General features: G+C 45.5%; 1 protein-coding gene across 1 annotated transcript; it reads right to left on the bottom strand.

Moving 5' to 3' along the window:
• Positions 1-33226: 33226 nt before the first annotated feature.
• Positions 33227-135118, bottom strand: SNX18 (sorting nexin 18). Its single transcript, XM_078675075.1, has 2 exons — positions 133090-135118; positions 33227-34212 (listed from the first exon to the last, which is right to left on the bottom strand). The coding sequence occupies exons 1-2, from the start codon at positions 134618-134620 to the stop codon at positions 33959-33961; spliced, it is 1785 nt and encodes a 594-aa protein (XP_078531201.1). The 5' UTR covers positions 134621-135118; the 3' UTR covers positions 33227-33958.
• Between the last annotated feature and the right edge of the window lie 9061 nt (positions 135119-144179).

Genomic DNA, 144179 nt, shown 5'->3' with positions numbered 1-144179 from the left:
TCACCTCTTGTGTCTCGATTCTACCGAGACACAAGATGGCAGACTCTCCGGACTGTTTAGAATGTTGACAGACACCCGAGAGCGTACCGGTAAGCGCAGGAAGCGCGCCTATAGATATATATGTGTTTTTGAAGTTAATTTTCGAAAACACCACTGGAGCAATTTTCACCAATTATAGCAAAGGCACTTCTGCGTACCAGTCCTTACAATTTTGCAAAGTTTGGTGTAATTCCATTCAGCGGTTCGGGCTGTAGCCTTTTCAATTCGTCCTATGGAAACTAACATGGGGAAAACACGTTTTGGGACCCCCCTTTTTTCTCGGCCCCCACTTCACGAATCCCCCCAAAACTTTCAGGGAAGGAGCGGAGTGGAGCTGGCCTAAATCTTGGAAAATTACACGCAAATTCCTCAACCGGCGCCAAAGTTATTCCCAATATAATGTTGCGGATTTCCTATGGTAGCTAGGTCCTAACTATAACTACCTACTGGCGACTGCCAGTAGGTAATATGTATATAAATTGTTCTGTATATATATTTGCATATAAGTGTTTTTTTAAGTAGGTGTCTTATATATGTTTGTTCATGTGTTTGTATTTAACAGCCCTGAAGAAGTCCCTTGTTGGGACGAAACGCGTCGGCTGTATGGTGCTTCTTCCGTGTTTTTGAAATAAAAGATACCAAATTGAGGACTCTCACTTTTCGTGACTTATTGAAATTTATAAATCAAATGTCAAATGTTGTGTGCACCTTTGCTGTTGTGATTAATGAATTAAGTTCCTTAGGGAACAAGCACTGTTACAGTGGGTGCTTTTCAGTGTGCACACGATCCCCCATGTAAAAATTAGGGGTACCAATTTTCACGGGGGCTATTTTCTGTTAGGTGCTGTTCATAAGAAGGCTCCACTGTTAGGTCTCGGTTTCCTATTGTAGGATATGTACCTTTTCTGCATGATCACCCCAAATATTTCACCTTTTGCTGAACACTATATTTTTTCTGGCTTTAGAGCTCTGTGCACATTAACCTGGCTAACCAGTGATGAAGTGTCTTTGCTCCCTCCTTTACAGCATGGTCAAATTGGCAAATATATAAATGATATATATGCCTAGCCATCGGTATTCTGCTGGTTAGCCCAGGTCTCTCTGAAGTGCAGCGAGGACAAGTCTGAGGTTCTCTTTTACGTCAGTTTCCCTTGGATTTCAGACAATCTCTATGGCCGCCTCAATTCCCCTGCCCTCGTTTTGAGGGTGGACCTGTAAAAAATTTGGGGGTGTGGTTTAGCGAGGACCTTCGGTTTATCGACCACGTTAAAAAACTGACTGGGGTCTGCTTTGGCACCCTCAAAACACTCAGAAGGATCTTCCCCCTGCTCCCGAGAGTGGCCAACGAGTCAGTTGCTCGTGCTATGACCCTCTCGCGACTAGACTACGCCAATGCTCTGTTCATAGGCATGCCTGGCTACCTGCTGCAAAAACTTCAAACTATACAGAATGCCACGGCTAGACTCTTGTTTAATGTCAAAAGTAGATCCAGTGCTAGGCAATATTTACTGGATCTGCACTGGCTGCCGGTGGCGCAGCGAGTACAGTTTAAAGCCATCACCCTGGCTCACCGGGACCTACATGGACATGGTCTCATCTATCTTAGGAAGCGCTTTGCCTTCTATGTGCCGAATCGACCTCTGCGGTCTGCTTCCTTCTGCCGGATGATTATCCCGCGCTTCCGCAGAGTTCGTTTGGGAGGCCAGTTGCTTTCTGTTAAAGCTGCAGCATCCTGGAATTCACTCCCTGCGGATCTTCAGCTTATCCAAGAGTTTCAACTTTTTAAAAAACACCTGAAAACACATCTGTTTAGGCTGACCATCTAATTGACTCACTCTTCTTCCCCAGCCCATCCTCCGTGCCAGGACACTCTTGAGTATTAGTGTGCGCTACAAATCCTCTATAACCCAACATAATATATATTTAACTTTTTTATAATTGTTATTTATTTATAAAGTATTATATAGTGCAAACACGACCCTAGTGGGTATCAGAGCGCTTTACAATGATCAAGGCGACATGTATAATAATAACAACATCATCGAGCACGCACAAGGTGTGGGCATCTCCCTTAGATAGCAGACCACAGGGTCCATGTGGGCAGAAACCAGTGGAACAGAGTACGAGAATAGTTGTAGAGAAGTAAGAATGTGTGCAGGCAAGGGATAGATCAAGTTCTGGAGTATAGTTCATGCGTTCTTCGGCATACATTTATTCATCAGTATCCTTTTGACTTCTTTCTTGAATGAGGCAATTGAGGGTTTCATTCTGATTTCAGGGAAAGGGGTGTTCCAGATTCTCAAGGCCAGGCCTGAGACGGTTTGGGTATAGATTTTCGTTTTATGAAATTGTGGTGGTTTCAGCAGAAGGGAACTAGCGCTTCTAGATGCTCTGAAGCCACCAGACAGCTCTAGTTTTTGTGCAAGGTACCTCAAAGTGTTGAAAAACTGGGCTTTTTGTGTCTTGCATGCAATTTTCAAATGAATCCTTGCCTCGTATGGAAGCCAGTTTAGTGAATTCAGGTCTGGAGTTATGTGATGTGTTTTTTTTTTATCTGTAATGAGTCTAGCAGCAGAGTTAAGAGAGTGCCAGCTTAGCTCTGGGTAGGCCGCAAAGAGCTTGAACAGCAGTCTTGAGGTCATCCTGGGGAAGGAAATTTTTTTTTTCCTTTCTTAAGATGCTCATGTGGAACTTTGCTCCTTTGGTGGCAGAGCTGATGGGCTCCTGCATGTTGATATTCTTGTCCAGCATTACTCCCAGAGATCTTGTTGACTCTATAATGTGTGGGGCACAATTCAGTGCTGTTAGTTGTTTCATTCATTCTGCAATGTCTCGAGAACATTTGGGTGGGGTATTTAGAAGGAATTCTGTTTTGAGAGTGTTTAGTTTGAGGGGGTTACCAGTAAGCCAGTTTTGTGTTTTTTGTAGGGTTGAGTTTTGAGACCTAATATCTTCGACGGAAGAGATATTTATGTACAGTTGGGTGTCATCTGCATGCATGTGATAATAGACGTTAGATACATTCAGTAAATCGGTTAGAGGTTCCATGAATACATTAAACAGAGTGGGTGAGAGTGCAGATCCTTGAGGGACCCCTAGAGTGATATGTGAAGAGTTGGATAGGGACATATTGACCTTAATTCTTTGAGCTCTGTTCTGAAGAAAAGAGGCAAACCAGTTGAGAACGGTCCCCGATAGTACCCCGTTTAAGTAAGTCTAGAAGGTTGTCATGTTTGATGGTATCGTCCTAGTAAAGGGTACAAGATGTAGCCAGGACCTGAAAGTTAGATGCCACTTGTGGACTGCTGGAATTATTTTGCCATTCACTGCAGTGGCAGTGCAAACATGGCTTCAGACCGATCAGTGCAGCCTGGCTGCAGTAGTGCAAAAACTACAATTCGACCTGTCAAAATAAACCTTTTTGATAAGTCAAAACCTCCCTTTTAACCATTAATAATGTAATGTTAACATGTTCTTACAGTGACTAGAATCCAAAAGCTATTGTTCATTGTGGCAGGTCTAGGTACTGGTCACCTGTGACCATTGATTAGCATTGGCACTTTGTACTTATTGGCGCTATTGATATTTAAATGTCTAAATGGATCCTCAAAGCCCCACCCTGCATTATGCATTATCTCAGATCAGCATATTGTTTGCTTCTGGGAGCAAGTTCATGCCTTTTCAAATGCGAATTACTGGCTGGCAGAGGTGGAAGAACAAAATGCAGTTTTAGATTCCAGGCAAGGCCTCTTTCCAAAAACGATATTACAAATTGACTTCACCTGTGAATTGGGCTTGTAATAAGTACATAAAAAAGTCCAAAATACATTTGTTTGTGTTTCCTAGCCGGAGATACCATTTATTAAACTTAATAGGGTATCCCAATGCTTTCCAATTGAGTAACCAACCCTGCTAGAGTAACAACAGCTTTTAGGGCCTTTTTTGCTTTCAGGATATGTTTAACATTGAACTTGTACATATCCTTCTTCCAAATACCATGCAACCTACTTAATGGGGATTAAGGCCCGCTAGCTAGGGGGGACATTATTATTTAAAAGGTAAGCTTAGGCCTGACAAAAGGGGTTGTTTTGACAGGTTCAATTTGCAGTTTAAAACTGCACAGCCAGGCTACAATGACAGGCCTGGAGACATGCTTTACAGTTCCATGGCCATGGATGGCAGAGTGAGTGCCAAAGTACACTGGTAGCATTTAATTTACATACCCTGGGCACACTTGGTGCCATATACTAGGGACTTTAAAGCAATCCAGTGTATGCCAATTTTACCATGTTGAAAGAAGGAACACAAGCACTTTACCTCTGGTTAGCTGGGGTAAATTGCACAGAGTTCTATAGCCAACAAAAGTAGGGATCAGCAAAAAAGCAAAGGAAAATCCTGGGTGAACCTGCAGAACAGGCACATTTCCAATAGTACCATCTGTTCCTACTCAATAGTAGGGACAGAAGGTACTATGCCATCTTGGTTTTCCTAGAGAAGGAATGAATTAATTTATTGTTCAATTAATTACAATTATTACTATACAGCATCTTTTCTGATATAAAGTAAAACAAAAGTTAAAACCTAAGGGCGAACATTTTCTTTAAGCAGGAGTCAAGGGTGCGACTTCAGTTTTGTAAAAGTTATGCTAAGAAACTTTTAAAAAATGAGATATCTGAAGGATGTCTTCAGTATTTGAACAATATATTAGGGCATCCTTATATGTTAAAAATGCCCCTCTTTAAAAAAAATCAGTTCAGACGCCTATGTCTGTCGTCTCTGACTCTTGGGCAGCAACAAACGATGTATGAAAAAGGGCTCCTGATGGTATGTGCAAAGTCTGCATTTAGAGGATTCGTGAGCATATTTTAGCCAGTCTCTTCTGAATTCTTTAATTGGGAACAAATGGAACCGCAACTGCAAAATGTTGATCCCCTGTAGCCACTTCATAGAGTAAAACATTTTCAGCAGTTTTGTCCGGTGAGTTTATAGTATGAATCGCGGATGTTGCCACCATTGCTGATCTGTGCAAAAGTACCGTAGTCCTTTGCTCACAACATTAAAGTGAGTTGAGTTTTAGCAAGGACTTTAAAGCAGATTTAGATACAACTTCCCACCACTCTGTGCATATTTCCAATCGTCCTACTCCTTTACACAGTTCATTGTGACACAGATTTTTACTGATGTTGCCTGCAATTGCCATTCTTTAGTGAAATTTAAAAATTTTAGGAGATGCGTGTTTAATGCTGTAACAGTACTTTAAAAAATGTTTTTTTAATGTGACAGGTCTTCGTTGTCTATGCAATATTCCAAGTGTATATGTGTGTTTTGCCTGGGATTTGGCAGACGAAAGACTTTCCTGTAGATTTTACACTGGAGCGCATTTAGCAGTGACTCTATTTTCGCTGGAAAGATGTGCTGCCCATAGAAAAGCATTGTTGGAAACTTGATTATTTTAAGGATGGCCTCGGCCAAAAGGTTTGCAAGTTTTGTGTTATCCTGCAAATGTCAAAGATGAAAGCAAAAGCCATAATTTTTATGCGAGAGAATGAATACCTCCAAGAGCCGTTGTCAGAATTCCATATGCACAGATAGTTGTAAAAAAGGATTTAGTATAATAATCCTAAGAATTATTTTTCGGTTTTGTTCTTGTGTTTTCTTAAGATCATTATTTAGGTTTTGGATTTATTTGCTATTAATTTATTCTGTTCATTAAGTATGTGTAAGTGATCCAGGGCACACTGTAACCCTACTCTGGTTTGGTCAAGGATAGCTAAGTAATAGGCATATTGCAGGATTTGGATATTTAGTGTTCTGATGCAAGGTGGAAAGGATCTTCTCTTACTAGAGCTGGTACAACTCCTGCAGTGTAAAGTGAGAATAACAAATGGGCAAGCATGCAGTCCTGGTTTATGTCCTGTGTTTTTGCGACAGATTCTGTGACATGTTTCCAGGACCAATTCAAACTCTAACCCAGGGATCATTGTAAAGTGACCAAAAGGCGTTCAGAAGTGGCTGTGGTCTTTCAGAGTTGGTCAATTTTTCCAAAAATATATTCCAATCACCTTATTAACGTAGGTTGTCTAGTGTACCAACCACGCACAGAGATAAGGGCCTAAGTAGTTGACTGATTTATAAGCCAGGAAGGACAGGGCGAGAATGTTGTTGTTAGTGCGGCAGAAAGGCTGGAAGCAGGTTTGATAAGAAAGTATAATTTGTTTTTTCAGTTGCCCACCTTTCAAGATCTTCTAAAAGGATTCTGGCATATACTTTAAGCTCTACATACATCCAAAAGGGCTACAAGACGGTAGCTACCGGGGTATGACCTATCGCACTAGATGGGAAACAAGATGGAGCCTTTTTAAGATTTCAGTAATTGTGCTATTTGGAATGAATGGGTAAGAAGTGGGTTTAATCTTTTGTTCCAGCTGTCGACATCCAACCTACATATACATCCCCATCATAAAGCGGGGATTCAGTTTGATCCCGGAGCTCTGTAGGACTTGCAGGACCTTAGTGCGTAATATAATGTGTTAATGTGTTCTTTCTAGGCTTTGGGACAGACCTTGGTCGTTGTTAGTTGAGTTTTCAGTGTATCCAGACCCTTAATGCACTCCCAGAACTTACTCTGTAATTTCTTTGTCATATAACCTTATAAAGAGTTATGCATAGTTGGTCATTGTGTTTCCTTTTTTTCTTCCCAGAGTTGTCATTGATAGCTTTTTTCCAGGACCCGGTTATTGGTGTAGACCTGGCTAGTAGGTCCAGTGTTCTTGTTGTTACTTCATGAGAGTGAATTTCGGATATCAGAGTTTTTAGTGTGCTTGCATACCAGTGATTATTGGCTTCATGGCGGGATTGGACTGGCTCTTATTTTTCAAATTGCCAGTGAACAGCTAAGGAGTATTTGAGACTTTTGATGGGATCTTCTAAGCCGACAAATAGATTATTGGTTGTGCTTCGATTTGCCCAACTCTTCAATTATTCAAGGCCAGTTGGACTCCAGCTTAGTGTTTTTAATTGCAGTTTAGTCTTGGCTGGCTAACCGCTCCGAACCGCTTCAGTTCTTCTGGTATACAAATCAAAACAGGGAGAAAGTGCGCAGTGATTGCTTCCTGTGGGAGAAGTTATTTGAAACATTGCACAAGTTGAATGTATCAATTTGCTCACACGAAATATGATCAATAATCTTCGACCTGACAAGTAAGTGATGTTTTTCTTGAAGAGTAGCTCTGAGTTAAGGGTGAATCTAAGTCATGTTACACTTCCTGTCATCTCTGCATTAAAATTGTTGCTTCTTTTTGCATAGATTTTTTTTTTAGAACGGTTAGACAGTTAGAAGGAGAAATTCTGTTTTAGTTGGGTTGAGCTTCAGGAAGGTACTCAACATCTAGTTCTGAATTTGATCTAGTCCTACCTTAAGTTGCTAGGTTTAGTTATATTCTTGTTTTTGGAAGGTGTTTATGCGACCAATGGTCAATACCGACTGTCATCCACAAAGGAGATTTTCTGGTGAAGCTCAGCGTTTCTTGGCTTATCAGGTAGATTTTTGACATTGTTGTTAGAGAAGTGTAACTAGGGGCTACATGTAAAGAATGATAAGAGAATGCCAGTGTGAAGAAAGCATTGCTTCTGTTAGTCACTTTGTTGATTGTAGTTTTGTAGAAGGTAGCTTTGGATAAGTCAACAAGGGCTTTGAGGGCTGGTCAGATTGTTTTGAATTGGGTCAAATGATAAAGGGATGTCTATTTCTTTTCTATGTATGGTGCACTTGTTTTCTGTTAGTTCTTTTGTGTACCGTGACGCAGAGTATTTTGGCATGGGGGCTGAATTTTCAATGCTGTGTTGAGTTGGTGGACTTTTTTTTAAGGGTTTGGGCTGTATTAGTTTTGATTTGGGAGCTGGGGAGATGATGGATCCCTCAGGGACTCTGCAGGCGATAGGGGGTTTCTGGGAGCTTAAGGTCCTATCTGGATGAGCTGGTGAAGGTTGGTGAGGTAGGAGATGTACAATTTCAAGGCCACATGATAAATACCCATGAATGTTTTGGGATAATGATCTGTGATCAGTAGTCAACAGGGTCGATAGAGCAAGATCAGACAGCAGGCAGGGGTCATTTCTGTCATCGGTTGCTATCTTCACACTGCAGCGTAGTCTGACAACTGATCAGAAGACCTAAACAAAACAGTTTTTTTAATATATGCTCCTGTTCTTGGCCTGCAACTCGTTTCTCTATGACCTTACAGATGGTGAGTGGATGAAAGGGCTCTATTTGGTGAGGTTGTCTGGATTCAGTTTTTCTCCAGGAAAGGGGGAAGGGTCCTGCTTAGGGGTTAACTGTAAAGGGCCTTTGGTTGTGGAAGCTGGTGACAATGTTGAGGAGTCTCCAGAAGGAGTGATCTCATGAAGGAGGATGGTAGTGCTGTCTCTATAAGAGGTAATCTCAAGTGTGTTAGGGATGTTGAGTAGATCATCTTATGAGAAGGTTAAAAGCAATCCTCTGAATGATAGAATGGTGAGTAATTAGAGGTTAAGTGAAGGAATGTTTTGTGTTATAGGTGTGGTCTCCGATTTAGCTCATCTACTCTTAAAAGAATTGGCTCAGTAGCTTTGCACAGGTCACCTTAGTGGAATTGTGGTGTCTAGGCGAGGGTTGGTGAAGTGCCTGACCGCTGTGAAGAAAGCTTTGTTTCTGTTCAACGCTTTGTTGATTGTAGTAGAAGGTAGGTTTGAATGAGTTCACCAAGATTTGCTGACTGAGCAGAGTGTTATGAGTTGGGTTAGGTGATGAAGGGCATTAGTATGTCTCCATTTGTTTTCTGCGTAAGGTGCCCTTGTTTTCAGCAAATTCTTTTGTTTACCATGGCGCACATTATTTCAACTTAGAGGGCTGAATTTTCAATGGTGTGTTAAGTTGGTGTGATGTGTTTTGGTCTGTGTTGTAATGGTTAAATAGTGGTTATTATCCAGTATATATTGGTGAGAGTTTGAGGCATCAATGATTTTATTTTGAAGGGCCTTCAAGAGAAAATCTTTGAAAGAAATCTGTGTTGCATACAGATAAGGCGGTGGATGGAGTATGGGGCCCAGGAAGGGGGCTATGAGAAAGTTGAGGGTGTGGTCTTTGAAACTGGTTTATTGATATTTTGTATGATGTTGAGAATTTTCAGGCGAGTGCTGATGTGTTCTTACTTTGTTTAAGTTGCTAGATTCATTGGAGAGGTTGAGATTGGCAGGTGGAGCACTCAAACAACTTGGATTTTGCTGGTCTTGTGAAAATTCCGGGCCAGGTGGACCTGAGATTACTACAATACCACAGTCTATCTGTTGGATATTGAAAACATGGTCTGTATGTTGGACGTTGTAGTCTGCAAGAATGAGAACATGAAGGAATTTGGTGGAACCAAGCTTCTGTGATAAAGAATGTGTCTAAGCTTTGGTTAGTGATCATATCCACTATATCTGCCTGGATGACTACAGTGTGTGCACTGACATGAATGAGGTGTGAAGAAACAGCTGCTGTACCAATCGATTCAGAAAAAGGGGGTGGTGATGAACAGAGTGTCTGAATTAAGCAGACCACTCTTACCCAGTCCAAAGATCAGGGCTTGATCCATCACCGTTTTTTAGCCCACTGCACCATCCCAGCTCAGAACCTGGCTACATGCAAATTAGTCTGTTCCTGTCCCAGTGCATGATGGGAACAGGGCAAACCAAACTACCAAGCCAATTCTTATACTGGGAAGGAAACAAGCTACCGGGGACCGGTTTCTGGCATTTCAGCCTCGTCGGCCCGGCTTGCTTGAATCCTGATGGTGCAATGAGCAAGGGACTCACATCTGAGTATACCCTTCCACGCTTATGGTGGACAAAATGATTCAGAAAAAGGGGGTGGTGATGAACAGAGTGTCTGAATTAAGCAGACCACTCTTACCCAGTCCAAAGATCAGGGCTTGATCCATCACCGTTTTTTAGCTCACTGCACCATCCCAGCTCAGAACCTGGCTACATGCAAATTAGTCTGTTCCTGTCCCAGTGCATGATGGGAACAGGGCAAACCAAACTACCAAGCCAATTCTTATACTGGAAAGGAAACAAGCTACCGGGGACCGGTTTCTGTCATTTCAGCCTCGTCGGCCCGGCTTGCTTGAATCCTGATGGTGCAATGAGCAAGTGACTCACATCTGAGTATACCCTTCCACGCTTATGGTGGACAAAATGATTCAGAAAAAGGGGGTGGTGATGAACAGAGTGTCTGAATTAAGCAGACCACTCTTACCCAGTCCAAAGATCAGGGCTTGATCCATCACCGTTTTTTAGCTCACTGCACCATCCCAGCTCAGAACCTGGCTACATGCAAATTAGTCTGTTCCTGTCCCAGTGCATGATGGGAACAGGGCAAACCAAACTACCAAGCCAATTCTTATACTGGGAAGGAAACAAGCTACCGGGGACCGGTTTCTGGCATTTCAGCCTCGTCGGCCCGGCTTGCTTGAATCCTGATGGTGCAATGAGCAAGGGACTCACATCTGAGTATACCCTTCCACGCTTATGGTGGACAAAATGATTCAGAAAAAGGGGGTGGTGATGAACAGAGTGTCTGAATTAAGCAGACCACTCTTACCCAGTCCAAAGATCAGGGCTTGATCCATCACCGTTTTTTAGCTCACTGCACCATCCCAGCTCAGAACCTTGCTACATGCAAATTAGTCTGTTCCTGTCCCAGTGCATGATGGGAACAGGGCAAACCAAACTACCAAGCCAATTCTTATACTGGGAAGGAAACAAGCTACCGGGGACCGGTTTCTGGCATTTCAGCCTCGTCGGCCCGGCTTGCTTGAATCCTGATGGTGCAATGAGCAAGTGACTCACATCTGAGTATACCCTTCCACGCTTATGGTGGACAAAATGATTCAGAAAAAGGGGGTGGTGATGAACAGAGTGTCTGAATTAAGCAGACCACTCTTACCCAGTCCAAAGATCAGGGCTTGATCCATCACCGTTTTTTAGCTCACTGCACCATCCCAGCTCAGAACCTGGCTACATGCAAATTAGTCTGTTCCTGTCCCAGTGCATGATGGGAACAGGGCAAACCAAACTACCAAGCCAATTCTTATACTGGGAAGGAAACAAGCTACCGGGGACCGGTTTCTGGCATTTCAGCCTCGTCGGCCCGGCTTGCTTGAATCCTGATGGTGCAATGAGCAAGGGACTCACATCTGAGTATACCCTTCCACGCTTATGGTGGACAAAATGATTCAGAAAAAGGGGGTGGTGATGAACAGAGTGTCTGAATTAAGCAGACCACTCTTACCCAGTCCAAAGATCAGGGCTTGATCCATCACCGTTTTTTAGCTCACTGCACCATCCCAGCTCAGAACCTTGCTACATGCAAATTAGTCTGTTCCTGTCCCAGTGCATGATGGGAACAGGGCAAACCAAACTACCAAGCCAATTCTTATACTGGGAAGGAAACAAGCTACCGGGGACCGGTTTCTGGCATTTCAGCCTCGTCGGCCCGGCTTGCTTGAATCCTGATGGTGCAAGGAGCAAGGGACTTACATCTGAGTATACCCTTCCACGCTTATGGTGGACAGACAAATTGATTCAGAAAAAGGGGGTGGTGATGAACAGAGTGTCTGAATTAAGCAGACCACTCTTACCCAGTCCAAAGATCAGGGCTTGATCCATCACCGTTTTTTAGCTCACTGCACCATCCCAGCTCAGAACCTGGCTACATGCAAATTAGTCTGTTCCTGTCCCAGTGCATGATGGGAACAGGGCAAACCAAACTACCAAGCCAATTCTTATATTGGGAAGGAAACAAGCTACCGGGGACCGGTTTCTGGCATTTCAGCCAGAAACCGGTCCCCGGTAGCTTGTATCCTTTCTGGTGAAGAATTGGCTTGGTAGTTTGGTCTGCCCTGTTCCCATGATGCACTGGGCCATGGACAGACTAATTTGCATATAGCCAGGTTTTGAGCTGGGATGGGGCAGTGAGCTAAATAACGGTGATGGATCAAGCCCTGATCTTTGGACTGGGTAAGAGTGGTCTGCTTAATTCAGACACTCTGTTCATCACCACCCCCTTTTCTGAATCGATTTTGGCCACTATAGGTGTGGCAGGGTATACTCAGACATGAGTCCCTTGCTCACTGCTCCATCAGGATTCAAGCAAGCCGGGCCGAAGAGGCTGAAATGCCAGAAACCGGTCCCCGGTAGCTTGTATCCTTTCTGGTGAAGAATTGGCTTGGTAGTTTGGTCTGCCCTGTTCCCATGATGCACTGGGCCAGGGACAGACTAATTTGCATATAGCCAGGTTCTGAGCTGGGATGGGGCAGTGAGCTAAACAACGGTGATGGATCAAGCCCTGATCTTTGGACTGGGTAAGAGTGGTCTGCTTAATTCAGACACTCTGTTCATCACCACCCCCTTTTCTGAATCGACTTTGGCCATTATAGGTGTGGCAGGGTATACTCAGACATGAGTCCCTTGCTCACTGCTCCATCAGGATTCAAGCAAGCCGGGCCGAAGAGGCTGAAATGCCAGAAACCGGTCCCCGGTAGCTTGTATCCTTTCTGGTGAAGAATTGGCTTGGTAGTTTGGTCTGCCCTGTTCCCATGATGCACTGGGCCAGGGACAGACTAATTTGCATATAGCCAGGTTCTGAGCTGGGATGGGGCAGTGAGCTAAATAACGGTGATGGATCAAGCCCTGATCTTTGGACTGGGTAAGAGTGGTCTGCTTAATTCAGACACTCTGTTCATCACCACCCCCTTTTCTGAATCGATTTTGGCCACTATAGGTGTGGCAGGGTATACTCAGACATGAGTCCCTTGCTCACTGCTCCATCAGGATTCAAGCAAGCCAGGCCGAAGAGGCTGAAATGCCAGAAACCGGTCCCCGGTAGCTTGTATCCTTTCTGGTGAAGAATTGGCTTGGTAGTTTGGTCTGCCCTGTTCCCATGATGCACTGGGCCAGGGACAGACTAATTTGCATATAGCCAGGTTCTGAGCTGGGATGGGGCAGTGAGCTAAATAACAGTGATGGATCAAGCCCTGATCTTTGGACTGGGTAAGAGTGGTCTGCTTAATTCAGACACTCTGTTCATCACCACCCCCTTTGCTGTACCAATCGAGTCAGTGCCCATGTGCAGGACAGAGTCGGCAACCTTGAAATGAGCCATGTGCCATGCTGCACTGATTGGGCCAGGTCCCATGCCTAGTGCTATGTCGGCGACTCCGCATGCCAGGAGGGGAAGACATGAAAAAGACTGCTGTGCAGTAAAGGCCATAGCCTTGTGCAGTAGCAGAGCTCAACCCTGCATATAAGGAGGGGCCACTGCCAAATACTGCAACGTGCTGATCGGGCAGAATCCCGTGTGGTGTGAGATACAGTGACCCCCGTATGCCAGAGGGGCTCACCTGGAGCATCAGGAAATGAAGTGAGGAAGCTGTGGTAGCACTACCCCCCCCCCCCCCCCTCCGACACAAGAGAAGCGCAACAAGACCATTGCAACCACCGCCCCACCAGAGGATGAAACAGACATTTATCCAGCAGAAGAGGCCGCAGAGAACCTCTGGTAGCATCGGGAGCAGGACTAGGAATGAGGGACTCTGCAATGAGTGCAGCCACTTGGGCCATGTACCGGAGCCACACCTGAACTCATCTGCATCAAGCAAGCAACCTCGAATGGGGCACACTCAGGCACTCCAGACGCTCCACATTTGCTAGAGCATGTAAAACTAATTTCAGGCCGATTGGCCCCTGCGGAACTTGCTGCTAGTTAGCGCTGTAGCTCTTGAAAACTATTTACCTTATATTAGCGTCAATGTGGACTCTTGAGACTCGAACTGCTAGTGAAGCATACCCTAGATGTTCCCAATAGAGAATGGGGAATATTCACTATCGTTAGGAGAGAATGGGACAGGGAATTGCCAAAAAAAAAAAAAAAAGACTATAGCCTCGACCTCAAGGGGGGACTATGTAATTGCTTATTAATGTCATATTTTTCCTTTGTGTCGTAGGCGGTAGATAGAAAATAAAAGTGAGTATTTGGCTGGATAATGGTTTATTGCTGCTGCTGCTTGATTTTGAATGGTGAGCCTCCCCTGCATCCACACCTTTGTCCCCTAAATACCCCCCCACCTCTCGCCCAGGAGCTTTTGACTGCTCGCAGCATGCATACTGTGATTCTCAAGTGCAAACGGGGTACTTAACCCAGTTACTCAGAATTCACAGTAATTAAGGCCACGGGACCTAAGAAGTAAAAGGCCTTAACCCCCATGGTTGGACCCACTAACCCCTGCTTTCCCTGTGGTCCTCTGAAAAGGGTTCTGACAATAGAGCTGAGCTTGGAAAGAAATACATTGAGAGGGTTCAAAGGTGGCACAAAATATTCAACATCCAAAATCCTCGGATCAAATTTCACCACATCTAGAAGAAGGAAAACACATTGAAAGGGGCTGGGGAGCAAGGTTGAAACATTTAAAGACTTCACATTTAAATTGTTACAGAGACTCTGCGGAGACAAATAAGTTTCAAATTGACCACACAAGTTGAGATCAGACAAGAATAGGTATCTGAGGACCAACCTTTTAATACTGCTTTCACATCTCAATTCTCAGACTTTACTTTGAGAACGCTTTATCACCAGTTATACCTCTTGAATGTTAACTTTGAGATCTCAGAGAATGAGATGAACACAGTAGGGTTACCACACCAAAAAAGCTGTGGATATTAATCATACTGGCTGTCAGAATCATCTGCATTGCAAGAGATGTTACAATATTCTGGAGTTCCACTCCCACTGTAGCTGCATGCCTATCCTTGGTGTTCTTTAGGGGTGAAGGTCTATTCCATCAGATGTACCATCCCATTTGAGTTAGAACCTCCAGAGGCTCATTTAATTACTTATTTGCAGATGAGGACACTGAAGGACTGGTGGCATGGGGTATGGCCACTGCTGCCTCTCTGCCTTGTATTACAGTTGCGGGGTTAGATACCTTGGCTTCACCACAGGAAGAAGGGACAGAGATTGGTTTCTCCCCACTCATGGCTGTTGGCATTCCCCCTATGTGGGGACAAAAGTTTATGATTGCTTACTTAGTTTGTTTTAATGTAAGTTAAGGAAGAGAGAAGGGAAGAGTTATGGTGCCCATTTTGGTATTGTTTGTGTGTAGTATTTGAAATGTTTATGGGGGATTTATAGCGCACAGCTACTCAGACGAGTGTTCCGGCCTGAGCCTAGTGGAAGGAAAGGAATAAAGAAACAGCTAGATAAAGAGAAAGGTCTTAAGCCTTTTCTTGAAAAGCTTGGGATCCTGAATGCTGCGGAGGTCAAAAGGAAGAAGGTTCCAGACCGCAGCCGCCCTGAAAGCAAGAGAGCTCCCTCCGACTTTTTAAGGCGAAATCTCGGGACGTGGGGCAGAAGCTGCGTGGCTGAACGCAGCTGTCTGATAGGGACATAGAACTTGAAGCGCTTTCTCAAGTAAGCAGGATGATGTCCATAGACAGCTGCATGTGCCAGGACCAGGGATTTAAACGTCACTCTCTCTATTATAGGCAGCCAGTGCAGGTTACACATTTGTTGTCTCACGCTGGTCTTTATGGTCACGCTGGTCTTTATGGTAATATTAAGAAGAGTTCTGGCCATGGAAATTCTGCACCACCTGCAGGTTGTTCAGTAGCTAGCCGGGCAGACCTACGTATAATGCATTGGCATAATCAAGGCACGAGGATACCAGCGCACGGGTGATAGTCCCCCTTGCCAAAATAGGGACTAGAGGGAGGAACGTTTTTTGGGATTTCAGTGTACCAAAGCACAGACCCATAAGCTTCTTAATCTGAGTAGAGAAGCTCAACTTCTCGTCAAACCAAATCCCTAAAATGTTCGTGAGTTGGCCCCCGGAAGTCACATGGGAGATTCGCCTGGCCAGAACTACTTCCCGAACTGAGGGGGCGTTACCGAAAAGAAGGATCTCGGTTTTTTCCTCATTGCATTTTAACTGGGCAGCAGAAAGTCAGTGAAAGACAGCTGACATGCAAGATTTAACTGGGGAGGTGGCAGAGTCACTTTTCTTCCATGTGAAAAGGAGCTGGGTGTCATCAGCATCTGCAATGATCTTAGCCCCGAGCTCTTCTGCCATCTGTATCAGGGGAGTGACATATATGTAAAAAAGATGAGGGCTCAGTATAGACCCTTCTGGCACTTTCGTGGTCACTAACTGAGGGGAGGATGAAAAAGAAGAGATCCAGATTTGTTGCGTTCAGCCCTCAAGAAAGGATTTCAGCTACCTCCAAGCACACCCCGATACTCCAATTTCCTGGAGACGGTCCAGGAGCAGGGAGTGTGGCACAGTATTGAATGCCGCTGACAGGTCTAACAAAATCAGAACTATCCTGCCTCCTGAATGGCTTCAGCAACTTCTACCTGAGCCGCCTCAGTGCTGTGTCTCTAAAGCTAGATTGTGCTCGGTTGAGCAAGCTGTGATGTTCTACATAATCAGTTACCTGTTGACAAATTTCTCACATACTTTCGCCACAACAGGAAGGAGGGAAATAGGGCGATAGCTGGAGGGGATGGTGAGGTCAACAGTGGGGGTTTTCAACAGTAGGACAAATTTGGCCTGTTTCCAGGCGGTAAACACAGTGGCTCTAGTATGAGAAATATTGATCAACCAATTTAACTCAGGATTGGTCGTCTCTGCGGCTATAGTCCGCAGTCTAGCTGGACAAGGGTCTGCTAGAGAACCAGATTTAGGAGACTTGAGGACTGCTGAAGAGTCGAAGAGTCTGGCTTATCGATGGCTGTGAAGGCCACCAATGTAGCCGGCGTAGCCGGAGACAGCCAGTTATGAGACATGTTTCCTGCTGGGAGGCTATTGCTCATGTTTAATGAGAAACTAGAGTGCTAAGTGTGGAAAAGGAATAGGTGCAAATGATAGGCAAGGTTGTCTATTGTTTGTAAATATCCAACATAACACATTGATTGTGGCCACCAGAATATCTCTTAATTTTTTCAACCAGAGGCTTAAGGTATGGATGTCAATTTTGTTGATGCAGCCAGTTATTGTGACTCTCCAAGGAATATATCTATCACAAATCTGATTATACAAGAATAACATAGAGCTTACCTTGACACCCACGATCCCTCATATAAAAGTAAATATAATGATGTGGCTATATATATATATATATATATATATATATCTATATACACACACACAAAGACTTCCAATTTTCAGATGTCAAGTAAGAAGTGAATGTGAGTATAGATACATCAGGTGAACACACAAGGATGGCTGGCACTTAAAAAAAACATTTTGGAAGCTGAGTTGCCTGGAATTTTTGGAGAACATACAATTTGGAAAGCAATAAATACACATTTTTATCCCATGTTCGCCATACTTAATATTGTATATTTTAGTAAGCAAGAGCTTATCACCTTGTGTAAAAGAAATATCTATTGATGCATCCATAATATTGGGCCATATCAAATAATGCTGATTCTAGGGGAATTAGAAATAACTTTAAGTGGCAATTGCATCCCTCGGTAATGCGAGATCCCATTTTTAAGAAGGAACTTGAGGCATATAATAAAATTTATTTTCAGAATAATGATCTAGGACGTACCTGTTGGGTGTATCTGTGATGCCTTTAAGGGAGTAATAACGGGCAAATTTGTAAGTATGATGAGCTAGCAAAGATTTCGCAAATAGTAAAACTGGAGAAATAACTTAGCATGGAAAAGAGCGTATTTATGTAGCTTGCTGAGGAAAATTAATATTAGAGGATAATAGAGGAATTTCACTCCACTTGGGAGTTTAGTAATACATTGGAAACTCATATTGCCAGATAATTGAGGGGAAATAAAGGAAATATCATATATTCATGAATAATTAAGTCTATAATGGGGATAACACTTGGAGCGTCAAGATGGCGGTCGCACTCTAAGAGTGCCCAGGACCCTTGTGTTAACCGCCGCCATCCATTTTGATGTCCTGGCTTTTGTGAGCCAGCAAAAACTCTGCACAGGCCCCCACACCTTGCCCATCCTTGCGGGTGGTGTGCAGGTGAGCACAGAGATAGCGGGGGCCCGCACAGCTGAGTCCCGGCCGACATTCAAGATGGTGGCACCATACTGAGATCTAGCCTCTGGGCCCAGCTGCTGAAAGGGGAGCTGTTCCATACCTCAGCACACACATATACCGATTGGACTACTGAAGATCAACATAGAGATAATGGAGGGTGGTAGCCGCTGGTGGTCAGGGCTGCAACGCACCCACTCTGATGGAGACCAGACACAGCACGTGTACTGAGTCCGGGTGGCGGAAGACCGTTGTCTGGTAGGCACTGGCGGCTCTTCGACAGAGGCGCTCGCTTTGGGCACAAGGACCCCAATTACTAACATTTCCACCATCTGATCAAGTGAACACTGTGAGAGCCCTGGGGGCTATCTGGACCCCCGCTGCCAATCTAGGTAAGGGAGCTGGCACTGGTACAGACTGTTCCCTCCAGTGAAGCCTCCAGATTCAGCCTCCACTGGAAGCCTAGGTGCCTATTTTATAGGGGTGATGCCTGATCCCTCGGATGTCACTTGGCCTCTCCCTGCAAACTTACGGGGTGGCCTGGAGTGTGCGAGCCACTGCCACCCCACGGTCACAGAGCTTGTGGAGCCCGGTCATTATCTAACGGAGTAGGGCCCAACGCCAAAGTAGCACATTCTGGCAAAGGTGAGGAGCACGGCTGTGGGTGGAGATAGACCTTGATACCCAGCCAACCCCCCCCACAACGTGTGTCACCACCCAGACAGGACCTATGAGTTCAATTACTAATGCTGGTGAAGGGTACATTCCAGGAGTGATATTGTGGACCTTTATCTACATCTTCATCTCCTCACAGATAGGCACTGCCTTGGATGTTTTAATATCAGGGCTGGGTGCCCAGAGGCCAAGTGGGCTCTCCCCTACATTTCTATCCTGGTGGTGCCTTAATGTGCCGTGCTAGGGTGGAGTTCAGTCAAAGGCCTGACACTGACGGGACACCTCCATTGTCCTCCAACCCAGATGTTAACACCTCTCTGAACAGAGTGAAAGTGCATGGGTATACGCGAGATGGTTGAGGAGACCACAGACAGAAAGACTGACAAATCGAGATATTTGTGCCTCCTCCTCACCTGACACCATAACTGGGGTTTATCTGACGTAGACCCAGCTCCCCTGTAGTGTAGCAATGCCTACTCATACCCATAGTTGTACCTCTCCTCTCAGGCTCTCAGTCCTCAACACATCCAAGAAGAGACCCGCTTGGCTGCTCATCCTGCCAAGGACTGTGGCAAGAGGGGCAGGACCCCATCGCAACTGCTTTACTCACGCCACTCCAAGCATGCATTAGGACAAGCCATGAAACCCCATTCCTTCAGGCCATACATCGACCAGTTCACCACTTCAACTGGAGTGACGTGGGGGGTGCCTTGGACAAAACTACTGCAACAGAAGGGGACTTTGACAACATTTTACAAGCCAACCATGTTTCACAGTCAGTGAGCGAAACAAGGAGAGGTGCGAGTGGATGTGGCACTCCTATGTCATGACCTACGTAATGCAACTATCCACATCACAGAAGCAGAGGGACGCCTCTCTACAGTTGAAGACAAGGTCACCGACCTCAAGACCAAGGTCGCTCGCCTCCCCACTTGCATTAACAAACTCCATCATCAAGCGGAAGATGCAGTTAATTTGAGAGATAAAACTGGCTTTGAGAAGTTCTTGCAAACAGACAGCACAAAAAAATCATCCATTAGGAATATATACTTTCTTGCTGCAAGATCACCCCTCTGGTCATATATGAATAAACAAAAGATACCGCAAAAATATGTCATGGTTAACTACTAGTGGGGACTCTGGAAAGATGCAGTGAGAAATTCTACCCGTTAGAAAAGTTCATTAGAAACTAATGACCATTTGGTATTACACCCATTGAAACTGCACCATATGTTTCACATGCCTCACTTTGCCTTTTTGAAAGGAATAAGCAGAGGGGACATTTGCTAGATATCTGTGGGAGATATCCCAAATTTGCTTTTTTCTGGAAGTAGGTGATGAGTCTGATTAAGAGGGAAGGGGCCAATCCTCTTCTAGATGCCCCTACATTGTTATTAGAGGGCCTGGTAATGTCAAGACGTCGGGCACTTTCGCAGAATGACAGAATATTGATCTAACAAAGTTAGGGACAACAAATATGGAAATAGCAATGCCCTGGAAGAAACCTGAATCCCTGTCCACATATCAATGATATTTGAGACTATGGAATATCGTGTTCACGGAAAGACTGCTTCGCAATATAATAGTTGATTGTTTACTGTGAAGGAATATGGGAACCTACGTTTCATTATTTGTCCATGGGAGAACAAATGTGATGTTGTCCACCTTGAGCGCTTTAGATCTCTTTACATCAGCAATATGCCTCTAGGGATCCACAGATCAACAAATAGGAGGAGGAGGTGGTGGTGGTGTGTGGGTGTGTGTGTATATATATATATATATATATATATATATATTCACTGAAAAAACCATAGGTTTGACACCAGTTATAGTTAGCTGGAAATGTTACTCGCATAAAACCAATGAAATTCCCACGTTATAGTTAGTTGGACTCACTATAACTTGCGCGTGCAATGCACTGCTGATGACGTCACATATTACATCACTCATGACATGGTCAGTGACTTCATTCATGACATCACTGATGACACTTCAGTGAATGTATGTCTTTTTAAAAAATAAATATGTGTTATATATGTATATGTAAAAGTTGATGGAAGAATAAATGTTTAAATAAGTGATTACTTGGATGTTTTAAAAAAAAAAATTGATTGGTTAACTGGTTTATTAAGTGTATCTTAGTGAATACATATATTAGAGAGTAATGTTTAAATATTTAAATATATGTATTAGTGTTTCACTTTGTGTATAAGTGGTTGCATCGGTTGGTGAGTAGCTACATGTGTATGTATATGGGTTATTAGATGTTTTTGTTAGTATCAGTATGAGTGTTTGTATGGTTTGGTAGGGGTTTTACTTAACACATAGATGCATGAATGAGGGACTCTCTCTTTGTATGTGTTTTGAAGACAGCATATGTGCAGGACTGTTTGGGTGGAAGAGTGTGTATATGTGTGTGTTAGTGAGTGAATGACTGTCTCACTAGTGTCTTTATCAGTAACTACATATGTTTTAATCTAATATATGTGAATATTGATGTATATAAGTGAGTATATTTGGGAGAAAGAGATTGTAAGAGTTCCTGTTTAGATAAGTATGTGTTTCTATAAGTGATTTTTAATAGAGTAAGTATGTGTAAGTTTCCATAGAAGTAAGGTGGTTGTGTGTGTATAGCTGTATATGCAAATAAATGGATGTTCAATAGTTTATTTGCATGTGTGAATATGTGTGAGAGTATCTTTTGGATGACTGTCGGTGTGTAACAGGATGTATAGGTGTATCACTACATATCATGAGTGAGTATATGTACGAGTGACTATATAGAACTGTTGATCAATGAGTGGATATGTATATAGATGGTGGAATTATTGAATTGGTTGTTGTAACTGGTATGGGTATCTCCATTTTTTTGAAAATTTTAGTTTCTATTTTTGAATATGTGTTTCAAGGGTTACATTACAGTGAAAAGAGGTCTGTCACAAGGATGGTGTCATCAGTGATGTCATGACTGATGTCACTGACCATGTCATGAGTGATGTAATATGTGACATCATCAGCAGTGCATTGCACGCGCAAGTTATAGTGAGTCCAACTAACTATAACGTGGGAATTTCATTGGTTTTATGCGAGTAAAATTTCCAGCTAACTATAACTGGTGTCAAACCTATGTTTTTTTTCAGTGAATTTCATAGGTTTTGTAAATGCTATTTCCTAACTATAACGTGTGTAAAACCTATGTTTTTTTCAGTGAATTTCATAGGTTTTTTAAATGCTACTTCCTAACTATAACGTGTTTAAAACCTATGGTTTTTTCAGTGAATATATATATATATATATACATATATATATATATAAAATTTCTATGGCAAAATGAAACCCCTCATGTTGTTCCTTTTCAAATTAAATGTATTAAGTGTTACCACTTTATTCCAATCAAGATGACTTCAGGTGTGCCACACTTTTGTCATAAGTAGACTGTTAGCGTTCTAGTTGTTCTTTAGAACACTCTGGGACATTCTGTCATTGGGCTCTAGTTGGGCTACATCTGGCTGATATTTGGGCTACATTTGGGCTCTTTTGTCTCTGGTGGCCATCTTGGGAGACTGCATATCAGAATTTTTTTAATGAAATATAAGAGGATTTGAGGGGGGGGGACTTGGGCTGTCACTGACCTGGGAGGTCTTCGTTTGGGCTCTCCTTCATCATAGCCCCATCACAGCCCCAGCGCTGTATTGCTGGATCACTAATCAGGCTCTCCACTTCCCTGCTGCCCGTCGCTTCTCAATCACCGCGGCGAGGCGGCAGACCGGGGACTACATCCCCCAGCACCGCTTGCGCCGAGGAAGGCGTGCATCCTGTCCCGCCCCCGGAGGTGCGCTTGAGGGCAGCGCGAGCCCCGGGGGAGCGGGGGACTTGGGCTGTCACTGACCTGGGAGGTCTTCGTTTGGGCTCTCCTTCATCATAGCCCCATCACAGCCCCAGCGCTGTATTGCTGGATCACCAATCAGGCTCTCCACTTCCCTGCTGCCCGTCGCTTCTCAATCACCGCGGCGAGGCGGCAGACCGGGGACTACATCCCCCAGCACCGCTTGCGCCGAGGAAGGCGTGTAGCCTGTCCCGCCCCCGGAGGTGCGCTTAAGGGCAGCGCGAGCCCCGGGGGAGCGGGGGACTTGGGCTGTCACTGACCTGGGAGGTCTTCGTTTGGGCTCTCCTTCATCATAGCCCCATCACAGCCCCAGCGCTGTATTGCTGGATAACCAATCAGGCTCTCCACTTCCCTGCTGCCCGTCGCTTCTCAATCACCGCGGCGAGGCGGCAGACCGGGGACTACATCCCCCAGCACCGCTTGCGCCGAGGAAGGCGTGTATCCTGTCCCGCCCCCGGAGGTGCGCTTAAGGGCAGCGCGAGCCCCCGCGTCGCGGGATCGCGCGCGGGTCGGCGCCCGGGGCTAAGCCCGGGCAAAGGGCGGGCCCTCTGTGGCCCTCAGAGGCACGAGGAGGCCGGGACGGGCCACCCCACTTGATCTTATCACAGAAGGAGGTATTGTGCTGCAATTGTATTTGATTTTTTGTCGTATTTACTACTATCATAAATACGATGTCCATTTGGGAAGAACTCAACGCACTGTGTGGCACCAAGTACGTCCCAGATTCCATAACCTCCCCTACTGTGGGTACATTTTGTCTTAAGTCAAATGGTTCCGTACATAAAGACTACAACCAAGTAAATGCCGCACCCCTGGGTTCCAACAATAGAGGGGAGCATGACAGTGAAACTGACATTGGGAACAATATAAGCACACAAATTCTGCGCACCAATGTATTATCATCTCCTGCTAAACCAACAGCATTTATGGAGGACTCGGCCGCGGACAAATTAGAGGACCCTCTTTTGTCTTCCAAATTGACCCTATTGGCTCAAATTGAGCAACTGTTAGCTGTCATTTCTCCCCTGGTCACAAAAATCAATGATTATGGGGAAAGGCTGATTAACATCGAGTCAGTAATCAGAAAGCATCCTCTCCCAGTTAGCATAATGGCCACATCCGTCTGCCCTAACCCCCCCACCGCCCCCGAAATGTATAAATCTGGTAACGGTGTCACTCAAATACAGCCACCTTGTACACCTACTCTAATAGGCCCCAAAGAAATCTTAAAACCTGCACCAACAACCCACACAGTGGCTAGATCCGCCTTGGTGAGAATGCCACGTATCAACCTGCCCCCTGAGGCTGCCCCGTATGTGTCTGTCCTCTCCGGGGTCCCTGCCCTCACCCAGGGAACACGCGAATCCCAGCAGGACCTGCTAAATAAGGCCATCTTCTGGCTAAACAACAATAGACCCTTGCCGCCGGAGTTAGATGGGGGTATCTTGAGTGTCAGGAGGGTGGGTTGGTTAGGGACGCTGCCAAAATGCATCGCTGGGGACTTGGTACTAATTAAATTTAAAAACAGGAATGTTGCCCCCTTTTTACGATTTTGCCCCCCCAAGGAAAGACAAGGCACCATTCGTACTTGGGATCTGTACGATTTCTACCCGAGCTCCCCTCATATTACATAGAACGAACTCTTTAGCCTTTAATGGTAATTGAATTTGGTACAAAAAATTTGTTGATAATGAAAACCCCTACATTCTGGTTAGCTGATTAGTTGTATTTATTGAATCTTGTTTTAATATTCCTATAATGATTTTTTATTGTGCCTATGAAATGAAATGTTTACGGTTTTTATCTTTGTATTGTTGATGCTTTTATGATTTTTAATCTAAAAAATCGAATAAAGCTTATTTGAGTTGAGTTGAAGAGGATTTGAGAAGTCACTCAAAATGTGCCCCTATTTTTCTTTCTTCAGTACTAATCATAATTTCTATGGGAAAATGAACCCCCTCATTTTGTTCCTTTGCAAATCAAATGTTTTAAGTGTTAACACTTTATTCCAATCAAGATGACTTCAGGTGTGCCATACTTTTGTCATGAGTAAGACTGTTAGCGCTCTAGTTGTTCTTTAGAACACTCTGGGACATTCTGTCATTGGGCTATAGTTGGGCTACATCTGGCTGATTTTTGGGCTACATTTGTTTTTTTTTGTCTCTGGTGGCCATCTTTGGGCTACATTGGGCTACATTTGGGCTCTAACATATATATAGCCCAATATATATTTTTTCAAAGTTAATTTTCTCAGCAACTACTGAACAGATTTACACCATTCAAAGAAAAGCGTAATCTGCGAGCCGGACTCTACCTTTCTACCAAATTTCTTATAAATCCATTCAGCCGTTCGAGCTGTAGCCGTGTCTAAACGTCCTATGGAAAATAACATGGGGAAAACACGTTTTGGGACCCCCCTTTTATCTCAGCCCCCACTTGACGAATCCCCCCAAACTTTCAGGGAAGGAGCGGAGCGGAGCAGGCCATCTTCTTTGAGAAATTCGCAAAGATTCGTCCACCGGCGCCAAAGTTATTCTCAATAGAATGTTGCGGATTTCCTATGGAAACTAGGTCCTAACTATAACTACCTACTGGCGACCGCCAGTAGGTAATATATATATATATATATATATATATATATATATATATATATATATATATATATATATATATATACACACACACACACATACACGTACATTTTATAGGAATTGAGGTGGTTACAGTTTTTATACCAGCCCACAACTTGGTTTGCAAGTTATTACAGATTAATTTATTAATCTCGATTGCTTGGTGCCAGGGAAAAGGGGATTGATGGGGTTTAAGTGGTGAATGTATATGGCACTTATTTAGTTCAGATATGAATGTTGAATTGACTTATACTTCTTAAAAATAAAAACCTGGTGGCCTGGCCTCCCCAACGTGCAGCAACTAAAGCTGCAGCCCTCTGAACCTTTAGGCAGTCATTCTGGGGATACAGCAGCTCCTCTGTGGAGCTCTTCTTTCATGTCAGCAGTGCCTCTCTGGGTGAAGCGTTGCACAGTGTGCTCCAGACTTCTCACCTGTCTCCGGTGCCCGTGGGAGGGCGCCAGCTCCAGTTGCTCCGAGGACGAGGGCACCATGGAATCATGCCCTCACTGTGATGACTAAGTACCGCCAACCCTGTTGCATGTACTTTGCTTTATCAGTAGTGACTATTATGTACCCCACCAATGACCTGTATTTTTGAAAACTTTAATACAAATGTTTTTTTTAAAAGGCTGAGTTCTGCTGAAACATTTACACAAGTAATGACTTCACAAGAAGAATGTTGGGCCTGGCATTGTCAGCATAAATGACTGCCTCGAATTTCGAAGTTTAATGATGATGGTGATAAATTTGGTTAACTGTTTTAATTTTACCATGTACTGGGACATCACAATCTTCTGTCACACTACCTAAAAACATATTTGAATATTTATTTTCTTGAGAACCCCGGGGATATTGCCCACGTTAAAAAGGGATAATAACGAGGCTCTGCAACGGATTTGTCATGGAGCAAAATTGCTGATCTCTAAAACAGAATTATCAACAAGCTTAAAATTATCACAATTGCCAAGCACTCGTGTGCGTTTCGGGCTACTCCAGCTTTACATTCTAGAAAACTAAGCTTTTGTAGGGTGTGTTACCTAGATTTAGCTATAGGAGTAGGAGCTCTTGGTGGAAGTTGTTACAATTATATTTTTTAATAAAAGGCAAATCCTTTTTATTTTTATTGGAAAAAGATTTCTCCAGATCATAGGTATCTGAAAGAATTTCCGGCCCTCCAAAAATGTACATTACTGGATATAATGAGGACAAATGTATAGTCTGTTTCATATAGCGTGTATAGATATATATTATTTTAGCTGTTCCTCCATTTTGGAGTGAGGGGACATTTCTAATAGGTTTCGATTTTTTAATGCCAATATTAGCATACAATTAATAGTTTAGTACTGTATAGTAGGTGATATTATTAGAATACAAACTGATGCCGAACATACCAAGTTGTTGCCTTTATAGTGCCTCATACCACACATCTGGCACTTGAAAGTGCTGTAATAAGAGGTGTTCTTACTACCAAATATATTAGTACTCAACTCACTGTCCTCTGAAGGGCGAGTCTGCTTTGCTAGCATTCTAACTTGAGACCTGCAAATCACTGCATGTTGTAGTAACGACTGTTTAGCTCACCGAGTCAGTTTGGTGCCTGCATATGAGTAAATGTATAGTATACACGTACTTTTCTTTCTAATCTTTTCTTTACTAGATAGTCCTAGATATTTATAGATTAGGCCTTCCGTGGTACTCAATGTAGACAATACTCAGAATATTAAGATATTGTTTAACTGCTAAACTGAATTGTTAGCTATTGCACTAATAAAATATGTACCTAAATAAACTCAGCTGTTGAGACAGACACAATCTATTAGATGACAACAGAAATTAAACACGAAGGAGGGAGGTTTTGTAAAAGCAGTTAAAGCATCTCGTTTCTTGTTTGCCAGATACGAGATTCATCATTATATTTAGACGTCATTATACTGTCTGTCTGTTGCAAATAAAGTACATTTCTTAGATATGTGTAAAAGTAGGAGTTAGAAGCTGGATTTTCATTGATGGCCCTTCTCCGCAAAGGTTTTGAGTGAAAGCATTTGGCTCCTCTACAGCATTTTAGTCAAGAATATTAAATTGTCCATTGACACACTTAATTTACCGGTTAAGATTCAGTAGAAGAAAAACAATGTTATTGACGACTACTCGACTTGTGATTGCCATTTTAAGGAAAAAATACATTTTCGAACTTTGACACGTTGCGTTCTGAAATAAAGGATTGGTATTATATTAAAGATAACCTAATTAAATGGGAAGTGGCACACACAGGGTGTTTGGGGGCTACTTGAATCTATTATGAAAAAGCAACTACCAGGTTGCTCGAGATGAGAATCTTAATTAACTTTGTAAATATTATTATTATTATTTAGCTTATAGAGCGCCTGGTTACTCCAACAGACTGTCCCGGGCGCTAGAACACCATCCGAGCCACAGCAACAGACCTGCATCAAGCTACCTCCCACACACCTATGAGCCCAAGCAGAACAATAGACGGCCTACTTTCGGCCACCTGGGGGGTGTCGGAAGAGCCGGGTTTTTAGTTTTTTCTGAAACAAAGTCTCTGATGTACATGTCCTTATATCCACAGGCCAGTCATTCCATGCCTTAGCCTCAAGAAAACCGAAGGAGCTCCCTCGTGCCCATACCTTCCTCACCTTAGGCACAGTCATCTTAGCTGTGCCCAAAGACCTCTGGTTCTGAACAGGCTTACATGCAATGAGAATCTAGGCCCCTTCTCATTGAGGATCCTGTGGCCAAAGCATAAGCCTTAAAGGTAACTCTAGCCTGCAGAGGGAGCCAGTGTAAAGTCCCCATCGAAGCCCGCCTAGGGATATTCAGAATTAGCCGAGCTGCTGCATTCTGGACCTTCTGCAAGACATTCAGATGTCTTGCTGTGGTCACCCCTAGGTACAGAATGTCACAGTAGTCTAGGCAAATATGCTCTTAACATTTTGTTTTCGGCTTATTGTTTACACATTCTTAAACACTTTGTCTTTCAATGTGTTTCATGATATTTATAGATCGATAAACATGTCAATTTTTGGAACGATAAACATTTTAAAATTGTTGGCGCAAATAGAAGTGGCTGAAGGAGAGTCCTTAGAAATGCATATTCCAGAACAGTGCGCTCTGCCTTACCACTGCAGGTGTGGGGGGGATCCCTTTATCAGTTGCTCTGTAACTCACAGACTTATGTTTGCATTAAATACTTTTACAGACTAATCAAAACCTAACGAGAGAGTTTTAATCCACAAAACACAAGTCTGCACAAATATACCTAGACTGTTTGTGCGGTGTCCCTCTGTAACCAACTGCGTGGCATTGCAGCTTTGGTAGTTAACAGTGCAAAGAAAGGCACAATACACAGTCAACAAACGTATGCATACCTTCGCTTTCATTTGCTAGCACATCAAAACCAGATCTACTGGCTTTCTCAATTCGTGTTTGCTTTTCATAGTGTGGTGTCCTAAGTGTAAAAGCTATGCCCGGGCACGGGTTCTGTCTGTGCCTGCTATGCTATAGGACTCAGCAGTAACTCAATGGAGAGGCCACAAAGGCTGAAACCGGTCTGGTGCTGCTTGTGTTCCTATCCTTAGAGGACACTGCTTAGCCATTTTGGCTAGTCTGTTAGCAAGCCTTCTGTAGAGGCCCAACGAACACAAAAGGAACTCTAACATCAAAGCCTTGGAAGCACATATATATTGGACCAGAACCAGAGAACAAGGGGCGAAATCAGTGAAGTGTGATTAAATCGGATTAAATAGGCCTTGTGAGCATGGGGCTATTTGTTTGTGATTGAGACATGGAATCCGAGAAGAAGGGATTAGCAAGAGTTGTAGTGTACTGTGGTAATAATATGGAATTCAATCTTTCCATTGTAGAAATCTGTGGAAGAAGGCTTATTGGTACACTGGTGCAAACAGCATGTTTTATTGAGTCACCTGTATTTTCAGTGACACTCTGTACACATTTTCACTGATAAAGTATGTTTAATATGTCGTTTATCAAGATGGTAGGCAATCGTCCGCCTTTCTGATCAGCTCACGCATTTGCATATGGTTTCCTTTTGTAGTGGTAATCATCAGTTGGCTGAGAATAATTCAAACTCCTCACGTGATATTCCTCAGTGGTTCCTACTGTGTTGGCATTTGTGGTCTATTGCTTGCTGCCAGTAGTTGTCCTTGCTGTAGTACCAGCTTCTGCAGCACATTTGCAGCTGATGCTGCTGTCCCACTTGTGGGCAGTGCTATTGCTTGCCCCGGCCTTTCTGCCAGTTATTGCTGTTGTCCTTGTCATTGGAACAGCTGTGCTCCCTGCAGTTGTATGTGTACTTAATGCTCTTGAGACAATCATTGACGCTTCTGTCCCTACTGTAGTAGCAGGCACTGCTGGTGTTCGGGTCTGTTGACACCAAAGGGGATGATGGACGGAGCGGCAGCAACGGTGTTGACAGCAACTGCTGTGGTAAAACATGTTTTCATTGGTGTGGTGGCAGCGGACATCTTTGCTAAGGTTGCAGCAGTCATTGCTGCTGGTGTATCGGATATGGAAGCTGCTGTGGTCTATGCTACAGTTACAGCTAAGGTGGAAGCAGTCAGCATTGCTGTAGTGCCTGCTCTGCTTGCAACTATTGTTGCAGCTTTAGTTGATACTGTGATCACAGCTGTTGCTGCTGTGGAAGAAGCTATTGTTGCTGATGTGGCAGCTGTTGTTGATGCAGCAGTTCCTGCTGCGGTTAACTATGGTCACTGCTCTGGCCCTGCCACAGCAGCACCTGTGGTTCCTGTTGCCATTCAAGTTGTGGTCACTGCTGGGGTACCTGTTGTACTGGCAGCTGTTACTGGGACTGTGGTGGCTATGTTGGCAGCCACTGTGCCTGCTGTAGGCACTACTTTTGTGGGTGCTGTAGTTTCCAGCAGCTGTTACTCCTGTGGGTCCTGCTGTTGGTGCGGCAGTTCTAGCTGTTGTCCCTGCTGCCACTACCACTGCGGTCACTGCTTTAGTCTCTGCTCTGGTGGCAGTTTGTATTGCTGCTGTTGTCCCCATCAAGGTAGTGGCCAAGTTGATTGTGTGCTTCTGTCTGTGATAGCAGAAGGTATTGTCCCTCCTATGGTTGCATCTGTTGTCACTGACATAGCACCTGTTGTCACTGACATAGCACCTGAGGTTGCAGATAGACCAGCTGCGGTTGCAGATAGACCAGCTGCGGTTGCAGATAGACCAGCTGCGGTTGCAGATAGACCAGCTGCGGTTGCAGATAGACCAGCGGCGGTTGCAGATAGACCAGCGGCGGTTGCAGATAGACCAGCGGCGGTTGCAGATAGACCAGCGGCGGTTGCAGATAGACCAGCGGCGGTTGCAGATAGACCAGCGGCGGTTGCAGCTAGAACAGCTGTGGCTGCTGTTAGAACAGCTGTGGCTGCTGCTAGAACAGCGGCGGTTGCTGATAGAACAGCTGTGGCTGCTGATAGAACAGCTGTGGCTGCTGATAGAACAGCTGTGGCTGCTGATAGAACAGCTGTGGCTGCTGATAGAACAGCTGTGGCTGCTGATAGAACAGCTGTGGCTGCTGATAGAACAGCTGTGGCTGCTGATAGGACAGCTGTGGCTGCTGATAGGACAGCTGTGGTTGCTGCGGTGACCGATGTGGTTGCTGCTATGATTACTAAAGTGATTGCTCCTGTGGTAGCTGTTTTCTTTGCTATGGTGGAAACTATGATGTTTGCTGTGGCTATATGTGAAGTGTTGTGGTTGTGTCCATCGTGGTGCATATGTGCTTACTACTGTGGCTCCGGATGTGGTGATAGTGGTACTCACTGCGGTAGTTCCTGCTCTACTTGCTTGCTGCAGCTGCTGCTACTGTTGTTGCAGCTATGGTCGAAGCTGTGCGTATGGCTAGTGTGTGGACTACTGTGATTGAAGCTAGTGTGGCTGATATTGTTGCAGCAATGGTGGTAGCGGTGGATGCTGATGTGATCACTACTCTGGAGGCTGCTTTATTGACTCCGGTGGTCCCTGCTGGTATTGCAGCTGTGGTTACTGATGTGAGTCCTCCTGTGCTTGCAGCCGTTGCTCCTGTTGTGGTTGATGGGGGTCACTGCCAGGGTTTCCACCATCATAGCAGCTACTGTTGTCCCTGCTCTGGTCACAACTGGTCACTACAGTTTTCCGGCCTTGCTGTAGCTGCTATTATTCTCCTTGCTGCAGTCCCTGTTGTAGGTACTGCACTGGCTGCTGCTGTAGTTGTTGCTGTGCAGGCACCTGCTGTTTTTATCCCAGCCACAGTGGCATCTTTGGGCACTGCAGTTGCAGGGCTACATTGCTGCTGCAGGTAGATGTGGCTCCTGTTAAAGCTGCAAGCTAATGTCATATGAGCTTTAGGGGCAGCAATGTGTCAGGGAAGCTCTGTAGTGTAATCACAGAAAGACTCCTTGTATAGGCCCCAACTACTGCAGAACAGTGCAAAAGTAGTAACTGCTCAAGTCAACTCCGACAGGCCATTTCCATATTCTAATTATTTGTATGACATGAGTTCTGGTTGACAAGGAGGTTCCTAGGCAGACCTAAAACCGCTCCAACTCGATTTTCAATTTACAGTAAATGGCGTAGGCTGAACCTGCGTAATCCTTAGAAACACTTTTCTGTGCGTCATTGGAATGAGCCTAATTGTGACAAGTACATGTTATATCGACAGAGTGTATTACGTAGACATGTCTTGCGAAAGGTGAACCACAATTGACACAAGAAACCACCTGCAGCTTGGTACATACAATGAAGTAAGATCTCTCATCAGTAATTTCAAAGCGCAGTAAGTCGTAATTGAGCCCAGTGATTCAATGCATCACAAACCTCAAAGCCAAGTTTGTAACAAAAGTGTCTACATCACATGTATTCAAAATATTCAATGATTCCTATGTTACATTCACCAAGAATTACGTATATACATTATCTATTCAAATCCCAATAATACAATGGCAATACTCAAAACAATGTATATACACCCATGAAAGACGCAGGCTCAGACCCCCAGCAACACAGTCAGACTATCAATCACAGTACATATGTACCATTCAAATCACATATATCAGTCATCCATACGATGCATACATTTTTGTTACAAACTTGGCTTTGAGGTTTGTGATGCACTGAATCACTGGGATCAATTGCCACCTATTGTGCTTTGACATTTCTGACGAGTTGTCTTACTTTAATGTATGCACCAGGCTGCAGGTGGGTTCTTGGGTGGATTGTGGTTTCCTCCCTTGCTCCCTGACCCCGGCCTGTGCACCCATTGTTACAGGGCCCTGTGTCTCGCGTGCGAGCTTCTGCTTACTCGGCAGCAGTAATGCTGACACATCCGGTGAGTGTAAGCCTTTCATGCCGGGTCTTGAAGACAAATGTACTTAGCCAGTGTACAAGGAGCTCAATCAGTAAAGCGGGCTTGAATCTGGTTAAACAGGCCTTGTGGTTGTGAGTATGGGACCAGCTGTTTGGGAGGGAAACATGGAATCTGGAAAGAGTAATACTATACTAATGTAATCACATGGAATTCGATCTTTGCTGTATAGTAATGCGTGAAGGTAAGTTTATTGGCTTACTCGTCCGAATCACGTTTTAATCGGTCACATGCACTTTCAGCGAGGCTGCTTAAATTGTTTTAGTGACAAAGTATGTTCAATGTGTAATTGAAGAAAAAATGCGAGGCAATCGCCTGGATTTTTAATTAGCACATGTGTCGACCTTTTAAAGACTGATCGCCAAGTGTTTGAGCCAATCCTGAAAAGAATGTTGAGTGGATTAGTGAATCGCAGCGGCAGGCCCACTGGTTAAAGAACCCATCTTTAAATGACCAGTGCACACACGCCCTCCCACGTGGTTACCCACCCAGTAACTGAGGACTCACTGATACTTTGAAAGAGAGTTTTTATTATTAGATGTATCCTCTTAAATATCTACCCTGGGTGTTAGGTAGGCTCGTCCGATGACATCCTTCGCGAGTGTCCATCACACACGGTTCTTGTCCTCATGATTGCAGTTCTCAAGCCTGGTTTACCTTCCTCAGTGTCCGCCTTCTTTGTTTTGAATCGACTGCCTGCAGGATCCCTCTTTTCCAGCCAACAAGATGTGTGCTTTGTAGGCCCAGCAGGAAGGCTCGGGTTCGGTTCTGCGAGTTTGTGCATGTGTTTTACGTACTATGGGAGAGTGGCTGCTAGAAAATGGAAAACAAGTTCAAAGGCACCGAGTTGAATAGCTGCTCAGGTAGGACCATGTAAACAGGAAGTCTGGATAATCCAAGTATAGGAGTAAAAAGGCATCTGAAGCAGGCTTTTATCTCCCTGCCCACTTTTTAAGTATGCACTAAAAAGCATACTTTCAAAAGCAATAAGGCAAATTGTATACTCATTATTAAAAAGTCCCAGTTACAATGGTAGTGTAGGCATACATAGTATAACTTAGTTACAATCTGTGTGGTACTCTATGGTAACGTTAAAGGCTCTCCCCGCATCAGGGGCGGGCCAGGTACGACTGTAAAATAGACCGAGAGCAGAACTGCTCCTCCTTGTAGAACTGCCAACTGTTGGCGATCGTTCGAGCGAGGTGTAGCCCCTGGTTCAAGGGGATGCTCAGAGCGCATGCGCTAAACGCTGTCATACTTATGAAGCGCTTCATCCAACTTTTGTGTCACTTTTTGGAAGAACGCGATCTGCTGCTGTAAGAAATGCTGCATCTGGGATCGGTAGTCCCGCACTCGGATCTTGTGGAAATGCTGGATTTCTGCTAAGGTGGCGAAAGAAATAATATTGCAGCGGTCGTGAATGCCCTCCGCCTTGGCCGGCTCCATCTTGCCTTCTTCGACGTGCTTCTTGCTCTCCTTCACTTTGGTAAGAGCGCCTGCAAAAGGAGAGAAAAATATGCCGTGAGTGGGGGCAGATGGCGGGACAGTGATGCACAGTGCTGTAACATGGAAAGGCAACACGCAGACCATCCCCCCAGGTATTACGTAAGAGACAGCGTGGACTGCGCGCGCTTCTGAAGAATTGTTGTCTTGGAAGGAAGGGGCGGTCACCTCTCATCACAACAATTCCAAGAGCCTGATTGCGCAAAGCTCGACTGCGCCAGCACACATTGTCAGGGTGTTGCGTTACTGCACACACGACAACACTTCAGAGGTGGGACCGGAACTGAAACACACAAAACATGCGAGCATCTGACATTGCACCCCACAGCCAGCACCACAGAGGGCTGATCGAGATTGCAAATACATTCATCTTTATGTGATGCTGCGAACTCATGGGAGATCTTTACATGGTTCACGAGGGCATGTGTCAGGAGTGTGAACCGGGTAACAGGGCAGCGCACCGGGGCATATCAACCCAGAGCAGACAATGGGACATTGCATACCAAGCCGGGGGGGGGGGGGGGGGGGGGGGGGGGGGGGGGAGCTAGCTTCACGACTGTTTAAAGTTGTGTCAACATTTGATAGAATTTAAGACCCTTTCCCCTTGGGCCCCGATCTTTGCCACGCTGGCGCCCGAGACAAAGCAAAGGTAACAGGCAAGTGTCGTTTCACCACATTGCTTCTGGATTGGTTTATTGTGACTTGTCATCCCCCACGAATATTCCCTGCAAATAATAAAAGTGAAAACTGCCTGGGAGGGAATCCTACAAACCTCATGTAAACTGGAAAGAGCAAGTATTTTTAAGATATAAATACAAGCCCTGGGCTGTCAAGGAGGAGTGAGGGCAGAGGGTAACACGGAGGGGGTCAATTCAGTCTTGCTGGTCAGTGCAGTAACTGTTTAATGGAGAGGTGTGGCTCACTGGTTAAAGGCGGCAGACCTGTAAGCAGAGAACGGCCCGGGACCAGGGTTCAATTCCCGACGCGGCAGGGTCTTGGACCAGGGTCAACGGACTCGATAATTCTCGCCTCAGTGCCTACTCTAACCAGGGAACACACTCGGTAACTCTGGGCATTAAGCTTGCCTCATCTCTACAACGGCCCCCCACAGACGCGGGGGATGCCTGGTTTCACCCTGGAGATACCCAGAAAGGAACATCTCACAGGGAAAACCAGGACGGGTTCCCCAGCGGTCTACAGCGCCAGGACACTCGGGTAGAGTAACAGTGCGCTTTAAAAGTATCCCACATTTACATTTACATTTAATGCATCTGAGTAGGTTTTCGTTCCCTCTTCTTTGCCCTTTGCAAGGTTTTCCCTTTCTTGCGCTTGGGAAATGTTTAATAAGGAAAATTAAGCGCCGGTCCCCAAGAATGAGTGCTGGTGAGTAGCTTCGGGAAGCCCTAGCTTTTGCAGCTTAAAGGGAGGGGGGGGAGTGGGAGGTTGACAGTTATTTATTTTATGAGCATTTCCTGTGTGTAGCTCTGCACACAAAACAAAAGCTCTTAAAAAGACAAAAATATTGGACACTAATAAAAAAAGAGGTCAAGCAAGGAAAGTTAATTACATCAAAGAAATGAAGAGCGAAAGGGGCTGGAAGGAAGAGTGAAATGAAGAGCATATGAAAATGAAGAAAGTGGCGAGACAGAAGGGTAAAAAAGATGAAAGAATGGATGCACGGATGAATGGACTGATCAGTGTAAGGATAACTAATATGTGCATGAGTGACAGAAAGAGTCTGGAATGATAAAAGTCAAGATGATTGGTCGCCTGGATGGAGGTGTGGAAGGATGGATTGCTGGATTTATTAAAGGAGGGTGAATTGGATGAATGGATGGGTAAAAGGATGTATGAATGTTTGGAATTGTGAGCGTAAAGATGGATGGAAAATTAATAATGAAAGAGTGGGAGTGGATGGATGGAATGGTGAAAGGATGAAAAGATGGATAGACGCTGTATACATGAAAAGCTTAAAGAATAACGGAAGGCGTTAATAAGGGACCTCCCCTAGAGTGGGTAGGGCTTACTTGCTTTGCCCACCCAACGGAATTCGAGGTCTGGATCAAAGTAGGGGGTATTTTAATTTGTTGGCTACTCCCTTTGAGTCCCACCAGCAACTACAGGCTCAAATTAAGCACTGGGTGTCAGGCAGGCTAAAGTTTGAATCACGACCAGATAAGGGGCCGACTGCCTTTGGGATCCTTCAAAGGTATGAAAAGAGCTAAGCAAACAAACTTTACTCCAAATTTAGCCCTCTTTGGCTAAGCGGAAGTAGGTGACGTCTGCATCTGTACAGGATGTGTAGTTTCTCCTTAGGTTATAATAATAATAGTTGCTATTTGTAAAGCGTGGACATATCACCCGCTTAAGGGTTTCAAGGCGCTGGTGACCCTCTGGGAGATTAAGTCAGCTATTGCCCAGAATCACATGTTGTTGAGCAGCGGCCGGCGATCAAATCGCGAGCACCGCGCTCCAGAGTCAGCTGCTCTGACCGCTGCCCACACCTCTCCATCCAGCTTTGGTAGCGCTTCTAGTTCTACAGTGTACATTGGAGCAGATTAGACTCTATTTGTGACATTAAAAAGCTGCATGGCTCCTGCTCATCCCACCAACTTCCATTCAAGCTCCAACAGCCATTTTTGCCCATATGGCCTCATTTAACTCAACTGACAGCATCTCCGCCTTGTGATAAGCAATAAGGCAAATTGTATACTCATTATTAAAAATCCCAGTTACAATGGTAGTGTAGGCATACATAGTATAACTTAGTTACAATCTGTGGTACTCTATGGTAGCGACAGCAATTTTTGACAATATGGCCTCAATTTCACTCAACTGACAGCATCTCGGCCTTGTGCATCGTGCCATGTGAATATGTTGTCCTTCTGCAATTACAACCCCTTTGCTGTAAATGCACTTACCACTTCTCTGCACAGGTGTGATATGTAGCTGCCTCCAACCTCCCACCCCTCACTGAGGACTACGTATTGCTTAGTGGCCCAACAGTGTCGCCATGGTTTGTGCCTCTCTTGCTTGTGAGTGGACCCCCCTCCCCCTAAAGTACATACACTGGTTGTTTGAGCCATGCCTACGGGGTTGAGTGTTTGTCACCGCATACATGAGATATGTGCACTCTACCTATCATGGCTTCTGTGACGATCTCAACCTTCTGAAACGGACCACTCCTAAAACACCTCTCCACAACACCTCATGCTTGGACGTTAAGTGGGAGGACGGGAGGGAACGGCACTGGGGAGTGGGAGGGCAGTAGGAGGGTAAAGCATCGGGGAGGGGAGGGAAGTGGTAGGGGACGGCCCCAGGGAGTGAGAGGGCAGTGGTAGGGGACGGCACTGGGGTGTGGGAGGGCGGGAGGGGACGGCACTGGGGTGTGGGAGGGCGGGAGGGGACGGCACTGGGGTGTGGGAGGGCGGGAGGGGACGGCACTGGAGTGTGGGAGGGCGGGAGGGAACGGCACAGGGGTGTGGGAGGGCGGGAGGGAACGGCACAGGGGTGTGGGAGGGCGGGAGGGAACGGCACAGGGGTGTGGGAGGGCGGGAGGGAACGGCACTGGGGTGTGGGAGGGCAGGAGGGAACGGCACTGGGGTGTGGGAGGGCGGGAGGGAACGGCACTGGGGTGTGGGAGGGCGGGAGGGAACGGCACTGGGGTGTGGGAGGGCGGGAGGGAACGGCACTGGGGTGTGGAGGGCGGGAGGACGGCACCTGGGGTGTGGGAAGGGCGGGAGGGGGCGGCACTGGGGTGTGGGAGGGCGGGAGGGGACGGCACTGGGGGGCGGGAGGGGACGGCACTGGGGTGTGGGAGGGGACGGCACTGGGGTGTGGGAGGGCGGGAGGGAACGGCACTGGGGTGTGGGAGGGCGGGAGGGAACGGCACTGGGGTGTGGGAGGGGGGGACGGCACTGGGGTGTGGGAGGGGACGGCACTGGGGTGTGGGAGGGCGGGAGGGGACGGCACTGGGGTGTGGGAGGGCGGGAGGGGACGGCACTGGGGTGTGGGAGGGCGGGAATGGACGGCACTGGGGTGTGGGAAGGGACGGCATTGGGGTGTGGGAAGGCGGGAAGGGAGGGCACCGGGGTGTGGGACGGCACCCACAGGGATTGCACCGGGGAGTGGGAGGGCGGGAGGAGACCGCACAGGAGAGTGGGAAGGGACAGCACCAGGGATTGACATCACTGGGAAGTGGGGGGGCAAGAGTGGACGCACCGGGGAGTTTACGGCACCGGGGTGGGAGGGCGGAAGGAGATGGCACTGTGGTGTGGCCGGGTGGGGACCGCACCGTGGAGTGTGAGGGGACAGCAATGGGGTGAGGGAGGTTGGTAGGGCGACGGCACCGGGAGAGTGGGAGGACAAGAGGTAACAGCACCGGGGCGTAGGAGGCCAGGAGGGGACAGCAATGGGGTGAGGGAGGGGACAGCAACGGGGTCTGGGAGACAACTACCGAGAGTGGGAAGCAGCACAAAACGGTAGAAGCACAAGAGCAAAAAAGCAACGTAAAGGAGAAGCACACAAGGGTAACCACAAAACAAACGGAGCAATTAAAAGCACACTGTGGAGAGAAAAACATGGTGTGTGGCGGAGAGGGGGACAGGGGAAGAGTAGTGTACTGGGGAAATAGCTTGAAACATCTCATGCAGTATTTAACTAAAAAAAGAAAAGTAGTGCCTGGAAAGAAAGTGGTGGCAAAACACAAGTGATTAGCCTATTCTCCAAGTGATGGCCATTCACAGGAAACAGAAGGAAAGTCCACACAAGCTAACAAATTTAAGCAAATGAGAGTGACAAAGCCAACCAGGTTAAAACAATGGACAGGGTATCGGGCCACTTAGTGGACAATGTGTTTATTCATAGCCAGACAGCCTGTGCTGTCTGTTAGGCAAGGCAAGATCTAGAAAATAGCAAACAGCAAAATAGCAAATCATTAAACCTACACCTGAAATGTTATGGATGCTACAACTACCTCATAAGATCTCAATGGCGAATGTGCCAGCCCCAGAGGCAATAATTGTAGTACCTGTTAACATTCAACAACATGGGGTCCAGAATATAATGGGTGAAATAATGACAACCTATGAATTTTGCCCCTCAAAGTGGAACATATCACTTGGATTTTGTTTTTTTCTGCACCAAAATCTGCATGTTTTTGAATTTCCTCAGAATCTTTCCCCCGATGAATTTCATCAAGTTTGACTTATTGACATGTACTGCATAAAAAAGGTGGAGGTGAAGTCTATTGCACACAGTTAACTATACTCTACTCATAAGTCTGCCCCAGGCACAAACAGGGGTTTGCTTAGGGGACATAACTAACGGGCCGACTGGTAACCAGTACCTAAGAAGAAAGCCTATTCCACAGTGTAATTAATACCAACGTCAAACCACTTTCATTCCAGCGTTCGAAGATGGGGATGTGTTTGCTCTTCTGTGGATGAACAGCTTTCTAACTACCCCTTAAAATGACTGAGCAATGTAAAGACACCAGGTACTCAAACAGCCTTAGTTTTTTTCCACTGAACAGGACTGGTAGAATGTTACATCATATCTTAAGTCTTCAACGTCTCTAATTTGGTACTTCAATCCATACTGTCCGCTTCACTTAGATTCTGCAAATGAGGGAAAAGTTGGATCTAATTGAGGTCTACAAATTTGGCACAAGTGATTCCTACTTTCCAAATACAATTACAGAACAACAAACGGCCTATTTGACCCTGCCATTTCTGATGCAGGGACAATGGGCATGTGCACATAAGGAGGAATGGCCTCTCACCCAAAGCACTGCAGCTCCTTATGTGGAGAGATCGCATACCTCAGGTAGCCGAAACTAGGTGTCCGACTGATTGGTGGACGTATATTAAAAGGCCCTTAGTAAAGGGAGGCGGTAGCCATCATGCTTGTACATTTAAGGTGGTAGCAGGTAGGGTCACTGGCCTTCGTCTTCCTTTGGCTAGCCTGAGGAGAAATCAGCAACAGTTTTTTTAATTGTTCGTTGTTTTAAAGATCAAGGTGCTGTGTGCAAATTTACAGCAGAGTCCTGTATGATCTAACAGACCAGCGGTGTGTGGTCTGTAAAAAAGACCACACACCGCTCTCATAAGCATTCTTAATACGTGGAAAGCGAATGGATGAAGTGCAGAAAGTGCGATGTAAGAGCGTCTCATTCATCCAACTGAATAGATTTCTTCGGCTGGGGCATCTAAGCCACACTGAGCTCCTGCACATTAACCAGAACACACCACGCAAAGTAAAACATCCTGGAAAAACGGAAGAACGTCCAGGCCATGAATGAAGTGGGATGGGACAGGATGTGATTAAGAGAATGGCCCTTGCAGCACTGAAGTGCATCCGTACATATACATACAACACTGCAAACCGCCACAGAGAACACAAGGCCCATTCAATTACACGACAGTCTGTTCACAGCAGAGAATAAAAGAACAAGAGGCTTGGCGCGGTTGTAAGTCCCAGACACCTACTCAATCAATCGTGCAAGAACGAACTGGTCCTACACAATCTCTTAAGGAACATCTCTCAATAAGTGGACTTTTCAGCATCTGATTCTGTGCAAACAGCACTATTATGGTGCAAACAGCGCTGATTGTTGTGCAAACACACGCCCACTCTCCTCCTGACCAAGCCAGCAATTAACGGTGCTGACAGCAGCATAAAAACTGTTTATATCAATAAAACACCAGTCAAAACCTCAGACATGTTGTCCTACAACAGAATTAATGCGAATATGTATATTAACTACTTGAATAAATGCATAAGCAAATGTACATTTCAATTACCAACACGAGCTAAGTATAGCACATATTCAGTTTAAAAGAGAAATATTTCAGCTGTGTTGCAAAAATTAGTGACTCCATGCTGGGCGCAGGTTCTTTGGCATTAACGGTGAGCTCTGTCGACTGGAATATTAAGAAGGTGAAAGTATGCGATCACTAGGCGTCATTAAGAGGCCAATAGCTCCTTAATCTGTTTTTATTGCATGTGGTAGGCAGAATACCAGTTTAAAAGTCAATAAAAAAGAGGGAAGAAGGAAAAGAAAGGGGCAAACATCTATCTGTTATTTCCTTTTACCCTTTCTCTGTTTCGCTTCTCTTTCCACATATGCCTTATGAGTTGTATTGTTATGATTTTCCACTTGTACTGATGTAAGGTTTTGTATTGTGTTGTCTTAAAACCAAATAAAATTTCTTAAACTGAAAAAAAAAAGTCAATAAAAAAGTTGTGTAAAAGTAATCTTAAAGTACAAACATATCTCAAGAATTTAACGTATCTCATACAGGAAGGAAGTTCAACAAATCAGTAGCCCTACACCCCAGAAAATAAATAAAAACATTTCATTAATGTGTACGATGGGTAACAGTGCTCAATGGAGACCTATAAATGTCATAATTGGGAAGAGCTGCATTCCAGTACCTTATAAATAACTGAAGCAACACATCTGTATTTTGACTGCTGTTTAAGAAGTTAATTTGGATTAACATTCTTTTAGATTTTGAGGCTGATGGGAACACAATCTTAGTAGAGCAGCTTGTGGTTTCATACATGTGTTTACATACTGGTCTACTTAAGAAAGGGCATTCACACTTCTCAATGGGGCTGCCTTGGAGCGAGAGATCTTGGTGCCGTCAGCATTTTGATAGCACTTTAAACCATCTCCTTCACTCATGTCTTTAGGGGCGAGCATAGGCATCAAACAAAAACTCAATGATTCTTACTTCTTTGGGGACTTGTAAAGACAGGTACTCACCTAAGACCTATGGGACACCATGGCTGCCTGCAGGGCCCCCACCTTCCAATATGGCGGTTGTCAGTCATTAAGCAGTACTGCCACTGCTTAATGGTTTGGTGCCTTAAAACATGGCAATCCAGAAATAACCCCCAGTCCATGACATGAGGAAGTCATTCACGAGCAGGAATGAGGTCTACGTCTGAAGCAGGATTAAACATTTTTATTGACACTTTGTCAATACAAAGCAATACTTACAACAATTTCCAATATTAATTTCTATTTATCATTTAGATCGGGATACATAAGCTTCCTTCTCGGGGTAGCGCCTGGTGTCACGTACGACGTACAAACACTTACTGACCACCACGCTTTACGGGTCTACCTGCCCCCATGTTATTCCATTAATGATTTCGTAATCCCCGTCTACTGTTCTTCCCTGCCTTGTCACGGTGGGCGGTTAGAGCCGCTGCCCAGGATTCAAGTAATGCCCACATCAATGGCACTCCTTTAATAATAACTATTAACAATTTAACAAATAAAAATTGGAAAAAAAGAAAAAGGAAAATAAACAAAAAAGAAACAAAGAAAAGAAAGACAAGCATTTGCAATGCAATAGGTCTCGCATTATTAAAGTTTGAGCTATTGTCGTTGCTAAATAATGCAACACCAATAGCTCAAACTGTAATAATGCGAGACCTATTGCATTGCAAATGCTTGTTATGTAAGTGATGTATGGACCGTGAAGGCCAAACAATCTGAAATAAATGCATTAAGATATTAAAGACCCGGATGCTATAAGAAGGATTGATGTATGTCTGTCAGCCCCCACCTGCTGGCAACCCCCCCCCCACCCCTTCACAGAAGCAGATCATAACGAATCGCCCTCCCCCTTAGGACGGATGAATGCCCCTCACGCTCACGGGGACAGGCTAACGACCAGAGCTTCATAAAGGCAGAATAAATCAACACACACCAACTTTACAGTAGAATATTGTCCAACACCCTCTCATTAAGGCCGATTAACCCCCCACCCCACACGAATACACACACACACAACTGCAGACTCGAGTCTAAGCGCTTCCATGAAGAGCAGATTCTGGGCTTTAAGTGGGATGAATGACAAGTCTCGGGACCCCCCCTCCGCCTCCCCACTGATAGCAATATATCCCTGCTGAGAACAGCCAGAACAATCCCACTGAATGCAAGGCTCTATTGGTGATAAATGCTGGCACTATCACACTGACAGCAAGGTATCTCAGCTGACAAGTCCCTGGACACCACCCCCCACACACACTCTCATTGGTATCAATTAATCCTGCCTGAGAAGTGCTCGCATCCTCCCACTGCTGAAAAGCACTGGTAAAATGCAATGATAGTAATGAATCTCTGCTGAGAAGTGCTTGAAGCCTCCCACTGATAGAAATGCATGTAGCCTCCCATTAGTAGCAATAATCCTGGCTGAGAAGAGTTTTTTCTCTTGCACTGACACCAGTCCACTACACCTTTCCGAGGACGCAGGTAGACGCACTTCTAGCATCTTTATATCTCCCACACTTTAAGCATAGTAGGTAGTGCTGCCCTTTTATAGCGCCACCATCACAAGCCTGGGGACGCTGCAAACAGATCCTTGCTAAACTGTCGACGCATAGTGTCCCAAAGCCACTGCTCGCACCTTGCCTTTGTTCATGCACTTCAATCATCTTTACATTTCACACAGTGCAAACCTGCGAGGTGGGGGTTCAATGTGTATAGAGCTACCGTTTCTCACTGCCACCACCCATCCGAGTCCGCTGAAGGCCGTCGTGCTCCTCGAAGACCAGTTGGAGCTGTGCATTAGCGCACTGCGCCACACGCACAGGTTTGGCGCAGTAAAGTGCGTGCCAGCTGCAACACACTGAACCCTACGCACCTAGACACTTCCGGCGCCGCCGCTCGTCTTCTGAGCCAGGGCGTCCTCGCAGAAGTTTACACCCGAGGGCGCTACAGAGAGTTACCCACTCTCACGTGCCCCCTGGTACTAGTATGCTGCGTCACAGAGTGCTTTTAAATCCCCGGCCCCTGTTACCTCTGCCACAGCGCTTAGAGCGCCTGGTTGCTGTGTAAGCGCTTCCCAAACGCTATATCTTCCTTTCAATTGAACTCAAACCCACTTTCGTCAGTGCTACACATTTGGAGTGCTGTTATTTGCAAATGGAGGTGTGTGTGGGGGGAGGGGCTCTCCTGAGGCCACCACAGTCTCTCCCAAGTGAGCTTAGACTTAACTGGAGGGTCCCTGACATTTCTTACTTGAGGGTCATCTTGACATTTCTTATGTCGATGAGGTGCCAGTCGATGAGGTGCCCCACCTCCCCTATGTCCGCAAACCCTTCTTGGAGCCCCAATGGTCGCCTTTGCAGACCCCTCACTAACATGGGAAAAAAGTAATTAAAAAAAAAAGTAAATACACGGAGCGCGGTGTTCCTGAAGCAGGCACCGCGCTTGGAATGAAAGTAATAACTAAAAAAAGTAAATGGTGTCCCTGAAGCGGGCACCGCACTCGGAAGTAAAGTAATATAAAAAACAGTAGTGGTGCGCGCACACCACAGAGGAGCGGGGGGAGGGAGCGCAGCAGGAGGGGAACGTGCGCTGCTGCACGTGCTGGCCACCGGTGGGAATGGGCGGAGCAAAGGCGGGACAATGTCCCGCCTTTGCCCAATTGCGTGCTGTATTTATTAAAAAAAGCATGCGAAAGCCAATTACTGCAGGCGAAAGCCAATTACTGCAGGCGAAAGCAAAACCACACGCACGAGCGTGTGGTTAGCTTTCTAAAGCCCTTTCAAGAGGTCTCGCGCTGCACGAGCATGCGCACTGCAACGCTAGGCGCTAGACCTAAAAAAGGAGGAAACTTAATAAAGTTCCGCATGTATAGGGGGCCAGAGTGCCATCCGTTTCCTATGATGCATTCAGTAACTCCGTTGATTGAGAGCTAGAGGTGGGTTTTTTAGTTAGGACAGAAAGAAATGGCGCTCAGACTAATACGCGTTATGTTCATAAGGATCTAAGTAAGTACAGTGCTGCCAGGTCGGGGGATTTACCCGATAACCCCCGGATTCGTGTGGGTCGAAGGATACACACTGGAGAATGAGCACAGTCCTGGGCACACGTGGTGAGGGTATTACAGAGTTAGTGTAAATGTTTTCACAATTTTGACAAAGCGGCGGTCGACACCAGTGTAGGTTTTGAAAACGTTTTTTTATCACAAGGCAACGACTGTATTGAACCAAACAACCAGCCGACACGTGTTTTGTCACAAGGAGTTATCCTGTGACTCTTCACCGCCAGGGTATAACAATGGCTGAGGCGATCCACGTAAAGTAAAGAGACACTGGATCCGTAAGGTGGACTGGCACCAGTCCACCTTACGGATCCAGTGTCTCTAAATCTCGCCTAACTGAGACCACAGGCGTACCCGCACCACCACACGTACTTTAAGTAGATCGCCTCAGCCTTCGTTATACACTGGCTTTTCACTACCGCCAATACCCGGTGCTCCTACCCCACCTTCCGCACAGACACTGGACGCCTACTCACTCAACCTGGGGCGCTACACGCCCATGGGCCGCCACTGCATATCCACCTTGGCCGCTTTAACTGATACTACAGTCTACGATTATTATTCCAGGGCCTCCACGGTCCAACCGCATCTTATTCTTGACGCAGGATCATCCAGTATTTCTCGCCGACTCAGCGCCAGCCCCAACGTCTTTCAGCTCTAGCACATCGCATACCCCAGACCGGGTTGGAATTATCACCGGTAACATGGGGCCTGCTCTCCTTCTTCCAACTCTGAACAGCCCTGAAGAGTCACAGGATAACTAAGTTGATTACTTCATATGTTCTGCGTGGTGGGCGGACCAACCTGGGGAGGTGTTGGGGGGGGGGAATAAACGGGGGGGGGATCTGACAAATGCAGGCTTTTAAATCTTGCTCTACAGTTACCAGAAAACTATGTTCTCCCAACATTGTAAGTGGAAAGATGGGTTGGAGATTTAACGATGAATTGCTGGAATAAAATATTTTCTTTGGATCTCCAAGAGTTAAAGAACCACATGAGACAGAGGTTTAGGTCATAGCCGACTCATTCATGACTGGTGTGAGCTCCTACAAGATAGGCCAGAAATAGGATACATATGTTCTAGGACTAAAGGTGTGGTAAATAAAGGCAGCTCACAGAATGCATGCCCCCCAATTCATTCCTCAACTGAACCGATTGATGCAAATCACTCAAACTCAAAGCCAAGTAACTGGAATTGCTTTGCAACTCCATTGAGCAATGTAGTAAAATCAAATTTTTCGGTATTGTCACCCCAGATTTTTCACCTTTTCTGAACCCAATTCTTGCTCACTATGGGACACTGTGCACTTTGCCACAGGTAAGCCTTGAAAAAGTTGTTTACACAACGAAACACGTGTGGGCTGTCTGCGTCTACTCTACACACTTCGCGTCAACAAAACCAAGATTCTTCTTGTCTACTGGATTAGGATTGTTTTATGATCTATTGTACATATCGCATGGTGCTATGTTTATTAAAACCAACTAACAACAGGGTCGGTTGGTAAACCAAATTGCTGCTGTGCTCTGTATTATATGTTTTGGTTCTAAATGTATAGAGAATGTTTTTTTCTATGCAGGGCAACACTGATTAAGTGGCACAGTGTTTTGCATTGAGCACGCTTTTACTCACTTACCCAAACTCATTGGAAGAAACCACAGAGCTGCTGAATTGGTCTATATTGCCACTGCCCCTTGCTCTCAATCTGTTACCAATAAGGGTGAAACCTGGGGAAGGGTTAGCCTAAACAGCCTCCAATGTAGGGTCTGATAGTCAGGGAGGAGCTTAGACGCCAAGTAGTGTCCACACACTTGCATCGATGGGCCACAAGAGCAGGGCATAATGGCCCAGGGGAGTCTGTGGACACCGATAGGACTACAATAGGGAGTGTTTCCTTTAGCAGAATGTCCCGCCATGGGAACCCAACGTATAACCGGAATGGTACACTGGTGTAACCATGTCTGCTCAGGAAGAAACAATTTGTACTCAATAGGTGTGTTTCTAGAAGCAACAGGACTGCTGGCAGGAGCCTGTTGAACTAGAGCATAACCACTCCCATTATTTATTGTTTTTTGTTAATACTTATTTTTGTAATAGATAACCGACCATGTCCAAATTTAAAAGCTGTACCATCTCCAGTAAACCTATCGGGAACACACACGATTCAGAATTTTACTTCCAGATCATGTAGATTATGTATGTACCTGTTTTGTATCAGCCTTGAAAAAACATTTTGATCCCTTAAGGATGGATTTGGAGGCGTTGGACCCAGAATAGGGAATGGAGTTACAATGCATGTACTGCAGCAACGAATGTGCTTTTTCCTATCCTAGACAATAAAATAATTTACATCAACCTGCTGCACCTCTATGCTGTAAACGGACTATTACGTGGGAGGCACAAAGTCAGCTCCTGCAAGTAGATTTTACCCTGCTGTCGAACTTATGTACACTACTGTAACTGTATAGATATCAATCCTTTTTTCTGTAGGCAAAAAAAGTAATGTTTTGCTGAGGTAGCCAGCTGTACAGATGAAGTTTATCTGAACAATTCAGACAGGGGAGCTGTTTACTTGTTGCAAATGCTACGTGGGAGTATGGCGGTATGTTCCTCCTTCCCATGGCTCATAAGTGCAAACTGTGATCCCAATCTCAACCTGCAACAGCACTTGTCTTCATCAAAAAAAGTGAGCTACGCGATGACTCAACAGCAAAGTGGTGCAGTGTGAACCTCAATACTCTGACAAGTGAAACACTTGGCCTGGAAAATAGATATTGTGACACAACAAAATGAAGCAGTCCATCCGGCTCTGTGCCGGATTTGGAATGGTCAGGGGGCTAGGGGGAACCTCACCCTCTTCTTGGGTTAAGTTTTCTGCTTGGGGACAGCACAAAATGTTTTGATCCGGTCATGTTACCACATTTAAAAACAACAGCTCAGAACATGTCACCGATGCAGCTCTGGTGTGGCAATACCAAGCACGTTCCACTAGTCCAAGGAGAAATTGCGAGTCCTGAAAAATACGAAAAAGACTTGTTTAGGCAATAAATACACGTCTCATAGTATGAGCAGACCGGATCTCTACAAAAGTAAATTAGCTGCCAGAGTCGGGCACACGGCTTTTTTTGAAGGTAGTATTTCATTGCTTGCTATATAGTAAATATTAAAGGGAACACAAGAAGGAGAAAGGTGAGACAAATTTAACAAGAGGGGGGAGAGAGAGAGTCAGTGGATTCGGCCTCCCTAGTTACATGAATAAACAAAGTAGAATCCACTCAGAGTGGTGGTGATCCCAAAAGATGGGGAACACACAGTGTTGTATAAATGCCCCTCACACACCAACAGGCCCCTTGGTGTCATGCTTCATCATCGGGGCCTTCGCACCCCTCTACGGGATGCGGCGTGCTACGACTCGCGAATACGCAGGAGCACTTGAAAGTGAACTATGTGAGGGGGTGTGTCTACAAAAGTGTGAGTGAGGTGAGGTGAAAAAAATGGTTAAAAAATACCTGGCACGTGGGTAAAACAAATTTATTAAATCCCCGGCTGGTATTATTAAAAAAGTGCAAGGCGTGGTTGAAGAAATACAAATTAAGGTATTACAACCACTGTGAAAGGTGTCAACATGTTTCGGAACTCAGAGGCTCCTTCTTCAGGACAAGGATAGCACTTACCCTCCCCTTACTCACATGTAAATGTAAAAGTGTAAAATAGATTACAACAATGTGTAATATACCTAACAATGTTATATATGTTGGTTGATGTTGTTGCGCCCAATTGGCGATGAAAACTTAAAGTTTTCAAAATCTAGACCTCATGAGCCTGTGCGTGTTATTGGGGGATCCTTCCTTTCTGTTCAGAAAAAGACCTATTGGTGATGATATAATTTGATACACCCCAACATAGGAATTCTCAGATTCTATGAACAAGGTCCAATGAAGTTCATCTCAAGAGGTTCCAAGGAATGGAATCATTGAGCCCAGTGACATCAGTGCCAAGACGGTACACCCATCTTTGCTCTTTCTCCAGGAGGCCCACATCTGAGGGCAGTTGTTCTATTACCGTCCACTGTAATTCGTTGACACAGTGTTGGTGTTCGATGAAGTGGGCAGACATTTTTGTTGTAAGTTTTTTGCACCTGATATTACTTTTGTGCTCATTGAGTCTGATTTTAACTTGTCTCGTAGTCATCCCCACATACTCTTTTCCACAGGGACACGTGATCAAGTATACAACATTCTTACTGTTGCAATTCGTAAAAACACGTTGGTCCCACTTTCAAAGGTGAGGCCACCCACGCATTTTTTTATTTATATGGCAATGAGAGGTCAATACCCCCACACTTCAAATCCTCCAGAGATGCTCACTGGACGACTAAACAAGTTTTAATATCTACAGATGGTCGTACTCGTATGTGGAAATTAAACTTGTTTTGAGAAAAAAGCGCGAGAGGATGGGCTAATGAGCCACGTCGGTGAAATTCAAAACCACAACAGCACTCGCAAACCACTTTAGAAATGCAGGGAGTGGTGGTGTGGAATGTGGAAGGGGAAGAAGGGAACGAACCTGCGTCCGGAGTCAGGGGCAGGGCTGTAATGTCAGGCCTCACGGTGGGTAGATGTCTTGTTCGACTTGCTTCATTGCTCGCCGGCGGGCGTTGTTATCAAGTGTAGTAAAACTACTTGGGGCAGATTTATGATGACTGGCGCATCCCTGGGGATGCGCCAGTCATCCTGCGCCGCTGCTCCGCCACCCATGGTGCGCCGCATTTATAATGCGGCGCACCATGGGGCAAAAACGGCACAGATGCGTGACGCATCTGTGCCGTAAAGGTGGCGCATTGCTGGAGCTGCGTCGCAGGAGGCTCGGGGGTGCCCCATCTCCACAATGCTGTGTCAAGACCTACGCCTGCTTCAAGCAGGCGCAGGGTTTTGACGCAGCATTGTCCTGAAAGTGACTGAGTGAAATCTCATAGATTTCACTCAGCCTCTTTTAGGAGGCGTTCCTGCGCAGGAACGCCCCCCCTGCGCCGAAACGCCTCCTTAAGGCGCAGGGCTTTACAACGTGACGCATCTCCTAGATGCGCCCTATTTACAACGTGACGCATTGTTTGCGCCGCCGTTGCGTCAAATAAAGTGACGCACCGGCGGCGCAAGGCCTTCATAAATCTGCCCCCTACTTGTGTTTTTGAATCTGTCAGTGGCTTGGCAAAACCAATATTTGCGTTTCTCTAGAGGGCGGAGGTCAATGACGCTGGATCCCATTAGCCCTTGAAGCCACGCGACCACTCGTGCTGAAGGTTACAAAATATAAAGCTTTATCAGACAAAACCGACACGGTTTTTCCGTCCCAGATTTGCGCCGATGACGTCCGCTGTGACCGACATACAGAATGGTCTGCGGTGGCTGTCAGTCGGCCAAGCCCTCCATTAACACTCACCGTCCAGCCGGTCCAGTTACAAATAAGTTCAAGTATGAATAGAAAAGAAGTGTGTGCTAAACCGAATGGTGGCTGGGTCCACGTAGCTTGACGCGCAGCCCCGCTATGACATAACATTCGTCCAAAAAACATGACATAACATATACTTCATTCGTACAAAAACATTGCATCACCCTTTCTGCCACACTTTGTTCCATCTTCCACCCGCAGCCTCGGGCTAAATTCAACAGCAAAGGTGACTGAGTGCCAGTCATCATTAATTCTGTGGTTTCCTTTTGCCTGCTGTTAACGCCATTTCAATATCCATACAGAACTCACCCTTCGAAGAGCTAAAACCCGGATAAAGGCATTAGTCTGCCGCGCGACAGATCAGATCTGCCACGTCCACGAGTGCCTTCCAAAATGTACCTCAAATATTCAAATATGCTAATGTCTGAATAAGCGAGTCTTATCCCCCAGACCCAAAAAGGTGGCTACAGGGGGACTTTCCTTAGCTCCTCCCTGGACACATCATAACATACTTCGTAAAGCCGTAAAGAAAAGGCTGGGCATACAAAGAATCATTCTCACCCTAGATCTGCCACAGGAAGAGGAGATACACAGGCCACCATCAGATCCCACTATACCACTCGCCACACTGTGTCCTATGAGTATCTATCGTCACCTCGTCTATTTAATTTATACACCGAGCACTTAAAGGGCTTCCTACTGCATCGTGACACTCAGAACCTACTTTAAGTGAAAAGTGCAAGAGGCCTTATTAATTCAAACTTAAGCTAAATTCGTGAGACAGGTTTCAACAGCTCCATCACCTCTGGATTCAACGGCGCCTCACCCCTTTAAAAAAGGATCCCTTCTAGTCTAATTGAATTCTATTTTTAAATTTATATAGAGAAAATAAATGACATTTATCCTATATAGGAGAGTGAGCCTAGGTGAGCACAAAAGTGCTCAACTTTAACCGAGAATCGCAAGATAATTAAAACCCTTCATCCCAAAAAAGACCGAAAACATTCAGTGCAAACTGGGATTCTTACCAACATTCATTATATCAATGCCCTCCTGCTTGGTCTTCCTATATCTAGGTTGGCATCCCCAAAACTAACAATCCATTGCACTGCAAGTCTAGCGACAGGCACCACCAGCACGTAACTCCCGCTGGATGCGAGACACTCACAGAAATTTGCTTGCATCACATTCAAGACTGTCTAACTTTCATGTCATAGGCGCTAAGCCCAGCCACACACGTTGGGGACAGTTTGTATCAGGAGAAATGAGGGGGGAAAAATGGTACAACATTTGTTCTTATGAATTGATTTCATCTCCACTATAGGGGTTCAATTTGCTCGAAGATACATTTTGCTGTGTGCCCTCCGGTCGAGTCTGGTTGGCAGAGGTAGGCACCCTGTCCAAGCAGGAACCACAATCCTAGTCAAATAAAGTCAGATACACACCATAAATTAACCTATGCTCACTCTCTGGTTGATTGGCACAAACAGTCAGGCATACCTTAAGAGGCAATTTGCAAAGTAGTTGTGCAAAACTTCAAACAGTAAAACAGTGAAAACTCCACCCAAAAAGATACGACAACTGGTTGGAAATATAAAGCTTAATTTAATGAACAAAACAAAAAGAGACAAAAATCCAATAAATATAACCGAAGTTTATGCATTTTTTAAGAATAAATTGAAATGGAGTGCTTAAAAGCATAAAGCACCAACCGGGGCTATCGGGTCGCGTTAAATTGGGTCAAACCCAAAAGTTCAGGGCAACTGCGAAGGAGTGTGGGTTGGATACAGGGGCCAGCCTTAGCCCGCTGAAACAGTCCCTTGGTTTGCGGTTGCTTGAGGATGAGATGCAAGTGGCAAATGAGACTAAACATTGGCATTGATCCTTAGGAAGCAGGCGATGCGTAAAGCCGCTCAAAGTCAGAGATGCGTCTGGAATGGAGGCGATGACCCGCACCGATGTCCTTGATCATCACAGTAGTGGCGAGGAGTTGGCGTCGATTGAGATGCGCCCGTTCAGAGTGGAGCAATGGCATTAATGCATGGATTTTTACTGAAGCATCACTTTATATCCACTTCCAAGGGCCCAGGACTGAATTGTATCTTCCTAAATTCCACCCAGTTTTGGCATCTCTTCATAAGCTGCACTGGCTTCCTTTCGCAAAGAGAATTGTGTTCAAGGCCCTCTGCCTTGTCCATAGGGCTCTTCATAATTTGGGTTCCAAATGTATCAAAATGCTCTTCCAATAGTATGTCCCTACTAAACAGCTGCGGCTGACTGGTAGTTCCCAGGTTCAGGAGGGCCAGGTGGGTGGGATGAGGGGGGATGGAGTTGGGGGGGGGGGGGGTTCGGGGGAGAGCTTTTTTTGTTGCTGTCCCTAAGCTCTGGAAATCTCTCCTGCTATTGATCTCTGGGCAAGACTCTCACCCTCTGTTTCGTAAGGCATTAAAAACATGGCTCTTCACACTAACATCTATGCTCCTTTTGTGCTTCCTATGACCGCCGGTCCTATCTGCAGCGCCTTGATGCCTTTGGACAAGGTTTGCGCTCTATAAGACCAATTTTCATTCATTCATTTGGCCGGGGAAGACTCACAGAGGACAGAGTCCAGGTTCTGTAGCAGGGTGGTTGAAGTCTTTGATGTCCCTGAGACTTCAGAACAGGAGGCACGCACACAAGCCCTTGGAGTCACTTTGGTTCTGGGTTGGAGAGATGCTGGTCCGGTACTTCTCAACCCCAGGCTAGAGAGCAGCAGAAATGCAGAGCAAAGCAGAAGTCCAACCGAGTGGCAGTCCTTGTAACAGCACAGCAGAGTACCCACAGGTCCATAAGTGTACTCAGTTGGTGGTGTCAGAGGTCGAGTAATTATACCCAACTGTGCCTTTGAAGTGGGAGAGACTGCTAAGAAAGGCTTCTGAAGTGCACAGAGTCCCTGCCCTTCCTTCCCTGGCTTCAGACTCACTACAGTTGGGTATGCAGCCCTTTGTGTGGTGACAGGACACAGCCTATTTAGGTGTGTCAGGTCATCCATCCCATCCTGGCCAGGATGGCCCATCAGGATGCGGATAGCCAATCAGTCGCACCTAAGTTCTGTTTTTGTATGGCTTTCCAGAGTGAATGCACAAAGCCCAGCTGTCACCCACCCCAGATGTGTATTCATAGAAAGGCAGAAAGCACCAAATGGCTAAGGTAAAAAAATGCCAACTTTCTAAAAGAGGTAAAAAAAATCTGAATTACAATTTAAAATCTGACTTCATCGTAAATTGTGATTTTAAATTGGGATTTCAGAGACACCAAAGTTAGGGGTCCAATCTCTTTCCAATTGGAAATTACAGTTATACTATGTAATAAGGTAATACTGATGTTATACTACCAGAGAGATAGGCCTTGCAGTAGTGAAAAATAAATGTAAGAGTTTTTCACTACCAGAGCATGTAAAACTTAAAAGTGCACGTCCTACTTTTAAAATACACTGTACCCTGCCAATGGGATGCCCAGGGCCTACTTCAGGGGTGACCTATATGTATTTAAAAGGAAGGTTTCGGCCTAGCAAGAGGATTAACTTTCCAGGTTGATATGGCAGTATAAAACTGCCCACACAGGCTCTGTAATGGCAGGCCCGAGACATGTTTAAAGGGCTTCTTAAGTGGGTGCCACAATTAATGCTACAGGCCCATTAGTACCATTTAATTACAGGCCCTGGGCAAATGTAGTGCACTTTACTGGTGACATATGGGTCAATAAAAAATGCCAATTGTGAATAAGTCAATGGAACCATGTTTTATGCAGAGAGCACATGCACTTTAGCACTGGTTAGGAGTGGTAAAGTGCCCAGAGTCCTAAGGCCAGCAAAAATGAAGTCAACAAAGACAGGTCTGAAGGCAAAATGTCGGGAGAACCCACACCAAGGATGTCAGGTTTAACAGTGATGCACAAACGATAAGTATTCATAGAAACCAGATTTCCACATATTTCTTGTGGTCTGCCCTATCGTTTAGCCCAGTAAAACCAGGTCAGTGCAAATTTAGTGGCCATTTTATTAGAAAATATGCAGTCTGTAAATGGCAACGACCTAGCGCACAATGTTTTAGTTACATTAAAACAACTGCTGGCATTATGTCTATTAAGGGATAATGGGTTGCAAAAATGTGTTGTTCTAAGAAGAGGGTGATGGTTCTAAAAAGTTTGGGAACCACTGTAGGGTAAGTTTAAGGAAATTAGCTTTCCTTTATAACCATGTTTCATTCATTTGTTTTTACCATATGAATTTCAGCATGTTTCGTATACAATGAAAAATCAATAGCTGCAGCTCAGTTGTTGGGTCTGGATATCATGCATTTATTGGACAACCAACAAACACTATATATCCCTATGGCCAAAAGGGTCTGACTGAGGTAATGGTATATTGCTTTTGTAAATCAGTCATCAAGGCAAAAAGTTACAGATGAAATAGTGGACAGCAATTTCTAGATTTTCCTACTTTTTTCCATTATTTAGTTTCTTAGGAAAAACCATAAGCAATTTACAAAAATCACCTCTTGCTGAACTCAGATTTGTGTTTAGTTTTCAGAAATGTATGGCTTTCAAAGTTCACCCACGGGTGTCATCTGTTACCACTGCAAACTAGTAGGTAGAAACCACAAGAAAATAGGAAAAAATGGACTATCACTTAGAGAAATGCATAAACTGGGGTAAGAAAATGTTTTTTTTCCACAGCTCTGCTTGTGATAAAAGCCAAGATGCTGGTGATCTTAGCACTGCAAATATTTCGTTGATGCTGTTTTTAGAAAAAAAATGCTTTCTTGCACAACATGTTTTCCTATTTTTACACAGAAACAAAACACACCCAGTTACATTTTGGCTTATTTTCTCAGGTTGTTCCAGGGAAATTCCCAAAACTTGGGTACCTTTAGAACACCCAAGACACGGGGAAAAGAAAGGTCCCAAGTTTGGCACAGATACCTTTTGTGGAAAAATGTTTTAAAGGCTGAAGCATGAAGTGACCCAAACATCAAATAAAGTTCTTTGCACAAAGGGTTAAAACCTGAATGGATCAGAAATGGCTTAAATGAACATTGACAGGACTGAGATTCAACATTTCAAGGATAAAAAAACATGCTCAATGGTGACCCACTCTTCGGCCCTCCTTTTCGGTAAGCAGCCACTTCCTTAGTCTATGGTGAAAAATCGGAGTGTCAAGTTAGACTTAAGCTTAGTACGGAAGGACAAATATTCGCTATTGAATCCTGCACCCATTGGCTTTGGAAATTGAGGCCTATTTTTCCAATTCTTTCCATCAAAAACTGGAAAACTATAGTATCATGGAGTTCAGAATGAAATACTATATATACCTTTAATTAGAAACCTCAAAGAAGCTCATCACTAGGTTGCAAATAATTCATAACCAGGCAGCCAGAATGCACACCTTACCTCCTCCTTTTTCTTCAACCAGACCCTTCCTAGCCAATGTTCACTAGTTAGCAACAAAAAATCGTTATCTCTTTTATGGTACTATGCCTGGTCCACAAATGCCCTCATTTCTATACCCAGGAGTTTATAAAAAAAACATATTTAGGTTACGTACTTCTTGCCTTCTACAATCATCTTCTAAGCAATTTATGCATCAACCCACTTTTAAAAGAATCTACCTTTGGATGACAGGCTTTTTTGACCCAACCCCCCTCCCCCCGCCTCGGAAACAATCATGTGCTGTATGTTACATTTACTAACTCATATTTCCAATTTAAAAAAAACTGAGGGTGATGAGAACTTTGGGTGAAGAAGAGCTTTATCGGATGAATCTAACTTAGCACCTTAAAGATGTTAACAAGTCTTGAGTTTGCCGCGTGGATTGACCAGATAATGAAAAGATGATTGAAAGTCTAAAGAGGTTGATAATGCTTTTGTGTTTAATCTCATGCAACTGTGTGTCGGATATGTTTCCACTGGGACCATCATTGCAATGGTTCAATTTTTCTTCACTTCCCGAACAAACACTAACTCCAGAGTAGCCACTCATCCAGTGTCTATTTTGCAACCGAAGCTATGGCTATTGCTCTGCTTGGAGAGCTGTGAGGACTAAGGAACTGAATTCAGCTATTTTTTGTCAATTAAGTGACCTTTTAAGACGATCTTAGTTTCAACTCTGGCCAAATATGTGAAGCACATAAGTAAGGCAGGAGTTACTGCTGACTTCAGCAGTAAAACAAAATGGGCCATGGCCTCCTCGGCCCTTGAAACTGGTACTAAGTTGGAGGTGTGAACTGGACATTCAAGGAGTTGCATTTTAAGCCTAGCGATAAGGTAGCTACCTGGGTCATTATAAAGCTTTAAAAATGAATTTAACAGCCCTCCAAGGTGTCTCAGATTTCACCCTCATTGACCTATAATGGACAGATTTTCATAATACTGAAGTAAAATACATTTGTGCACAATAAAACTCAGTGGATCAGATTCACATAATCCATCGTTATCATAAAAGTCAGTGAAAAGCTCTCCTGGACCCATACTGGGCACTCCCTTTCTACTTGCCAACAAGTTTATGATTTCAAGAAACATTCTGGCGGTGGGAATTTATCACGGTAGGTTCTGCAGAGGTTCTACACCTGGATGAAGGGGAGCATGGTGTGGGACATCTTGTATATTCATAAGATCGACTGATCTGTTCATTCCCCTCCCACCAGCCCCCCCCCCCGCCCCCCCCCGCCCCCTGCATTGTACCTAGCATGTTTAAGAACCCTGAAAGACAAGCAACGCAGAAGCACTTGTTGGGCCTTAGTTCCGCAGCTTCTGGTTTCAATGGCATTACTGAGGCCCAAAGAACCAAATACAGATGATTTCTTGCAGAATGTGAGAGTCCGTGTACCGATGCTATATTGTGGCTATAAGGAGAGGATATTTCAAAGAAAACATGAATGTATATATCTGGTCTTTCTATACCGTGAACCTGGCCAAAAGGCAGCGGCGCGCTATACAAGTCAAAGACGTAAGGTAATTGCTCAACTACAATGTGTCTTCTCATCAGCAATTCATCAAAGGCAAATGTAGTCACCACCATTGCCCGCAGTGCAGTTATTCTTTGTAGCCCAGGTAAAGTGCCTTACGGAGAACCTTTACACGAGCCCTCACCCTTTGCACAGCTGATGACGAAGCAGGGGAGATAGTTCCTCAAAGCGTCACGTCAGCGTCGAATCCGAGGCGCTGCAGGCACCTGAAGTATTCTGATGTCATCCGGGGATTTCACACAGAAACGTATAAACTGCACTGACGCCGATTTCACAACTGGTGTTATCTTATAATTATAAAACGGTCCCTTCATCTTCTAACCAATCATTCTTATTTTATCCGAAGTTTCATTCATTTCCCGGGTGAACGGTGTAGATTAGGGTGGGATTCGAAACAGCTCAGAGGAGCCGGAAAAGGCAAATTGACGGAGGCAGAGAAAATCCCTGCGAAAGTGCAAGTTCGTTTATCGTGTATGCTCTCCCTCAGGTGTGGAAAGCATGGGCTGGTGGGGGAGGGGCAGAAGGCCGGGCGGATGACTGGGCAGGGAGAAAGGAGAGCAGGCTTCAGCACCGTACACAACAGAAAGCTTAAGACGAGGTAACTGCAAGTGACGTAGGGTAAATTGGTCATTTCATGTGTCACTTAAACCCTTCGGTGGAAACATGAGTACGGATCGCTTCCCACACAATTCTACTCTCATAACAAAGCACAGAAGGTTAGAAACTGCAAGCACAGTAATATTATTATGCCGATTTATAGTGTGACAGTGACCCCTTGGGGAATCATGGCGATGATATGCCAAGTCTATGAAAAGCATACAATAGGGTATGTTCACAGAAAACAAGCATTGACAAAGCCAATGGGTCGGGCCTTGGAAAGCTTGACCTTTTTCCCCTTTTCCTGCAAACACGCGAAATATGCACAAAAAAGGTAAACAACCATAAGCGTGGGCAAGCAGTCCCAGCAAACAGCTCTAAGAGTGGCCCAGCAGTCCCAGCAAGCAACCGTAAGAGTGGCCCAGCAGTCCCAGCAAGCAACCGTAAGAGTGGCCCAGCAGTCCCAGCAAGCAACCGTAAGAGTGGCCCAGCAGTCATGGCAAACAGCCCTTAGAGCGGCCCAGCAGTCCCAGCAAGCAACCATAAGAGCGTCCCAGCAAGCAACCGTAAGAGCGTCCCAGCAGTCCCAGCAAGGAACCGTACGAGCGTCCCAGCAGTCCCAGCAAGCAACCGTAAGAGTGGCCTAGCAAACCCAGCAAGCTACCAAAAGAGCGTCCCAGCAAGCAACCGTAAGAGCGTCCCAGCAGTCCCAGCAAGCAACCGTAAGAGCGTCCCAGCAAGCAACCGTAAGAGTGGCCCAGCAGTCCTGTCTGACAACTATAAGAGAGTCCCAGCAAGCAACCGTAAGAGTGGTCCAGCAGTCCTGTCTGACAACTATAAGAGTGGCCCGGCAGTCCCAGCAAGCAACTGTAAGAGTGGCCCTGCACAGCAGTCCCGTGTGACAACCGTAAGAGTGGCCCAGCAGTCCCAGCAAGCAACCGTAAGAGTGGCCCAGCAGTCCCAGCAAGCAACCGTAAGAGTGGACCAGCAGTCCCAGCAAGCAACCGAAAGAGTGGCCCAGCAGTCACAGCAAGCAACCGAAAGAGTGGCCCTGCACAGCAGTCCTGTGTGACAACCGTAAGAGTGGCCCAGCAGTCACAGCAAGCAACCGTAAGAGTGGCCCAGCAGTCCCAGCTAGCAACCGTAAGAGTGGCCCAGCAGTCACAGCTAGCAACCGTAAGAGCGTCCCAGCAGTCATGGCAAACAGCCCTAAGAGCGGCCCAGCAGTCCCAGCAAGCAACCATAAGAGCGTCCCAGCAGTCCCAGCAAGCAACCGTAAGAGTGGCCCAGCAGTTCCAGCAAGCAACCATAAGAGCGTCCCAGCAGTCCCAGCAAGCAACCGTAAGAGTGGCCCAGCAGTCCCAGCAAGCAACCTTAAGAGTGGCCCAGCAGTCCCAGCAAGCAACCATAAGAGCGTCCCAGCAAGCAACCGTAAGAGTGGCCCAGCAGTCCCAGCAAGCAACCGTAAGAGCGTCCCAGCAGTCATGGCAAACAACCATAAGAGCGGCCCAGCAGTCCCAGCAAGCAACCATAAGAGCATCCCAGCAAGCAACCGAAAGAGTGTCCCAGCAGTCCCAGCAAGCAACCTTAAGAGTGGCCCAGCAGTCCTAGCAAGCAACCATAAGAGCGTCCCAGCAGTCCCAGCAAGCAACCGTAAGAGTGTCCCAGCAGTCCCAGCAAGCAACCTTAAGAGCGTCCCAGCAGTCATGGCAAACAGCCCTAAGAGCGGCCCAGCAGTCCCAGCAAGCAACCATAAGAGCGTCCCAGCAAGCAACCGTAAGAGTGGCCCAGCAGTCCCAGCAAGCAACCTTAAGAGTGGCCCAGCAGTCCTAGCAAGCAACCATAAGAGCGTTCCAGCAAGCAACCGTAAGAGTGGCCCAGCAGTCCCAGCAAGCAACCGTAAGAGTGGCCTAGCAGTCTCGGCACACCACCCTTGGCACGGAGGTGCACTCCTTTACAGGCAGCTGTGCACATCTGATAAGGAAAAAAATGTCATCATCGCCAATGCCTCCACCTTCAATTACGAACTACTGCTCTATGTTGTATGATGTAGTGGGCGAAAGAAACATGTGAATTACACTTGAAAAGACAAATGGATGAACAGGGCCGACAAAAAAAGCTTCTGTATATGCGTCTGAAGTTGTATTATGGCTTTTTAGAGGAAAGCATGGATCACAGAAAAAATAGTGGTCTCTAGGCCAGATCTACAACAGATCCAGGAGCTCCAGTGGTCTCTAGGCCAGATCTACAACAGATCCAGGAGCTCCAGGGTAACACAGCGTTCTTCAACACAAATTCCAAATGGAAAAAAATGCTCCAGTGGCGAAGGTCAAACTGATGATCACCTCAGCAACCAGCTAACAACGAGGAAACATTACAAAATTATGCAATGAAAAGTCAATGGAATGGAAGCCTGCCACAAACGGATTAAGCTAGCTTTAACAACAACAAAAAAAGTGACCAATCCGTCCTCACAACATAGAGAAGTAACAAGTTGCAGCAACTTGCCACAGAAAATAGTTTATCTTAAGTGATTGGAAGCTTTCGGACGCATTCTACAAATACCATGGCCAAAAAGCTGGTCTTCTCGTTTATTTTTTTGTAAAGAAAAAACAAAGGTTGCTGACAGCATACTTGCCAACGACATTTTATGGCCAATAACTTCAATAGTCAAAATTGTTTTCAAAATCAGTTGCCCACCTAATTCAATATTAATTTGACTCTCCAGCAAGAAGACCTGCGCTGCAGCAACACACTATATTAAAACCCACTTACAAATAAATAAAATCCTTCTTTTGGTTCCTTCAACGTAATTATTTGTGGCCCCATCCAACTCAGCAAAAGCTATTGGGCGACCACCAGTCAAGATTTAAATGTAAGGAATCATGGAAAAAGTCACATAGTAAGTTGTCAATGATACACTTTGCAGCATGCTTGCGAAAATGCCCTTCTCCTGATCCCTAATGTCCTCAAGCAGGGAATTCTCTTCCACGACACGCCAAAGCATTTCCACGACACGCCAAAGCATTGGCAAAACAGTTCCTAACGTCATTTCCTTCTTCCTTCCAAAATTACATTCGTGAAAAGAGAGGACCTCAAATCTTTATATGCCATATTATATTGATTCACACTGGGACAACCCTCACCCCAGGCTTGTAACAGCCAGGGTTTCTCAGGCTCCAAAGCCAGAACAGCCATACAAAAAACAACAAATAAAATGATGGAAGAAATGACTGAATTAATCTCAGGCACAGGCTGCATTCCAATGAGTTTTTTTACCCACTATGCCACTGTATACGGAGACCTTCTATATGCAGATCAGTCTTGGTTCTGCTCGAATAGACCAGTCCAGCCTGAACTGCCAGGCCAGGCCTCCTCTAGACGGGAACACAAGCAAGATCAGAACAGTGTCAACCCTCTTAGGTCTGGTCGGTGAGTTACAGTTCGAGTCCTGTGATACACTGGGCATGGGACCCAGGTCTGGGCATACCCGTCACATTTAGGGAGTCTACTGCAACAAACAAGGTGATATCAGGAATTGCTGAATTGATCTCAGCCACTGATGATCACTCATGGCCATTTTTAAGCATGACGGGCAAAAAAACAAGGGCCTCTAATGTAATCCTGAGTAAATACCAGTGGCTGAATTTAACTTCGGCATTCCATCCATCAGTTCGTTGTTTACCTCTGTGCGACAAGTATGTTCAGAGGTGGGTGCATTGCTCACGGTGCTACATGACAAGATATTAGTCCCTGCTGAGGCCTACGTAAACCATCTCTGGGCTATTTGTGCTCAAATTCAGAGGAGACTTTGGCTGGACTGTTCCTACTGGAGCAGAATGAAGTCCAATTCCTATATGGCTGGTTCACATATGGTTAGTTCCTTTCACAGGTGGCAATTTGGCCCCAAAAACCATTGACGGAGATGCAGTCCCAAGTAATTACTAGTGGCTGAGAATATTTCAAGCCTTCTACTCATCACTTTTTTGGTTTTCCTTGACACAGCCACTAAAGCAAGACCTCTGTAGAACTCTGTACCTCTCAATCCGTAGCGGTGCACCAGTAACATCCATGGGTGTATGAGATTCCCCAACTGGCAGCTCATTCCAGCATCTTTGCTACCTGTCCTTCCCAAGCCCAACCAAAATGTGCGACAGTACACACCACGCTCAAACACCCTGCAAAACCTCCTCCAGCAGCCCAAAACATTGTTTCTGTTCACCACAATGCGTTGTAGTGGGAGGAGAAGAGCCTCTGAAAAATGAATGGTTACTTCCTTTTAGGTGGAGCTAACTGGACAGCGCATGCTCTGTCTTTTGCAAGGCATATTGTGGCTTACAAAGTACATAGAGGGGTTTGGAGTGCGCCCATTGCTTACCATTGGTGGTCATTCCTGTCACTCAATTGCATGCTTTCTATTCGAGTCCCTGCTTGTCAAACTTGACGTTGTCCCTCGCTTGGAACATTGACTCTTTAGTATTGCTTTGATGGGCCGGCAGCTCAGTTTCCACTGCTTAATTTTCAAGCACTACTTTTTTAGGTTTCGCCTGTCGAAAGCTGCGCACAGCTTTTCGGCGCAGGCGAAATCTTATGTGTACAGTATGTGTGTGTTGTCCCGCCCCTCTGTTCCATTGGCTAGCTCCATAAATGGAGGCTAGCCATTGGAACAGAGATATGTCCATCAATGCCGGAGCAGATTCATGGGCGTTCCGGCGATTTTTTGGCTTTTCGCAACGTCATGAAGACGTGTCCACTGTGGGCGTGTACTTATTATTTTTTTTTTTACATGGCTGTTTTTCATCATTTGTTTGATCGTCTTGGTCCCGCATGGTTGTATCCCGCTGTCCGTTCGCCCCCCCCCTCGTGACTCCCGCTGTCCGCGTGCCCGTCCCCGCTGTCACACGGGGCACCTCTAGCCGTATCTCAGCCCTCAATCCCAGTCTTGTCGCCAGTATGCAGGGGCCCCACCGGACACGGTCATCTAATGGCTCTACAAGGGCTCCTCCGCCCACACCAGCCTCACCTGACCCTCTGCAGCATCGGGCAGAAACAGCCTCGCAGCGCCGTCCTCCTCAGAGCTGCGCCATGCCCATCAGCGATGTCACAGCGCCAGGCGCCAACTCCACAGTAGCCCGGTTCAACTTTAACACGGCCCTCAGCTGCCAGCTATATTCGCAAATCCATGGGGCACCGCAGTCTCTGGCGTATATCCGGTCCTCAACTGAGCGGGGGCAACACACAGGAGCCGCGTCTCCTCAGGACGACTCACAGCTGGGAAACAATGTGCCGCTGCCATGTCAAGGTCCAACATCCTCGTGTGAAGCCGCGGCCTCTCCTGCACCCAGTGTCCGTCTCCCGCACCTCCGCTGTTCCGGCGCTGCAGCCGGGTGATGTTAGGTCGGGCTCGCAGGCAGGCAAATCCCCTCCCAGAGCTGCGAGCCCGTCCCCGCTGCTATTTTTGGGGAGTTTAATGCCGAGGTGTTTTCCTTCTGTAGATGAAATGAAAAGACGACGGGATTTCTATGCAGCCCACCCTTCGGCTGATGGTAAACGTTGTTTCTTTTGTGCCACAACGCTATGCTTAGTTGCCTACTTGGCTATATGAATTCCGTGAAAAGCAGAGCTTAACATGAAATCTAGTATCATTTACAAATGCATGCGGTGTAATTATCCCAGTGAAATCTTGCAGCTAGAGCTAAGTAATACTGTCTAAAATGTGGGGATGTAGTCAAGACTCTCGGGTGCTGTGTGAGCACGTCCGTCCGCCCCTCGCTCGCTCCCTCCCTCACCCCGCCTCCCTCCAGTGTGTGCTGGTGCTGGTCATAGCCCGGCGTGCACCATGGACAGAGCGCACAGAGCTGCACGCGCCCGGCCGCCCCAGGGAGCCTGAGATGGAGATCCTGCTGGTCCTGAGGCTGTGCTGCAACTGCACCTATGGTAACGACCCCTAGCCTTGGCTTTCACGGACCCCCGCTCCTGCAGCGATGCGTTTATTATTGGCCATTTTCACTGAGAGTTTGGACAGCGAACTCCCGGAGGCTAGACTCCTGTGCGCTTTGAAGGCATCCTAGAGGACAGGGCTGAAGGAGAGGTTTGCTAAGCATTATTTCTACGATATTACTGCTAGTTTATGAAATATATTCAGGACATGCAGAATGAACTACAGGAGGAATAATGATGACGTCATCCTGTAGTTCTTTACGATATCGCGAGATTTCGATCGCGGTATTTTGAACGCTCCGGTAGCTTTACTGAGGACAGAATTATGCATCACGAGCAAATAACCCAATGAAACATCATATCGTGAGTTGTTACATTAACATATACCATTAGTACAAAGCCATATACAAGCCGGTTAAACTGTAACTAGGGACGTTTTTGTGTGTGTGGCTCTGGGTGTGTGTGTGTATGTGTGGCTCTGGGTGTGTGTGGCTCTGGGTTTGTGTGTGTGTGTGTGTGTGTGGCTCTGGGTGTGTGGGTGTGTGTGTGGCTCTGGGTGTGTGGCTCTGAGTGTGTGTGTGTAGCTCTGGGTGTGTGGGTGTGTGTGTGGCTCTGGGTGTGTGTGTGTATGTGTGGCTCTGGGTGTGTGTGGCTCTGGGTTTGTGTGTGTGTGTGTGTGTGTGGCTCTGGGTGTGTGGGTGTGTGTGTGGCTCTGGGTGTGTGGCTCTGAGTGTGTGTGTGTAGCTCTGGGTGTGTGTGTGTGTGTGTGGCTCTGGGTGTGTGGGTGTGTGTGTGTGGCTCTGGGTGTGTGGGTGTGTGTGTGTGGCTCTGGGTGTGTGGGTGTGTGTGTGGCTCTGGGTGTGTGGGTGTGTGGCTCTGGGTGTGTGTGTGTGTGGCTCTGGGTGTGTGTGTGTGTGGCTCTGGGTGTGTGTGTGTGTGGTAGTAATTGCTGTCTGCTGAGCTCGTCCGTAGGGTACAATAGGTCTCACATTTGCGAGAGATGAAGCTAATGGCAATGTAAATGACAATGCCATTTATTTATCCGTTTTCAAAACCAACACATAAATACAAAATTTGTCATTTACAATGTCAATAGCTCTAACTTTTCCAAAGGCGAAACCATTGCATTGTAAATGCTTGTTCTTTCTTTCTGTTAAGCACACCATAATGGTCCATGTGTTTTTGAATATTTGAGCTCATGTACTATTCTCCCTCGCACTCTAGTTTAAGCAGATTTGTAGAGGTTCTAAGCTCCTTGCAGAATTTAAGAAGTGATGAGGTGGCTTGTATGTACAGCGGCAGGTTGTTACATGCTTTAGGAGTGATGTAGAAGGCGAGACTACTAGATTTGCTTTTCCTTAAGCGTGGGATGTGTGCAAGATGTAGTCTGGATGAGGGACGGTGACTAGAACGCTTGTGAAAGCAGATGCAATTGTTGAGGTATGCTGAGCCAGTTTTATTTAGAGCCTTGAACGTGTGGGTGAGGAGTTTAACTGTGCTGGTTTGTGTATGGGGAACCAGTGGAGCTCCTTCGATGCGAGTGCAGTGTGGAAAGTTGCGAGCGATTCTGGCCAGAGAGTTCTGAATGTGAGTTTGTTGTTGATCCCAGCATAGAGGGGGTTCCCATAGTCCAGCCTGCTTATGACGAGGGCGCTGATTGGGAGAATGTGAGAATCTTCCTCCAGGCTCTTCATCAGCATTTTAAGGGTATGGAAGTATGAGGCATGACTATGTATTGCTCTAAGACCCAAGAGCTTCTTCCCGCCCCCTCCCTGTTTAGCTCTCCTCTGCTTCTCTCTGCTGCTTCTCCGCATCTTCCATGTTGATTCCCCCCACCTGCACCCTCTTCATTGCTTTGCCCCCTTCTCTCTGCCCGTGTTGCCCTGGCATGCTCCCATCACCGTTTTGCTTTAGCTCCCTTTTGCTTTAGCTCCCTCTCACCATCCCTAGTGTTGCTTCGGCTTCCCATCACATCTTAAAATTAAAAAAATTAAAAAAACACTCTGCATGTTTTAATTTTTAGTTACTGATCCAACTAGGATCACTAACTAAAAAGAAAAAAAGGCTCCTGTGGCATTTTGTAGACATGCGCATTCATGGTGCGTGTGCCTACAAAATGAAGTGTTGCTTGCATCAGGCTTATATTAAATTTGAAAACTTCAGCTATGCTACACAACATCTGGATGCCATGTGGATAGAAAAAATTGGAAAGCCAATAGGTCACAAAAGCACGACCTACTGGTTTTGCCAACGCTTGTTTTGAACGGTCTTACGTTAACTACCATTATGATGGTTCCTATTTCTAAAAGTAGCACTTGCCAGGAGCCGTTCCTCTTAAGGGGTGTTTTGACCCTCCCCAGTGTGTGCCGTCACACACTGCATGTATTAATTATATGTCCCCTGATGAGTTTAGTATGGAGTGGGATATCATCATTTGATGCCCCTTCAGGTATTAATTTTAATTCGCAACCATTTCCTTTTACATATTCTCAAATATTTAAATGGCTAGTGATGAAATGTTTCTACCGTGGAGTACTTCTCTACACTTATTCAAAATCGTTGCATTGGTGAGGTTTAGGCTCATGATAAACGTACGAGACCAGCCAAGTAATCTGACAGTGCAGCAAGTATTTGGGTATGTGGGTGAACGTGCACTTTACAAACGAATGCTATGTTCTGGGTAAAGGCGGTTCTCACACAGGTCGTGTGTCCCACCACGACGGCCCTGTCTGGCTAACGGCTTACTGAAAGCGCACAGGACATGCAGCCAGATTCATCAAAGGAAAATCGGCTCGCAAAGGGCCAGATTCTGAGAATCTGGCCCTCTGCAAGCGCTATTTTTGCATTTGGGAATCATCCCAAATGCAAAAATCGCAATTCTAGAAATCGCTAAATTGCGATTAATTGCATTTAAGGAATCTCAATTAGAGATTCCTTAAATACAGTTCATGACCCATTTTAAAATTGCAAATTCGCAATCTGGGGCCGCTATTTACTGCAAAGTCTAACTACGTGGTAAATAGCAAAAACTTTGAAAAATGCACTAAAGTGCATTTTTCAAAGTTTCATGTTGCGCACACACATGCCCTAAGGGCATGTGTGTGCGCAACATATGTGCACACATCAATTTCAGGGGTGCAACAGGGTGTCCTTTGGACACCCCTGCACCCTTGAAATCGCAATCTCAATTTGCGAATCGCTAATTGCGATTAGCAAATTGAGATTGTATTCCCATTCATTCCTATGGGCCTCTAGGCCCATAGGAATGAATGGGGAGATATTCCTTAATTGCGACTCGCAATTTGCGAGTCGCAATTAAGGAATTAGTAGAAATCGCTATTTTTTTAGTGATTTCTTGATGAATAGCATTTTGCTATCCCTTAATAGCGAATCGGTAATTTTCGCTATTAAGGAATCGCAAATTTGTTTGTTGATGAATCTGGGGGATGGTCCTTTTACCCCACACCCACTCTCCAGAGCTCGTGACTTTTCCTGCTAGCCTCTCAGACCTACAAGTCTTCAAGTGTATACAGTGTTATAACCTGTTAGCCATATTAGCAAACGAACCAGGAAGAGTGTTCAAGTCAGCCAGCCGTGCAATGAATGATTCTATGATGCAACAAACAGGGTACCGGAGCCCCGGGCAATTGATACATAGGGCAACCCCTTCACACTTCCTTTAAAGTAATCCGGGTAATGGGGATATTGGTCGTTTGAGAGACATATATAAAGCTATATTTACCAGGACGAATGGAAGAAAGACTGGTTAAAACTTCTTCAAAAGTTTATCCTAGACTGGGTCTTACATTTTCAGTACTGAGATTCTGAAGGTGATGACATCTTTGCTGTCCGGTACAGCTTGGCCTCAAAATTAGGAGAGGTCCTCTCCATTGACTCTTTTCCACGCAGCAGATAAACCGATTATCGACAGCCAATTCACACAGAAGCGGGTAGATACGTTTACAGTTTATCACTAAAACTAGTGCCCTTTGTTTGAAGTATTCACCCATTGAGAAAAGCCAACAACCTGGGGGTGAACCGGTAATGCATAAAATGATGATGTACAAAATAGGCACGGGTCTGGGCAACTTTGTATTTATATTAAAGTGGTAGTCACCCAAAAGCTTATCAAGTCAGACGTTGTTCAAGTACAACATATATGTCACAAATATCGCATACTATTAAGAGAAAATCAATCAAGACTTTGGTTCTTGCAGTTAGTCCTTCATTGTGCCAGCTCATTATTTGCAAGCACTCACCAGGTATGAAGAAACAAGCATTTACAATGCAATGGTCTCGGCATCATTAAAGGTAGAGCTATTGGCATTGCTCATGACATTTCTTTTTTTTCTTTAAATCATAAATAAATGCCATTGTCATTTACATTGCCAATACACAGCACTCTGCACTGCACTCACTACTCTGCACTCACTACTCTGCACTCACTACTCTGCACTCACTACTCTGCACTCACTACTCTGCACTCACTACTCTGCACTCACTACTCTGCACTCTGCACTCACTACTCTGCACACTGCACTCACTACTCTGCACACTGCACTCACTACTCTGCACACTGCACTCACTACTCTGCACACTGCACTCACTACTCTGCACACTGCACTCACTACTCTGCACTCTGCACTCACCACTCTGCACTCACCACTCTGCACTCACCACTCTGCACTCACCACTCTGCACTCACCACTCTGCACTCACCACTCTGCACTCACCACTCTGCACTCACCACTCTGCACTCACCACTCTGCCAAGAAGCGACGTGGCCGCCCCCCACGTGGGGTGCCGAGGCCATGGCAGCCTCTGGCGTTGGTAGGACGATCAAGGCACCCCACGGCACAGGTATTTCACAGCCCAAGACGGGAGGTCGGCAGCTCTTTGCACACACACCTGGGAAATGGATTTTCCTCGTTCAATAGGCAAAGATACAGGACTCCACGGGGTGAAACATGGTAAATACGTCTGAAAGTGCTCGCTCATACACACAAGAAACAGGAGTTAAGTACCACATAATCTCCGAGGAATCGGTGCAAGAACTTACTGGATGCCGTTCAAAACCCTCTAAATAATGTCGGCGTCCATCCCCCCCTCGCTCCCTCCCCATTTTCAATAAAGCCACGGATAGGGTCAAGAAAAAACACCCTCTGAGATGGAGACGTACACAAACACCCGCCGGATAACAAATTCAATTTTATAACGCTATAGTAAAGTTCCCGCCTGCACGGCTAATTCAGTGGCGGAGTTCCGAGAACTTAACACTGGGGAAATCCATTTTTGCGAAAATAATGGCACGTTAGAAACTGCCCCACAACAATAGGAAGATAAACAACATAGATGAACAAAAATGCAACCTAATAATCAAGCGTATACTCATGCGCCCTCCATCCCTCCCTAAATATACATCCCTTTAAGGGCGTGGAAAAATAACGCCGGGCACATAAACAGTAACATCCTGGACATAACTGCAACCAGTTTATGGAAACAGACCCACGGCTGTGAATCTCAAGAAAAGTTCAGGTGACCCCGTTTTCTGATCTTCGTAAATATAATTAAAGTACTTTTTGTGGCATTAATAAAGACTTATTTGTATAACATTTCCACTGCGCTGCAATTACCGAGACCTAATAAAAGGGGCCAGGCGCACACAAAGTGGCAATCGAAGTGTCACGCATTTAGCAATAGAATGTCACTAATGATTTAACTGAAAACAAACAAAATGTCACACGTAAGTAATGTGAAAAGTTAGCAGCTACGTAATCGAATCGAGTTCGCGCTGTACAAAGCTGCAAAAGAAAACAAAATAGCGATAGCGTACCATCATATCTAATTTCCGTAAACATGGAGGTTCGGTTAGAAACAGCCGGGAGTCTGGATGCTAACATGGAGCAGCAGGAACAAGAAGCCGCACCGCTGCCGGCCGCGTTACGTGCGAAAATAGAACAGAATCGGCAGCGAGCGCTCATTCTCCGCCAGGCCCGGCTCTCCAGCCGGCCATACCCTGGCGCTTCAGAAGGTGAGAGCTCCGCCGTGAAAGCAAGGGTCTACGATTGTCAAGTAGCAGTTTCCTTGGCTGGCAGCAGTGATAAGGGAGACTTGCGTGCGCTCTAAATAGTTACAAGTCACACCTTGTTGTTTTATGTATTGCTAGGGCTACGCACGAGCATAGTTATGAAGCAAGAAACAACGGAATAAAATAAGCATTGACAAAATCCGCAGTAACAGTTGAGTCAACTGAAGTTGCATGCTGCAAACAGTACATAACCTACCTCTGTGAGGTCTCGAGAATGCAATCATTTTGAATCTGAAATGACGTTTTACCCAATGTTTACAGCATAGTGGGTTTTGATGAATATGTTTTACTGTTATTGCTGGCGCATCCACGACTCTGGGTGCTATCTTCGCACACAGAGACTGCTAGGTGGAGGAGGCTGCGACTTCTTGGGGCGGCTGTTGTTGTGAAATGGCCTAAAGAAAAGCGCCGCCATTTTCAGATTCAGGGGCGTGTTTTTTGCGCCCTGAGTGACAGACGACGTCACAGGGCTAAAGAATGCAAAAAATCACGCCCCCGAATCCGAAAAAGACGGAGCTTCTTTGGAGGGACGGCTCTCTCCTCCAATGGCTGGCCTCCTTTTAGGAAGTCAGCCAATGGTGGAGAGACAGAGCAGGGAGGCGGGTTCAGAAGCCCCACTAGAGGACATTCATTCTCCGGACCAGAAGCTGCTTCGCAGCTTAACGGTCCCTCGACCTAAAAAACGAATACCAGCTTTATCAGTAACATCCAGTTAAGATATGTTAGTCTCTTGGGTAGTTAAAACAAAAAAACAAAAACAGTTTTAAACGCATATGGAGGTCAACTTGAAGGTGTTATTTGCATTTGCTGCATCAGTGTTGTAAACCCTAATGAGCAGTGTTTTAGCACATAGCCACTAATCAACCAGGCAAGTGGTGAGAATGAAATGCTTACTTATTTGTAGGAGCAGTTTTGCTTGAAGGATTTTCTAGTTTTGCTTGAAAAACTTTCTGGATTCACATACTTTGCATTATTCCGTCTTCAATGGGTTGGGACTGGAAATGCCTCTTAATCCTCCCACACCCTTCAAACCCGCCTCCGGGGCCTGTCGGACATTTTGTGGTATGTCCATCTCCCAGTGACAACAGGCATATGCATGAAGAAGTCCCAGTGAACGGCTGCCATTCTGAGATTCTTCTCCCCTCCAATCGGGGACTTCTACCATTCCTTGGGCTTTCTATTCCTTGTACCGATTCCTCTCTACTGTTCAGTTCCATGTCACCTCATTTCTTGGGGATACAAGAGGGTTAAATGTGAATCCAGAAAATTCTTCAAGCTATACAACTACTCCTATTTTTAAGTACCCATTTGGTTTTGTGGAGCAAATCTTTCTAGATTCACACGCCATGCTTCGATTCTGAAGTCACCTTCCTTGGGAGGTTGGATTAAAATGAATGTAAATTTGTGAACAGGTGTTTTAGTACCTTCTGTTCCAGCTCCGCGTCTCTGTTGAATTGAATATCCATACAATAGTGTCTAGTGAAAATATGTATGGATCAATGCAGATATAACTTATGAAAGCATTGGCGATGAACGCTAGTGTGGCTCCTTTTTTTTTTCCTTGTGATTGCACCATTGGTTTCTCCACTAACGCTACTCCTGCTGTCTTGTAACATGTTTGGATTGTTTGCACTATCCATCTTCCAACAGTCACCCTGGCGATCCATTGCCTTCTGAAGCAAAGGAAATGAAGACTTTTCTTCTCTTCCTGATTGGTGTTGTTTTTATAGGTAATATATGACTGCTCTCATGACTTCTAGTATGTGTAGAATTAAGAAGGCCAGAAGCGGTTGGGCGGCTTTTCTCATACAACGCTGCCAAACTCTGGAACTCCCTGCCACTGTATCTTTGCAGGGAACCCAGTCATCTTGTCTTTCGAAAACAACTGAAGACACTACTGTTTAGTGTTCCCCTAAATTCCAAATTCCTCTCTTGTGTTCCACCCAGCGCTGGGATGCCTCCGGGTAGCCATGCGCTATATAAATGTTTCATTTCATTTCTGCTTGTGCCTTTCGCTGTAGGAAAAAGGCTTATAGTTATACCGTTTGAATGACATGGAAGTATGAAATGTCCTTTGGGAGAAAGTACAGTTCGTCCTCATGACCACGGTGTCCCCATATATCTGCAGGTACAGCCCTTGTTTGTAAGTGCTTGTAACTCACTGGCCCAACACAGTGAAGTGATGGCAATTAGGAACGCTGTTTTCAGTGTTGAGTATCAGAGTTCTGTCTTATGCATGGGCTCACAGAGTAGCTTCACAAGCTGTGCTAGCGCCAGATTCAAATTCCACATTGGTGCAAGTGCTGACCTTGGCGGTTACACTCTTTTTAGCTCCCTTTAAGAAGAATCTTTTGATCACTAGTGTATTGAAAATATGTCTTCCCATGGTCCCCTTTGGGCCCTCCACTATAGCTGAAAAGTTCATATTCGAAATGTTTTCATCTAAAAGGTGTGTTAGGTACTGGACAATACCAGTGTTTTCTGCCCTGCTGTCTGAAAGCGTTTCCCTGCTGCAGCAGTGGACACATCTGTTCCGCTTGGCAGTAGAACATGTTTATAATGTCAGCCTTCTAACCTCTCTCAGGACTTCTTGCATCTTTATGAAGTCTTTGGTATACCTTCCCTTTTTGCATTACTCCGCCTTGAGCTATTATGCTTTGCACCAATTCATGTATTTTGTATTTGTGGCATACTACAAGTACCAGTGGCATTGTGGGATAAAGCATACACCAATTTCACTGACCAGTCACTCAATAGGGCATTCCCTCGGAATAGGTGGTGTGGATACCTAAACACAAAGTCTTGACATTTTGTGTTTGCACGTGTTGCAACAAGATCTATTTTTGGTCTGCCTTATTCCTAGAAGACCCTATCCACCATCTCTAGTTTTTGAAACAATTTCTGCAAGGCTCTTGGTTGCTAGTTTAATCTATTTACTTCTATGTTTTGAAAGTCTTGCAGGTGTATGGCCATTAGCAGTATATTTCTCTGATTGGCCAACTTCCAGATGTCCTGCGCTAGAGAGAACATGTGACCTTGTTCTTACCTGCGTGTTGAGGTAGAATGTAGTTGTATTGTTTGTCTGGATTCGTACTGTTCGCCCTTTGACATATGCATGCAAAGACTTTAGTGCTACAAAGCCTGTTATTAAATGTAGCATATTTATGTGTTTCACTGCTTTTTAATGCTCTATAGACCTCTGATGCCAAGTTTTATCTTGAGTGATCCCTATACCATATGTGATGCATGTGTCGTAAAAATTACAGAGGGAGCTGGTTGTTTGAAGGATCTACTATTGCACTGTTGGAAAGTTCTCTGTGGTCCACCATCTATTCCCTCTCTGGGCTTTTTTGTAGACTACCACTTGATCCATCCAGCTGCTTGTGACAAATGGATTTGAAGACATTCTTGGCTTGGTGTCATCTGCAGCCTGTAATACGAGGTATGCGTGAGGACATAATGCCCATTAATTTCAATACAGTCCTCACTTTCAAAGACGGTCCCCTTTGGTAGAGGAGAGTATGCAGTATCTGTAACATAACTCTTGTATTGTGAATGCGTTGTCCTCTCCCTAATTCAATCTCGTTCCAAAGAATACCTTCCCTCTTGGGAACTAGGGATGATTTCTCTTAATTTAGGGAGAATTCCAGCTTGTGTAGCATTTGCATTGGTAAGCTTCTCTGGAACAGTGTCAGACAGTTTGCCTTTACCAGCCAGTCTAGCAGGTGGGATACACATGTATCCTCTGCCTTGTCAACTGTGCTGGCACCACTACAATACCTATTGTAAAGATTATCCGTGCTGATTTTATCCCAAAAGTAAGTACCCTGAACTAGTAATGTACCTTGTCTATGACAAATCGGAGACATTTATCATGCCTGAGGTTTACCAGAATGTGCAAGTAGGCTTCCTTGAGCTCAACGGTTGTCGTATAGTTCATTTTCCTTAAAGAGTGGGATTACGTCTTGCAGTGAGCACATCTTGAACGTCCGCTTCTTAATAAACTTGCTCAAGCATCAAAGGCCCAGAATCTCTGATCCATTCTGGAACCAAGAAGCAAATGGAGTAAACTCCGTGGCAGGTTTCTTTGTTTAGCATATTTTGTATTGCTTGCTTTACTAGAAGATCTTGCACCTCCTCTTGTGGGAAAGTTAGTTCTTCCTTAGTGCATGTTCTCACTCTGGACTTTAACCTTGGTGGTGAATCGACATTTTATGCAATAGCTATGCTGTACGAAGTTGAGTACCTATTTGTCAGATGCAATTGCCCTCCACTGCTGAAGTAACTCTTATTCTGCCCCTTAATCGTGTTGCGTTGGGCAGCCTTTTCGACGTAAGTGACTTGGCTGTAGACCGAGACACTCTTGGGGTCTGTCCCACTCCTTTGGCCCGGCCTTGAAATGAGGGTCGAGTAATCATGGTGTACTGCCACTGAGAAGTTTCATCCTGTGCACTGGTCTGTGAAATAAATGATCGCGGAGTACTGGGCTGAAGACCTCTCATTTCTGTGAAACCATTCCTAGAGGCCGCTTCTCTCCTAAAAGACACTCTGAAATGTAGGATCTCCATCGCCTTTGCTGTCTCATTATACTTTTTAATTTGCTGCAGTGTTTCATTCATTGCAGCACCAAAGAAGTTTGCTCCTGTGAAAGCATATTTTTTACAGAAGCCTGTAGCACCTGTTTAAAAACTGATGTTTGCAACCAGGCATGTTTTCTCAGGGTGATGCCTGCACACATCTGCCTCCTATCTGTATCTGCTGCATCCAAAGCAGATTATAAGCAAGTGTTTGCTATATTTTTTCCCTCATCTCACCACTTTTGCTCTTTTCCTGTATTGGTTGGGAAAGTAGTGTATTGGCTGTTCCACCTCCTCCTACTGTTGATGTTCAGGTAGGCTTAGAAGGACATTTCAATCAGACATTTGTAATCAATCAGACATTTGTAAAGCATGCTACTGACCCGTAAGGGTCTCAAGGTGCTAGGGGGAGTTGTGGCAGCTACTGATCAAACAGCCAGGTCTTGAGGTGTCTCCTGTAGGTCAGCAGGTCCTGGGTCTGTCGCAGGTGGATGGGGAAGGTGTTCTGTGTCTTGACGGCAAGGTGGGAGGAGGATCTACCACTGGAGGTTGTTCAGTGGATTCGTGTAACGGTGGAGAGGGTGAGGTCGGCGGAGCGGAGCTGGTGGTTTGGGGTGTAGAACGTGTGTCGCTTGTTGAGGTATGCTGGTCCGGCATTGTGGAGTGCTTTGTGAGCGTTGGTGAGGAGCTTGAAGGTGATCCTCTTGTTGATGGGAAGCCAGTGCAGGTCCTTCAGGTGGGTGGTCATGTGTGCGTGGCGGGGAATGTGGAGGATGAGGCATACGGGGGAGTTTTGTATGTGTTGGAGTCTCTTTTGGAGTTTGGCTGTGTTTCCCGCGTAGAGGGCGTTGCAGTTCTCCAGCCTGCTGGGGACGAGTGCCTGGGTGACCGTCTTCCAGGTTTCGGTGGGGGATTCATCTGTAGATCTTGCAAAGCATACGGAGGGTGTTGAAGTAGGAGGAGGAGACGGCATTGACTTGTTGGGTCATTGACAGAGAAGAGTCCACGATGAACCCCAGGTTGTGTACGTGGTCGGTGGGTGTCGGCGCAGTTCCCAGCGAGGCCGGCCACCAGGAGTAGTCCCAGGCGGAAGGGGTGGAGCAGAGGATGAGGACCTCCGTTTTGTCAGAGTTCAGTTTCAGGCGGCTGCTCTTCATCCATTCGGCAACGGCCTTCATCCCTGGGTGGAAGTTGGTTTTTGCGGCAGCAGGGTCTTTGGTGAGGGAGAGGATCAGCTGGGTGTCATCGGTGTAAGACTATGTTGAGGTCGTGTGATCGGACAATGTTGGTGAGCGGTGTCATGTAGACGTTGAAGAGGGTCGGGCTGAGGGATGATCCTTGGGGTACGCCGGAGGTGATCTTGGTGCTTCGGATCGGAATGGAGGGAGGCGGACTCTCTGGGTTCTGTCTGTGAGGAAGGAGGTGATCCAGTCCAGGACTTTGGCGTGGATCCCCGCGTTGTAGAGGCATGTGCGCAGGGTGTGGTGGCAGATGGTGTCAAAGGCAGCAGAGAGTTCAGGAGGATGAGGGCCGCACTTTGCCATTGTCCAGCAGGGCTCTGATGTCGTCGGTGGTGGTGCTGTGGTTGCTGCAGATTCCGAATTGGGACGAGTCCAGGGTGTTGTTCTCTTAGAGGAATTGGGTCAGTTATATGTTGACTATTTTCTCAATGACTTTCGCCGGGAATGGGAGCAGGGAGATGGGCCGGAAGGTCTTGAGGTTCTTTGAGTCTGCCTTGGGTTTCTTGAGTAGGGCGTTGATCTCTGTGTGTTTCCAGCTTTTCGAGAAGGTGGCGGTCTCAAATGAGCAGTTGAATATCTTACAGAATTGGGGTGCGATGATGAAGCTCGCATGGTTGAAGATGTGGTGGGGGCCGGGGTCTGATGGTGAGCCGGAGTGGATGGTGTTCATGCATTTGATGGTGTCTGTTGTTGTTGACGCGGTTCCAGGAGATCAGGCAGCCAGTGTGACTGAGGGGCGGTGAGTCTGGGGTGTTGACTGCTGTCGGAGAGGTCTGGGTGTTGAAGCTGTAGTGGATGTCTGCGATCTTGCAGTGGAAGAACATAGCTAGAGAGTCGCAGAGGTCTTGTGATGGCAGGATGTCGAAGAGCTCTTTGCTGTTGTGAGCATTGTTGTTGATGCGTTCCTTGAAGGAGGTCCTTTTCACAGTTCGAATGAGTTGGTGGTGTCTGCGGCTGGCGTTATTGAGGGCTACGTGGTTGTCCGGTGTTAGCTCGCGGTGCCATTTCTTCTCTAGTCTACGGCAGGTCTGCTTGGATGTCTGGAGGCCGGCGGTGAACCAGACGGCTCTTCTGTCCGTGCGTCGGTCTGTGGGTTTCTTGATCGGGGTGAGAGTGTTGGCGCAGTCATCGATCCATTGCTTGAGGTTGCGGGCGGCTGTGTTGGTGTCGGTGTGGTCGGTCAGAAGGTCTTGGGCGAGGGTGGTGAAGGTGAAGTGGATGTAGCGGTGGTCGATCCAGTGGAGTTCGGTGGTGTGGCTGATGGAGACGTGGCTGCTGGCGGAGAAAATGGGGTCAAGCGTGTGTAAGGCGGAGTGGGTGGGTGTCGTGACAAGCTGTTTGAGTCAGAGGTTGGCGAGGTTGTCCAGTAGTGTGGAGATTCTGTTGTCGTTCGAGGTGGAAGCTCAGGTCTCCGGGGAGGATGTAGTCCATGTAGTCAATGAACTGTGGCCGGGGCTCGCGGGGTCTGTACATGAGGGTTCCTCTAAGGGTGGTGTTGCGATCGATATGGATCTGAAAGGGCAGGTGTTCGGCAGTGCTGAGGGGGTCTTTGGCGTTAGTCGAGATTCTGAGGGTGTTTCTGAGGAGTTCATCCAGGTCGGGGTGGCCTGGAAACAGGTGGAGGATCGGCCGGCGTTGCATGCATGGAGGGTGTTGGCGTAGCGGCGTGGTGCTCACGGGGGCCATGGGGTCTGGCATTGGGTGGGGTCCAGGTGGGGATGGGCTTGCCGCCTGGTCGCCATAATGTAGGGGTGGAGCGAGGAGATGGGCGGTATGGGGAAGGTTCAGGGGCGGCGGGAAAACAGAGGGGATACGAGGCAAGCGACAGCCCACAGCAAGGGCCGTGAGGGGCGAACAGAGAGAAATGGAAGGAGCACAATAGTCAAAAAACAAAACAGAACAATCTAGACGCCGACACAGCATGTTCACACAAAACTACAAAATTACAGAAGGGCAAATAACATGCGCCTGAGGGCGACCTGGCCCAGGCTAGTCTTGAACCCTGCAACAAAGAGGGGCTGGCCGGCTGCAGGCGGAGCAGAGCGCCGCAGTTCTGCCGGGGAGAGGAGTGTGTGCCTAGACCGAGGTCTGGGACTCACACGCGCTCCCCCGCAGTGGTCGCCATAATGTAGGGGAGGCGGGAGGGGCGAGGAGATGGGAGTGGGGTGGTAGGGGGAGAGTTCGGCGGCGGCGGGAAAAACGGAGGGGAGACAAGGCAAGCGACCACCCCTCACGGCCCTTGCTGTGGGCTAACATAGAGAAATTAAAGGAGCACAATTGTCCAAAAACGAAACAGAACAACAATCTAGATGCCGACACAGCACACAGCATGTTCACACAAAACTACAAAATTACAGAAGGGCAAATACCATGCGCCTGAGGGCGACATGGCCCAGGGTAGTCTTGAACTCTGCAACAAAGAGGGGCTGGCCTGCTGCAGGCGGAGCAGAGCGCCGCGGCGCTGCTGGGGAGAGGAGTGCGTGCCTAGATCGAGGTCTTGGACTCACACATTTGAGTTAACTATGATACACTTAGAGGGGGCCTGCTTTCCATCTTTCACCCTACCATCTCCATTCTCTTATTTTCATTATCTGATGGAAGTCCCATGGATATTAAAAGAATAGCCGCTTTTTCAGGACTCGCCTACACAGTGCGCAAGCGCTGCTTTGGAGTGACCTCTTGGAATCACGCTTGGCTTTTGTGGAAACTCGTGCATGTTCTGCACTGTTTCCAATGAGCCCCCGTGCATGTATGGCGTTTACCTTGCGGGAGCGAGCAGCAGCGCCATTGGTTTGCAATTATCGCTCCCGTAAGGTAAATGCTGCGTGTCGCTTTAACTTTTGGGGCCGCCCTGGTTTTTCAGCGCTTGTTTTGAATTCCAATTAGAATGTTTTTGACGACAGCTTGGCACCATTCAGGAGAGGATTATAGCATCTACGTTTGAGTGTTTCTTTACACCCAGAGTAACTTCCTTGAAATCAGAAGCAATGGGAATGTTGTTTCAACTCTGTTCTTTTACTGTGTTTAATCTTGCTGAAAGTTATATAAAAGGCACGCTAAAGTGTTAGAGTATTCTGCTGACAAAGCAAATTGTTATGTAGAATTTAAGCACGCGAGCATGCACTGCCCACCCCACCACATATCGTGCACAAAAATAATTTTATTGTACTAAACGCAAAAAAACCCACATATGAACCCTCAATATATTCTTTGATTTACATTTACTTTCAACCTCTGACATGAAGACGGGAAGACGGGAAACCGGCGATCAGCTCAATACATATACATGCTGCAGAATGAGTGCAGGGTACAGTATACCTGCCTCTCCTACCCCAGGGTGCGACTGCCTGCCAGAGGCTTGCTATCACATACCATGCCCAGGCAAGGAGTACCATGTCTGCTCTCGCTAACCCACTCCTCATCGGTGCTTTATTTACTGTGTATCCCAAACAATCGAAGAACCAGGTCTTTCTTCCAACCTCTTTAGGTTTCTCGCATAACGTGCCCCTTTGTATAATGGGAAGCAGGTTTACGTAACACGTAGGCATTATATTGTAAACCATAGAAATGCATTCTATAATGCCCACAGGCAAAATAAGGGTGAAAAGCTACAATGGTATCTGCACATATGCGGAGTCTAGTCTTCCTAAAAACAAAGGTTTCCCTTTTCTCTCCTCTGCATCAGTTTATAGTCCAGTAATCACTCCCGCACAGATGCACGTGTCATCCATCCTTCAACGCTCAGCACGAACACTACACACCTCCCACCCCTCCCCCGGCACATCTTCCAAATAAAACAAAGAGACGAGAAGATGCGAACTCACCAGGCTGAGAAATTCCTGCACATGCTCCTATATTTCACCAACCAGAAGTCAAGACTGCAAAACAAACGGTGCGAAGGAGACAACGATTGAGGGTTCCGGGAATGAACAATGAAATTCCACCACCCCAATCCTGCAGCCCACTAAGCCCAGGGACTCTGCTGACGTCACAACGGTCTCATGAATGGATGGAAATGGGGCTGGTTCAGAATTCAGCACAGGCAACGCTCTGACGTCTGGACTGTGCTGCGCAGAGAGGGTGAGGAGTGTCAGCCAATCACCGCCCATGCACTGCGTCTCGCCTACAATGGATCAGTACGGATAATAAACACAGCCCACCAATCCTGTGTGAGCCCCGCGCGCTTCAGTGTTAAAGTGCCACTGATCCTACTAGCTGGGAAGGGGAAAAGACAACCGTGTAATTACTGCTGAGACGCTGGGTTAATACTATCTACAGCACTTGGGGGGGCGATGTTTGTGGAGAACAATATAACCAGACGCCCTACTCCCGGCTCCATCAAAGCATACTCAATATAGAATTGTCAAGAAAGATTTTGATTGCCTTTGTTTCCACTCTTTTGTGCACCCAGCTGTTCAGTATTCCAATAACTACCATCTGTCAGATACACGAGAACTGCTGCTTGTTGACGCACTACATACAGCATTCATTCGTGTTACGGAACATAGAAGCACTGACCAAGTGCAGGCAGGACACAATAGACATGTTTACTCATGTACGAGGTTCAGTCTAAGGTGACGGGCAAGATACGTAACTTTAATAAGCATTGGCATAGCCAATAGGTCTCGCTATTGGGACCTTGTAAGTATTTAGTTATGCAGCACAATATCCTTGGTGCAACAACACCAACTGTTGCACGGCTAAACACTTATAAGGCCCAAAGGCGAGAACTATTGGCTATGCCAATGATTGTGTTGCCCTTGATATAGGTAGGGTTGTTGGAAAAAACTTTATACCAGTTCTCCAGCCTAGGTATTATGGCTTTGGAAGAGTCCAGCTCTGGAAAAGCTTCCTTCTCGCTAATCCAGAATGCTTGGTAGCACTGGCAAGTACTAGTTCTTTTTCTGTGAAGGAAGGAGTATTTTGAGAAGGAAGCATGCTTCAGTTTGTTCATCCTCTAGTAGCACCCCATATATGTCCACTTCTCTCTTTATGAGTGCTTTGTAGATAGCGATGTCATCGGGAGATGAAGGCCTTATGGAGTATAAGCCTTCTGGTGAATCAGTGCTCAGGTCTTACCAGTACCCTTCTGCTGACTCATGGTCCTGAAAGGAAACCAGCTCATTTTCCTTTTCGCCCTCATAGAAGAGTTTTTGCTACTCTTTTGAGGTCTGGGCATTTTGGAGGCTCCGACTTCACGTACTCGGAGCGCCTTCTGCTCAGCGTCTATTATCAAGGGAACCTTCCTCTTCAGCATCTGACCTCTTTTTCTTTTACCCTCATGTGACGCTCTTTCAGAGTAAAGCCAGAATCTGAGGGCTTACTACCAACAGTGTTTCTGTGTATAGACTGGAGGGGCTATTTGTCTTTTTGCTTCCCTTCGACTGTTAAAGATTTTGGAGTCAAGAGAGTTTCTGAGGACTTAGTCCCACTGCAGTTCTATGGTTTACCTGCATATGCTTCTTATGTTTTCCACATCTCTGCGTTTTTCTTGACTACTCTTCTCTTTCAAAGTTGATGGTGTTCTTCTCAGGTGCTTCCATTTGAGCCACTTTGCTTTCTTCAAGATTTTCCTCATCGCATGACAGCCCCAGATGTCTGATAGAGAGCCGTTTTTGATGTAGCTGCGCCACAGTGTAATGTGCCCAACTCTGCTGCTCCATAACTTTGAGGGTATTGAGACATGCTTCCTGACAACAGAAAAAATAATATGAGGATGATAATCGCGCACAGGGACTGTCATGTGGGGTTCATGTGTCTGATGTCACCGGGGCAGGAACATATCACCAAATGGTCAACACCACCCTGAAAAGCAGGTGAAGGGAAAAAATAATTCTGGACGAGACCCAACCACTAGATGCAGAATAATGCACAGCATGTGACACTTGAAAAGATTTGTGCAACAAAAATGATAGATATATAGACAGATCCCAGTGGCGGTTGCCACTGGATAGCTATAGTTATGTCAGTTGTTCCATAGGAAAAGCATTAGTGTTGCTAATAACTTTTGGCCCATTTGACTTATTTCCATGAAACTTTCCAAAAAGGTGCTACTTTGTGCCTAGTTTCAGGGTGGTCCGTCAAGAAAGAGCAGAGAAAAAGGGGGGCCCAAAACGCAAAATCCCCATGCATTTGATAGACTTCTTTAGGCAGGGCTACAGCCAAATCAGCTGAATAGAATTACACCAAATTTAGCATGAAGCTAGATCTTGGTCAAGGTGGATTGTGTTTTTTGTGATTACCTGTAAATCTGTTCAGTAGTTTTTGAGAAATCAAGATTAAAAAATAATTGTATATCTGGACGGTTGGGTCCGTGAGAGGCTCGAGAGACTCTTGCAGGTGAGCCAATTAAAAAATAGAGCATTCTGATTGGCCCATAGAGCTTTATTTCTCTTGTGCCATCTCCCTCCCACATGAGTCAGACTCCTGTGGAAGCGGATGCTATGATTGGCTGCCAGTAGCATAAGAAAAATGTTGTTGTCAGCATCAAAAGGACTCGGGGACTTAGTCCCCTGTCTTGAAGTAAAAAAATAAAAATTATAGGGGCAGGGTAAGGATACTCTGACCACCTAGGCCCCAGAGGAACCCCTCATGGGGCCAAAAGAACAAAGAAAACCTCAAATATCCAGCAGGATCACGGGGGAAAAATAAAATGACAGCCTTGTTCAATTATAGTCCCTTGAGAGCCCATCCCTGGGGCTATATTCAATAAGGGGAAAGTCTGTTCCCAGCGGGCGAGAGTTTTGATCTGTTTCCGTAACAGCAGAGATACTGGCAGGGAAACAGATCACAATATTGCTCCCACCTGGAGGAAGCAACTTAAGTAGCTGCTTCGATGCTGACTCTCCTCATATGCAAGGAGACGGCAGGGGGCGGAGGAGCCCTAGGGCTCCCCCCTTGGCTCTCCGTTTCCTCCAACAACTGAATGTGTGGTGGGTGCACTGGGTGGGCACCTATGCACCCACCTGTAATAATGGGGGCCCCAGGGGTTTGGGTCTCCGAGGCTGGAAAAGGCTCGGAAGGGAGGCCGTATGGTCCCCCTCCCCATTATTTTTAGTAGCCGCCGTGGGGAGGGGGTCTCCAGGACCTAACAAGGCTCAGGAGGTGTGCCACGTGACACCCCCCCCCCAATCTTTAATTTAAAAACTAAATAAATAAAAGGCCCTAGAGGATGGGGTGCCTATGGACTGATGAGGCTTAGGGTACAGTAGAGGTGCCGCGTGGCACGGCCCCTCCTTAAAAAAAACTTAATACCCTGTGGCCAATCCCCCGCAAGTGGTTTGCTTTACGTTTGGTAATAAAATATTTATGGGAAAAAAAACGCTAAAAATTCACAGAAAAAAAATCAAAGGTCAAAGTAACGTTCCAGTTAGATGAATTGGTTAATGACAACATTAATGTTTTGAACTTAAAAAAACACAGAAATTCACCAGTTATAGTTATTAGAGCCAACTCGAACTTATGCCCCCACCATGCTCTGCTTGGGACCTCAAATATTACACTCGATAAGTTCTGACATAATTTTGTACATCACTGGTGACATCATCCTCTTTCCTTCTTTTCCCCACATTTTGCTATATACATTTGTACTGCATTAGAGGCCTGAAAGAAGTACAAAACAGCTCAGAAGAATATGAGGTATCATTAATGTCATCACAGATGCAACTCCCTTAGGTGTAGAAAGCATGGGTTATGCGCAACATTGACCCTAAACCATACACTTTACGGGTAGCCTAGATCATATTAACAATCAACCACAGATATATGGGAAACCGTCATTGCAAAGTAGACTTTATGTCTATATGTATATGTAACAACCAGGGATAATTCACTTTTGACTTGAAACCGTCATTGCATACAGTGTTCTTTCTATATGTACCCAACTGTTCAGAGAAAGCCAGGTTTCTAAAAATACTGAATGTCTGTTCAAAAAAGAATGCCCTACTATGGACAGCTTTTATCTGTAGCAAATATCCCTGACCATCACCGAACCTCATTGAGAAATTAAGTTGATAGGAGTAGAGCAGCGTGTACTGGAACCAGTATTCACTCTATGGAGAGAGTTTAGTCTACATAACACTGTTTGAAGACAGTGAAACTCATGTGAAATACACCACAGACTATTAACAAGCAATGGCAATGCAATTGGACTTGCATTTACGCGAGACCTATTGCATTGCAAATAGCAAAGCATGCAGGCGAAGAGGCAGGGGGGGTGGCGACGAGAAGGCATCGGACTGCGGGAGGGGGAGGCATGGGAAGAAAGTAGTCTGTGCTGTGAAGGGGCCAGTAGCTGTGGAAGGACACAAATGACTGACATGGCTGTTATGGGGAGGGACTAACAAGCTTAAAACTAAATCGGAATGCAGCATTTAGAACCTAAGCCAATGAAGAAGATGGGCCAGAGAGTGGGCGGAGCTTCGACAAAGCTTCCACAATATAGTGTATACAAAAACAAATACATTAATAATAACAAGGTAAAAGCAGGCGGCGACGTCGTGGGTGGAATAGGGGAAGACCATTAAAGAAAATAGTGCTCACCAACTAGATAGAGCAGGCTTTGTAAGACCACAAGTAAAAAGTCCAGTCGAGGTTACAAATGCAGACAAGGCGGTACCAAGGAGGGACTAGTAAGCCTATTCATGAATGAAAAAGCAACGATTTTCAAAGGAGTGTAACAGGAGCCAATTGAAAAGATGGGCAGAGCTTTTATTCGATTCTCAATCCAGCAGGCCTCGCAGAACAGCGCATGAGCTGCCCAGGCTCGACCTAAAAAGCATCATTAAAAAAGTATCCAACTGAATACAACAGTGTACTGATCATTATACCATATCCCTTTCCAGTAGGGATTTATAGGATTTCTACATGGTCACAGGACAGGCACTTCAAGCGCATAATGAAGGGCATACATTCCACTCAAGGTCTTTGGCCTAAAGAGGCTCCAAGCATCCTGTCAAAAACCTTTTTGTTTCTGATGACAATCACTGGAAGCAATAAACTTCTCATCCCCTGGATTAGCAAACAAATGGCTCTATATGTAGAAAACCTAGCAATGTGCAACCTCCTCTAAAAATGGATACTTTTAGGTGCAAGAAATGATTCTGCGCCGGAGGGAATTCATCTTCATCAAAGATGCAAAGAATATGCTAGGATCACTTCAACAAATTATAGCAACAAAATCATTGGTGACCACATACACCAACTATATACGTTTTTATACAAATATATGGTGAGATTTAGCAGGTAACTACTGTTCTATGGTTCTGTTACTACAATACTACGCCCCCCCCCCCGTGCACCGCCCCATCGCCTGGCTATCTGATGCCCTGTTTATGGTTCTGTTCTTTTTTTAAAGATACTTTTATTCAAAGATAAAACAGAAAACCATACAAACCAAATCAAGACAGTACAGTACAATGATCTCGCAATACAAAAAGCTCACTTGTTTATGGTTCTTGATCAGACTACAGAAACGAAATGAATAAATGCACCTCAGAATAGAGACATATCAATGAAGTTAAAAGATATGCTTCACTTTATCTGCATGTAATAAAAAAAGGCTGTTTTAGAGGTTCATAGATCAACTGATTAGTATTAATTGGGACACTGCAATATCGCAAACCTCATTTATTTCTGCATTCCAGAAAGCTTCCTCTCATTCATTCACTGAACTATCACCCTGTCGGCCCTATACCCTTCAGGCCATTTGCAGCATAGATTTGTGCGCAGCAGGAACTCCTTCTGGAGCTCACTCACCTGAATGGCCTGTCCAAAGATGTTCCAGGGGAACCATTTCCTCCAAGGTCCCCAAGTGGGATGGATATGCCCAGAGGTGGGTCCTGTGCTCTCCATGCCACTGGATTCAAGCTAGCCTGGCTGATGGGGGGTGAAGACCCGAAACCGGTCCTAGGATGCTTGTTTCCAGTCCAGGGAGAACCTGGCTTGGCAGTTCGGGCTGGACAGTTCCCATGGGGAACGGGGTCAAGACTGATTTGCATATGGCTGGGTCCAAACTGGGATGGCATGGGGAGCAAAACAACGATGTATTTAGGCCCAGATCTCTGTACTGGGGTGAATCTATGACATTGTTCAGAATTCTGTCCATCACCTGTTCTTTTTGCAATCCAATCTTAGGGCAGACACTGGCCATAACCAATTAAAAGATTTAAATGCGACAGACTGTGCGTAGATACCGGGGTGGGTTAGATAGTTGTCTCACTCACACACTTTAAAAGGTGTGCATGTAATTATATGCAACCAGCCCAGAGCCTCTTACCCTAGTTGCACAGCAGCAGCCATTCGTTTTTAAAAGTAAGCACCAGCTGTCATTACTCAAATCCATTTACCCGAGCTTTCAGTGAGGTCAATTCAGTTAGTGAGATATACGCACAGTAGAAATCCAAAAAACGCGTGGTCCAAAAAGCAAATTTAATGGAGTTGGCGACTCACTGCAATGATGCTGCAGGGTGCTGCGCTCAGTCTCGTTTGGTCGACATGTTTCTTGCCAGTTAAGTCAGAATGATCTAATGGCAATTTTTCAGGACCTAGAAAGAAATAAGTAACCCTACACTAAAAAATTAAATTGCAAAGTGGTGTACTATCCTAATTGTAATAATAAGTGACATCAAGAGGTAAAATACCTGCTGGTGCAGCAGCCAATCAGTAACTAAGTTTCAATTGGCCCCCTTCAGATCGCAGCAAGTGAAGGACGCGGAAAGGTATCGGTGTCCAAGAAACTGCGTCCAGTTTCCGAGTGACCTATCCCGTAATGCCGGATCCGGCAGTACTAGTGTAGAGTTACTTATTTTTTTCTAGGTCCAAAAGAATGGCCATTAGATCATCCTGACTTAACTGGCAAGAAACATGTCGACCAAACGAGACTGAGCGCAACACCCTGCAGCATCATTGCAGTGAGTCACCAACTCCATTTTTAACCAGGGGGAAGGCAGGACTATTAAAGTCTAATTTACCTGACTCTTTCATTTCCCTGTTTTAATTCACACTAATTCCCACTTTTGCACTCCTACACTACCAAGGCCCCTTACACCCACTGCACCATACGGCTAGGAATACAAAGATCTCTGCCAAAGAACACCTACTAGGGTGCCCGCCGGGTATTGCAGCGCCGACCCGACGAGGAGCATGCCCAATGATGAAGCATGACACCCAGCAGGCTGGCAGTGCGAGATCCCTTATTCCGAAAGGAAGGACTTCACCCTTTCTCACAAACACTACCAGTGTGTAGTCAGGGACATCTTTAGGCCCCTCTCTCTCTCCCTCTCAGCCCTTCTAGATCAGGAACTGCGTACCCTTTCTCTTGATGTTCCCCTACCGGTTACCTATTTAATAGCTATGGGCTATAAGAGAAGGAGGCTGCCAAGGAGGTTAAGGCCCGATATGCCGAGGGAACATAAACAAGAAATCATGGCTGTTGCTAAGATGATGCATAAAACATACCATGCTCTGTTGTATTTAGGCCAGAAGTAACGAAGTGAAAGGTAACATACCCCCGTCGGCTGTGGATCACACAAAACCAATCTTCCACCAACTGCCTTCGCAGCCAAACCAGTCATGTTACTCCTTATGCACATATCATTACAATCCCCACAACTCGATTCACAATCACACACACCTCCTCTTCCCCCTTTACAAAAAACTAAACACAAGAAACCAAAGATGGGAGTAATAGGATACAGAAGAAAAGAAGGAGTCAACTTCCATATAGAAAGAATAGTAAAAGGTAACAGGCTCATAAGCAAAAGCTCCATAATAACTCTCACACCAAAACAAATAATGCAGGATTCAGCACAGCAGAAAACTATCAATTTTTGGGAATTATCGTCTAACTATCGTCGACTAGCCACTGGGAAAGACCCAAGCATAGGGGTGAGAGTCCAGGATCTCGCATATCACCAGGCCCGATACTCGCCTGTCCAACCTTTGTGCCTTATGCCATCCCGATTAACGATGCCAAGTGATCCTTAACCTGTGGGTTGCGCCCCATATTCCGTGGGACCGCAGAAATTTTGAAAATTAAGTATTACTAGATTAGTAAAATATGCATGCATAAAAAACTGAAAATTATCTGTAAATTGAAGAATCTAAAACTGGACACTGAAAATTAAGGTATTATCTTGATTTGTGGGAGCGGTGCAACTACAGCAAAAGAAATCTAGTATGGATGACGTGTGACCTCTAATGAAACACTGGTATACACTGTCAAAAAGACAGCATGCAATGGAGCAAAAAAAACTAAAAACAAAAAAAACACAATTATATGCTAGTACAGAACATAATCTCTCCATATTTTAGAAAGGACATTGCATTATTTTTAAACTCCAACCTTCTTGATTAAAAATTTCGATGTACAGGTTTGTTTGTAAATTAAATTAAATATTTAATAATGTGTGCATTTGTTTAGTAGACATTTGTTTCTGTGTTTCTTGTCAATTGTTTTGAGGTCCAAATTATAGAAATGGCTTAAGTGGGTGGGCCTCGCCAGTTTCCAGTAGTGATTCATTGGGGCTACGCAAAAGGTTAAGAACCACTGCCCTCTCCCACGCTCACCAGCTGTTTGGACCTCTAACAAATGATATCCCTCTTCTCCAGAATCTTCACAGACAGATCTACACTTTGATGGACCCCAAAGCAACAGATTGATTTGACACCTTCAACTCTTGCTGCACCGTGAAGTGCCTTAACCACCCTCCTCAGGTCCAACCACTATGCATTCCGGTTACCTCTCTTCCTTGGAAATCTGACATGTAATTACCAACGGTTTCCTTTTTTCTCTTTTCGTTCTCAGACACATCGCCACTTTCTCCTTTACCACTTTTCACCTCATGCATTCCTACGGTCAGAAACCTTTCCTTCTTCGGTCCCCACCTTCTTATTGAGCCGCCCGCGGCAAGAGGCGCTTCAGGCTTCGGACCCTTAAGCAGGTCAAATGGAGAAAACCCCATCACAGAATTAGGAGTGACACTAAGATAACAATGTGCCTGGCAAACCCTTCTTCAGACTACACTTGATCATCAAAAGTGCCACTTCCATAATCACATGATTGAACAGCTCCGTTTGACCATGCGCAGTATGCCAAACCAAAATCCTTTTATGTAGAACACCACACCTCTACAAGTAGGCGACAAATTTGCCACTAGTGAACTAGGGCCCATAGTCCGAGACAATAGTCTCCAGTAATCCCTCTCTATGTAATATATCTTCTAAAAATTAGATTACCACATCGGTGGTCACACTCTCCACAACACCTCAATTTAGGGTGCCATACCATATATCTCCCTTGAAGCGGGTGCCCTGAATAGTTATGGTGCATACATTCCCAACGTTTTCCACAGACCTTCAGGGAACACCACTGGTAGGGAGCTGCTGCTGAACAGCTCATTTACAGTGCTTATTTAAAAAAAAAAAAAAAAAGTGCAAGGGCCTAAGCTATTTCACATGGGTCCACAGGTCTCTTAAGCTGCAGGTGTAAGCCCGAGCTTTATTGTTTTAGGATATCTTAAATAGTTAAATGCTCCAGAAATCATTTTCGCATACAAATACACACTCACAGCATCATCATGTGGTAGATGTTCATAAATCGGTGCCGCGGTTTACAAATAAATGCCGGTACGGAGCACCAGCAAACAACAACACAAGTTAAGCACTGCTTATACACCTCATCACTACAGTTGCTAAGTTCCCGCTTCCTCGCCATACGGTCCACCACAACATACAGCCTTGCCACCATAAATAGTCCTGCAACCTCCTTTTAGTAGAAGACAGCCAGCATGGTCTGCATGACCCAGCTCAGCGATCCCCTTTCTTAAAGTAAGTAGTGCGATAAGCTTATCCTCCCTGCATAGCTCTCCTTGCGCCTTAGCAAAACATCCAACCTTTCCTCTCAGCCTACTTTCTTCCTCACATCCAGGACCGGACTGCGAACCAAAACCGGCCCCGGCAAAGTGCTCGGCCGGCCCCAGGGGGGAGGTCTGAGCTCTTTGCCGGGCCGGTTTTCGGCCGATTTTGTTGCAGGGCCAATTTTGCAGTTATGCTGCATAAACGGCCCTGTAACAAAAACGGCCCCCAGGGGCCCAAAACCGGCCCCCACCCTTGCGGTGCACCAGGGGATTGCCGGTGCCCGCAACGGCCAGTCGGGCCTGCTCCCATCCAACTTGCAAACAAAGATTAACTTCCCTAAGAACCGGATTCTCACTCATCCCACAAATCCATTCTTCCTCCCTCAATCTTACACCCCAACCACACAAAGATTCCAGACACTAACACCAACGCCCCTACAGCTTCCTCCTCCCTTGAATCTGCTCCTGGCAATGACAGGCGAGACATAAAATCAACTTGTTAGTTTACCTTAAATGTGCCCTCTATTGATCATCCTGGAGTTTGGCGGTCATGTCTTTTCCTCCTCCAACCAGATACATACTCACTAGCAGTTTGTAATCAGTTTGGAGTAGGAACCTGGTTCTCCAGAGAAACATAGGTGGTTCTACAATCACATACATGTCCACATTTCTCCTTCAGTCTCTGAATAATTTCTTTCCGATTCACACAAACTCGGAGACCCGCAAGCCACACTACACTCTTTACATCCGTCTGTTAAACAAATACACCAAACTCAGAACCACTTGCATCGACAAGACGCAATACATTTCTTTCCCACAATAAAGGTCTTTGAAGGAGGTGCCTTGGCTATGTCTCTCCAACTCAGAAAAGGCTTTGCTCTGGGGCCCCAACTCCCAAGTAAAGTCCACATTGTTTTTGAGTAGCCGCTGTAAATAGCTCCCTTTAGTTTGAATAGTTTTCCACGAAATTAGCATGAAATTGAGTTAGCTCCGAAGAGGATATTAACGGTTCCTTCATTGTGAGCGTGTAAAGCCTTAAATATAGGTTCAATTTGTTAACATTTTGGCTGATTCTCTTCCTTGGAGATGATTTAGCCCAGCTTTTCCACACCTGAAGTGACACTTTGCATTCAATAGAGTCAAAACGTTTTCTATCATAGGTTGAAGCACTCTCCTCAAATTCATGTTATGCTGCTTCACATCCTTCCCGAATACCACAATATCAGCCTGGAATGAGGTTGCACCTTCCAAAATATTAAATGTCTCCTTCATATCCTTATACAATACTCGCCAAAGCAAATGCCTCGATCCATGATCTGTCCACACACAACAATGGCGTCTCACACAATCAAGGGGAAATGGGGTTAGTAAATTAAACTTTTAAAAATTGTCGCGAGGGGGTTAAAAGGTCCCAATACTTCCCTTAACAAATCTTTTCTCCCTACTTATTTCTCAACTTCACTCCCGTTTAATTTTTGTACTTTTTGTACGGGCCCAAAAGTCCCTTAGCCCCATGTTCCTACCATGCTGTAATAGTTTAACATGTTGAAAGCAATGTTGCATTTATCATGTTGTATTTGTATCATGCTGTGACATTTTTTTTTCGAAATAGTTTGTGTCTTGCTAAGTGCAAATTTTCCACTGTGCCACCACCCTCATCTGTCAACTACAGGTAAATTGAGGATTTCTTCTAATCCTTTTATTGTAATATCATGTATTTTGAGCTGAGATGGCACGGAGATAGATCAGAGCCACAGGGTCTGGTCCGCTTTACTTTTTAAGAATGTGTGCGCAATATTTCCATACTCTTGTGACACGTGGGGGCCAATCTACAAGATGTTGATACCAACAACCAGTGGTATATTCAGCCATCCTGGTTCCTCAATCAGATATTCAGCACAAATCTAGGGCAATTAGCTCTCAATGCGGAGGATCAAATCAAATGTATTTGGGGAACCTTAGACCCGCAACAGAGGTTTTAATGGTAGATCAAGCAAGCATGCACTTAAAAAGGTTTAAAGGCTAGATCTCAACAATGACTAACAACATGGCTCTGGGCTTCAACGTGCACTCCACCTTCAGCACTAACCCCAAATTGGTGGTGTTGAATGATAATTACAGGTTTGGTTACAGACAGATTTGGATGTGTAGCTGACTTAAATTCTTAAAAATATACTCGCAGAGGGCTTTTGATCCCTCTCACATGATTATTGCTCTATCAGCTCATTCAATTTGCTGCTTGATGCATCATTTTGCCTCTTATGGAGTGTTTGCATTGGAATGCACGATTGACTCAGCACATGCAGTCATCACACATACATTTATATCATATATGCACTAAGCAAAACTTTGTTTTTCCCCCGGGCAGTAATCTTTTTGTGAATGTGTGTTTGCAGGACTTTAGTGCGAGCCCAACCTTAGTAAGGGTACTTTATTGGATTTTCCCTTTGCCGAATTCCAGAAAGGCACCCCAAAATACTGACATGGATAAGAGACCCACGTGAATGAACCCGCTTGCTATTGCACAAGTGCAAGATACATTCAGCTGCTGGTTACCATGTAACCCTTAAGCAAAAGGATTACATATTTGAGCCTGGAATGAGGTGCCATCAGTCCTCAAGGCAGCAGTTCTTAACCTTTCAACTTCCGTGGTGCCAGTGAATCACTGCTAGAAGTCATGGACTCGTACGTGAGCTTTTTCCACGATCTGGTCTTTAGAACGGTACGCGGAAAAAAGAAAAAAAAAAAGTTTACAACAAATATGCAAATTAAAAATTATTTATTTAATTCACAACCAAAAAATCCAAATGTTGAAGTTTTTCAAAATTTGTTTTCATTTCTATGAAATGAAGCAATACACTAGACTCAAGAACATCATTAACTTTGTTTTCCCTAATATAAGCTCTTTTGGTTGGCGCATAGCAGCACGGCAATTGGAGGCCACCAATTGCTCACAGTGGATTTCCATTTTCTTTACTTGCACTGCTCCTACAAGTCCAGGTAAGGATACCAACTTAATTTTTAGTCTTCAATCTAAAATTCCTTCTAATTTACAGAATGTTATAAAACCTGCTTGGGTCTGCAGATATCACCCATGTTAGACTTGACAGCCTTAGGGTGGTCTTAACGCAACTTTTTGCCTGACTCCCTTTTTCTGCATTCGTTTTTGCTGGCTTTAGCAGTCCTCAAGTGTGCAGAGTTCTAATCAGTGCTAAAGTGCTTGTGGCCTGTAAATGTTAGATGCTGCGAGTGGGTCTGCAGCACAGATTGTGCCACCCTCATATGTAGCCCCTTAGCCTTGTCTCAGGCCTTCCACTGCAGTACCCGTGTGTGTGCAAGTTACTGCCACTTCGACTTGTCAGTTAAAACTACTTGCCAAGCCTTTAACTCTCCTTTTATTACATTTAAGTCACCCCTAAGGAAGGCCTTTGGTAACCCAAAAGGCAGGGCGCTATACAAGTGAAATGCAGGACATGTACTTCTGATTTTAACATGTCCTGGTAGTGACAAACAGCTAATTTCATTTTTCACTGCTGTGGGGCCTACTCCTCTCATAAACTAGAACTGGGAATGGCTTAAAATTCCCTTAAGCTGTAATTCCTGATCAGGAAGGAGCAGATTTTTCAGGTTTCCTATCCTTGGAATGGTAATGATAAATCCTCTTTACTGGTAAGGTCAAATTTAACATTACTATTTAAGAAATGCCACTTTTAGAAAGTGGGCATTTCTCGGCTCATACAGCTCTGTGTGCGTTACAGCCTGGCTCGAATACACATCTGGGCTAGGTGACAAATGCCTTTGTGTCTTCCTTCTAGACAGACACAGGAAAGGGCTGGATGTGATTTAGCACCCATCTGCATTCCGATGGATCTTACTGGGCTGATGGAAGGAAGGGGCTCACCCTTACCCTTCAAAGAGTAGTGGCCTGACCCCATACAAAGAACGGATAACCCTCCACTGGTAGTCTGTGGTGAGGGCCTGGGACTGAAAGGGATACTGGTGCACTTCAAAACCACTCTGAAGTTTCTATCACATCAAAGGCACATTTTGGTACAAGTACTGGGTCTCTGGTCCCATCAAAGCAAACACTTCTGGACCCACACCAAATCTATGTCAGAAGCACTGTGGTGCTGCACAAAGGACTCCACTGGACTGTTTTTCTGGAAGGACTGTGTTTCTGCTTGTTGCCCTGCGGCCTGCTGCTCTCGGACTCTGCTGGAAGGAGAGCTGGACTCTGCTATACATCCAAAGTGATCTCCATGGGCTTGTTAGCTTTCCTCCTGTTTCTGAAGTTTCAGGGTCACAAAAGACTTCCTGCAGTTCTGCTGGTGCTGCCAGACACTGCCTTCTGCGAGTCCTACCTTTACCTGAAGTGCCTACTCCAAGTTCTGGGTCTCAGTAATGGATCCTGCATCTGAGTTTCTGCCAAATCCAATGCCAAGGAGCACAATGCCCAGCTGCACACCTGATCATTCTCAGAACCGACGCCAGACGACGAAAAGCCTCACCGCACAGCCTCTTGGAACAAGGTACAATGTTCAGCTGGCCCAAGTGGGTCCCTGTATCCGGCCCGCGCTCCATCACGATTGGCCTGAACTTTGGATTTGCACCAGTCACTCTCAACCTGAAGTAATCTTAGCACTACCTACTTCTAAGCACTTTATTGCATTTATTTCTTCAACATTCAATAACTCTGCTTCTACTCGATGGATTTTTATCGTTTTGGACTTGTTTTACTCCGCTATTATCTAGGTTTCAAAACTGTTGTGGAGTTTTTTGTGGTGTATTACTGTGCTGTTGTATGAGTTTTTGCACAAATACTTTACACATTGCTTTCTAAGTTAAGCCTGCCCTGTGTCAAGCTACCAGGGGGTGAGCACAGGATAATTTAGGATTGTGTTGTGACTTACGCTGACAAGGAGCGTGATCCCTTCTTGGACAGAGTGCATATCCCTGCTAACTAGAGACCAGATTTCTAACAACCCTGAACAAATATTTACTTCTTTTTTGTAGCTGTATTGTACATACAGAGCATGAGTGTGTAAAGGACTGCGGGTATGCAAATATCATCCACAGAGGCAAAATGGGCAAAAAAAGGTACGGCTTCCAAATCAGAACCCTGCCCACTTATCTTATCCCCAAAATGAATTCTCTTCTCCTTTACCCATCTTCCAATTAGTATGTAACTACATTCAAATACAACTTTTAAAAAAACACAGCTAATGTAGCATTATGGTTACAAAGCAAAACCTAAAACCACTGATTTTTCTAGTTCTGGTAACCTGCGCAAATCATAACTCACGCCACCACAATACTCTGCTCTTGACCTCACATATATCATCACTGAGAAAGTGAAATTACATCAATGCTGACAAAACTGATGACAGCAATATGAATACGGATTGTGTGTTACGAGACGTCTATTCATAACCGATGCATAACTGCAAGGACTGGGCCAGGTCCTGCACGCAGACTTCATGAGAATATATGTGTAGACAGCGGTAGGCAACCAAAGGACAAGTCAATATTCAGCCTTTTTGGAGCATGATGTGTTTGTGCAAAGAAAGGGGAATATTCCCGTTTTTGGGTACCCAAATTAATGCTGAAGATAACTGGCTAAAATAATCTTACATTCATTACCATTTTTGCTCACTGCTATCTTAGACATCAGTTTTACAAGTCTGTGTTTGGAGGTCTATACCTAGTGCAGATATCATATTCCATGCTTAAAAACTATATATATCATTTGTGTAAACGTCATGAGATACCTTATGCAACTTAAGAGTTACAAAGCAACGAGTTTATGAAATCTTTTAAACATTAATATTCTTACATATCTGTGCACGTATAAGGATTTGGTTGTGCATTTTTTGTAATGTGCAACATTCGTATCAAAATAATGTGCCTGCATGTGTATTACCATCTAGCACTAGACATATTAATCTTGGTTTGGCTTTACACCACAGGCTTCTGCTTAATATTACAAGAAGCCATCTGAACTGAGTTTCCATATGACACCACTGCCTGCTCGGCCAATCTTGGTAGGTCCAATCATAGGAGCACCGAGATGGCAGCGTGCCTGGGGCGTCATGAGTGTATAAATAGCGTGAGAAAGTATTCGAAGGCACCAGCCTGAGTGGAATGTGGAGTACGTCTCGCCTTCCTCGGTAAAAAGGATCTCAAAAGCCTGGGTATGAGGGAAGGGGAACAACAACAGCCTGGCATACTTTCCATTCACCAGAGAGGACAAGGCAAACACACTGCAGCGGAATCTCGCACAAGAAAGAGAGAAAAAAACATTTAGATATGCCCCGCATGTTCTGGTAAAGCAGCGCAATCTGTAACTGGAGGAGAGAACATTCCACCCGAACCAGCTTAGGAAGGGCTTCCCACAGCTATACGTGAGAAGTCAGGCGGCAGAGTTACCCTGCCACACTGGATACTACTCCCAGAGCGTCACCGGGGTCGACTACACCTCAGATGGCAGAAGCCAGGGCTGCTTCTGGGGGAAGGTAATGGTAGGCAGATGTAACCAGCGCGTGAGCGCCAGACAGAGCATCCCGGCAGCAAACGTTGCCTGACGGATCATGGAAGGGGCGCGAAATATCCATTCACAGGGGGGGGCGAGGATTCTTTCAGCAGCCATGGGGAAGGCCACTCAAAGCTGCACTCTGACCTACTGACGCACGCAGAGCCGCAGGCCCGCCCCTTCCTTCGCATACTTTTCACCTCCTCGACTCCGCTCACATCTTCTTGACCAGTGTCCGGTTCCCCGGCGCTGGAAGCCTTCAAAGCAAGGGAAAAGCGAGACACGTCACGTACCTCTCTAACCGCTCGCTAGCAGCTGGAAGAGAGCAGGAGCCGTCCAAAGGCCTGATAAAGATACTAAAGAAACACGCATGTTATTACGAACAATTTATCATAGGCTTATAAATGACACAAAAAGTAGAAATGTTATATGCTGCATCTAAAAATGAAAAAAAAGTAATGAGCCTATGATTTCAGCAAGTTAGCCGCCTGCAAAAGTAGCGAACACAAACTTGAGTAGAGATCAACATGGATTATACTGTAAGGGCCCAACAGACCCGGTCACAATTGAAACATCAGAATACACGAATGTTAATCCCATATAATGGACGATCTGGGGGCATGTTCTATCTAGAGTGTCTGCAACTATTATTAGAATAGTTGGCCTGTGAGACTCATTCAGAAGCGAAGCCTCATATGTGCCTTAGATATACAATGAATAATTAGATTTTGGATTCCTCAAACGTACATACGAGGCTTCTGCTTCTGAATTAGTCCCACAGGACCACTGTTCTAGCACCTCATGTTTACCTGGGTCCATGGGGGCTTATAGGGTTGTCCTTGTTACATATACTCCTAGAGTGTTTGTTCGATGTGGTTTCCCCTCCTTCAACCTTCCTGTTTTGCTGACTTACTTTTAGCTGGCCTTAGAACTCTGCACACTTTACCACTGCTAACCAGTGTTAACACCATCCGCGCTAAGCGTTTTCCCGCTGTGCGCTAAAGATTCGCAAAACCTGCGGTTCATGACGAGCTCAGCTCGTCATGAGCGTACGACAGGCGTACCTCGTCGAAGGGGTTAAAGCGCTTGTGCTCTCTCCCTTAAATATGGTAAAATTGGCTTTCACCCAAATGGAATATTACATTTACCTGTAGTTGCCTAGTTAAGTGCTACTACCTGTGTCTAAGGCCTGTAAATAAAAGCCACTAGTGGGCTTGAAGCACTGATTGTGCCAATCACTTAAGTAGCCCTTTACGTCTCAGGTCTGCTATTGCAGTCTGTGGTTACAGTTTCAAACTGGCATTTCGACCTGGTACAATAAACCTTTTGCAACACCCAACTCATCCTTTTTAATACATACACGTAACCCCTAGGGTAGGTCCTGGACAACCCAGAGGGCAGGGTGCAGTGTATTTAAAAAGTTGGACATGTACTTTTTAGATTTACATGTCCTCGTAGTGAAAAATTCTTACATTAGTTTTTAACTACTGCAAGACCTGCCTCTCTCATAGGATAACATTGAAGTTTATTTATTTTATTTATAAAGTTTTTACCTCATTACATTTACTTTCATGTTTGCCTAACATTCCTCCCTATGATTATTGTGCTTGGAGCACCGAAACGCGTCAGGGAAATGTACTGATTGGGCTGTGTGAGGCCGCTTTGCTGAATAAAAGGTTTGGAAAAACCCTTCTCCGTGGAGTGCTACTTCAAAGCGCGGGGCTTTCTTTTGCAGATTTTTCACACGGTGCTTCCGGCAGTGGAAGTATGCACGCCACTTTAACTGGACTAACAGGTCTGCTGAGCTGGATATCTATCTGCAGTTTTGGGCAGCACAGAGTTATGAACACTTTGAAAGCGGGGATGAGACCTAAGGCCCACTGGAGGGCTGTCAAATTGTTGGAAATTGTCAGTAAACCACATTGGTGAATAAACAGGACTGTATCGTCTAGAGATGATTCAGTGGGTGCGTGACTCACTGTATAAGCGAGTGATTATAGCGGCCTCATTGAATGTATGGGTGAGTGACTAATCTATGTGAATGTATCAGTCTGCCAGTTGGTGTGTAAGTGGCTGCATGGGTTAGTGAGTAGCTACACGAGTATATGGGTTACTGATTGATTGAGTACCTGAGTGGCTGTGTGGATGGGTGGGGTGGGTGTGACTCCCTGCATGGATGTGAGAGTGGGTGATTCACCAGCTGTATGGGTTCATGACTGCGTCTGCAAGGGGCTGTATGGGTGACTGAGTGTGTGTATGGCTCTGTCAATGAGTGAATGGATGTCTCAGTGGTATATGAGTGAGTAGCTGCATATGTGCAAGCCAGTATATGTGGGTGTTGGAGTTTAGAAGTGACTATGTGCGAGTGAGGAAGTGTGGCTGTATGGATGAGTGTGTGCTTGTGTCAGTGATTGTATAAGAGAGTTTGTATGTGTCAGCATCTGTATGAATAAGCGAGGTGGGGTGTGTACAACTGTATAGGTGAGTAAATGGCAGTATGATTGACTGAGTGAGTGTCTAGGTGTGTTAGTAACTATGGGTGAGTGGTGGTGTGTGAGTGCCTGTATGGGTGTATGAGTGCATATATCAGTGGCTGTATTGGCGATTGACTGCATGTATGAGTGGCTGTATGGGTGAGTCAGTGGATGTGTGTGTGTAGAACTATGAATCAGTGAGTGGGTATGTACCAACTGGTATTGGTGTGTCTATGGTTTCTAGAATGGTAATCTGGATTTAGCAGTGGGTGTATGAAAGATAATATTAGGATGTGAGTAGGTGCATCAGAGATTATGTGGATGCGGTCATCAGTGATGTCATTTGAGATGTCAGTGATGTCACTGACCATGTCATGAGTGATGTAACATGTGCGGTCATCAGCAGTGCATTGTGGGGGGGGTTATAGTTAGCTCAGCTAACTATAATGGCTGAATTTCTCTGGTTTTGTATGAGGGAAATGTTTGTTTTTTCAGTGAATTGTTAAGGTTTTTTAAATGCTAATTTCTAACTATAACGTCCCTGAAACCTTTGGTTTTTTTCAGTGAATTTTAGTTTTTTAAGTAGTAGTTGCATTTGCAGAGTGGTGGAGAAAGGGGCTGGGTCTCCGACCACCCTCAAGAATTCTGTAACTATTTAGCGGGGGGACACCCAGTACAATTGACATGTTTATAGAAACCAGAGCTTCACTGGGCAGCCAGCTATCTCCACTTTTCTTTTTGGGAGCAAACAAGAGGTTATTCGAACACTCATGGTGGGAATGGATTGTATATAATAATTTAACATCCTTCTCCCAAATAAGAGCTACCAACGTATAGTACAAATTTTACAGATTATGTTGGCCTGGTTAGTATGTGTTAGCACAACGCTTAAATTAGACGGTTGATGTTTAGTATCAGGCGTAACCCTGTTCAACAACAATTGGTCGCTTTCCACAATGCTGCCTTGATGTTTAATGGGCTTGATCACAGTATTCGAATATTCAGCCATTTTTTTAAGTAGTTTCTCAATGTGCTGTTCTTCTCTAAAACAGTTCACTTTTCTTCCAACATCTGTCATACGGAAGCTTGTTAGCATGGGTCCTGGGTATTAAATTATGACAAGTAAAGTTATTGGTTGTAGTGGGTTTACAATAGAATTCTGCAATGAATGAAACTACATAAGTCTAGAGATGTCCCATACAAAACCAGACAATGGTCATCAATATTGTGAACCCGTAACACTATATGCTCATTGAAGCACTCCAGTTAATCATCCTAGCAATCTGCCTTTCCCATAAATCCACTGTTGACTTGGAAAAGAGGGCAAGTAGGATATTTCTATAGTGCTCAAAAGGCGCCACCACAGCCTTATATGTTTGCAAACAAATATAAAGTGAAAATCAATAAATGTTGTGTCTGGGTGATATTGCCGGTCTTCTACAGAATTACGGACATTTATATCTTCATGCAGATTCCTCACCTTATGAAGTTTGCTCCCAGGTGTCAAACAGGCCCAGGAACTTTTGACCAGCAATCTCTAGCACCACCCACAAGATAGCTTCAGACACATCTCCTCCAACTTAACAGGATCATATCAGAGGATATATATATATATATATCAGAGTATATAAACACACACACATATAACAACTGAACACCTGTCAGTTCCTGCTTTCTATGCCTCACTGACGCTTGTCCATTGTGCTCGTAATGCTTCCCCAACAAAATTACTCTGCATTTTGCAGCAGCTAAGTAAAATATCCCCTTCAAAACTCTCATGGTTTAAACAAAGCCATACATTTCACAGGAAAATGTCCGTATCGAGCCCACTTGACATCTGCATGCAGGGTTTTGACTGTCTACACAACAATGCACTTTAGTGCACCTAAAAAGCAACAGGGAGCGAGAGGCCAAGACCTACTTTGAAATAACAAAGCTAATCACCTTTACGGAAGGCATCTGACAGCAAACAATTTCATAAAAGATCTTTCTATTAAAGAAAAGCCACCACAGGAAGGACAAATTCCCTTCTTCAAGAACTAGGTCCCATTCAGAGTTGATGTGCGGTTCCAATACCAGACTCTCCGGTCATCAAATCAGATAAGATCCACTGTTGAAGATGCTGAGCCTGGAGCTCCCAGCTCCTGTGGTAGATCCTGCAGAGGTCAAGGCCTTCTGGCTGATGATGCTGGACTTGTTCATGATAGCATCTGTATCTTCTGGGCTATTCCCTGAAGGCAATTACAATCCTGGAGCGTGGATGCTCCAGCAGCTTTGATCCAGTTATCGCTGATGTTGTGCCTCCACAGACTCTGGCACCCAAGAAATAGACTAAGTCTGCCAATGCAGACCTCCAGTTTTGTTATGTCCTCTTCGGGCGCAGCCACACAAGTCACCCTTTAAGCAGAGTCCCATGGTTCCCTTCAGGCCCTTGAAAGCAGCTAAGATCATCCAGGTGGGGAGGGCAAATGTTAAGGTTTTTATTTATGACTAACCTTTGGCAGAACACCTTCCTAGGGCTCAGAGATTTTCCTAGACGGAAGAATGGTTTGGTTCCAATTAAAAAAAGCACTAACAATACCAGAAAAGGAGTGTGGCCACACAGAAGATGATGACTCTCAGGTTTAACCAACTATAACATTGATAACTGGCTCTTATCTTGACTTGCAAAATGCAAGTGGCATGGACACTTCTCCAGAACAGGAGACCCCTTGACTCTGGCCCTCCTTCAGAGGAAGTCTCTTCATCCACCACTATGGTACGAAAAGTAGAAGAAGCTTTAGAACGTACTGTACATCTGCAGAGGTAAAGTTTAAGAATCCTGATGGAGATTTGTAACTTTTCGCTGTCAGTGGCTGTGCCCTTGCATCCACTTAAGTTTCAAGTTTAGTTTATTTGTGCAGTTAATTAAAACCATTACAATACAAATAATTCACGAATCGATAAAATTAATCTTGTTCAACGTAAAACTTCTACAGTCTATTGCTTGCGCATTATTAATTTATGAAATAAGCATAAAAAGTGGACTTCCACTGAAAGAGCCGCGTTTGGAATCATCATGACTCTTTTTGGGTCCAATGATCCACATGCAAATAGTTAAATATCATAGACCAGCACCAGGTTACACACACTTTTTGCCCTCTCACAGTTCACTGGAAAGCCTGTTATTTCTTGCTCTTCCACCCAACTGAACCCAAACACTTCATTCATGGCACATCTAGATAGACGGTTTAAAAAAAATGGACTCTACGGACCATAAAGTCTTCACCTCGAGCCGCCATTTACCGATTTTGTCATCAACAGTTGAGATGCCTCCAGGTTCTGAAGTGCAGACTGGGCTCTAGAAATACGAAGGCATATTCCATAAATAAGGATCTCACGCTGCACTGCCATGCTTGAATGAGAACCCCAGCTTCTCCGGAGATTCCCAGGTAACTCTCACAGACATGCCTTTTAAAGGTGAGCAACTGTTCTGAGACAAGGTGCACTCCTCGCTGAAATGTTTGAAGAACAGCCGAGCTCATTTCACTCACTGGCCTAGCGAGACTCACTGAGATGGTGCCATCAACTGTACAACCAATTTAGGTTAATCCACTGAAGTGCGATCCTGACAGATGCAACCAAATCGGCCCCTCTAAATGTCCCAACAAATGCACCACTCCTTTTGGGGGCAGAGATAGACATTGCTGAGACAACATTCAGCAGGAGCAGTAGATTCAGTCTCCACCCCCTCTGCTTTGTCAAAACCCTCTCTGAGTCTACTTAGACCACAATCTGCTGATGAGGGGGAGAGGGCAGGCGACTCACCTTTGCACCAACTGGAAAATAATCTGAACAGGTTTGCTGGGTAATCCAGCTACTCTTGCTAATTCCTCCCTCTGTATGGCCCTCCTTCCACAAGGTCGTCCTTTGTGGCTCATCCCGCAACTTTGTAAGCAGAAGTTCGCAACAAGCAAGCAAAAGGGACACAAATGTGGTGCCTCTAGAAATAAGAGGCTCACAATGTTGCTATGCCTTAGCCAAAAGCGAGTCTACCTTCCCAGAACATACTGTCGCAGTTCGGGTGGCCATCTGCCACCGTCATGTGGTAATCCCTGCATACCTTTGCCACACAGCGACAGGGTCTATACAAGGCAATGTTGTATGACTTCATTGGATAATCAACACCATTCAATTCCACGGTTTTGATTTAGGACTTTGGGACTCATTCATGAAGTGAGGAATCTGCAGGAATATGTATTCATAAGAATAAGTAACTTAAATTTAGTAAAATTCTCAATGCATACATTATCTTTCGGCAGATTGCTTAATGAATTGCTTCTCTTGAAGAGTTATTGTTGTCAATCCCAAGATCCCAATGTATGCAAACATGTTCTATGCTGTATATGTCACTGTCAATGATGCTCTCTCACTATCACCCCACACGCCTTGGGAGGCAGCAGAAAAAGCATCAGTAACTGATGCAAGAATGCAGGTTGGTGCCTAATTAAATGTCTTCGTGTCCAATGGGCGGAGTCGTAGCTAAAGCAGCATGGCAGCACTGAGGAATTATGGCTGGGGAAAAAAATGTCCAGACAAGTCTGACGCCTGGAAGGATATTCTTAAGGTGAGGAATCTGCTGGAACATTGTGTATCCACCAAAAACTGTCTGAAGTTAAGTAACTTTCCATTGCTACTTCTTTCCTTCCTATAAACGGAATATTCAAGTTTGAATTCTACCATTTAGCCATATTCTTTCTTTTCGTAGGATATAAATGGGTATAAACATTTTCAGAAAGATTGCCGTTTCTTTTGACAAGTTACCTGCATTAAATAATAATTTTGTACTATGCCTCCCGTGCACAAAGACTAGATGAAGACTATCACTTAAAATTACAACTGAAGACTTCTTAGGACATGATTTAAAAAAAAAAAAAGCCTGCTGAACCTTGGTAACAATCCATATTTAGCTTGCTTTTTTTTGCTCGCTTTTTTATTTGAGCTCCAACAGATCTTTTTCTTGGCTCATAGTTCTAGAATCAACACATTGTTTTGTTTTCAAACTAAGCATTGGTGTGGCCAAGACTCATCTGACTGCACGTGTCTAAGTTCAACCTCATGTGCCACGAGTCTGCTTATTTTATAAGGTTTGCAGACAGATCCCTTCACAATGATGTGTGCATTTCTCTATGCTGGTGATCCGAAGCAGTTGAAAAGTGCACAGAAAGCGAGCTACAAAACCTACAACAACAAATAATGCAATTAAAGTGCAACACCCAGCCCACCCTCCCCAAATGCATGTACTCACCACCGTCGCCTAAAGCATGAGGCTTCTCTACATTCTAATGGGTTCAGTGAGCTGCTTTTCCCTTTTTTTCCCTCAGAAGAAAAATACCGCCAATGCACCTCAGCAACATGTACCCATTTCTTCACTTAAATATACGCAGCACTGGTGTCACCCTTCCCTTTCTGATCTTAAAGGTGAAAACTGTCGAAGGGACACTTTTTTTCATTTGAATAAGGCGAATTACATTCAACAAAGACTTTCCTTACTTAATGCGAAAATTAAATATGTGCACGGGTAAATAAGCAAAGCCTGATCCCACAAAGCAGAAGCGGCTGCGCGCAGGGCGCGGCCTTTAAAGAACTATATGGGACTATCTATGGTTGAACACGAGAGTCATTACAATTGTATACACAAATGTGGAATAAAAAGAATGTTAAAAAAAAAAGAACTCTATGGGACTACGGCAGCAGGAGATCGATGCACGACTATATAGGGTGGTCACGGGATCTTGTACCAAGAAATTAAGAAAAAAGTGGGGGCGTCACAGACAAGGTTCGTAGAGGAAAGATTCTCAATTGTTAAACAACATTTAAAACACAATGAGAACAGGAATTTGTGGTTGGTGCAGGGAGAAGGCCGACACTTAACCCTAACCCATTTGACAGTTGTACCAGGTATGCTTAACAACTTCCTTTTCCAGAAATGTAAACCAAGTACAAACCATTTAAAAGGCACTCAAAGCAGTGTGTGTCAAAACAGGAATCCTTGAAAATGTGCAACAGCACAAAACACCATTGTACTGTTACTGGAAAGCACGTACTTTCTGCAACAACTTGCTGAAGAAACAGAGTAACTCCTCTCACAAGATCACATAACGGCTGCAAGTATTCTCCAGCGAATACCGTCGGGAGTCCTATGGTAACAAGATCACAAGCTCACAATTCCGAGAAGCATTACCACCGTTGTGTTAAGTGGAGCGCCCTTTGCAGCCGCCTTCATTTTAGGCCTTCACATGAACATCGGATGGGTCAAATTTAGCTATAAATGGTATTTTTATCTATTCTGAATTTTTTAAGCAATGGCAAGAGAACATGTTTAAATGAAGCCTCTTCTTAATCATGAATGTAAAGTTTTTATTCCAACCCACCTGGGAGCGCTCGGTAAGGAAGTCAGCTACAAATAGCGCTGGAATCCCACTACCATTGCCAAAAGCTGATCTCAACACAGTATGAAAAATACGAATGCTTCCAATTCTAGATTGTGCCCCAAACGACCCGAACCAGACACATCAAGACACGACAGAACATTGTGAGCAGATCTCTTCTTCAACCCAGCTCCCAGTACTGGCTGACTGGAGCTGCCTTCCACCTCTAACCCATCCAAGAAATGAACAGACCAATCCAGAGGCACTCACTGCAGTAATTAGAACCCCATCCGGAATACAATGATGGAGCCGATCACTTTTGCGGAAAATATGTGTCCTTTGTACTGATGATACTATGATGGACATCATATTTTTCCATCAACTTAAACACAGTGCTCAGCCTCAGTGGGTCACGGCAGGACAGGCCGTTGTCCTTGTTGACTAATCACAAATACAGTACCAAGTAAAACTATCATCAATCAGGCTGCTCTTAATCCACCAACAGCACTGATCAGCCCAGGTACCAACCACCACTGCTTATTACAACCTTAATTACCAGATACATGCTGATGTCATCCAGGGGCACCACAGTGTACCTCAATGGCTAAGTGAACTCCTGCTAGACTCTGGCTGCAATACGCATGGACAAATCTACGTGCATTACACCAGGATCCTTCACGGTGCTCCTCCAAGAGGGTGCCCCAGCCACTGGCTATGTAAAATTGCATATTTTTTTTAAATCTCTGATTGGCCTATTACAGCACCTTTCAAGGACACCAATAAATGCATCACTAACCGAAAGCTGTGTTTGGTGTAAATCTCTGCTCAAACCCCAAGATAGGAGTAGTAAAATAAATAGTTGCGCCTCTGGTGGGATATCAGCCTACTGCTTTTGGCCCACATAATAGCCTGGTCACAGGTAATGGTTAAGCAGCAGAATTCATGATGGGCTCTCCAAGAAAATAACTTACCACAAGAAGCGTTATAATATTCAATTAATCTCACCCAAGTCAGGAGACACCGACTCTCCTGAATTACAGCACCCAAGCCACTGTAGGGACATGCTCGCTATCACCATGCGTAGGAGTTCATTTTCTTGATGTCGAAGGCTTGACACCAACCCTATTTTATGTGCCTCATCCTTGTTCTACTTCTTCCACACAACACCCCGTTGTCCCATCAGCTTCCTCTTACCATCTTCATAGAAAATCCCCCAGATGCAGCCAATCTAATCAACCCTTATAAAAAAATATATATTAAATCAGTACGTGTGATGTTGCCCTCAGGAAAGAATGATTCTGCTGCAAACTTAGGCTACATTTATTTGTACAGATTCATAAGTATGATCATGGCCCATGGACATTACAGCACTTTACAATACCAAAGAACAGACAAATACAGTTCCCATAGAATACTATATATAACGAAGCAAAAGTACAATTGAGTATCAACAAAAAGGTACACACTTTCCAGGAGTAAGAACCTGACACGACTAAGTAAAACAAGCACTGGCAAGCCAATAGGTTTCATTTTTTAACTACTGGCTTTGCCAATGCCCTTAGCCATGCTTTACAGCATAAGTAAAATGCTGTGCAACATCGTGCCATTTTGTAGGCGCAGACATGCACACCTACAAAAGCACATGGGTGCCATTTAAAAAAAAAAAAAAAAAAAAGAATCAGAGATGGATCAATACCACAAGAAAAAGAAACATAAGTAGCTGAAAAAGTGCTTTTAAGGAGGATAGGGAAGGAAAGACCACACAATCTAATAAACGAAAAGCAAGCAAATGAGAGGGACCATAAAGTCAACAAACAGTAAGTTACGGACAGGCTCTAAGCCCAATGGCAGCTGAAATTGCACAAGCAGGCAGCTTACACGGTCTTTGAAGTGAGACCCAATAAGGCTAACTGCTGAAGTGCAAACTAAAATCAGAACACAGAGCGATTGGACAAGTAGTACACGAAAGTAAACAAATAGAAGGTTTATTTGGGACAACAGATCAGGATCTGAGTGATAACGAAGGTCATCAGTGCACATAAAATGTGAAAGATCAGTAAATTCGGATAGTAAACTCAAGCTCAGGCTGCTAGTGCAGCCATAGCCACAGCGCCGAACCCAGCCGCAACTCCTATCATGGCACTTGCAGATTGTATCTGGAAGAAAATGTGTCCCCAGAATTAGGCAACACATGCAATTTGGACCTTGTAATTCCAGGTGTGCATATTATGTTCCAATCTAGGGATAAATATTCGTAATAGCGATGTGTGCGGGGATATTGGCCAGAAACATTATCTCCTGCCACATGGTATACCGGCACATAAATGGATGCATCTCATATTTGGGGGCATTTGAAGATTTGGGCCAGACGCCAACCATTACTGCGTGAGGAGAGCTTAAGATATAACTGTGTGTGAACAGTGTATGGAAGACAAAGCCCCAAATTATTGGGGTAGGTCACAGAGGTTCTATGTAGAGATTAGATAGAGTTGCAGTCAGGAGAGGCCCATGCGGAACACCCAGAGCTAGGAGAACAGTGCTTGGAAAGCACGTACTAAGCTTGACAACCTGAGAGAAGGCAAACCATTTGAGGACTGTGCCACTTATGCCCATACCATTTTTGGGAACATTAATACATGCAGCATATAAAGGGGAACAAGTTTAAAGTATCAAGGATACGAAGAGCATAACTGACCATCTAACCCAGGGAGGTTTCAGGACAGCAGCCTAGTCTGAAACTATGATGAAGTTCAATTACTGTCCGGCTGTTGTGGGCTGAAAGACTGCACAGCTCAGTTGCCTTTGCAAGAAAGGATAGAAACAATACTTGACAATATGTCAAACCGTATTATAGGACCACCCCAGTCTTAGGGTTAAACTGTGGTAAAGTTTTGTGTTTGTATACTGTGAGAAGTTGGCCTGGTATATGATGTCCACAGTTCTGTGGGCACCCTGTATCAGTCCAAACAATCCCTTATGGTGGTGGTTGTAAGTCAACCTTATAGATAAGCTATCCTAGGGGTAGCATGCACTAAGCAGCCTTAAAGGCTTAACTCCAAAGGACATGTGAAGCCAGCTATTTTACCATATACAATCCTGTAATATCAAATGAAAGGACACCACACAAGTTATAGATTATCAAAATATATGTATTTATTCTTAGAATAATCCCAACTACTCTTTATGAGCAATGAAGCACAAGCGTTTAAATAAAAGCACAGTATAACATAGACAAGTTGCACGTTTTTGGATGAGGCCGGTGGCCACCCAAACCATATATCAAAAAAGTGGTATAACAATCACTAATCGATGGGGGGTAAGGCCTAGGGAATCGCTGGGACTACACTGGACTAACAGCAGTTAGGACGGGAGTAGCCCGCGGGATTCGGGTGCAGTGCAGGAAGCACGGCTTGCACCAATGCAAAGTCAATGGTGCGTAAAAGTTATTGCAAAAGGAGTCTTCCGACTGGACTAGGACTACCAAACTTTAGACTTAGGCACTAGGTGTGTACCAGTGTGGGAACACAGGCGCTAGTAAGTTACCTCACCCACAGGAAGCGGGTGCATAGGTGCCAAAGTGTGTCGGGTTTCGTCACGCAGTTCGATGGTGCCTGAAGATGAAGATGCTGCAGGCGTCCAGAAGAGAAGTGTCCGGTGCGATTCAAGGGTGGATCGAAGTTGATGGGTACCTGAAAGCAGAGGGGACAGAGTCTGGGTCACTAGCCAGTGACCCGGAAGGAACTAGGAAGGAACCAGGCGATGTCGGGCGCAATCAGGTTGATGTCGGGTGCCTGGTCTCCGCTGCCACGTGGACTCTGGGGCACCGAGGATGTCCTGGAGTGGATCACAAGCTGTCCCACGAAGGCTCTCGCTGTCGGCGGTGTCGGCTTCCAGATCGGAGTCAACAAGCCTTGGCAAGGGCAACCCACGTAGGATTCGAAGAAGGCTTAACACTCAGACCAGCAAGGTCAGAGCGGGTGCTCCTTTTCAGGGGAGCGAGGGCCAGTCTGGAGCAACCAGACCAGCTGTGTAAATTCTTAGGTTCGTCGGTTCTGGGGCCACTAGCCAACGGGCAAGCGACCGGACCAACGCGTCGAGCAGGAAGATGCAAAAGGGCCCCACAAAGCACTCGTCGAGTGTGGAGGGGTGAGCTTCGGTGCACAAGCTGCTCTGGGCTGGAGCTTCTCAAACTCCAATGCACAGCTTCGAGGGAGCCTCGGGTGCTGCACGGTCAGCGCTTCGTTGTTCCTACAAGATGGCCGCTCCCACGCTTCAGGTCGCCTCCACGGGTCACAGCTTTGCAGGGACTGTGGATCGGGCTGTTAGAAGGCAGGCACGCTGGGTCTTGTCGATCTCTGTCGCTCGAGTTCCGGCGGGAACTGCAACAAAGCAAACGTCGAGGTGCTGGATGGTGCCTGTTTGCACAGGGTGGTCACTCCTTGACCACAAGGGAGATTCTTCAGTCTTCCACATCGAGTGGGATGTCGAAGGGTCCAGAGTTTCGTTTCATAAGTTTCAGTCAGGATAATCTGATGTGCATTGGCACTGCTCCCACCTATATTCCAAATCTGGGGGCTGTATTACTTGCTAGGTCCCTCCTATGGGTGGGACCCAGGAAGGGGGTGGTTACACCCCTTTCCTTTGTCCAGTTTGCCGCCAAGACTGGGGCTGGAGTGCCCCAGAACCGGTTTGACTGGAATCTGCCCAGTGACACCTTGTGTGCCCCAGGCAGTGTCTAGTTTCTTTCAACCCTCCCTGCTACAATCCACTATCTCCTGTCTGGGGTGGTGTGACACCTCCCTGTGACAGGAAACCCTTTGTCCAGACGTCCTCTGCCGAGTTTCGGTCAGCAGCAGGAGGCCAGACATGTGTCTGTGGCAGCAGCATCCATTTTGTGATGCTGGGGCTCTGGTTAGGATTAACCGCGTTTTCAGTAAAGTAACATGTCTTCTCCCTCTAGAAGGGTGGAATGCTACCCCCGTCGCCAGAACTGGCGAGGGGGTAGTATTCCAAAGTATATGACACCAAACATGACATGTTTTGATAAAGCCAAACCAAAGTTAGCAATAACCGCGAGGATTATAATGCACTTAAGAGTATATGGTATGGCAGTATCACTGGAACAGCAGTAAGGAAATGGTTCCGAACACTGCAGACAGGTTCAGCTCATGCTAGAGCACCATCTCACATAAAACCAAGCACTCTGCCTCCAGGATTGTAAAGGCCTGCCATAGGAGTGACTGATAGGTATATATGTGTCCAGATATAGGTTTAGATCTAGGTATACTATATCTAAGTAAGGGGTGATTACACCACCTTGCCCCAGCTGTGTGAACAGCCAGTTGTGTCGATTTAAGTACCAGCCAGGGGTGGCAAAAGATATGCTGTAGCCCCTGGTAGGCCTTGGATGCACCTATGCCCTGGGCACCTATAGTGCATGGTACAGGGGCTGACAAGGTGTCCAGTACCAAATCGGTGATGTACCTAGGGTACATGTCTGTGAATTTAGAGAGAGAGAACAGCAGGCTGTGGGTCTGATTAACAGGCCCACAGCCACATTAAGTCGAAAACCAGTGAAGCAAAAAGCAAAAATTGGGGTGACCATAGGATAGCAGACCCTACTCTCCTACATATACACACCCTAAATCTTCGTTGTAATCAGACGACCAAATATCACAGATTTTCACATTTTACGATGGGTGTTCAATGTCAGTATGCTATACCCATCGACCTATCAGTTTGATGTATCAGGAGAGAAAAAATATATATGCGTAAGAATGTTTTAATAGGTTTCTGAAAAAGTACAAAGATTTTCCATTTAGCTGTTACTAAAGCCTATTTGTGTAGCATCCATCTCGCCACTGGTAGATCCTTTGGCCATGATGTAGAAGAGTGTTTAGAAGATTCCAAAATGGCTGTCCGACTAAGTTATTTATAATGAATCCCCTCCCCTACAAATTTCAAGGAACATATTTGTTTGCAATATCGATTATAACAATCTTTCAAGTGCTACTTTTTTCGATTTATGAACCAGAAGCCTCACGAGCTAATAAACAAATAACTTTCATGAATATATTCACATTTTCAGTGTGAAACTTGGTTAACCAATGGCACAGACCCAATCCTGCACGAGACAATATCAATAGGATATAAAATCACCAGCTGAAAAAATGGGATCGCTTAAATTCAATTGTGCATAAAGAGTCCCTGTGCACTTTGTGTCTGTAAACAGCTTTGGCACATCGTGTTGTGAACCCGCCTCTCCTTGCTAAACACAGTCCATCCTCCAAGGTCACAATCTGCTTCCTAATTGATCATTAATCCCACTCCGAGGTCCTTCTGCCACTGTCACCTGTTGGAGTCATCCTAGCCCGGTCATCCTGAGGGACCTTACGACACGCTCAAGAAAGCAAACCTATCAACAGCACAAATGATAGACTATGGACCACTATCATCCCAAGGGAAACAATTTTCCTGCCCAGTGCGCTCTGCAGGACACCAACTAGGTGACATTTTTGAGTTGCAATACCAGCCACATAATTACTTTCAAACCTTTACCCCTGACATCTGGTCGTTTGCTTCAACATCACATCCAAAAATGCTGCAACCCCAAAAAGCCTCTTCTTTCCCAAACCCAAGAATACAAGATTGTGTATGGAAGGATCTAACGCTGCACAGGTTGGAAACAATCCCCACCAGCTCAAAACTAGCACATGAAACGTCCAGCTGCCTATTTTTATAATTATTCGTTTTCTAAAGACTTTGACACAATCATCCCATGGAAAAACTGCGAAAAGCGGAGACTCACTTGGCCAGCCGAGCGGTTCACCAAGGAGCTCACATCCATCAGTCATAACTGAGCACATAGGATAAGGGCAGGCGCGACACATACTCATCAACAGAGAAACCAGAGCAAGGATCACTTTCACTCGTCCCCTGCATTTGTTCTGCACAGGAGGTTTAGCGGTTTGCGGGATTCAAAAACCTGGCAGTATGTGGAGATCAAAAGGTCCATTCGTAAATATTTTGTGGTGGCCAGGCCTCTGGCTTCCTGCGAAAGGCCAAGGAAGTGAACACTTTTCGGAGTTCAAAGACACCCAACAACCAACATATGTAACCAACTCGGCAATTTCTGGCAGCTGAAATGACCTCCCTAGAAGGTCTCTCTCCCCACCCTGGGACACCATTTTAAAGAACTGATCTTAGGAAACAATAATAATTCACAACGGCTCCATAACCCACCATCCGCACAGTTTAAAGTCACCTTAGGCCTTAATCCGATATTATAAAATAGCTCAGACTTTCACCAACGCTTTCATTCATTCATTCATTCATTCACTCACTCACAGTATCACGTCAAATTCACATAAATGTGCTTGCATTAAACCGCTGCTTAAGAACACAGGTCTGGACTTTTAAAAAGCCTGAAAATTATTGACCAATATCAAAAGTCCAAAGGGATAGAAAAACCAGCCTACATTCAGATGCTGGAATTCAGTGAAGGAGCATCCTTTCTGAAATGGAGATTGGCTTCCACCCTTACAGAGGGGATCTCTTCTAGTCCCAACTGAAGACGAGCTCAGAACACAGACTGATAACAGTAGGGCAGCTACAAGGATTCCACTAGATGGCATTTAGGGCAAAACATTCAACTGCTGCAACCACAAAAAAAGCGTTTTGGAAAGTACAAAAGCCGAATCCCACTTTAGCTTTGCTATTTGCAATTTGGAAATGGCACGTTTAGGATGTCCCTTCCAAATACAGATTTGCAGTGGTATCAATTACACTGGCAAAACATTAATATTTTATTAACACCTCAAAGGAGATGGTAACCAATTCGTAAATGTGAAGGGGTCCCAAAGGGACAACTTCTCCTTACAGGAGCAAGCAATGGTCACTGCCTACTCTTAAAAAAAGTAAATGTAAAAGTTGCATTTTATTTTCTTTCTTTTTTCATACACCCTGTTTTCTTTTAAGGGAAATGGGCTGCATTAAAAAAAGATTGCTTTATTTAAAACCAATCGCTGACCCCAGCCTGCCCCACCTCTGTGAATACAGTGTATCCTAGTGGGTCACAAATAGCAACCCACCTCATAAATATCCATGAGGTAGGACGATTTGCGATCCACCAGGAATCTAGTTTAGAATATACTCGAGTACATTAGGAATTTTGATTTCCTAATTGCAATTCGGTTAAGAATCATAATTTGGAAATCAAATGTTTTATTTTTTGTTCATGTGGCCCTTGTCCCTGCCACGGAGGTCACTTCGACAGAACCTACACGGAACACGGAGAGAATTCAAATTAAGGAAGGCGCCTCGGCTGTCTTGCCAGAAACCAAACAAACTGTCGCTGGAAAAAAAAACCAATAAGTATACAACGTTTTTTCACTTTATGTCAATGTTTTCTGTTCAGTCATTTTCAATGATTGAACTGGCGGCTGCATATAGCTAGTTAATGCATAGTATATTACATAGAAATACTTTCAAAAGGGAGGAACCCCATGAAAGAATGCAGCTACCTTACGATATCTAGCTTCTGCAGGACTGTAGAGGTCTTGAGGGCAGTGGAGGCAGCACAGTGCCTAGAAGAGTGGCATCGTCCGCTAGGACACTCCCCGGTTACCCTTTGAGAGGCGCATCCGCACAGGTCCCACCGATGGAAGTATGTTTGTAAGATAGGCTGCTGTCCCAAGCTGTTGCCAATGTTATTTTTTGCACACATTATGGTATGGTTATTTGTTTAGCAACTGCACCGGCACTCAGTCAACTGTCTAGCATCAGCTAACAGCCTCCAACATAGTTCTATTTGACATGTCATTCTCTTGAGACCATCGCGTGATCCTGGGAATCCATCTTCCACAGTATCTTGTTTTGCTCTACTGGCTGGCCAAGGAGCAAGCCATCAAGCACACCATTCACCTGTCTGGGAGTGCACCTACACAGTGGAAGCAAGCAGGGGGGCCTGGGTGGGGGTCAGTGGAAGGCACCCCATCTCCCATCGTGACCCGGCTGGGCCTAGGGCTCAGCTCCAAAGCCTTCCTTACTCGATACATGAAAGGTGCCTGCACACACAGCCTTTTATTGGCTCAAATAATCTTGATAACTTTCAACATAAAAAGAACGAGGCTTAAATAGGACACAGTGACTGCACTTCACTCCTCGAGTAAAACTGATCAAACAATTAGCCTTTACTGTGCTCTTATCACTGTCTAAACCTACCTTGGATGCCTTCCAAACTTCTAGACAATGGTGATATTATTACCCAATGTACGACTGAGGGCTGTTAAAGGAGAAGAGGCCGGATAAATGTGCTGGCTGCCCCTTTCAACTATCCTAAAAATATAAACATATGCAGAATAAATGGAAGCAGATGCTGCATTTAATCATGAGAATAATTTTAATACAATGTCTTTCCTGCCCAGACTCGGTCCTGATGATGGCCTAAGGACTTCAACAATTGGCCTGTGCACTGTGCTTGCGATCTGCATCACATTTCATAGGACACAGACAAGTGTGTGCCCTCGTTTCCGGTTCCTCGTGCACTCCAGACATAGTGGTGTATTTCAGAATCTATGCAGCCTCATTCCAAGCACCTTATGCAGCATTAGCACTAGAGAGAGTGAAGGGAGGCGCCTGTAGGCTGCCATTCCTTTGTGAGAGGGGCGCAAATGGTGGTGAACTAGATTAAGGGGAGAGCCCGTTAATGCAAAACACACAATTATTCGATATCGTACCAAAGCATTGCCAAAATGTCACACATCCAAAAACTGAACTTCGGTAAACGTGTATTCTGCAAAAATACACTAAAAGGAAAACGTGGTGGTTAAGCATGGCCTTCCTGAAAAAGAACACGCGTTCTCCCCTTTAAGGAGCTGATGTTTCATTAGTCACTCCCCGCCCCACCCTCCCCCCTCCACCATACAGGAGGGCAGCCTCCACCGTGTGCGACTTGCTGACCCCGGAAAATGGCATCGGCACTGGGCGAAAAGCGCCGTGAGATTGTGTGAGGATCGCCATTTTTCAATGACAGCTGAAGAGCGAAACCCAGTATGTGCTGACTAGGGAAAATAAACGAAACTTATAGCAAGAGAGTCAAGTCACAAGCTTGGTTTAATTAACCCCAGATCTGGAATCATCGTGTTTAAAGTTCTGCCTTAAAGCAGCTGTTTCACATTAGAGTCAAACATAATGGGAATCCTGGGAGGTGGCATCCGCAGGATGTCCACCCCGGGGTTGCTTCGGGCGAATGGTGCAGCACAGGCCCAGCACGAATTGGCTCTTTTTGCGCTGTGGGTGGGGTTTAGTTAGCCATTAGGTTTCCAGTTAAGTATTGCATCACATCAACGCTGTGGTCTTGGTAGGGTCTTCATTGTCCTTCCCTCCCTTTAATTTTCTGGTTCTTTGTCTTACTTTTTTTAGCCTTTTCGTTTTCCCTCTTGTTAGGTCTCGCAAACCTGCATTGCAGCGAGCATGCGCTACTCGCTCTGCGAGACTTCTTGTAATCAATCAGATTTCAGAAGTGGAGTGTAGGCTCCGCCCCTTCTTTCCATTGGCTTGCTTAATCGTTAATGCTAAACACTGGCTTTGGATTGTGAGTGAGGCTTCTTAGTCCCTCCTTGTTAACGCCCTGTCTCCTTTTGGCCCCGCCCACCCAGACTGGATTGTTTACTTGCAGCGTTACACCCACGTTCTCATAAGTCTGTAAGCACTCTGTTTTTTATTTACAGCGCGGTCCCCTTTGGCTGTGCTCGTTTATCCGGGCCGCTTTGTCCTCGCTTGTTTATTTATTTAATTCTTTTGCCACGCGGGCCATGAGAGAGCGTTTCTCCTCACAAATGCAGTCTGCTTTATTTTCAGCGCGGTCCGCTTCGGCCGCGCTTGTTTGTTAATGTTGGGCTTTCATGGTGTTAAGATTCCGCTCCCAGCCCTCCCCTAGTTTGTATCGGCATTCCAATGTTTGGGAGCAAGTTTCAGGGCAAGTCGACATCGGACACCGTCCCAAGCAAGGTAAACCTTTCTGCCGCAGCTCTTCGCTACTTTGTTGCTTTCTGCCTTCGCTCGTGACCGTCCTACATAGTGGCGGCCATAAACCAGACCTGAAGGACACATTCATTATTTGGTAGGCACAAGGAGATGAAGTGATTCACCCAGAAACACCTGAAGTTAAGCGGACGCCGAGGCTCAGTTTAAAAAAATTAGTGGAAGTCTGCCCCTCTGGCTCTCCAGTCTGTTCACTGTACGAGTAGGATTTAGGAAACGTAAGCTTAGGTACCCGTTTATAGTTCCACCGTACAAATGGGAATTCACGTGCTGTAGGAGGCCCATGTCCATTTGTGGTGGTCAGTGCTTGCTGTCCGTGCTCTCTCTCTCCACGTAGCACAAACTCCAAACAGGCAACTACTACACGCACTCAAACACATTCACATGTTTTAAATACACTACCTACAACCATCTGTTCTTAAGACACCTATAGGAGGCACCAATGCAAACAATAATTAATCAAAAAAGTGTCTAATATTAATCAGCATCTACGCAGCAACCACCAAAAAATGAACGGGCTTTGTGGCGTATCTCAAAGTGATAACAAGCTGAGTGAGGCATTCAGAGATGTGTGGAAAATTTAGACATTAAAATAGCAGGTGCAGTCTCCCACTGAGCGGTCCTGCCAGATGGAGTCCTGGTCTATGTAAAGGTTGCATTCATTTTCAGAGATACCCAGGGACATTTTAAAATACTAAGGAAGCAGTGTGAACACGTCACAGACTCAACATTCTGGCTTAATTTGCATTGGCCCCATTCATTTATTGTATTGGTGTGGTTTGTGTAGCGTTTCATGCAAAAGGATTCGCCTCAAGGTGCTTAGTTTAGCGCACACTTCCGGTCGAAGATAGACGATTAGCAGTAGGATGAGGTGACCACTGGCCTAACAGAGTTTTAACGGCCGAGTGCACCCATGTCCATGCTCCCACGCCAGTCAGTCAATGCTTTTCTGCCAGCCAGGCGTTGCATTTTGGGGCTTGTAGTCAGGGCCAACCTTTAGCATATGTGAGCTGGACCCAGGGCGCCAACCTCCAGAGGGGCGCAAGGCAGGAGCTGTCTGTAAGAAGCCTCACTTCGACCTGGGACACATAGACAATTAAAGAAGATGAGTGTGGGGGTTGGGGAGGGGGCGCCAAGTGCGTTTCATCCAGGGCGCTCCCTGACCAAAGGCCAGCTCTGTTTGCGGTCCAGCTTTACGGATTATGAACGCGATTCTACATTTCGACACTGCTTCTGGCACATTGATCCAGCCATGGCAGGTTAATGAGGGTTGGGAAAACCGTGTTTTCATTATTTTTCTTAGTGTTTTTACTTTTGCAGTTTTATGTAGCACGAACTCGACCGGAAGGTATTGGAGCGCTTTACATGAGACATTACACAAGGACACGTTTGATTTTGGTAGGGACAGGGAGATGAAGTGATTTGCCCAGTATCGCAGGATATTGAGCCGACGCGGAGACTGGAACCGCCTTTTGCAATACCAAAGGCGGCAGCTCTGGCCGTTACACCACATTCTCGATGAGCCACATGCAGCTCAGCTGTTAATTTTGCTGGGGGTAGGAGATGTGATGGAAGGTTTGGAGGGACTCCAGAGGGGTATTGGCTGCACTATTGTAACACCTCACTAGTCGTTATTGGGAGGGGTAACCAGACGATTGAGTCCATTTCACTGGAACATTATGTCCTAGACCTGGAATTTCAAGTCCCCATCTGCTGGATTCTAGGAGCTGTAGTCTTATCCTTGAGGCGGTGGGGGGTGAGGGGGCGGTGATGCCATCAGCTAGTTCTGGCTATTAAATCAACAACTTTGCATTTTGGGCTGTGTAGTTTGCATCCTACCATTGGACGAGTGAGGTAAATGGCAGCGCAGGCTGAAAGTGTCACGCAAAGGAACGGGACTACTTAACAGCTGTAGGATTTTGTTTAATTTGAAAAGCAACCAGAAATGTACAACTTTGCAATAATTTGCAAAATGCATGCCACCCAAGAACTGAAACATAATTGCGCCGGTGGCATAGAGATATCTGCATCCACATGAGTGGAGGAGGGCGTACACTCATCTGCTTTGCAGAACGGTTTTACACCAGGGGCAAGCACCACTCAGCAAAGCTCTTTATCCCATCCCTATTTAGTTTCTACCGTTACACACTGCAGGACTACATGTACCAAAATGCAACGGGTAAATCAAACCTGGACGAAATGCCGCAGCTGAGAGGTGCTGCCCTTACTCGAACGCGGAGTCAAATGTAAATGTGTGAACTATGGGAGCCTTTCTGTGATGAGCCATGAAAAGTGCCTGCCCTCATCCTTTCCCCTGCAGAAGGGGTTCTGCCTGCGTGCAGGTGCTTGAAGGAGGAGTCTTGATAAGCACAAGACGAATTTTAGAGGAAAATGGATTTTGAGTGCAGTTGCAAACCAGCATTTGCAATGCAATAGGTCTCGCATTTATGCGAGTTTGAGCTATTGACATTTCAAATAACAATGCCTTTTTGGTTTTCGTTTTTAAAACATAAATACAAGTCATTGTTGTTTACAATCCCAATAGCTTTAACTCGCGTAAATGCGAGACAGATTGCATTGCAAATGCTTGTTGATATTTTTCTTGATAGGTCTGTAGTTCTGGTGCTCTAGATTGTCACTTAAGGATAGGTTGCAGAAATGAAGGAGCTCGAGATAGCCGGAAGGGTTGAGGTATTGCAGAGTAGTTCTTGCAGAGGGAACACAGAGGAGCGATGGTTGAGTGGATGAAAGAAAGGGGATGGTGAAGACTGAATGCTTGAATAATCGTTTTGGGACTTTTTCTTGTTGGGAGAAGTTTAAAAGGTGGGAGGGTTAGGAATGGTTTATTGTATTAGTGAGGCACAGACTTTTAAGAAATTGTAACATTTTTATGAGCTGCAGAATTGCTTACCTGTCCTAATAAAGCGGCCTTTTACTCTCCCCGGCTTGGTTACTGCATCCGCAGGATCACCCCTGTGGCAAGCGTGGTCAAGGCGACATAGGGGGGGACTACAAACAGACTGACAGGCTACTCTGGAAAATTAACATGTCAAACACCCTTATGGATGGGCGCTGTACTATCCGAGGTCCCTCACTGGAGGGATTCAAGGTTGGAACCGTCTTGGGGTGTAGGTCCTGGGAATCATTGAAAGAGGGAACATTAAAGTACTTTTCAGGTCTCAAAGTAATATATAGTACTTATGAATACACAATTCTATTGCTACCTCCAACTTAAACATGCGGTTACACCCTACCTAAAGGACGCAGAGCAAATACCATACTTTAGCCCCCTGGAGGCAAAGCTGATCATGTCTCGGCATCCCTGTTGTGGGATGATTACTCACATCTAAAGGACCCTGGTGATTAAGTACCCTGACACCTTCACTTAACTTAGAGAGGCTTGAGAGGGAGAGGTTGGCCTAATGAAAGCTGAGGAATGGACATGTGCACTAATGGTCCCTACTGAGGCTGTAGTCTGAAATAGATTCTGTCTCATTCAATTCAAATGACTCCAAAGGATTTACCTGACCCCCGAACGACTGTGGCGCATCAGACAATGTTCTGGACTGGAGTGCCCAAGATGCTTGAAGGAAATAGGAGATCATCATACCGTCTGCGGTTGCATGATTCTCAAACTCTTTAAGAGAGACTATGTGACATATTTTTATGGGTACTGAAGAGACAAATATAACGCAACCCAACACTCGCCCTTATTAACATCTTAGAAGATGCAGAGAAAACCCTGTTGACACTGAAGTTAAAAGGGGAAAAGGGATACAGCACAGAAGTGAAGAAAAAGGACGACCCTTATTGTGACCCGTTGGAGACGGAGTTTGGACCTATGTCAAGTATTCAAAGGTCCCTGTCTAGGAGGCCATAGGATGCCCCAATCGCATTCTAAAATCTGGGGGGGAACATAAAGTACATGATAAGTTAGAATGTTATATGCTTATTCCCCTCCTTGTAACATTCTAGGGCTACGCCTGGGGGCATGCTAACTACAATTCTGCGTATTCCAGATTTATACCAATGAGTTGTACATTCAATGTGATTTATCAACATTATTACATTCCACACTTCCAATATGATTGGTTTTCATGTAGCATGGTGTCAAATGCCTCCTATAACATTAATGCTATTTTACTGCTTACAAAACGGAATAATTTTGATTTAAAAACAAAAAATAAAACATGGTGACGATCACGTTTGTCCACACAGTATGACATACCCAAGCCATCATAAAAAGCCACCTCTGGACATCACCCACCATCAAGCCAACTTGCTGATCTCTTCTGTTGTCTATAGGAACAGGAGAATGCCTGTGCCTGGCTTTCATCTTTGTGCCTCTTACGCCATAAAGCAAGGAGAAGGAATCAAGACATGGGCTTCCAATTAAGAGTCCCACAGTCAGCCCTAAGTACCTCTTCAGGAGGGACACACAGAACAAAAAACGTAACCCCTTAGCATCTATCACTGGAAATAGTGTTTTAAAAAAATTACCCATTCTCATGAAGAGCACAGCCCTTCTGTGATGAAACTGCCCCATCCACTGACAATCATTTGTCATTTGGATCACATAAAGTAAGCTTATGCAAAGCCTGGGCAAGAAACAAATATAGTATTGTGCTCAATGAGGCAAGTCTGAAAATATGTTACTTATTGGACAAAACTTCACAACAAATTATTTGACTGTATTATGCAGCAACGGATTGCTGGAATGTCATTAGGGAGCCTTGGACCTCTTGCTGCAACTTTTCAAGATGAACAAATAAAATTGAAAAATATACTCTGATCATTTGTGTGCAGGGTCATGCAATACAACCAGATATGTGCAGAAATGGTAACAAAGGAAGTGGGTTGCAGGGATAAGCGGAGGTACTTTATATATCAGAACCACAAGATACATTCTTGTGAAAAGTGTTCCATAAAATTAAATACTGCAGCCAGGACCATTTTTGCCTTCAGGAAGTTTTAGTCAGTAGTTGCCAATATTTAATGTGTGGCTAGGCTGCCAATTAGTGAAAGCATGCTTAAGGCATCTGATGTTACATCAGATCTTTCGTGCCACTGGTCCAAACGTTCTAACATTCTCAATGAGACAATCCGTGACCAAATGAAAAAGATGCCATTAACACCTCCCTCCACATCCCAGCCTGATTTGGCCCTGCCACAAAGACAGACCTATTTCCGAAGAAATCAACAACATACTTCTAGAATTGCCTTATTTTTAGTTGTTTTCATGACCTCACTATATATACCCTCCTCCCTCCCATGATCCTCCTGCTAATTTTTGCTGTCACTTAAACAAAGTTGCTGCCTTTAAGTTGGCTCAACTTAGGTGAGCTTTGAACAAGTGACTTCGCTAAGTGTATGTTCCTCAGCACTGCGTGTGACCTGCAAATTCAAGTTTTTGGAAATGCCAATCCCTTTAGGTTATGTCTGCACAGCGCTTGCGCCGTGCTTGAGAAGTCTATTGTTTTTAATATATACTCAAAAGGGACTTACAACCCGCCTCCTCTCCTTCCAGACTTCATTGGCTCCTGTGCGTGCCACTTACCTTTCCTCCATTTCAATTGGCTGTAGCATATTTTCCTGCATTTACCAATGCTTGTTCCTCGTCTGCTTCTCATATCAGTTTCCCGCAGCTGAAATACTGTTAACATCCGCTTTGGTGGAACTAGATTGTCATAAAATGTTGCCTTTTACTCTTGCAGCATATTTATATAACAATATATCACCCAGAGAGATTAATGCGCGGTGCTTCAGAGACTCAAACCAGGATCCCCAGCTCTTGAGTCAGCAGCTCTAGACTGCGCCACATTCTCTCCACTCCCATGATATCTCTCAGGGAGCTCCTTTCTTCTCCCGGACGACGAGTGATGAATACTGCTCTTTATTCATTACATAGGCGAAACCGATGCATTACCAATGCTTGTTTTCTATTGCACCTATAGAGGATGTCTGTTAATTGAACACAACACTAACGGCTACCAATAATGCAGTGGTTTTTCCAGCAGCCTCATGATTGGAACTAGAGTTTTTCCATTTTCTCTTATCAAAGCGGGTGACTGTCATCATTTATTTTGGCTAAGTTCTCTTTAGCCCACTCTTTTACATTACCCTACTGCTTAAATTGCTTACAACCTGTTGAGGCAAAGTCCCCTGCAAGGTTTTTGATAGCATGTTCTCTTCGTTTTCCTGTGTAATCTCAATTTTTTCACTTTTGTCTCTGTGAGCCAGACAAAGACGTAAGCTCACAGTGTCCCATGTCGTAAGAGACTTGTTAAAATAGTTGGAAACCCCCCTAGAGTGGTTACTGGAGGTCGAGGGGGCTTCTAAAGTTCATGCCTCTTTAAGCAGGGGGCTACTGTCCTCTTTAACCAGGCTCTTTGAGACTGGCAGTAGTGGCGGCCTGATCTCTCGCGAAGGGAAATCATTTTTTTGTGTGTCATTTTATGAGAAGGTATCTACAAGTCTTCCCAAGTAAAATGTTCCGCCAATCTCCATTAACTCAAATTTTTAGGTTCACACAAGTAAGCTATGTCTGGATACATTTATGCCTTGTACATATTGTAGGTTGAGCCCGACACCTGTGTGTGCATCTGACAGAGTGCTTAAGGTAACCAATTTCGACTTCTGTGTTGCATCCTGGAATGGTGAAGAGCTTTGTGTGAGGCAACCCAGCCTTTTCCATTTAATATCTTTGTAGTGTGGTAGAGGTCAGGGCAATGATGGGAGAAGGATCTCAACTCTCTTCCGGGGGATCTTGCTGGAGTGCCACTGCCAAAACACTCACAGTGGTGCTCCTTCTTCCTGCTGAATCTACTCCCTGAATGGATGTGTCCTGCTGCATGGGCCCATTCAACATCTGTACCTGGGCAAGTTAGAACCAGCTTAAATAAAGGGTCCGGTTGTCCATAGCCCAGGCATAAGCTGACCATGCAGTAGTTATGCAATGTTTATTGGAGGAGCACCCCAGAATTGGACCAGTGCAAGAGTGCGAACTGTCCAGTACAGATGGTAAATTCTGGCCAACTTGACCAGTTTGAGAAAGAGCAAAGGTGGATTTACCGCTTATCCAGCCACATCATAGGCATGAATGATGACATTCCGTGGGGGTCAGTAATGAGACGTTAAGTCACTCCTGGAATCTACATTCATGTTTTTTTCTCAATCATTAGTGTACCACTGGTTATAGTGAGGTAACTGATGATGATTACTCTGGGTGGAATTCACTTTCAAAGAAATTTCTTTTTCCTGTTTTTATATACCCACAAACAATTTAAGAATCATGGCGGTAAAATAAGAGTACTACATATCCCTGCGCTGATTAACAATCTTTGCACGTACAATAAAAGCATGGTTGATTTTATTGGAGCTTAATAGCCATTTGTTGAATCTAGGCGCCTTGATGCCCATTGGGCTGAGTTCTGCGCGTTATAAATTTGTTTTCATTTCATTTCATAAGATGCCTGCATCTAACCCCTTTTCCAAGTCAGACTAACTACGTCTCATCTGCTGAGGAATAATTTTAGATGGGCTGGGTTTGAGATTACATTGATTGATCTCGTGCACTGTTGTACCTAATTGTGGCTATAAAGTTTTATCCACCTCAATAATCTCGTTGTTTAGGCAGGCTTTGTGACTCTATATGAATAGATTGTGACAGACGCCTTTTTACGATATGTATTACACTGTAAATCAAAAATACATTTTTGGGCAACCAGTCACCTTTGAACTAACTTGATTAACATATGGATTATTCTATCAATACTTTTTAAACGGCACTCGATAAAATAAGGCCATGGTCCCTTTAATGTTTTACTGACGACAGGAAGGCGATGCACTGACGTCCGCACAGGTGACCGTACACGTGATCGCAGAGGGAAGGATTTCCTTCCACCTTTCGCTGGCGTTCAGTGTTTTCGGGCCACGGAAGTGCTACCTAACAGGTTTCATGCGGGGAGTCGTCGCCTTGCAAGTAAGTTGGATTGGGTCCGTATGACCATTCACTTTAACTATAGAACCGGTGGCGACATTTGACATTGAAACGTTTTCTCCCGGCTACGTAGATGGAGCGCGACGTGATGAATACCCTTGCCGCGTCAGCCCATGTAGCGTTATAATCCACCGGCTATAGTGAGGTTTTTTTAGGTTTTTGATCTTCCATCTTAATAGTAATTTTAATAGTGCTCTGAGGCTTTCCTGGGATATCTCCGGGAATGGTCATTTTTACGGGGGCATGCACGCTCATATATATGTATAAAACATTTTTGTTCATCAATAATTTTTGGTGACCCTCTAAATGTGGAGGCATTTGACAGCGCGTTTCTGAATTGTTCATGAATTAATGTTTAGAAACACGCTGAGTCTGGCAGAAAATTGACACTACCAAACTCCGATATTTCTGAGGGTTTCTAGCATGACTTGCACTGAACAAATGGGGCGGGTTATGCTGTCACATAAGGGTGATGATTCTATCGTAATTGGCAGAATGCGACATGAATGTATAGTAGCGATGGACGCACTTGGGTGTTAACCGAGAGTGTGTGGAATATCGTTAATTATTTTGCGTTTGCATTCCCCGTTTTTTACCTTACAGGTCGTGGGCCATGGTGAAGTCTGGGAGAGCCCCCACGGAAAGTCCGTGAGTTATACCAATTTTCAACACATATATCCTCACGGGAGGGTGCGCCTTAGCGTGCGCATACCACCGGAGGATTACTACTTTTTTGGTCCTTAAGAATGCTGAGTGAATAAAACTCTTGATAGCAAAAACATGTTGACCTCGAAATCACAGGACAACGAGTTTCAGAATTAAAAACTCTTTGTCCATTATCTTTGTTTTTAGCTGAAGCTTTTTGGTCCCTTATTAAATTTGTATTGGGTACAGACTTTCTTTTAAATCACTTACAATATCACCAATCACCACTTTTTCACATAAAACACAAAAGACCAGCTCCGTTGTAACACAGGCGTTGTAGCACACTGGGGGGACATTCGGTCTCCCCAGTGTGAACCCGATGATGAAGCATGTCACCACTAGGCTGGTGAGTGAGGGTTCTTCTTTTTAAAAGAAAACATTTTCATTTTTCGTTTTTCTCTTATCACACCTTTTGTGACATTGGTTTTATTAAGCACAATTAATTTTCTTGTGGTTTCTGCACCCTATGTCACTCTTTTGTTGTTGCAACTTGACCAGTAGTCTGTTCAAGAATCCCTCTTGACCCTGGAAGCTGCTGCGCACCAATACGAATGATGACTGAGTTCCAGGAATGGAGTCTGCCTGATTGTTCGTCCCAGCATACACTGGACCAAGCCTAGGACATACCTGCTGCTGGAAAGAGATGGGCCCTACATACTGTGAGCGCACACTGGACTGTTTCCCTGCTACACAGCCTGTTTGGAAGAGGAAGTCAACAACCCAGCCGCCTTTGAGGAACTGTTGCGAGGTCTGCATTGCTCCAGGAAACAAGGATGCCTAGCTGCTGTGCAGCAGGAAAAGCTGAAGACATCGGTCTCCATCACGTGGTACCGAGTGGAAGAGACATCGCTTACATGGTCATCAGTGAGCCGGCTTCATCTCGGACCTCACCAATGCTGCAGCCCCAAGCTACAACCAGGAATCTCAAGGACCCCCCATGGTCCCATCCTCTGACCTGAGGTAGTTAAAGAGGTGGCTAGACTAGACTAACCTGATACAGCAAGCATTGCATTGACCCTTGGAAATCCAATAAGTGGTTCCAGGCACATCAGCCCATGCGCCCTCCGACATGTTTCCAGCGAACATCTGTTTGAAAATTACACATCATTTTACATAACTGGCCTCCTTCATGGGGATTCTGTTGGACAGGCATCAGGACCACGTTTAACCATCCGGCAGTAACTAAGCTAACCGACTCTTGCGTCGCCATCAGGCCCCAGAACTGCCCCCGCAACAGCCCCTTTGAGTGACTGGTTTGTCATGCTTTTGGGTTAGCAATCGTTTGCGTGCTTAGAGACCGGTCTGCAGTTAATTCACTGGGTCTGGAAAGGATTCACACAAACTATAATGAAGCCTTGTAAAAATGTTACACATGGTAAAAAGTAGCCTCAATCAGAACCAGAAGGAAGATAACTAGTGCCTTTGTACTGTAGCATCACAAGTTATTGGCTGCCAAGCTGCAGCAAGCGATAAGATGCAATCACATTTGTGCTTCAAACTGTTGAGACGGCAGACTGTGTCCCTACACTGCGGAGTAACGAGTCACGAACAAGGCCCATAGAATAACACAGTTCACCAACTTTGGGATAGAGGTAGACTACGGCGGTCTGGCTCGGAAAGGGATAAACAATTTTAGTCTTTTTAAGTATATCCTTATTTTAGGTCTACTGTTTTGAAACTTGTATGAAAGGTGTTTTTTTCTGTTACAAAACAAGCAATGACTAAAGTAGTCACCTCACTGGATACCCTATCAGGTAGTCACCACACTTTATAATTCCTGATTGATTGGTTGACCTCACTGAGTTATATTAATGTGTTTTGATCTGTTCATTGTCCTCATCTCCTTGACTCTGGCACGATACCCTGAGTCTTGAGTGTTCATTGGGAGTACACAATAAATCAGTTTGGGGTCCATGGGCAAGGTGAGCCCAAAACACCAGCGGTGAATGACTCCAGCTGGAGCCCAGTAACAAAGTACTGACTGTGATGGGGTCACCCGAACCAGAACTCATGCACCACTACTTTCATGCAAGTCTGATCAATTGGTAATACCTACATCAATTCAACACAAAAAGCGAACGCTGCCTTCATAGGCCACACACAGCAGTTTTTGTTTTTTTACCCTTTATTTTAGTTCAGGGTCTGTAGACGTGCGGCACATGGACCTGTTGTAACTGCGTTCAAGTATAAAATCATAAATTTCCCAGAGTTACCTTTATCAACCTCAAAATCTATAGTGTTAGAAACAGCTACGGTTGCAGCTTAAAAAGCTTGCATTCCATTCCATGGCATGCTTTTGAAATATTGGTCCAGTCCGTCATGGGTTTTAGCGTCATCTAGTTCCTTGACACAGGTCATCTACTTAACTGAGCCCTGAATTCCTCTATAGTGATATTGTGAACATATGGAAATAACTTAGTCCCAACTGGCTGCCGTCTGCTACGCCCTCTTTCTTCTTTCCTTTTAGCCAGTCTAATTGGAGTATTTAATTGGGCGTACGATGGCCGGGCCTGTATTGGTCAGCATTGCCAAAACGACCATACCTAGTGATAGGGATGAACTTCAATGCTCGCTTCTCAAATCATAATCTTGAGGAGGTCGTCAGTTCTAATTTGCATTACATTTATGGAGACAATTTGGGGATGCGCCATTGCTACTCCCAAGCTCGTAAGCTCCCACGTCACAAAACCATCCTCTCGCCTTCCCCAATTGAGGGAGAAAATACGGCATTTAGCCTTCACCTTAGTCACAAGCTGGCTGGTTTGCATCATAGACTACCACAGTTTCAATTAAAACCAGGTAAATATGACTTTACTATTATTCTTTTTTAAGCCTATTTGTTCATTTAAATAGTGCATTATATGACATTCAAGTTAGCAGTGAAACAGAAATCCCTCTGTAGTAACAAGCATATACTTGCTGCAGTAAACAATTCTCTTTAGGTTATAGAAAGCGTGCTTGTTTTTCTCCGATGGGCATTACCTTTTCTTTTAGGTGTGATTTGATAGAGCAGTTGTCTGTAAAATATACTGTTACCAACTCTTCCAACTATACTTAGAGTGGGTCTGGGCTCCACCCAGTGAAGTATTTCTCTCACACCACTGCTATGGGCTGTTTGAGTATCAGTACACCTCCTTTGGCGTGCTTGTATTGAAATTCATGGGGCGCTATTTCGCATCGCAAAAGTACAGTAAATAAATCACCACACAAATTCATTTTTTCACTGAGCACTGTATACAGAGACCATTTTTTGCTGTGTTTTTTTCAATGCATTAGGCGTGAACCGTTTAGTCAGGACTCAAGATGCGAGTCAGAACCACTGGCTTTGCCAATGCTGGTTTCATTTATTCACGAGCCGTACCCCTTGTTATCTGCCGGCTCAAGTTGTCTGAAGGCCTATGGACAGTGGTGTCACATACAAACATAGCACGTGAAGTTACAGTTCTTTCTGGAGATCTTACAGGATGAGGAATCTTTGTGGGCATGTCAGTTTCCAAGGGGCAAATGGGGTGAATACACTGTTTGCCTGGGGCCAGGGTTTGTTGGCATTCTATGCTTATGAGATGTGCATACTGTTCTTATCCTGACCCACGTATCGGAGGAAAACATCAGGATTCATTGCAGGAGGCTGGGGTCAATTATCAAGGCAACAAGGATTAACTGGTCGAAGCTCCGGGGCGGGGTTGCGGTGGTACACAAAGACGTAGACTCCTCGGCTACCAGCAAGAACACAAAACGAAGGGGCAGATTTACAAGCCACGTACGCCACATTTGCGCCGCCGTTGTGTCACTTTTGTGACGCAGCAGCAGCGCAAAGCCAGCACCATGCTGCGGGGTATTTACAACGAGACGCATCTGGGAGATGCGTCACGTTGTATAGCCCTGCGCCACATGTGGGCATTCTGGCACAGGAACGCCTCCTAAAAGTGGCTGAGTGAAATCTACACGATTTCACTTAGTCACTTTTATGGCCATGCTGCGTCAAAACCCTGCACCTGCTTGAAGCAGGCGTAAGGATTGACGCAGCATGTTAGGCACAGGGGCACCCAAGCCTTGCTAGAGCTGCGTCGCACTTGCGACGCGACTCCAGCAATGCGTCACCTTTACGGCAGCAGATTCGCCACACATCTGTCTATTCTTGCCCCATGGTGCGCCGCCCATGGTGGCGCAAGAGGTGTCTCCCGTGACGCACAATATTTGGCACATCCCTGCTGATATGCAGGGATGCGCCAGTTATTGTAAATCTGCCCCACAGTCTCACCCCAGATCAGTTGCCTTAACCACAGTGCAGAGCCAATGAAGGAAGGGGAAACGCCAGCATCACAGACAGAGGGAGGTCAGAGCCCGTCAGCAAGGGGGCAGATCAACAAAGACAGAAAGGGAGGGGCAAGGGAAGGCCAGGTAGGAGACGGCGGGGCTCGGCAGTAAAGTGGGCTGTCACAGAAAACGGGGTAGACCACGGCTGGTGTCATGGGCAACAACGAGAGAAGTGCATGGCATCATCAGTGAAGGGAGGGGTAGTGTAGTCTTGTAGAGGGCACAATCCGGCGACGTCACAGCAGCAGGCATCATAGGCAGCACGGGGAGTAGAATAACATCAGAGAGGAGGGCAGAACAAGGCCAGGGTCCCAGGTAAGCGAGCAGAGTGGCATCACAGGCAGAGGGTAGAGCAGGGTGAGGCTGGCCTCATTGACAGCAGAGGGCAGAGCACGGCCTGCGTCACAGACACCAGGGTGAGCGGGACGAGCAGAGCAAGGCAAGCGTCACAGGTGACGGGGCAAGCACAGCGTCACACAAATAATTTCCGGAAATATTTATCATTCAGTTATGACTTGGTGCATGCATAGAATCAGCACATGGTTACATAGATCCAAATAGAGAAAGTACTTTAATGTGCAACAAACATCAGTTTTGATAAAGCATGTATTTATTGGTCACAAAAATATTTCAACAGATGGTAAAAATCATACTTTGCCTATAACTTAAGAAAAGGAAAGGGGGGGCAATTGGGTGCTCCAAGGGAATGTGCAAAGAAAGAGTGCTCTGGTGTGAGGTTGGTCAAGAAAAGAGATTGCATTCCCAAATGGAATCAGCTTACTGTGCCACGTTGGAGTGAAGACCTCGTACTGAGCTGCTGGATAATAAGTCGTTGATTGAATCTTTTAGAATACTGAGCACACCAAAGAAAATACTCTGTTTACACCACAACACAAGTGCGGATAAGGATTACTTCTCTTTCATGTCATATAGACTCTTAAGGAGCCAACCCTTTATTGAACCGCAACATTGAGGCGGTGGCCATCTTGGGAGCTAGATCTACCTACATCCTGAATAGGTTGCTTCTTTCTTCCCCTTGTCCTGAAGAAGACCCACCTGCTGAGGCTACAATTACCCTCTATGCCCACAAGTCGGGTTGAAACATCGACGCTTACCCCCTACAGGCCTGGGCCTTGTCACTTCCCGTACATTATTAAAGATTATATTTTCTCTGCATTTATTGTGAATCAAGTTGAACCAACTAATTTTATAATAATCGAAATTGGCCAGGTCATCTTTGGATTGATTTTTGTTATCAGTCATATTCTTGAAATATATCAATGCTTGTTTTCTGATTCAATTTGGGAATTCCTTCACTTTTCTTATCTTGACCCACCTCACACCAGAGCACTATATTATGCACGTTCCCTTGGAGCATCCACTCCACTTCCCTCCCACCCCCCTCATTTTTCCTTTAAATTATAGGCAAAGTAGGATGTTTATCATCTGTTGAAATATTTTTGTGGCCAATAAATACATGCTTTATCAAAACTGATGTTTGTTGCACAAAGTACTTTCTCTAAATGGATCTATGAAACCATGTGCTGACTATGCATGCACCAAGTCATAACTGAATGATAACTATTTTCAGAAATTATTTGAACGAAAATAAAGGTCCAGGACCATTGGTTTCTGTACCACTCGACACCCAGGTCCAAGGACTTTTGTTTGTGTTACCCCATTTTTCTATCATGAGCACAGCGTCACAGCAGGCGTCAAGGCTGGTGCCACGGGCACCAAGGGCCTTGGCGGGAGGGAGCAGAGCAAGGCTGGCACCAAGGGAGGCAGGGGGAGGAGAACAAGGGCAGCATCACAGGAGACTCCGATGGGGGCAGTGCAAGGCCAGAGTCAAAGACAGCCAGGGGACGGGGGGCAGAGCAAGGCTGGGTTCAGACTGGTGGCAGAAGGGACAAATGATGGGGCTTATCAGGGCTGGAGTATCTGACATCAGGGGTGAGAGCTGCTGAAGAATAGTAAGAAGGCCAAGATGGTTATTTTTGATGCTGGACGGTGAAATAGTGTCAGCCTTACAGATAAGAACGCAGCCTGTGTTTCTCATAGTACAGCTTCCTTCTGCAACATGTACTAACCCTGTCTGGCTACACCAAGGATCGTACTACTTTTTTAATGAAATGAAATGAAATGAAAAATTACACTTATATAGCTCATAACCACCCGGAGGCCTCGCAGCGCTTTACATCCTTTAAACACTGCTTTCATAAACAATGCATTTTAATCCAACTAAAACTGCTCAACATAGCCTTGTTGTGGTGGTCCAAGGAGTTCCAGCGGATAGAATCAAAAATGGCTGTACCGCGCTGGCTCGAGACTGGACGTGACACTGGCTACACTGTTCGGGGATCCGCAGGTCAGATCGCTTAAACAACTATGGGGCTCTGAAGAGCTAACGATGGGACAATTTCTAGCCTATTGGGCTCTTAGCCAAGGGATTAAAGACCTGCGGGTATGTGCACTCGCCTGTTCACACTCCATGCAAGCTATTCAACAACCACAGATCAAACAGATGAGGCTAAAGGGCAAGTGGGAAACTGACTGGCAATTGCAGGGCACTGACAGTGAATGGACAAGAAGCCTGGAACACCTGGAAGGTGACAAATAGGTAGGAGTTGGAAGTCCCCCACCCACCCTGCTCCATAGATTGCTTGGTGGAACTGACAACAACAAGTGTGACTTTCTGATCGCTATGCAGGGTAGAGGGACAGAAAATATACGAATGTAAATGCATGGGATGCAATATTATTGGCGCTTAAGAATAAAAATGATGGAGTTGCCACTGTAGGCGCTGCAAGATTGCACTGTAAATGTCCCATTTATGCAGGGTTTGGCCCAATGTGCTGGTGACAGGACTGAAGGGCTGTCTGGAGAAAGGGCCATTCCCCTGGGAGTGTGTTAATGTGGGACTCAAACTGTATTATGTAACAGCTCCTGAAGATCTATAGTGTAGTGAAGAATGGAGAGCCACTTCGACCTAGGAGAGGTTGGGGACTGTATGCTTATTGTAAATGGACTGTGTTGATAATACTGGAGTAATGTCATTGTATGTGCCCACTATTATTTCCTTTTAAAATGTAATACAAATAGTTTTAAAATACTGCACGGCACATCCCTCTTCATACAGGCCTCACCACGACAACATCAGAAAACAGACGTTTTCAACAATCATTAACTATGAAAGGATATCATCTGTGTTGTTCATTGTATCTTGGTCTTCGATGGCATAATATACAAAACAAGCAGCAGCATAACTGATAAGAGGAGATCAACTTAACTTCTGCATGTGTCCTAAATCTAGACAATTTAAAGCAGACCCAAAGTGAGAAACTAGTCACTTAGAGGCAGACTTATGAAGGCCTTGCGCCGCCGGTGCGTCATTTTTAACATGGGAAAAAGTGACGCACCGGCGGCGCAAGGCCTTCATAAATCTGCCCCTTAGTTGGCGAGAAGCCTAAAAGCAGCTGAGTTTTAACTGGTCACTTAGAAGCACATTTATGTGATCAGCATTTTAAATGACCTGTTATTCAGATGTTGAATGAAGTATTGACAGAAATTTGAAAGAAAATACAAAGGGTGGATATCGTAAAGTGATTTTTGGTATCTGCTGAAAGATGTATCCTGTTGGGTTGTGTTAGTGATTATCCTAAATCCTCAAAGCATGCACAATTGGGTTGTTGAAAAGTAAAGAGCTCCAATTTATAGCAATGAGATACCTCTAAGCACTATAAAATCAAAAAGCTCAGTACGCCCATTTGCTTAAAGAGATAAATACACTACATTACCTTTCTGGACGTGGATGATGTCTGGAAAGTTTGCCAGATGACCCTGATAAAGTGCCAATAAATCCAAGATGGGGTAGAGGTCCTGTCGGGGTTGCTCGGCGAAGAGTTCTCCAATAGCATCATAAGCCTCACCCGTGAAGGCAATGGCCTGGTTCAATCCCGCGGAATAGTCCTGATTGTCCATGTCAAAGGCCTGACTGAGCCCCTTGATGGAGAGGCCTACCCGCTGGTACTCCTTCTTGAAGCCAGTCACCTGCTTGCGGGCGAACTCTCCCACCGTCTGGTTGAGCTGCAGCACGCCATCGTCCATCCTCTTGGTGAAGGTTTTAAAGGCATCAATCTTAGTCTCAACGTCAGAGAGGTCCAGGGCGACAGGCGGGTTGCTGATGGTGAGGAAGAAGTTGGCTCCCACCATCTCATCCTTCTCGGATTTGCGCTTGCCTTGCTTCCAGGCCTTCTCATCAGTGCAAGTCAAGAAGTGCTGGAAGGCATCGCACTGGGCCAGCACCGGGTGGCTGGTCATGTGGTCCATCCACCAGCACAGCCCACGCCTGCGCTTGGAGATAAAGTCCTCCTCAAAGCGCCCCGTGGCCTGCTTCTCGGGGATGTGGGGCACCGAGATGACCGGGAACTTCTCGACCAGGCGGGTGTAGAGCCAGTCGAAGTGCTTGTAGCGCCGGTGCACCTGGCGCGCGGTGTGGGTGGGCACCAGCTTGTAGGAGATGTAGCTCTTCATGCCCTTGAACTTGGTCTGCTTGGTGGGGTCGTCGATGGAGCAGGAGAAGGGGTAGGGGTTCTCCTGCCACTCGGGGCCGTGGGGCCCCAGCACCACGCACAGCTTGTCCCCGTCCTTCACGAAGCCCGCCGCCTCGCCCAGCACGAAGGCCTCGCCCCCGGACTTGACGAAGGTGGAGAAGCGGTTGAGGTTGCGGCTGACCGTGGCCGAGCCCTTGGCGCTGCCCGCCTGCGGGGGGTAGGAGGAGCGGGAGGAGGACGCGTCCGAGCGGGTGGAGAGGCGGTAGCGGGCCGGCGCGCCGCCCTCGTACTCCGGGTAGCCGGGGGTGCTGGCGTCGTCGGTGACGGTGGAGCAGCTGTCGTCCCACTCGTCGTCCCAGTCGTCGTCGCTGCCCTGGCTGGTCTGGTAGGGGGCTCCGCCGTGCTGGGGCCCGGGCGGGTAGGACTGCGAGAGCCGCGCCTGCATGAGCGCCAGCGCGCCCGGGAGCGCCGAGGGCTGCTGCACCGGCACCGGCTCCGGGGCGAAGCCGCCCGCCGGCAGGTTGGCGTAGCGGGCCGGGTAGTGCGGCTCCGGGGCGGGCGGCGGCAGGGGCGGCGGCGGGGCGGGCTCGGCCGCCCGCAGCACCTCCACGTAGGAGGCCGGGAAGAGGCCGCGGTCGCCGCGGCTGTTCACCCCCTCCAGCCAGCCCTCGATGTCCTGCGCGCTGCACAGGGTCAGCAGCTCCGTCTCCCGCAGCGAGATCTCGCCCGGGTTCTCCGACCTGAAGTCGTAGAGGGCGCGGGCCCGGAGCGCCATGGTCCCGGGAGGATGAGCGGGGAGCCCAGGGGGAGGGGAGCGCAGCCCGGGCACCGGGAGGGGGGAGAGCCCGGGCACCGGCAGGGGGGAGAGCCCGGGCACCGGCAGGGGGCTGGAGGTAGGCGGGGGCGCCAGGAGCACCTCGGATGCACGGAAGGGGAGTGCTCTACACCGGCTTCGGCTCCAGGCGCTAGAGGAAGGCGATGCATGCACCGCAGCCCGCCTCTCCCCGCTTCTCCCACACTTTCCCCGGCAGCCTGGAGCTCATGCGCGGGTTCAGGTGGCCGCTCTCTCCGCTAGCTTCGGTCCGCTTGTCTTCAGCTTCGGGCGAGCCACAGCAAACACGACCAGGAAGCGATGGTTCGCCCAGCTAAGGTGGGCAACAGCAGCGCCCCGCAGGGGGAGGAGGAAGCTGGGCTTCCCGGAAAGCAAGAGGGTACCAGACCCGAGCCTTTCTCCTGCTCTGCGTCCCCTCCCCCTGGCCGGCGGCGGATACACGCCTCTTGCTCAATGCTCACACCCTCCTCCGGTCCTGCGCTGCTGCTGGCTATCCCTCCTACCGTCCTGCTGGCTGCCTCCCTCCCTCACATGACTCTACCGCTTCCTCCTGCTCGTACCTTGCTTCAACTCTGTAGAGTGGTGTGTCGTCTCTTTGTACCCTTCTCTGCGCTCTTACAGGGGCCAGTCTGCACATTCAGACCCCCTACCCAACTGCTGTTAACTCTGCTCTACCCACTGCCCACCCGCCCCAGAGTCGCCACATCCCACCTTATGCTACTTCATAGCTGCTACAGTTACTCCCCAACTCATCGCCTTTGTCTCATGCTGCCCCTCCCCTGTTTCTCGATGATCTGTCCCAGCAGTGCCGATGTCCCCCTCCTGTTCTGTCCCTTGCATCTGTCCTCATCTGCCGTCTATCCTTAGGCCACCCCACTCGCTTCTTTCTACTCCAGTACTACTTTATGGATGCTGTTTCGCGAGAGACGTCGACACTGTACGTTATGTAAACAGAATGGTTTCCTTTAAATATATTCACAACTTCGGTGATGCGCATCTTTTATAAACAAGGACCAAATAAATAAACGCACCAACAATTTCCTAGTTTTCCAAAACACTACCCGTATGTATGCTAAGTGATTGCCAACCTGCCAATTTATGAAGAGGGCGACAAAGTGTTAAGCTCGAATGAACACTGTTTTGAATGAACAGTTTTAACGCAAACTATGAGGTATGATAATGTACTAACAAAACATGCTAGACTAGGAACTACCTATGTTGTGGCAATAAGTATCACAAATAGTACGTGCATAGTTTTACTCTTAGGAAAGATAGAAAATAATCGTTCCCATATTTACAGAACTACATTATAAAGTCAAGGGGTCACAACACGAATATGCTAATAAATGTCTGTACAGTGTACACCCAACGAGCCTTACATACTTTACTACACCCGAGGGTGAATAAATATTGCAAATGCCAAATGTAAATGTAAAACGTAGAGTAACATTGTACTCCTCCTACTGGCGAGGTCGAGAATTGCAATCTACTTTATTTTTTATTACCAAACCAATGCTAACCTTAGACTATCTCTAGTGTTTCAATGTAATGGACTCTTTCATCAGCTGTCCTATGACATTTCTTACATTAAGGTGGTTTATTTAACTACGCATGACTGACGAAAATGAACAAATTAAGGGGCATATTATCAAGGGGGTTTATCTCCGCTTTTTTGGCTTTAAAAGCCAAGAAAGCGGAGATAAAATTATCTCCCTATTACCTAGCTGTCGCTAACACCAGTTAGTGACAGCTAGTAGGAGATAGCGACCATCTTGGGCCCCACTTTGCATGTCAGTGATATTTATCACTAATGACATGCAAAGTGGGCGTGCCAAGATGTTAGCGACTGGAAACAGTCGCTAACATCGCTATCTCCTATTACCAACTTTTGGAGATATTCGCGCTAAGCGCGAATATCTCCAAAAGCTAACACCTGCCCTGAGCAGTTCTTAGCCATGTTATCCAATGGGAGGTGGATAACATGGCTAAGAGCATTAGCTCGGTAATGCATGAATATCGCTGACTTTTCAGCGATATTCATGCATTGCGGCCGTTTTTTATCGCATTTGCGATAAACCTTGGTAATACCAAGGTTTATCTGCGATAATTTCTGACGATGCTTAGCGTTAAAAAATTCGTTGCTAAGCATCGTTAGCGATAAATATCGCTTAACGTTGGTAATATGCCCCTAAGTTTCTATGACAGTCCTAGCATATTTAACTGATGTATTGAGTTACAGGGAATACTCTATTGTTTACAATTAATTTAATGGTTATTGTTGGAGATCTGTTAGAGATCTTAATTTTTATTCTTTATTTTATTATATTGCAATTGATTTATTTAAATTGATGCTCATGTTTTATATAAAAGGATACTAAAAGGCTATATTGATCATTCATAATGGAAGCGGAAAGGTGTGCTGAGAGCAGAGTGTGCTTTCAGGTGAGGCACATCATAATTTTTACAATATTTCAGAGGAGATCACAAAATAAATGTCTGTTACGTTTGGAATGACATGATCACATAAATGCTGAAAAGATAAGGTTGAGAGCTGTCGGAACAAATGTCTTCCTATAGCTCTTCAAATTCTTGACTTGCTACTGAGCACTTCAAATTCTTAGTACTTCATTCAAAAAGGGAAAATTACGGGTGGATATTTTTGCACATGTAGATTTCCACCTATGCCTGGCCCTCAATCTATTCCCAAATGCAATACAGCAACTATAGGCAGAGGTTTACACCTTGTAATAGAAGTATATGTATCTCCCCCCTCACACGTGGGAGAGGGGACACATTCGACTCCAAATATGACTATAAAGTTGTTACTAGTAGCTTTAAGGGAACATTTTAGGTACACATCATCTAAATGTAGTTCTACGTAGCTTAGATGGAAATCTAAACCTATGATACATAGAACTACACATTGTAAAGAATAGGAAAGCAGGCTACACTTTATTAAAAATCATTTACGTCTGAAAAATATTACACTGCAAACACATAATACAACGCAAGCCCTGGCCTCTTCCCGCTTCTCCTAGTGCTGGGAGACAGCGTGGAGCCACATATCACCTACAGCCACCATGGTCAAGACCATCGCACTCGAAAGGCAAAGGAACTTTATTTAGAAGACAAAACGTATACTTAATCTTGTAGTGGGTCACTACGTTGCACTGCATGTTCTACCTCCACGCACCCTGCGTGGAGAGGAGAAGGCAGCCATGAGACAGGATTTCCCTAACTGCCCGAATGCATTGGGGTGTAGGTAAGCACCGCCAGGGATATCAAGAGCAAATCGATGGATGAGCAGAGATGAGCGAATGCAAGCTTGCCTGCAGAGAGGTACCAAAGGCATGTCCTGGAGGCAGACCCACATCCTGCCACTCTCTTTTCTTCCTTGATGAACATACTTCCCTCACCGGGGACCCTGTCTGCTGTATAACAGAACAGGTAAAATCAACACACCTCTAGGTCTCAAGGAGCACCTTACTCCAAACTTATGTCACACTGTAAGCAAAGAGCATACCTCCCCTTCAACTGTTAACACACAAACCACACATCACTCACGTATAACCTGCCCAAGTGAACTAAAGATTGACTGTACTCTGTATTTTGATGCTTTCTATTTGTCTAAAGTCCCCATGCCTGCTGCATTGTAGGCAACGGCTACATCAGCATCACTTCCTCCTATGGAAGGGCCTCAAACAGGATTGACATTCCTATCACCCAGCCAAATATGCCTAACAACTATGCATCTGGAAAGTGGCCACTTAGATTGTCATACCTCAAGGGTACTATACATATAACTTGTCTGCATATGCTAAGACAAAGTCCTTGCCTCATAGGACGCATGTCCATCATGTCATTGTCTCCTTTGCAGGTTCTGTATTGCTAGCCCCTCAGCCACCTGGACTATCATGTAGTCTAACTTCCAAAGAAGGGAGTTACCCAAGTAAACCAGAAAGGACTGGGTGAGTGAAATCAGAAAAAAGGGGGGGGGGTTTCCTTTCTGTGTTATTCAGTTGAATCTAGACCATTTGGCAAAAACAGATAGACTTAAACAATTTTCACATGACATGAAAGGAATATAAAATACTAAAGAAACTTTATGGGTACATTTCTAACAAGTTTATTCTTAGAAAAGTCAGGTTTAAATTTTTTTTCAATACACAAAATTAAAAACAATATAAAACCTATACGAAGACAATATGTATATAGTTGCTCTAAACAAAGGTGTCCTAGTTCTTATACAATTCTGGATTGATCTGTACAACTTTGTTTGCAAATACTTAACATGTAATATGCAGTCTCATACAATTATTACACAATATAAAAACATTTACAGTCCTTGTGTCGACGCGTTTCGGTGCTTTGTTACTTTGAGTCAAATAAACACCTTCCTCAGGACAGACTTAGACAAAAGCCAGGTAATTTCCTTCTAAAAAGAAGAATGCATACAGTTCGTCTTCTAGTTATAATATAAAGAAGTTCCTATCCTATACATGTCATGAATCTATCTGCCTAAATCAGATCCTTATTGCATTGACTGATTTATTAAACTTACTCTTATTGTATGTTGATCTTTACTTTCTCATAATCATGGCTCATCACTTTGATTTTTCAAGTCCTTCTTTAGGTTCTGATTCATTTAAATCATTAAGGGCCAGATGTAGGTAATTTTATTTTACCACTTCTTAAATACCGAATCATACCGATTCGGTATTTAAGAAGTGGTAAAATAGAAGGAGGGAGATGTAGGTAAATCCAGATGTGCATTTACCGAATCGGAAATTTGAAGCCCATAGGAATGAATGGGCATTACCGATTCGGTATTTACCGAATCGGTAAATACCGAATTTCACAAGGGTGCAGGGGGTGTCACTTTGACACCCTCTAGCACCCCCAAAACAGGTTCGGGTGCCATGTGGCAGGCATACATGCCCTAAGGGCAGGTCTGCCTGTCATATGGCACAGGTGTGCATGCACACATGTGCATGCACACCGGAATCGGTATTTTACCATCAAATTGAATTTGATGGTAAAATACCGATTCAGTAAGGCTTGTGGGACTCAGAAGAGTCCCACCTACATATCAAATTTACCGATTCGGTAAAAATACCGATTCGGTATTTTACAGAATCGGTAAATTTACCGATCGGTAAATTTACCGATTCTGTAAAATGACTGGCCCTACATCTCAAAATCCAATTACCGGTCGTTAACGGCCGAATTCGGCCGTTACCGACCGGTAATTGGCCACCTACATCTGGCCCCAATAGAGCCTATTTGGAGTGAATGAATAAGTTATACCTAGTCATTTACATGAATTTACTAGACACACTTAACTTTTTTAAGGAATTTATTTTCTCTATCACACTTACATCTCAGTGGATACTATGGTCATTTTCTTTGCAGCTTACGCAGACTCGGTATTTTCGTTTACACTACTGTATCGTTAGTGCCAGTATATAAATGTGGCCTCGCCTCTGGTGTCTATGAAATCAAAGACATATAGAATATCGTTGTTGGCATCCCCAAGTATTCTAGATAAGAAAAGATGTTATTTCATTAATATTCTCTCTACTTACTTGGTGGCCTTCCCGCTGCTGTAGGCTATGGCTGTCTCAGTTTTACCCTTGGATTTCCTTCATGTATTCTAAGGGTATATTTCTTTATCTCCCTCTTATCCTGGTCAGCTCAGCTTTGTTATCTGCAGGGGGCCCACTTGTCAATTGAGGTATTTAGGTTTTTATATACTTATTGTATGCAGAAGACAAAGCTGAGCTGACCAGGATAAGAGGGAGATAAAGAAATATACCCTTAGAATACATGAAGGAAATCCAAGGGTAAAACTGAGACAGCCATAGCCTACAGCAGCGGGAAGGCCACCAAGTAAGTAGAGAGAATATCAATGAAATAACATCTTTTCTTATCTAGAATACTTGGGGATGCCAACAACGATATTCTATATGTCTTTAATTTCATAGACACCAGAGGCGAGGCCACATTTATATACTGGCACTAACGATACAGTAGTGTAAACGAAAATACAGAGTCTGCGTAAGCTGCAAAGAAAATGACCATAGTATCCACTGAGATGTAAGTGTGATAGAGAAAATAAATTCCTTAAAAAAGTTAAGTCTGTCTAGTAAATTCATGTAAATGACTAGGTATAACTTATTCATTCACTCCAAATAGGCTCTATTAATGATTTAAATGAATCAGAACCTAAAGAAGGACTTGAAAAATCAAAGTGATGAGCCATGATTATGAGAAAGTAAAGATCAACATACAATAAGAGTAAGTTTAATAAATCAGTCAATGCAATAAAGATCTGATTTAGGCAGATAGATTCATGACATATATAGGATAGGAACTTTTTTATATTATAAATCGAAGACGAACTGTATGCATTCTCCTTTTTAGAAAGAAATTACCTGGCTTTTGTCTAAGTCTGTCCTGAGGAAGGTGTTTATTTGACTCAAAGTAACAAAGCACCGAAACGCGTCGACACAAGGACTGTAAATGTTTTTATATTGTGTAATAATTGTATGAGACTGCATATTACATGTTAAGTATTTGCAAACAAAGTTGTACAGATCAATCCAGAATTGTATAAGAACTAGGACACCTTTGTTTAGAGCAACTATATACATATTGTCTTCGTATAGGTTTTATATTGTTTTTAATTTTGTGTATTGAAAATTTTTTTAAACCTGACTTTTCTAAGAATAAACTTGTTAGAAATGTACCCATAAAGTTTCTTTAGTATTTTATATTCCTTTCATGTCATGTGAAAATTGTTTAAGTCTATCTGTTTTTGCCAAATGGTCTAGATTCAACTGAATAACACAGAAAGGAAACCCCCCCTTTTTTTCTGCTATCATGTAGTCTGCCATCTCATACCAGACAAGCGACTGAGCCTGGTAAGTCAACATCCATGTTAACAGGCAATAAGCCATTCCTATCTTCTGCACACATGAGTTCAGTAAAACTGCATCAATGGCACACTAAGACGGGGCGTTGCCAAGCAGGCTGCGATGGCGGACGCGCTCTGCTGAGGGTCCGCGTTCGGGCACACCAGGAGGCAGTACCACCTCGTCGGATCCTGTGCCAAACCGACTCAGCCGAAGTCGGAACTGAAGCTGCACGCAGTGGGTTACTAGAAATTCTTAACGCCGCAGTACCAGTCGAGCACGCCGCAGGAGTTTTGCCCCGGGACCAGATCACAAGATGGCGTCCACATTCGCCCAGCCCTGACTTCGGAGCGGATGCGCTCCGATCGCCGGATAACGCACCCCCAGACCAGGAGCACCTGATTCCCATTCCAGACGACGACCGGGTGAGACGGCGCTCACACGACGGTGATTGCCCCCACCAGCCGCCACATTCCTTACGAGCCGCGGAAGAGACTGGGGGCAGGCAGTGACACATCAGCGCGATCCCCGTCTAAGCGCCGAAATACCCAACAAAAGGAACGCTGAGGGCAGCCACTGGCACCAGCATACAGACACTGGGGGACGAATCACTGGTGCCCCCCTGAGCACTGGGGGGGTGTTTTTTCACGCAGAGCCTGCCTGACCTCAAAATGGCGCCCTTTAGTTGAAACGCTCGGCCCACCGGACGAATCCGGGAGGACCTACAAGCTGAGCGTCTCGCACAACGGATGCTGTCACGAGGAGGACGCCAAATGAAGGAGACTGGTGCTGACACCGACGCGGGACCCAGATAATACACGGGCACAGGTGACCTGCGGGCGCACTACTCCCCATACATCAAGCGGTCAACAAGACAGTTACTTAGGCCGCAAGGAGGCATCACACTGCCTACACCCCTACAGCCATTAATACAGGGCACAAAGAACATTATTCCAAACTGTGCAATGGGGAAGCCCAGAGCTACGCAGCAGACATCGGTCCCAGAAACCGCACCGGAGAACCTACCTTGTACTAATACACTGGCCACGCTGTCCACGTCCCGGCCGGAACTGACTGTCTCGGACAAACTTCATCAAGTACTAGAAGCAATTGAACTTTCTAGAGTATCCATGGAAGAGCGACTCAGCACTATAGACATTAGTCTCATTCGAGACGACCACAGGAAACTGGCCGACAAGGTAAAAGATGGAGAGAAGCCCCTCGCTGACCTACAAATAAATCGCTCCAGTCCATCCTGGGTCACCTAGCCACAGTAGAGGAGCGTATGGATGACTTGGAGGGGCGCTCGCGGCACTGCAACATCCGCGTGCTAGGCCTTCTGGAGGGCGTCGAAGGTGCGCACCCACTTGCATACATGGAGGCCTGGGTTAAATCTTTCACCCCAACCACAGACTGAACGCCTTTATTTTCAATAGAACAAGCCCACAGGGTCCCGGCCCGCAGGCCACCACCCAGACCCACACCCTGGCTGATGCTCGCTAAATTTCTGCACTTCCAGGACCGCAACATGGCTTCAGAAGCACAGGCCCCCTACAGGTGGAAAACAAACACATTATGATCTTTCCTGACTATGCACGGGCGGTGCAGAAACAAAGATCATCGTTCCTGGATGTGAATTGCCGGCTGGGGGCGAATAACATTCAATACTCATTACTATTCCCAGATTGCCTAAAAGTCATCCATGCTGGCACCACCCACTTCTTGTCCAATGTCGATGATGCATGTGAGTGGGCAGACCACCACTGCACACAGGCTCCATGGAAGAGGCCGCGCGGGAGCGGAAGCAGAAAGCACCGCGCAACAGGAGGCGCAGCCCACGCCAAATCAAAACACAGAGACTGCAAGGACGAAGAGAGCTAACAGAACGCCACGCCGTGGAATACCCGGACATGGAGCAAATCATGCAGGAATGGCGCAAGGTCCTGCAGGCCGGGACTGATCTGGGGACCACCCCGCCCGGGGAAGACATAGACGTGTCCCCCACCTGTTCTCGTCGGAAAGAGAAGACAATAGCGATGAGAATTAATCTAAGACTGACTCCATCTCTTTGCCCCAGTTCACTCCACAAACAGCCGACAACATGCACTAATGGAAACGTAAGATGGTGATCAGAAGGATCCGGTCAAAGCGGCGGACATAAGCTGCTGCGCTCGAACAGGATACACCCGCAACCTGCACCATGGCACCCTTGCTGATCCACAGTCCGGATGACGAGCATTGATCCTACAAATGCCCTGACGGGAACCCACCTCGCAGGCACGAACTGCCACCCCCATATATCAACTGTTTACTCTCTAGTTCAATGAGAGTCAGTTTGGATGTATCGGCCCCTGCCGATAGGTCCCAGGTATTGGGATGGTTTTCCAACCTGGTTTCTTGTTTCATTGACCCGATTTACTCCACCCTTTCGTATCCATTACCCGGACTAAGGACCTCGGACGCACCAACCCGATGCGCTCCTGACCCCCCCTTTTTTCCAAGCACCCCCAAGAAATGACGGACGCACCCATCCGTTATTTCCACCCCCCACTGAGGAACGGGGTTTCCTTTGCCGTTACTTCGTCTTG

The sequence above is a fragment of the Lissotriton helveticus genome, chromosome 2_1 (assembly GCF_964261635.1).
Source record: "Lissotriton helveticus chromosome 2_1, aLisHel1.1, whole genome shotgun sequence".
NCBI classification, from domain to species: Eukaryota; Metazoa; Chordata; class Amphibia; order Caudata; family Salamandridae; genus Lissotriton; species Lissotriton helveticus.
This window is presented reverse-complemented; position numbering and strand designations above follow the sequence as displayed.

What these genes read in the sequence shown, in the direction of transcription:
- SNX18 (XM_078675075.1), bottom strand. Translation starts at nt 134,620, where the DNA reads ATGGCGCTCCGGGCCCGCGCCCTCTACGACTTCAGGTCGGAGAACCCG. An exon ending in CATCATCCACGTCCAGAAAG is followed by an intron (nt 34,213 to 133,089) that starts GTAATGTAGTGT and finishes CTCCTTTTGCAG; the next exon opens with GCGCTCTTACCAAAGTGAAG.